Consider the following 144,179-nt stretch of genomic DNA (forward strand, 5'->3'; position numbering starts at 1 on the left):
ACATGACAGAACAAGAAAATGATAAATGCTGGAGAGGATGTGGGAGGGTTGGAACACTAATTCATTGTTGGTGGAGCTGCGAGCGCATCCAACCATTATGGAGAGCAATTTGGAACTATGCCCAAAGGGCTACAAAAATGTGCATACCCTTTGACCCAGCAATATCGCTACTAGGACTGTATCCCCAAGAGATCATAAAAATGGGAAAGGGTACCACATGTACAAAAATATTTATAGCAGCACTTTTTGTAGTTGCCAAAAACTGGAAGTCAAGGGGATGTCCATCAATTGGGGAATGGCTGAATAAATTATGGTATATGAATGTAATGGAGTACTATTGTGCCATAAGAAATGATGAACAAGAAGACTTCAGAGAGGCCTGGAAGGACTTATATGACCTGATGCTGAGTGAAAGGAGCAGAACCAGGAGAACTTTCTGCACAGCAACGACCACAGTGTGCCAGAGTTTTTTCTGGTAGACTTGGAATTTCGTAATAACACAAGAACTTCTTAAAAAAAAAAATCCCAATGGTTTTTCTCAAGGCAAAAATGCCTTCCACACTCAGAGAAATATGGAAGTCATTCACAAAATGTAGCAGATCATGTTTGTGTATGTGTAAGTTTTTGTGTATCATGTTTTGATTTGTTATATGATTTCTTTCATTTATTTTAGTCTGACTACATAGCATGACTATAGTGAAAATATACTCAATAGGAAAGTATATGTAGAACCTATACAGAATTGTATGCAGTCGTGGGGAGGGAGGGGGGTAGTGGGGGGTAGGTGTGGGGGGGATAAAATCTCAATTGTATGACAGTGATTGTTAAACATTAAAAAAATAAAATAAAATAAAATAAAATAAAATAAACTTCCAAACCTGAAATCCCTGAGCCTTGAAGTACATGATTCCTGAGCCTGTTTGATTGCCTGCTTTTGTGTCATCTCAAAGGATAAGAGCTAATTGGGAATGGCATTCTTAATCCACTGCTCTGTGCAACTTTGGGCAAGTTACTTTACCTGTCTGAAATATTTATCTGTAAAGCAATAGACCATATCCGATCCCTAAAGATCTTTTCTGGGAAGCAAAGGCACTGATGAAGCACAGGAGAGTTTAGTGAAACTCTTTTACTTCCACAGTAGCAACAAGGGTTGTTATGAGCAAAGAGGGTATTACAGAGCACACCTGGAGCAGTTTGGGTTAAGTTTCCTCCCAGGTGGATTGACTTGGGACCCACTTAGGGACTTGCTGGGGAATGGAGAATATTTAAAGTTCAAGATTTTTGTGCAGCTGTTTCTGGAGGTAGTTCTGGGGACCTGGAAAGTTTCATTTCTCTCAAGTTGGTATGATTCAGGGAGAGTTGTATTTACTACTCTCCTGTATTATACATTGGTCTGTGAGCAGCCACAACAATTTTCTACCCTACAGCTGTGACCAGGTCCCAGGTCCCCTGTGGTCTCAAGGTAGTGTGCTAGGTCTGCTCTTCACCCTGGCACTTAGACCCAGTACTGTTTGTCCTGCAGTGGGCTTGGCTCCACTCTTACCTTGGTGCAACGGACCTTTCCTCCCAACCTAATTTGGCTTTGCTGGAAAATTGTTTCACTTGATCTTGTTGTATGTTCTGCTACTGTAGAATCTGGTTAGAGTCACTATAGAAGTTCTTTTGGGAGGAGGGGGCAATCAGGGTTGGGGGAGAGCCCAGCTCTCCCAGAGCCCCAGGGACTCTCTCAGAGTCCCTGCCTTTACACTGTAATCTTGGCTCCACCCCTCCATCTTCAATAATTTTTTAAAATAATTTCCAAATTTCCTCTTTCCTCTCCAGACAACAAATTTGATGTAATTTTTACAATACAGCCTTTCTGGAGAGCAGTTTGGAGCTATGCTGAAAGGTGCCAGGCCTAGAGGCCTGAGGGCTACCCGAGTCTTACCTTACCTATCGCAGGTCTTCGGCTGGTCAAACCGGATAAACGTATGAGAGAAGAGACTTTCCGGAGTCGAACAAGGGTTAGGCTTTATTCAGGGTCTTGGTTACATGTGCAGGGGGAACTCTTCCTGGGGAGCGAGGAATCTCCCAAGGAGGCAAAGATCTTACAGTAAGAGAATGAAAGCAGAAGTGGAAGTGGGGAGAGAGGGGGGAGGGAAGAGAGAAGAGAAGAAAGAGGGAAGAGGGGCCTTCTGTCCTTCCTCTAAGGGCCCCTCAGCGCTAAGAACGCCTTTGGGCTTTCCTGACCCTACTTAAGCTCTCCTGCCGCATAGTTTGCACCTGAATACCATGCCTGTTAGATTACAATAGGTGTGCCCAGATCCGGGCCAGTCTCGAGGGCGGGGATGCTCTCTCCCATCACGTTCTCACGGGAAGAGGCGGAAATACACGAGATCTCACTCCTCAGTTCCCTGCTGTTTCCTGGGGGGCCTCATGAGAACTCTAAGGTTTAGAAGTTCTCACCTTTACCCGCCTGAGACTGTCCACATGGAACTGAGCTTACACCCCCAACAGAAAGGACTATAAAAGTGTTCATACTCTCTACCCCAGCAATAACAGAAAAAAGCAGGAGTGGTGTGGGGGAGGGTGGTGGAACACCTATTTGTACAGAAATATCTCTTTTTGTGGTGGCAGACAACTGGAAAATGAGGGAATGCATATCAGTTTGAGAATGGATGAACAAGTTTTGTATATGATCTTAGTGGATTATTTTTGTGCTATAAGAAATGACAAGCAGGATGTGATTTCAGAAACACCTGAAAGATTTATGAACTCAGGAAGAGTGAAGTGAGCAGAACCAGGAGAACAATGTATATAGCCAAGAGCAAAGATTGTATAATGAACAACTATGAATGTCCATTGTCCATTATGGATCCAAGTAATCCCAAAGGACTCCTAATGAAGAGTACTATCTGCCACCAGAGAATGAACTCATGAAATATTCTTCCTTCCTTCCTTCCTTCCTTCCTTCCTTCCTTCCTTCCTTCCTTCCTTCCTTCCTTCCTTCCTTCTTTCTTTCAAAAATGAATAATACAAAAATATGTTTTATGTGATTGTATGCATATAACCTATAGCAGAATACTGACCACTAGAAGGGAGGAGGGGAGGGAGGGATATAATTTGGAACTTACAAAATTAAAAAAAATTGAAATTATTGTCCATGTAATTGGGATGGGGTAAAGGGTATTATTTTAACATAGTAACACCAAAATAGAAAATGGAAATATGAAAGAAATGATCTGCAAAATGAAAAGTAAAAATCAAACTGATATGTTAAAACTTTGGTTTTTGAAAACAAAACAATACATTAAATCAGCTAATTTGACTGAAAAGAAAATTGAAAACCAAATTACCAGTATCAAAGTGTAAATAAGAAATGACAACCAATGAAGAATATTTTTTGAAAGTATTTTGTTGAATTTTATGACAAAAAAACCTAACAAATGAAATGGATGAATATTTGTAAGAATGCTTAGATTACCAGAACAGGATATGCTCATATTGTTTATGTTGACAAAACAGGAGTGGGAAAACATAAATTGATGCAGTACTGGGAGAATTATAAATTGCTGCAGTTATTATGGAAAACAATTTGTAACTATGCCCAAGAAAGTACTAACTTGTATGTCAAATTTGACTTATTAGTAGGACTGTATCCCAGAGAAATCAAAGACGGAAAATAGAAAAATATCACCTTTTTGTAGTGGCAAATAACTAGAAAATAAAGAGGGTATACTTCAATTGGTGAAGGACAGAAAAATCATGATATATTAATGTAAGAGAATATTACTTTTGTCTTTAAAAAATGAATAGTTCTAAAGACATCCTGGGAAAATTTATAAGGGGGTGATGCAGAGATGAATGAGAATTTATACTGTAACATCAATGTAATCCACAAGCCATTCTGAAGAACTTAAAACTCACTAAGCATGGTGATCAACCATGATTCTCCAGTATCAATAAGCAAGAAAGCTGCTTATGAGGTAATGGATCAGTGAGAAGGATGAGACATGCAATTTTGCATGGAGTCAGTGTGGAAATTTGTATTGCCTGACTCTGCTTATAAGAATTTTGTGTTTCTTTGCTTGTTATTTCCAGTGTACATTATGAGGTGTAAAATGATCCAACCTGCAATAAAAGAAACTGAGGCAGAGCTCTGAGCCATTGACACTTTATTAATGGGTCTGTGTTTCCTTTCAATGTAGTGAACCTCAGCTTTTCTTCACAATCTGAGATGCCCCCTTCCTCCAGGGTCTGAGTTTTATGGTGCTTGATACCCACAAAATATAGATGAGACAGAACCAAAAAACCATCTCACTGCTTGATAGACCTTGCCCTTGACCCTCCAGGAGGATCTAGACAAAATACAGAATCCCATTGGTTGATAAATGGACTAATGAGCAGAGCTTCACAGACCTAGCTTAACCTTTCAGGAGGTCCTGATGAGCACACCCATAAACTGATAGAAATGTGGGCAGCTGGCTGGCAACCAGGGCCATTTGTTCTAGTGCCCATGGTCATTTCTCCATGTTGGGCAATAAAGGGATGACAAGGGCAAGAGGGGCAACAAAAATAGCTGGAGAACTATCCATGTACTTGAGTGACCTCCACCATGCTGGGCTTGGTCACCATAATAAAGAAAAACAATGGTGGAGGTCCTCTAGTTAGCTTCCTGTGATTAAGCAAGTGAATTTACAATATCAGAACTTACTGTCACCACCCATATGGAATCATAGGAGTCTAATTAATCACCTCTTACAATGTGTGTTGGGGAGGTAGGAGGAAGTAAAGGGCTTTATAATTTAAAAATTAAAATATTACTTTAGAACAAAAAATATATGTATGTGTAGTCATGTAAAACATTTTCTTATTAGTCATGTTGTAGAAGAAAACAGACCACCCCTCCCAAAACATTAAAAAAAAGGTTAAGTCTGCACTGAGAGCCAATCAGTTCATTCTCAGGATGTGAATAGCAATTTTTAAAATCATAAATCCCTCAGAATTCTCTTAGATTACTGTATTGCTGAGAATAGGTAAGTCATTCACACATGATCATTGTACACCATTGCTGTTACTGTGTATGACAGTCTCCTGATTCTGCTTGCTTCACTTTGCATCAGTTCATATTAGTCTTCTCAGCTTTTTCTGAAACTATCCTGTTCATCATTTCTTAGAACACACTAGTATTCCATCACAATTAATATCTCAGCTTTTTCAGCTATTCCCCAATAAGGGCAGGTTGGTGGTACAGTGGATTGAGCACCAGTGCAGGAGTTAGGAGGACCTGAGTTCAAATCTCACCTCAGACACTTGACACTCACTAGTTGTGTGACCTTGGGCAAGTCCCTTAACCCCAATTGCCGCCTCCTGGGTCATCTCCAGTCATCCTGATGAATATCTGTCAGGTCACTGGATTCAGATGGCTCTGGAGCAGAAGTGAGGCTGGTGACCTGCACAGACCTCCCTCTCTCAAACCAAAGTCAAGTGCAAGTCACGTCATTATTTCTCTGATGGCATGGTCTTCTTCGGCAACAAAGGACCAACACGTACATATTCCCCAATCGGTGGGCATCCCCTTGATTTCAAATTCTTTGCCACCAAAGAAAGAACTGCTAAAATGTTTTTGTACATGGGGGTTCTTTTTCCTTTGATCCCTTTGGGACACACCTAGCAAAAGGATTGTTGGGTCAAAAGGTATGCCCAGTTTTATGGTCCTTTGGGAATAGTTCCCAATTACTCTCTAGAATGATTGGAACACTTCACTACTCCAGCAACAGTGCATCTTTCCCCATTCCCTTCTTATCAACCTTTATTATTTCCTTTTTCTGTCATATTAGTCAGTCTGATGGGTATGAGGCAGTAGCTCTGAGTTGTTTTAATTTGCATTTTTCTAATTAGTGATTTAGAGCATGTTTTCCTATGATCAAAGATTACTTGAATTTCTTTTGGAAACTGCCCCTTCATGTCCTTTGAACATTTGTCAATTCGGGAATGACTTTTTTTATAAAAAAAATTTTTCACTTATATCAGAAGTCAGGTCTCTATCACAGAAACAGTATAATTTTTTTTCTATTTCTCCTGCTTTCCTTCTAATCTTTGCTGCATTAGTTTTGTTGTGCAAAAACTTATTAAATAAAATGATCCATTTTATATTCCATGATGCTCTCTTTTATTTGGTCATAAATTCTTCCCTTATTCATAGATCTGACTGGTAAAATTTCCCCCAATTTGCCCATGGCATGACCCTTTATGTCCAAATCATTTGCCTATTTTGACTTTATTTTAATTGATATGGCAGATGTTGTTCTACATCTGCTTTTGACCAACCTGCCTTGCAGTTTTTCCAGCAGGTTTTGTCAAATAGTGAGTTCCATTCCCAATAGCTTGTATGTTTGCATTTACCTACCACTAGATGATTCTGGTCACTTACTGAAAACATGCTAAAAAGCATAGGATCAAGCACACAGCCTGGTTTCTCTCCGTTGGTGACTGGGAAGGCAAGAGAACATTGTCCACTATCCAGAACCCAGGCAAACATACCATCATGAAATTGATGTACCATATTGATGAACTTCTCCGGGAAACCAAAGTTTGACATAATTTTCCATAAGCCCTTACAACTAACAGTGTCAAAAGCCTTGGTCAGATCTATAAATGTTGTGTACAGACCTCTATTCTGTTCCTGGCATTTCTCCTGGAGTTGTCAGGCAGCAAACAACCATATCGACTGTACCTTGGCCCTTTCTGAAGCCACATTGGCTCTCAGGTATATGACCATCTTCCAGGTGAAGGATCAGCCTATTAATGAGAACTCTAGCAAGAATTTTGCCAGCACTGACTAAAAGAGACATCCTCCTGTGATTGTCGCAGGACAATCTATTCCCTTTACCTTTATAGAGATGGACAGAGGAGGCATCCTTGAAGTCCTGGGAGATAACCTCTTCTTGCCTTAGAATCTGGAAAATTTATGTCAGCTTTTGTGTGAGCAATGGTCCCCCTGCCTTGTAAATCTCAGCTGGAATAGAATCAACACCAGGGACTTTGCCACATGAAAGGAGCCTAATGGCCCTCAAAACCTCGTCTTCATTTGCAGGTTCAGCTAAGGAGGGATTGACTTCAACCTGAGGTAAACAGTCAGTGGCCTCAGCATTGATTGATGATGGTCTGTTGTGAACTCTATGGAAGTGTTCAGCGCATCTCTCTAGGATCATGTCTGTATCCCTAATCACTATGGCTCCATCAGCACAGAGTAGTTGTGATGCACCATAGGTTTTTGGTCCATAAACAGCTTTCAAGGAATCGTAAGTGCTTTGGATTGTTACTATCAGCATAAAACTGCATTTCATCTGCCTTCTTACTGATCCAGGAATCCTGCATCTCTCTGAGCTTTGCTTGTACTTTGGTTTTGATGGAATTAAATGCTGCCTTCTTAGAGATGAGTGAACTATCCTGCTGGTATATCCTGTGGAGTTTACTATTCTCATTTACTATCGTGAATTGTGTACCTAATCTGTTCCACTGATTTGCCACTCTGCTTCTTGATGATCACTGTTTTCTAAAAGAATTTGAAATCCAGTACTGGGGGGCCACCTTCACATTTGTTTCCCATTATTTCCAGTGAAGTTCTTCACCTTTGTTCTTGTGAATAAAAAGTAGAAATGGGGAAATTTATCTCATCAAAGAGGCACACAGGGAAGAGTTTTTAAAATCCAGGGGAAATGGGGAGGGGGTGACCAGACATCCCTTGAACCTCTTATCTGAACTGTTTCAAAGAGCAAAGACTACATATACCCAAACTCTGCAGGATACAGAAATCTGCCTTACCTCCCAGGCAGTTCAGGTGACATGCAGTGGAGAGAGTTCTGGGTGTGACATGAGGAAGACATGAGTTTTAATCCAAGTTGAGTTACGTGGTGGCTGTGTGACCCTGGGCCAGTCCCTTCACCCTTGTTTCCACACATATAAAAGGGGTGTATAAAAGCACCGGCTTCCCAGGGTTGTGGTGAGGACCCGATGAGACAGTCCCTGCAAAATACTTAACAGGGCCTGGGACGTGGGAAGCTCCAGGTAAAAGCCGGCTCTTTTATTTAGTCCATCTACCTATGGGCTGGTATTCACTTGGTAAGGGGAGGAGCAGAGGGGGCGGAGCTCCAAGGTAGTAAGAGTGTGGGGGCGGGGCAGACAGGGAGGCGGGGCCGTATTCCAGGCCGGGGGGATGGGCAGGTATGTGCAGAAAGCGCTTTCGCCTCGATACTACGATTCCCAGAAGTCCGTGCGCGCCTAGAGGGTATTTTCTAACCCCTAGGGCGTCACTTCCTCCCCGCTTCCACCCCGCCTCTTTGGTGATCGCAGTTTCGGTTCTCAGATCATGAGCTTTAGTGTCACGGGGTGAGGGGCACCCGAGAGCGGGGCCAGACCCCGGCGGACGTCGGTTGCGTGACTGTGGCGTGGGCAAGGTTCCGGGGGCTACTTGCGGAGCTCAAGGAGAAGGGGAGGGGCGTCGGTCTGAGGAGGAAGGAAGCCCCTGGGGGCGGCCCGTCAGGGGGTGGTTAGAAGAGGAGCACGTGGAGGTGGGGTTTGGGAGCGGCTTCTAATCTTCCCGCAGTCACAGCCCAGGCCTTTGACCCTGGTCAGGTCCTGTCCCTTCAGGCCTCTGTCCTTACTCTGCACACCCGGTCCGAGGCCTGGTGCTCCCGGCGTGTGTCCCTGTGGCCTCCTGTCCTACTCCCGGCATCCTCCGGAGCTCCCCCTCCTCCGAGAAGTCTCCCCTGATGCTGCCGGGGGTCAGGACCTCCCCTCCACTCCCCCGCCCAGGTCACTTGTCTGGTCTCCAGTGTTGTCTCTTGGTTCCCCCCCCCCCCAAGCAGAGAAATGACTGTTTCCTTTTAGGCCCCTCCCCCAGGGTAGAAGTGGGGATTCCTGGTCCCTGAGCAGGGCTGACCCCCAGCCTGATCCCCCCTCCCCACAGGTTCTCTTTCCCTCCCCAGCCCTGCCTGGTGCGGCCTCTGCCCCGCCCCAGTAGAGGGGAGCCTGGAAGAAGCGCGATGGCCCCTGTGCTGAGAGCCAGGCCCGGACAGGTGAGCGCTGCCTGCTGCTCTCTTGAAATACCTTCTCAGAACAGCGACTGGGATATGAAGTTTGGTTAAAAAAGGCAAACAGGATAAATGTATGTTGTTCATTCTCTTAAAGCTAGCGAAGGACATCTCTGACTGAATGTTCCCGGAATGACCAGGCTTAATTAGGACCATCCAAGGATGTCTGTGTCCCTCAGATTTATGGTATCTGTGTGTTTAACTCTACCATGAGAAAGGAATCTTCTTAATTGAATAGATTGTAAATACAGTAAGATAAGAGAGTGGACTAAGTATTCGTTGAAATTACAACCCAGGATATCTGTGTTTTCTTTCCCTTTAACATGCCATAACATAGTATATATCCACAGAGTATTAAGATATGGAGAAAGTTCCATTATTCCAAGTGTCTCAGGTTAAGGGTCTTAAGTATGTGAAGTCAGCCCCACCTGTCCTTGTTGACATAGGAAGAGGTATTGTCTGAGTTTATTTCAGAGAACAAAGACACTGCTGGGTCCAGGCTCTTCTGATTAATTCAAGCTCTGGTCCTTATTAAAGTCCAAAAATCATGTTAAATATTATCAAACCCTAGATCTTGTGAGCATCAGACAATCATGTATTTAGAGCTATATGACACAACAGACCCCAATTTATCCTCTCCACACAGGCAAAAAGACCTTACGTTTAATTTTTTTAAAAAATTTTGAGTTCCAAATACTTTCCCTCCCTACCCATTGAGAAGGCAAATAATAATATGCCCATGATGCATATGAAGTATTGTAAAACATTTCCATGTTAGCCCTGTTCTCCCCCAAAATGCAAGAAAAATGAAAGTGAAAAGGAATATGCTTCAATCTGCTCTCAAAGTTCATCAGTTCTGTCATATTTTATAGTTAATCCTTCGTAATTTTCATAGTTCATTTTAGTATTATGGAAACTGTTTCAACATAAAGAAAAAGCCAATTCCTTCTGCGAGCAAAGATGATGTTGTTCACCTAAATCAGGGAGAGGTTGCACCCTCATTTCGTCAAGGTCATACATTATGAAATTGGATTTGTATTAGGTGTTCATATTTGGTTCAAAATTAAGAAATGTAGTGAAATAACAGTATATTAATAACATGAACAATAAAAGGATATGGTTCTCTCAGTAGACAAGGCTTTGACAAGAAACAACACCTATTCCTCTTACAAATATAAGGAATAGGAATAAAGGAAAATTCAGGTTCTCTGAGGGTCCCCCTCACACTTCTCAGATTGGCAGAATTGACAAAAAAGTAAAGTGAGAAATTCTACATGGCCTGTGGGAAAACAAGTATATTAATATGGTGTTGATGATTGTTGTGTGTCCTGTTGGAGAACCATGTCATCAGGAAGATGATGCCATGACTTGGCATTGAATGAGATTTAAGTGAGGGAGGGCTGTACAAGGTCACCAGCATCACTTTTTCCTCAGTAGCCATTTGAGTCCAGTGGTAAAGTAGAGCTCTGGAAGAGTGGTGATGGTCTCTGCTGTTGATGGAGCTACAACTTGGACCAGCCCTTCTTGAAAGTGATTTGGAACAGTCCTGAGAAAATTTTTAAACTGCATATACCCTTTGGCCCAGCAATGCTACTACTAGGTGCAAAGAGATCAAAGAAAGAGTTAATGACCTATATGTTCAAAAACATTGATAACAGCTCTTTTTTTGTGGTGGCAAACGATTGGAAACAGAAGATTCCCATCATTTGTGGGAACATATTTATGGCTGAACATGGCATGCTGCATAAAGGTGGTAGAAAAACATTGTAATGTAAGAAATCACACAAGGATCTTTTCATAGAACCCAAGGAAGACCTGTATGAATCAGTGCAGAATGAAGCAAGCAGAGCAGGAGAAAAAATTATCCAATGACAATATTATAAAGACAAACAACTTTGAAAAATTTTAAAACTCTGATCAATACAATGACCAACCATTTTTAATAGGATTTATGATGAAATATTTTACTTTACTAGAGAAAATTATGTGATTGACTTTTATACTTGATGTTCCAATGAATAATCTGAATTAATTTCTTTAAGTATTGAGAGATATGGCCCCTTTACTTTCCAAGGGAATTTCAAAAGTATTCTCCAGCACCACAATCCAAAAATATCCATTCTGTGGCACTCAGCTTTCCTGATATTTTTCATGATGGCCAACGTGGGAATTTGTATTGATTGTTCATGAGTTGTCATTACAAGGATTTTGCCTATCTTTCTTTTCCTCCAACCTGGAGGGAGAATTGTGAGTGGTGGAAGATAGATTTTGTTAAGGGTGGCCCTCTTTCCTTTGACTTGAGAAGGAAGGATGAGAAGAATCCTTTTTGGTATGAGTGTTCCTCTCTCCTAGTACCTTGATATGTCATACCTTGTTGTCTAATGTATAATAAGGGCTTATGACTCACATTCTTGATTCCTATATGCTTTTTGGGTAAATGCTGTCTTAAAATGCATTTAACTAGAGAGTAAGAGGCAGCAAAGTACAAAGAAAAGAAGGCTAGGTTGTGTGCCAACAGGGTTACATTTGCATTTTCACTGTAATTTTTAATAGCCAATTGATTTGAAGTGTAACTAATTAAGAAAAAGATGTTTTTCATTACAATTAATTAAGGATGAATAAGAAAAGAAACAGCAGTATAAAAAAAATGTTGTGGAGAGGCAATAAATCCTGAAAGAAAATATTTTGGTGATAAATGTTACAAAAAGATTTTTAAAACCTAGATTGGAGACAAGATCAGAGTAGTGAAGACCATGTTTCAGCATTGATGGATGATGGTGATAACAAGGAATACCTGTGAGAAAAATATACAAGTTAAATCTTCCTTAGGTTTTGTTTTCTCATTGCAGATTGATGAACTTGGACCTGGGAATGAGAGCCCCAAAAATTATCAGCAGGAAGTTAATACTGGAAGTAAGAGGAGACAGGATCCAGCTATTCTGATAGAAGTATGTAATGTGCTTCATTGCTCAGCCACTATCATGAGTCCCTGAAAGATCTTAAGGAATGGGGCAAGGTAGCACTGGAATGGCAAAGGGGACGTTTATCAAGTTTCACAAAAGAGAAGGTGGATTCTGTGTACCTTAGGCTAGTGACTTCAAATTCTGGAACATCCTTAGAATATAGTAGTTGGTTGCTCTTCATTCTCAAAGGAAACCAAAATGACGTGGCTGTGTTAGAGTACAAAGTGTCCAAATGTGGCTGATCAGACCAGTATGATCTGAGAATGCTCTACCACAGGTCTGGCACGAATAGTCCACAGGAACATTTGGAGTAGATTCTCAAAATTTGCGCATCTCACCTTCCTTTTGAGCTACTTCCATTCTGCTTTGCTCACAGATGAGGGCATGCCATCTTGGAGGTTCTTTGCCAGTATCTCCCAGGACACACAGTTCCAAACTTCTTTATTGAGATCCTGAGAGTTATCCTTGTATTACTTCTTCTGACCACCCATGTTAGGGTTTGTCCTATTGAGTTTTTCATAAAATTGTCTTTTGGGCAAGCACACGTTTGGCAGTGGAACAGTGTGGCCAGATCGTCGTTTTGTTCTCTCTAGTAGAGATTGAATGCTTGGCAGTTTAGTTCAAGAAAGGACCTCAGTATCTGAAATCTTATCCTGCCAAGTGAACTTCAGAAACTTCCCAAGACAATTCAGATGGAAGCGATTCAGTTCCTGACAGGTTCTAGGTACACTGCCCAGGCTTCACAGTTATGCATCAGTGGAGACAGCACCACAGTTCCGTAGTTTCACTCCATTGGTGGCTGAGAAAGTGCGAGAGCATCATACATTATCCAGAGCCTGGGCAAGCATGCCATTGTGAAATTGATCTACAATAGTGATGATCTGCTGTGGGCAGCAAAATTTTGACATAATTTTCCATAAGCCCCCATGACTGACTATCAAAGGTCTTGTTCAGATCTACAAAGCTTCTATACAGACCTCTGTTCTGCTCTTGGCATTTCTCTTGTAGTCAGGGGTCTCTATGGTAGTTATATCTCAGGTAGATGACCATCTTCCAGTTGAAGGAGCTGCCTATTAAGGAGGACTCTGGCAAAAATCTTGCCAACAATGACTAAGAGAGAGCCACACTCCCACTCCCCCTGTGATTGTCACAGGACAATCTTATTTTCCTTCACTTTTATAGGAATGGACAATGGGGGCATCCTTGAACTCCTGGGAGCTAACCTCCTCTTGCCCTATTACCCAGAACATTTCAGTCAGCTTTTGCATGACTACCTACCTTATCAGTCCCAGCTGGAATAGAATTAACACCAGGCATTTTACCACATGAAAGGAGGCTAATAGTATTCAAAACTTCTTCAGTTGGAACTTCAGCTAAGGCGGGATTCACTTCAGCTTGAGGTCAGTGGCCTCAGCATTGATTGATGATGGTCTGTAGAGAACTCTATGGAAGTGTTCTGCCCATCTGTCTAAGATCAATATGGCTCCATCAGCACTGAGTAGTTGAGCTGTATCATAGATCTTTGACCCATAAATAGCCTTCAGGGCATCATAAAAGCGTTTTGGATTGTTACTATCAGCATCAACCTGAATTTCATCTGTCTCTACTGAGCCAAGAATCCTGCATTTCTCTTGCTTTGCTTCTGTTTTACTTTTGATGGAATTAAATGCTGCCTTCTTAGAAGTGATGTTATCTCAGAAATTAGATATTATTCTGTTGGTAAAGCTGGTGGAGTTCTCATTTTTCATTTAGTAGTTTCTGGATTTCCTCATCATTTTTGTCAAAGCAGTCTTGATGTTTTGAGTGTTCTGACAGAAATGAGTAAATGCAGGGTTGTGCACCAGATCGCTGAAGGCTGCCCACTTCTGCTTCACTGTTGCCAACTATGTTTTGGCTCAACTTTGCCTCCAAGTTAGCAACAAACTCAGAGAAGTGCTCTAATAAGCTGACATTGATGCTTCTGGTAGTCTTTTTGCTTTAGAGCTGTGACTTTTCTTGAATGTGAATATTTATTTGAGAGAGCTTAAGTCTATGCTCAGTCCAGCACTCTGCACCACACATGGCCTTCATCACTGACATCCTGTCTGTCTCTTCTTACAGTCATGGTCTATTCAATGTCAATATTTCCTGCGAGCATGCATCCATGAAGTTTTATTGTGTTTAGGCAAAGGGAAAACAGTGTTGGTGATGAGAACTTCATGAGATGCACCAGGCTTCAGTAGTAAGTGACAGCTGTGGCTGTTTCCATTTCTGTTCCTCCCAAGTACTCCCTTCCACGTCTGGTACTCTGAACCTACTCTAGCAGAATTAGAAGTTTGTCCTCCTTTGGCACCTTGATGATAAGGGTCTCCAGGTCTTCATAAAGGTTTTTTTGACCTCATCAGGGTTCATCATGTTGAGAACATAGACACTGAGTATGGTTGAGTGGCATTGTCCTGCAAGTGCCAAGTGCATTTTTGTGAGCCTGTCATTTACTCCTTTTGGTAGGCAGACAAACTTCGTCACCAGATTAGTTTTGATTGCAAAACCTACACCAGCTTCAGGGCATTCTTGTTCACCATGGCCACTCTAGAAAAACAAGTATCTTGCCCTGATTTTCAGTCAGCTGGCCTTTATTTGACATCCTTGTTTGACACAGGGCTGCTCCTTGGATGTGAAACCTGCTGAGTTCTCTTATAACAAGAACTGTTTGTCTTTTAGTTTTACTGGATTTTGTGTTTATGAGGGTGTGTATATTTCATGTACTGATCATGAGTGGAATTGTCTTTGTAGAAGTTTTTGTACTTTTTTTGTGTTCTATCCACCGGGTGCTATCCCCAGCTGCTTCAGTAATCAGGCCAGGTTTGGATTAGCAGACAATTTTGGGGTTCCTTTTCTAGCCGCTTCCTCACACCAGGAGGTGAGCAGTGTGATCCTTAAAAGGCTGCTCAGATACCCACAGGGCTAACAAACCCTACTGCTGCTTCCAGTAAGAAGATGACCTTGTGGCCTGGGCTGCCTGTGTGCAGGACTGTGACTACAGCTCCCAGTGTATTCACACCTGCTGCTTCATCACTTGCCTTGTGCCACAGGACTTTGGGATGGATAAAAGTAGTAGAATGGTCTGAGTCATGTCTTTAGATTTCTGCATAAATTAGATTTAAGCGAGGCAGAGGAGCATGAAGTCGTCAGCCTCTCCCTTCCAGAGTCATCACAGTCCAGTGGCAAGACAGAGTCAAAAGGACTGATGATGCCTCAAGTTGCAGTGGATGATCTTGCTGTTTTCACTGTCTGACCAGGCTCTAAGCACTCCACAGTGCCCACTTTAGCTGCCTTCATGGCTGTTGGAACAAATTGTTTCCATCCACCCATTCCATCAGGGAAGTCTCCACATCCTTAGGGGTCTGCCCACCTGTCCCCTAAATCACCAACGGGTTTCAGATCCCTTGACTATTCTCAACCTGCTTTAGCTTGTCTGCAAAAATGTTTTACCAGGCTGTAGCCACTGCAACTGGTAGATATTCTTTGAGCCACAGGGGAGAGTTAGGTGGACCAGGTAGACACCAAAGGTGGAAAGCAGCCCTGAAAAATCCCTCACGCTAGAGGTACTAGCCTTCCCTGAACTGACACTGCCCTTACATAATGGTAGCAGGGTTTAAATATAGACCCTGTTGTCATCATCTGGATCATCATCATCATCATCATTGATCAGATCTGATGCATTTCATGCATGTTTTCATGCCTCTCCAACTGGGTTCATCAGATGTTTCCTAAGTTCTCTAAGCTTCTTTTTCCCACTTCCCAACCCCAGTGATTTTCTTTTTTTTTTGCTATTTTGTTACAATCTTCCCTTGTTTGGAAAATGAACTTGTACTCTGAACTATTGTTGTGTTTCTCCACTTGGTAGGTGAAGCCTGGGAAACAAGCATGAAATACGTAAATCTGGACATACTTATGTATATCTATACAGATTTAGAAGGCTGCGTGTGTACACATAAGTTTGTTATTTTCAGTCATGTCTGACTCTTCTTGAACCCATATGACGTTTTCTTGGCAGAGATAATGGAGAGCTTTACCATTTCCTTCTCCAGCTCATTTTACAGATGAGGAAACTGAGGCAAACAGGGTGAAGTGATTTGCCTAAGGCCACACAACTTTTAAGTGTCTGAGGCCAGATTTGAACCCAGAAAGATGAGTTTTTCTGACTCTAGGCACACCAGCACTCTATACACTGAGGGGTCTAGCTGCCTCTGAACAGATTAATATATATTCACACACATGTACATATATACATATGTACATACATACAGTCAAGTGTTTATTTACACAAAGGAAATACTATTCAATGTAATTATCTCCTCTTGAAGCAGTGTGAAATAGTAGAAACTGCATGTTTTTATTCAAAGGATTTTTTTTTGAGTTTGGGTTCTGACACTTATTCCTATTGTGAAATTGTGGAACTTGTTTACCCTCCCTGATTTCAGTCCTTCATCTGAAAAATTAGGAGGCTGTAATAGGTGACTTCTAAGATCTCAAATAGTTCTAAATCTATCATCCTACGATATAAATCAATGGGCTTTAACTTCATTATAAGAGATTTCGGTGTTTCAGAATCCTTGTTTGATAGGAATAGTCAGGACAATTCTTTTTCTTTCTCTTTTTTTTCTTTTTTTTAATTATTATTAAATTTATTTATTTAACTTTTAACATTCATTTTCACAAAATTTTGGGTTACAAATTTTCTCCCCTTTTATCCCCTCCCCCCCCAAACACCAAGCATTCTAATTGCCCCTATGACCAATCTGCTCTCTCTTCTATCATCCCTCTCTGCCCTTGTCTCCGTCTTCTCTTTTGTCCTGTAGGTCCAGATAGCTTTCTATACACCTTTACCTATATTTCTTGTTTCCTAGTGGCAAGAACATTACTCGACAGTTGATCCTAACACTTTTGAGTTCCAACTTCTTTACCTCCCTCCCTCTCCACCCCTTCCCTTTGGAAGGCAAGCAATTCAATATAGGCCAAATCTCTGTAGTTTTGCAAATGACTTCCATAATAGTTGTGTTGTATAAGACTAACTATATTTCCCTCCATCCTATCCTGTCCCCCATTACTTCTATTCTATTTTGATCCTATCCCTCCCTATGAGTGTCGACCTCAAATTGCACCCTCCTTTCCATGCCCTCCCTTCTATCATCCCTCCCCACTCTGCTTATCCCCTTATCCCCCACTTTCCTGTATTGTAAGATAGGTTTTCATACCAAAATGAGTGTGCATTTTATTCTTAACCTTTAGTGGAATGTGATGAGAGTAGACTTCATGTTTTTCTCTCACCTCCCCTCTTTATCCCTCCACTAATGAGTCTTTTGCTTGCCTCTTTTATGAGAGATAATTTGCCCCATTCCATTTCTCCCTTTCTCCTCTCAATATTTCTCTTTCACTGCTTGATTTCATTTTTTTTTTAAGATATGATCCCATCCTCTTCAATTCACTCTGTGCACTCTGTCTCTATGTATGTGTGCGTGTGTGCATGTGTGTGTGTGTACTCCCACCCAGTACCCAGATACTGAAATGATTCAAGAGTTACAAATATTGTCTTTCCATGTAGGAATGTAAACAGTTCAACTTTAGTAAGTCCTTTATGACTTCTCTTTGCTGTTTAGCTTTTCATGCTTCTCTTCATTCTTGTGTTTGAAAGTCAAATTTTCTTTTCAGTTCTGGTCTTTTCATCAAGAATGCTTGAAAATCCTCTATTTCATTGAAAGACCAATTTTTCCCCTGAAGTATTATACTCAGTTTTGCTGGATAGGTGATTCTTGGTTTTAGTCCTAGTTTGTTTGACTTCTGGAATATCCTATTCCATGCCCTTCGATCCCTTAATGTAGAGGCTGCTAGATCTTGTGTTATCCTGATTGTATTTCCACAATACTTGAATTGTTTCTTTCTAGCTGCTTGCAATATTTTCTCCTTGACCTGGGAACTCTGGAATTTGGCCACAATGTTCCTAGGAGTTTCTCTTTTTGGATCTCTTTCAGGCGGTGTTCTGTGGATTCCTTGAATATTTATTTTGCCCTCTGGTTCTAGAATCTCAGGGCAGTTTTCCTTGATAATTTCATGAAAGATGATGTCTAGGCTCTTTTTTGGATCATGGCTTTCAGGTAGGCCCATAATTTTTAAATTGTCTCTCCTGGATCTATTTTCCAGGTCCGTTGTTTTTTCCAATGAGATATTTCACATTATCTTCCATTTTTCCATTCTTTTGGTTTTGTTTTGTGATTTCTTGCTTTCTCGTAAAGTCATTAGCCTCCATCTGTTCCATTCTAATTTTGAAAGAACTATTTTCGGGGGCGGAGCCAAGATGGCGGAGTAGAAAGATGCACATACACATAGCTCCGAACCCACAACCCACACAACGTCTAGAGGGGACCAACTCAGGGTGAATTCTGCACCCAGAGGCCACGGAATATTGGAGCGAGGGAGATTTCTGTTCCGGAGAGACCTGCAAACCTCTCGCGGGGGGTCCTTTGCGCTGCAAACTGGGCGCCGGGACTGGGAGCTGAGTGCAGCCCTGCAGCGGCCGCGACACCGAGAGGAAAAGATCCGAGCGGGCTACAGGGACAGGATCTCCAGCGGCCATGCGGGTCCCTCCACCCACAGAGGGACCTGCAAACCACTTGCAAAAGGTCCGCCGCGCTGCAGACGCGGAGCCCAGCCCAGACCTACGGCGGCCGCGGCTCCGAGAGGTACAGATCCGAGCAGGGTTCAGGGACGGGATCTCCAGCGGCCGCACAAGTCCCGTCACCCACAGGTGACGGGGGTTGGTGAGAGAGTCTCTTTGGCGGGTTGAGAGGGGAGTGGGGTCCCCCCATGGCTCGGGCCTCCCCGGGAGGTAGAAGCTGAGAGGCGGCTGCAGACAGGGGCTCCCCAAGCCGGCGGGAGCCTGGATCCATTGTGGAAGGTCTGTACATAAACCCCCTGAGGGAACTGTGCCTGAGAGGCGGCCCTGCCCCGACCTGACCACCTGAACTTAATTCTCACACTGAATAGCAGCCCTGCCCCCGCCAAAAGCCCTAAGGCAGGAAGCAGCATTTGAATCTCAGTCCCCAAATGCTGGCTGGGAGGACCAGGAGGCGAGGTGGGAGTGAGGAGAATATTCAGAGGACAAGTCACTGGCTGGGGAGAATGCCCAGAAAAGGGAAAAGAAATAAAACTATTGAAGGATACTTTCTTGGAGAACAGACATTTCCTCCCTTCCTTTCTGATGAGGAAGAACAATGCTTACCATCAGGCAAAGACACAGAAATCAAGGACTCTGTGTCCCAGCTCACCCAATGGGCTTAGGCCATGGAAGAGCTCAAAAAGAATTTTGAAAATCAAGTTAGAGAGGTGGAGGAAAAACTGGGAAGAGAAATGAGAGGGATAAAAGAAAAGCATGAAAAGCAGATCAGCTCCCTGCTTAAAGGAGAACCAAAAAAATGTTGAAGAAAAAAACACCTTGAAAACTAGCCTAACTCAATTGGCAAAAGACGTTCAAAAAGCCAATGAGGAGAAGAATGCTTTCAAAAGCAGAATTAGCCAAATGGAAAAGGAGATTCAAAAGCTCACTGAAGAAAATAGTTCTTTCAAAACTAGAATGGTACAGATGGATGCTAAGGACTTTGTGAGAAAGACAGGTATCACAGAACATAGCGAGAAGATTGGAAAAATGGAAGATAATGTGAAATATCTTATCGGAAAAACAACTGACCTGGAAAATAGATTCAGGAGAGACAATGTAAAAATTTTGGGACTACCTGAAAACCATGATCAAAAGAAGAGCCTAGACATCATCTTCCATGAAATTATCAAGGAAAACTGCCCTGAGATTCTAGAACCAGAGGGCAAAATAAATATTCAAGGAATCCACAGAACACCGCATGAAAGAGATCCAAAAAGAGAAACTCCTAGGAACATTGTGGCCAAATTCCAGAATTCCCAGGTGAAAGAGAAAATATTGCAGGCTGCTAGAAAGAAACAATTCAAGTATTGTGGAAATACAATCAGGATAACACAAGATCTAGCAGCCTCTACATTAAGGGATCGAAGGGCATGGAATAGGATATTCCAGAAGTCAAAGGAACTAGGACTAAAACCAAGAATCACCTACCCAGCTGAGTATAATACTTAAGGAGAAAAAATGGTCTTTCAATGAAATAGAGGATTTTCAAATTTTCTTGATGAAAAGACCAGAGCTGAAAAGAAAATTTGACTTTCAAACACAAGAATGAAGAGAAGCATGAAAAGCTAAACAGCAAAGAGAAGTCATAAAGGACTTACTAAAGTTGAACTGTTTACATTCCTACATGGAAAGACAATATTTGTAACTCTTGAATCATTTCAGTATCTGGGTACTGGGTGGGAGTACACACACACACATGCACACACGCACACATACATAGAGACAGAGTGCACAGAGTGAATTGAAGAGGATGGGATCATATCTTAAAAAAAAAATGAAATCAAGCAGTGAAAGAGAAATATTGAGAGGAGAAAGGGAGAAATGGAATGGGGCAAATTATCTCTCATAAAAGAGGCAAGCAAAAGACTTATTAGTGGAGGGATAAAGAGGGGAGGTGAGAGAAAAACATGAAGTCTACTCTCATCACATTCCACTAAAGGAAAGAATAAAATGCACATTCATTTTGATAGGAAAACCTATCTCACAGTACAGGAGAGTGGGGGACAAGGGCACAAGTAGGGTGGGGGGGAGGATAGAGGGGAGGGCATGGGGAGGAGAATGCAATCCGAGGTCGACACTCATGGGGAGGGAAAGGATCATAAAAGAATAGAAGTAATGGGGGACAGGATAGGATGGAGGGAAATATAGTTAGTCCTATACAACACAACTATTATGGAAATCATTTGCAAAACTACAGAGATTTGGCCTATATTGAATTGCTTGCCTTCCAAAGGGAAGGGGTGGGGAGGGAGGGAGGTAAGGAAGTTGGAACTCAAAGTGTTAGGATCAACTGTAATGTTCTTACCACTAGGAAATAAGAAATACAGGTTAAGGGGTAAAGAAAGCTATCTGGCCCTACAACACAAAAGAGAAGATGGAGACAAGGGCAGAGAGGGAGGATAGAAAAGAGAGCAGATTGGTCACAGGGGCAATTAGAATACTTGGGTTTGGGGGGGGAGGGGATAAAAGGGGAGAAAATTTGTAACCCAAAATTTTGTGAAAATAAATGTCAAAAGTTAAATAAAAAAAAAAAAAGAAAGAACTATTTTCTTCAGTGAGCTTTTGAATCTCCTTTTCCATCTGGCTAATTCTGCTTTTGAAAGCATTCTTCTCCTCATTGGCTTCTTGAATCTCTTTGCCAATTGAGTTAGCCTATTTTTCAAGGTGTTTTTTTCTTCAACATTTTTTTGGGTCTCCTTTAGCAGGGTGCTGACCTGCTGTTCATGCTTTGACTTCATGTCTCTCATTTCTCTTCCCAGCTTTTCCTCCACCTCTCTAACTTGATTTTCAAAATTCTTTTTGAGCTCTTCCATGGCCTGAGCCCATTGGGTGGGCTGGGAGACAAAAGCCTTGACTTCTGTGTCTTTGCCTGATGGTAAGCATTGTTCTTCCTCATCAGAAAGGAAGGGAGGAAATGTCTGTTCTCCAAGAAAGTAACCTTCTATAGTCTTATTTCTTTTCCCTTTTCTGGGCATTTTCCCAGCCAGCGACTTGACCTCTGAATATTCTCCTCACACCCACCTCGCCTCCTGATCCTCCCAGCCAGCGTTTGGGGTCTGAGATTCAAATGCTGCTTCCAGCCTCAGGGCTTTTGGCGGGGGGGGGGGGGGGGGGGGGGGGGGGGGGGGGGGTCATGTCTGCTATTCAGTGTGAGATTACCTTCAGCTGCTGAGGTGGGGCAGGGCCGCCTCTCAGGCTCAGTTCCCTCAGGGGGTTTATGCAGAGACCTTCAACAATGGATCCAGGTTCCTGCCTGCTTGGGGAACCCTGGTCTGCCGCTGCCTCTCAGCTTCTGCCTCCCGAGGGGGTCTGAGTTATGGGGGCACCCCACTCCCCTCTCGACCCGCCAAAGAAACTCTCTCACCGACCCCCGTCACCTCTGGGTGGCAGGACTTGTGCGGCCGCTGGAGATCCCGTCCCTGAAGCCTGCTCGGATCTGTTCCTCTCGGTGCCACGGCCGTGGCAGGTGTGGGCTGGGCTCCGCGTCTGCAGCGCGACGGATCTTTTGCGAGAGGTTTGCAGGTCCCTCTGGAACAGAAATCTCCTTTGCTCCTCTGTTCTGTGGCCTCACTGCTCCAGAATTCGCCGTGAGTTACTTTATACAGATGTTGTATGGGTTGTGGGTTCAGAGCTATGTGTATTTGCGTCTTTCTCAGTCAGGACAATTCTTCAGAAGCTATGTAGATTATCTAGAAAGTTTTTCCAGCATTGCATTACTTTAAAGTATCCTGAACGAGCAGATATTCTATTAGTAAGCCAAGTTCCTAGGTTATTTTACTGTCCTTTTGGATCTAATCTTCTTAGCAAGGAAAGATTTTTCTGTGCCAAGATAATTCTGTGGCCTCCTTCTCTGTCCCTCTAAATACTGTGGCCTTCTCCTTAAGAAAACTTCTGGTGTCCACTACCAGCATGAAAGCCTCATGCAGTCTCCTCTGAACTCCTGTGGGCTCTAACATCAAGATGTTGTTCCTTGAATAGTTTCAAATAATTCAGGGTCCTTCTGATCCCACATACATAGAAAACAGAGAGCCTGTTGAGAGGCACCGTTTGTAAATGTGGATTCTGTTTAAGCTTACACCAAATGAATTTTTGAACCCCAAAATATTATTTCTACCTAGTTCTTTTTGTTGCTATACATGTGCTCCCTTCCCCCAATCTCCACAGCCATTACCACTACCTCCACCCCTTTTGATAAAGCTAAATTTTACAGACCTCTCTTGCGGTTTCTTGATGTCTTGTGGAACTGTTTCTAAGATTTCAGAGTCAGACCACTTCTAATCCAGGTATAGGCATTTATTGAGATTAATTCCCCTCATAAACTGTGCCAACTTATAAGGGCAACTTCAGAGAATGCAAGATGAATTTTTATAGGGTAAAGATACATCTCCATAATAGAAATTATGAATATTAAAAAGGCAGGAGGGTTTTGTTAAGGGATTAGGTAATAGAGGAGGGGTCCCAAACACAGTGGAACTTCAAAGGCAATTACCATGCAGATACCTCCTTAGGGAAAGTCCCTTCTATTGTCGAGGGGGACTAAATCCTATTTGGGCATCCTGGTGATGCTGCTTTCTGATTGGCTGATTATTGTGGTCCTTTCTGAGACTAGATAGATGTGGTTGTGGTAGAGTAGATGGACACACCTACTCTTTTTGTAGGAAATGTGAAAAATGGGTCTGGGTATAGTGATCAGCTGGATGCAGTGGCTGAGATCCTGTCATGTGGACATGCCTACTGTTCTGTGAGATACATGAGTTCATGGACATGCCTGTTCTAGTGAGCAGTGAAGCATGTATGAAGAATGTGGAATATTGAGTGGGGCAGAGCAGCAAGTGGTAAGGTAAGGGCATATAAGGAAGTTAGAATATTGGGTCTAGGGGCAACTTTATTAGGATTCCATCATCTGTAGATAGTTTGTGCAAAACCTGATTCTTCTAGTCTCTGAAATTAAAACAAAAAGAGTGTATGACTCCCTTGACTCCCTTTTTTTTTTTTTAGAAATTATTGTTAACCACAAATTACATTGAAAAGTAACTTGGTGTGGGTTTTCTGCATATTAATCTTATGATTAATAATTATACTAGTCTTTTGAAACTAAATATAAAAAAAAAATTCTGGCTCCTTTAAATCACAAGGTAATTTCCTGCTTTGGGACCCTCCACCCTAGTAGGAGCTTTCCTAAAGGGGAGAAAACAAAAGAGGAGTTATTTTGTTTTACCTTGTTTAATACAATTGGAATGTCCATGAAAAGTTGTGTTGAATTATATTTTAAATACTACATCAGAGAAGTTTATAGGACCTTTGTTGTATATTCTTTCATAAAGTAAAACCTCCTTTTATACATTCATTTGATAGATGAATCATGTTGTTAATGCCAATAATCATTCCTTTCTTGATTAGTTGAGTCTTTTTAGGTTTAAATGAGCATTTTGTGTATTTGGTTTGGTAGATCAGGGCACCTGTGTAGTTAAAATAGTGAGACGTTTTTGTCATTTTGTTAATGTCATTTGGTAGATTGTTTTGAGACTCTCTGGACAGAATTGTAATCACAACTGTCACAAAGATTTCATTCTCATTGGATCTCCAAACGATGCCATTCATCTGCTTTTTATAGCAATGTGCTACTCACATATGAAGAGGAGAGGAACTTGTCCTCCGAAGTCCTGCCTCATTTAGGCCAGAAATGTAGCTTGCATTGATCCTTCCTAGGTCCCTTGTTAGATTCTGCCCATGCTTCTAATCTAGGGAATTGGGACAGAGACTGCATCATCAATGTATGGAATGAGTGGGTAGAGAGCAATTTTGTTTTTTCTGTAAGGTTTGGTGCTTTTTCACCTCAGTCATTTTCTGGAAAAAGACTTCTTTTTTCCTTCCCCCTCCAAATTTCATGCTCCTTTTTACCAAAGAAGTACTTGCACAAAAGTCCCAATGATAGTGACTTTACCTGAGTGGTCTCTATCTTCCCTGCTCTCAGAAGTGATAATATGTTTTTTATTTCATCTTTAATTTGTGGACTAAAACAAGCTGGATCCTTCCCACCCCTGCCACTCTTGCAGCACAGGACAGCTGTCTTCAACTGTTTCATTTTGGTTGTTTATTTCAGCAAGTGGAAAAGGAATTACCCATATTGCTGCTTCAGCTCAGAGGGTAGAAGTAGGAGCCATGGTGCCCATTGTATAAAAAAACCAAAAACCACTCACCAAAAAACCCTATACATTTAAAATTAGTGTCATTGGAAACCTTTACAACAGGAAGTTTTTATTAAGCACCTATGTGAGAAACATGCTCACCATGAACAAGGAACAATACTTGTTGTGAAAGCAGGAAAGCTGCTGTTTATCTTTTATGTGTCTTCCATTCAATGAATGGGTAGTTTCTCATGGACTGCTACATTTGCTTAGACCAGTGCAAGCTTTTTTATGCCCTGTTTCCAATTCGAATTTCCCACCTGCCTCCCATTGACCAGCACTCCAGGATTCACCCCACTCCACAGAGGCCACATTCCTCCTTTTCTTTATAGAATGATATGATATAAAATCTTTTAAAGGAATTCCTTTAATTGATGTGCAGTCTTTCTGGTTTCAACCTGAAAGTTTATTTAAAGAGACAAACAGTCTATGTGATATCTTAATGGAATAGGTGGTAAGTATAACAAGATAAGAAAGTTGACTAAGTATCATTGGAAATTACAACCCAGGATATCTGTGTTTTCTTTACCATTAACATGCCACAACATAGTATGTGTCCATAAAAATATTAAGAAAAAGTTCCATTATTCAAGATAGTGTCCCAGGTTAAGGATCACATAAAGAATGCTCTTTAGTCAGTCCCATCTGGCCTTGTTGACATGGGAACAGGTATTTTCTGAGTTTACTTGGAAAACAAAGAAACAGTTTGGTCCAGGCTCTTCATCTGGTTGGTTATTTCAGACTCTGGCCCTTGTTAAGGTCCAAAAATGATATGAAATGATTATCACTGGTGTTACAGATATTACATATTTTCTGTGGAAACATAAATTCAATTCATTTCTCACATCTACAAAGTGCCAGGTACTCTGGTAAGTGTGGAGGATGCAAAGGATGCCACTAATGACTCTTACCCTTAATGATGTTACAAGTTAATCAGAGTGGAGTACTTTTCTGAAATTTTTTATTCATTTAATTTTTAACTTATGGAATAAACAAGCATTTCCAAAACAAAGTATGATTAAAAGTAAAAAGATGATTGAACATGAAACTTCAAATCTATTATGTACAATTTGCTATTCCTTTTAAATATATAATAAAGTTACCATATAAATTGCTTTTTCCTCTGTTCTCTCCCTCCACAACCCTAAAGATTGCTACTATTAGATAGAAATGTCTGTTTCTGTTTGTATGTATGTGTATGTAAAATCATTCTATACATGGTTCTGTTTATCAGCAGTTTTTGTGTTGAGGAATTCTTAAATGCCTGGTGTGTACCAGACATTGTACTGGGACAGAACATATAAATGAAACAGTCCTTTATGACAAGAGAAAGATGAAATGACTGAGGAAATAAAGGTTCAATCTTTTGGGCATATCAGTTTTATATTAAGCAAGGCATGACAGTTACAGAAAAAACTGGGACCAGGCCTCTTCCTCAACTTAAAGCTGGATCTAGAATATCAAGGTACATGTAGTTTTATACGTTAAAAACAAACAAGACCAAATAATACAATATTAGGTAATTTGATTTCTAGTTGGAGGAAAGATTAGGGTCTTTCCATGTTGAGGGGTGGGGATCAACAGGTTCAGTTCCCTGAATTCAGAAAAACAGGTGTTCCACTTTTCCCAACTGTTTGCATATAATCAAAAAAAAAAACACCACATAAAAAATTACTAATTGTTCACTATCAAGTCAGTTTTCTGAGAATATAAACAGGTTGCTTGAGATGTAGTATTGTGAGGATTCCTTACTTGTGTCTTTTTTGGATATGACTGAGTTTCTGGTCAGTGTAAACCAGGTCCTTAGTGAAGGGTCTCTAAACAGCAGGTGGAAGTGATCTGGTTTCCCAGCCATGCAGGGCTAGGTTCAAACAGTGCAATAAGGTTTTCTCCCAGTTCCCACAACTGAATAAATTTTTCTCACAAGACACAGGTTAGACTAGAGGTGTAATTGAACAGAGAAAGAAGTGAGCTGCCTCCAGAATTGAGTCACAGAATGGAGTCAATGTGGTTGACTCAATCCCCTCCATTCCCTGTACCAATTGCTGTCCTAATGCCCTGCATTCCCTCACTGTACTGGCAAGCAGTTTACATTTCAACTTCATAACAATTGGAGCTATAGCTGGGTAAGCACAAATGTTTTTGGCATTTCAGGAATCAGTCACATTCAAGGATGTGGCTGTGGACTTCACTCGAGAGGAGTGGGAACAGTTGAACCAATCTCAGAAAAAGTTGTACAGGGATGTGATGCTGGAGAACTATAGGAACTTGGTGTCTTTGGGTAAGAACAGCTACCCCTTTGGAGTCTTGATATGCTACTTCAACTTTCAAGATATGACCTGTTGTTCTTTGGCATACAGCAGTAAAACTATTCCTAATGCTTTTGGAGCCCAAACACAGATTACTTGTGCCTCCTGTTTCCAGGAAATAACCCTTTGCTTAGCAAACCTGGAAAGTGATTTCTTGATTTATTATCCTTGAGAATGTATCTTCTCCTCTCTGTTGCTTCAAATCCAAGATTTTGTTTTTAAGCCCCATGTAGGTTTCAACATATGCAGTGTTCCCACTCTCTAAGCAGGGAGTGAGTTGTCTGAACTGTATTTCCCAAGTCCTACTTAGTAATCCATTCTACCATAATGTAGAATATCCTTTGTACTATTCTTCAGGTCTTCCTAGCATGCCTACTTTTCCCCCAACGATGATTTAAACTAGTTTTCAATTCTTGTATTAAGTTTTATGGATGCTTTTAAAAAAAATGTAATTTCTCCTCCCACTGACACCTCCAAAAAAAATAAAACCAACCCACACCTCCCTGCACCTAGCCCGTTAAGCCTTACATGTTTGAATAACAAAAATCTCAGACAGAATCAGCTACCATAGTGCCCTTGGTGTTATAAGATACATTCATCTCCCTTATTCCCCCACCTTTCTACTAAGAATTGGAAGCAATATTTCATCTATGTGTTCTATGGTAGAACTATGACAAGATTGCCTCACACTTTTTCATTTTCATTGGACAGGATTTGCAGTTTCCAAACCAGATGTGATCTACCAGTTGGAAAGAAAGGAAGGCTCTTGGATGCCAGAGGCAGATGTTCCCAGAAGCAGCTGTTCAGGTGAGTAAATGAAAACCAAGTAGATGGATCATTGCAAATTAGGGATCTGTTGGTCATTTTAGCTCAAAAGTCTTGTAAAATGTTGAACAGAGTGGCCTATCAAAGCTTCTCAGGCCTGTTGAGAGCAGCTGAGAGTTTCAACCTTCATTTTTTACTTCAGCAAGTTACATATTTTATGTATCTCTTTACTGCAATGTACCTGCCCTCTCAAGCAAAGTTGTTGCCTTAGTACAGGGCAGTTATTTCTCTTCTGTTCATTGAGGATTATCCTCTCTTAAACAGGTATCCTCTTGCCTTGCTTCCATGAATCCACTCTCCCTTTTCAAATAAGTACATTGCTTATGATATTAAGGAATGTGTTCTCTTTGCTTCTTAGTTCTCTTCTGATATTTTCCTTTGTTTTGTTTCTATGATTATGTTACTTTGCTGCTATTACTTTTCAAAATCCTGACCTCATTCCCATTTCTTCTTTCTGTTAAGTGTCATCCTGTTTTTGTTTATTCTTTGAAATTATGTTTATAAAGACACATTATTATGTTCATGTGACAAGACTTATGTGAGAATAACCCCATCACTGGACCTATAGATTTTGAGTATTTTGCTATTTGACAAAAGGCTGTTGTGAAAAACTTTACTGAGAGTGTTTTGTTTGCTTTCAGTAACATGTTGAGGGGGAGCATACCTAGTACTGAGCCCATTGGGTCAAAAGATATGAGCAGTTTTGTACCTATATCTGAAATTGCTGTTCCTTTTCAGAAAAATGGCAGCAACTGCTTAAATAAGTAGCTATTTCAACATAATTGCCAAAATTTATCATTTTAAAATATCTTTGCTAATCTGATGGCTACTTATTGCTGCCTCCAAATTGTCTTCACTTTTGCTTCCTTGTTTTGAGTTTTGAGTTCCAGAGTTTTGAGTACCGTTTCATGTAATTGTTAATAATTTCTCTTGTCAAAAACACCTGTATGTCTTGGCTCTTACTGTATTCAGTCAGTTCTTTACAAAGTAGATATGGTGCAGTTTTAGAGGAAATTCTTGGCAACAGTTGTCATATTTTCACCCTCATATTTCTTCTTTATTTCGTTCACTTCACATATCTATTTCTCTGCCTCAGTCTAAACTCTATTCTCTATTTTCTTCCTGTTCAGTTTTGTCTCTTCCTATTTTCACCTCAGATGTAAGGATATATTGGCAAGTCTCAAAGTCATCTGTTTTTTTCTGAATAGTCTTATTCCATTCAAATGTTAATCTAATTAAAAACGAGTAAGGGTTCATTCATCCCTCCAGGTAAAGTCATCCCTCATGCTCAGTCAAATCATTTATATATATGTTACCTTTGAGTCATTGTACTTTCAAATACAGTAAATTGATTCTTGGTGAAAGACTAGTGAGACTAGCCTTCTCAAATGAGAAACCAAGAGAATAGGTATAAAACTTTTGATTAACTAAATACCTTGGGAAAGGGTAAGAAAGCAGGGTTAACTAACTCTTTATTCTTCCTTTAGAGAGCAGAGAATTTGCTGGACATAAACCTCATGAATGTAATGAATGTGGGAAGACCTTCAGATATAAGACAGAACTTACAGTGCATCACAGAATTCATACTGGAGAGAAACCTTATGAATGTAGTGAATGTGTGAAGGCCTTCAGGAGCAAGAAGCAACTTGCTGTGCATCAGAAAATTCATACTGGAGAGAAACCTTATGAATGTAATGAATGTGAAAGGGCCTTCAGATATAAGGGACAACTTATAGTGCATCACAGAATTCATACTGGAGAGAAACCTTACAAATGTAGTGAATGTGGAAAAGCTTTCAGATATAAGCCACACCTTAGAGTACACCAGAGAATTCATACTGGAGAGAAACCTTATAAATGTAGTGAATGTGGAAAGGACTTCAGATATAAGACAAAACTGAAAGTACATCAGAGAATTCATACTGGAGAGAAACCTTATGAATGTAGTAAATGTGGGAAGACCTTTAAGAATAAGACAGAACTGAGAGTGCATCAGAGATTTCATATTGGAGAGAAACCTTATGAATGTGCTGAATGTGAAAGGACCTTCAAATATAAGTCACGACTTAAAGTGCACCAGAGAATTCATACTGGAGAGAAACCTTATGAATGTAGTGAATGTGGGAAGGCCTGCAGGGATAAGCCACAACTCATGGCACATTTGAGAATTCATACTGGAGAGAAACCTTATGAATGTAGTGAATGTGGAAAGGCCTTCAGGAGCAAGTCATATCTTACTCTTCATCACAGAATTCATACTCGAGATATGTGTTATGAATGTAACCAGTATGGGAAAGGTTTCTTATGCAACTCAGATATTACTCTCCATCAAGAAATTCATCCTGGAGAAAAACCTTATGAATGTTTGGAATGTGGAAAGGCCTTTAGGCGGAGGAGACAACTTACAGTGCATCAGAGAATTCATACTGGAAAGAAACCTTATGAATGTAGTAAATGTGGTAAGGCCTTCAGTAGGAAGTCACATCTTACAGTTCATCACAGAATTCATACTGGAGAGAAACCTTATCAATGTAGTGAATGTGAGAACACCTTCAGGGATAAAACAGAACTTATAGTACATTACAGAATTCATACTGGAGAGAAACCTTATAAATGCAGTAAATGTGGAAAGTCCTTCAGGAGGAAGTCACATCTTACAGTTCATCACAGAATTCATACTGGAGAGAAACCTTATCAATGTAGTGAATGTGAGAACACCTTCAGGGATAAGACAGAACTTACAGTACATTACAGAGTTCATACTGGAGAGAAACCTTATGAATGCAGTGAATGTGGAAAGGCATTCAGGAATAAATCAACTCTTACTGTGCATCAGAGAATTCATACTGGAGAGAAATCTTATGAATGTAAGAATTGTAGGAAAGCTTTTCTCTCTAACTCACAGCTTAATCGACATCAAAAAATTCATTCTGACAAGAAACCTTATTCCTGTAATGAATGTGGGAAGACCTTCAGAGTGGGGGTACAACTTACTCAACACCAAATAATTCATTCAAAAAAGAAACCTTAAGAGTACAATGCATGTAGGATGTCCTTGAGGTAGAGGACACTACTTTTATGTCCATCAGAGAATTAATCCTATTAAGTTTCCTCATGAATGTAAGCAGTTTGGGAAGGCCTTCCACTGCAATTCAGATCTTATTAGGCATCAAAAATTCATGCTGCAGAAAAATCTTTATATGTCGTGAATGTGGGAAGGTCTTTAGGAAGAAGCCACATCTTAACTGTTTATCAGAGAATTCATACTGGAGAAATTATTCATGAATGTGAGTAGTATGAGAAGTTCTTCTGTTACATCAAATCTTTCTCAACTTAAAATAATTCATAGCTTCTGGATGTAATGCATAAAGGAAGGTCTTAGGCCTAAATGTATCTTTTATTCAACATGTGAACATTCATACTGCAGAAACCTTGTGAATGCAATGAATATGGGAAGACCTTCAGCCTGAAGACACAACTTGCTGAGCATCAAAGAATTAATTCTGGAGAGAAGCCTTTGAGTTTGGGAAGACTATGGATAGTACTTTATGTCCATCAGACAATTCATAGTAAAGTGATTCTTCATGATTATAAGTAGTATGGGAAGATTCTCCCAGCTGACTAGATTGTGATTCTGAGTCACTAGAAGCAGTTCAGAGATTCCTTATTTAGGCATCATGGGAGAAGAAGCAGTCTCTGTAGAGGTCTCTGAAGGGGCAAAGATTTAGTGTTACCCTATCCTTGAGGGCAGGAGAGATTATGCTTGCTGAGGCAGAGGTTACTGAGTGGATGGTGGTATTGCGAGATCCCTAGTATTGACTTTGATCCCTGGGCACATGGCATGAAAGACACTTGGGGATGACCTGTTGGCCATGAGATGAGTCTGAGCCTAATGTGTGATGAATAATTGTTGACGATACTTGAGGAATATATGATAATGTGAGATGTGTTCCTGATGTTGCTGCTGCAGCTTTTGCTCCTCTTCATTTAGGTAGCCATTGTTGAGTGTAAAGATTTAGAGTCACCTCAGCTAAAACAAAACATCCTTTGTAGCAGAGGTTGAAGCAATGTGATTTCTGCCCATTGCTCTGAATGTCAAAGGGAAGAAGTTCATTGAAGTGTAGGTAAATAGCAGGATCATCTATGACCTTATGATAGCTAAATGCCTTGTCATCTTCTTAGTGAAACACATGATAATATGAATAAGGTTCCCATTATGGATAAGGAATATAAAGAGATTTTCTGGTGAAGAAATCGACGCAATCAGTAATGATGAAAGAGTGCTCCGAATCAGTATTGATTACAGAAATGTAAATAGCTTTGAAGTAATATGTCACACTTTCTCAGTTAGGCCAACATTATGGTAAAGAGAACTGACAGACTCTAGAGGGGATGTGGAAAAATCAGGATACTAATGCACAATTCAGAGCTGGTCCAACTCTTCTGGAGAACAATTTGGAACTGTACTCAAAGGGCTCTAAAACTCTTCATACCATTTGCCACAGCAATACCACTAGTAGGTTTGTATCCCAAAGAGATGAAAGAAAAAGGGAAAGTACAGGTATGTCCAAAAATATTTATACTGGTTCTTTTTGTGGTGGCAAAAAATTGGAAATTTCAGCGATGAACATCCGTTGCTGAGTGGTTGAAATATTGTATATATATGATTGGGATGGAATATTATTTTGCTTTAACAAATGAAGGGGATGGTTTTGGCAAAATCTGGCAAGACCTATGTGAATTTCATTAAACAGAACAAGATTAACTAAATTAGTATGGTCATTTCCTACCATTTATTGTGTACCTAATCTATTCCACTAAACTATGACTATATTTCATAATCAGCATTCACTTATTTTGATGATTATTGTTTTCTAATACAGTGTTAAATCCAGTACCAGTAGACCACCTTCACATTTTTCCCTCAGTGATTCTGTTGAAGTTCTTGATCTTTTCTTGCGAATAAAAAACTAGAAATGGGGGAATTTATCTCATAAAATTGGCACACAGGGAAGAGTTTTTAATATGTATGGGCAAACGCGGTGGGGTGAACAGACATCACTTAAACCTCTTTGTCTGAACTGCTTCACAGAGGAAAAATATATATACATATTTAGGAGGATACAGAAATTTGTCTTACCAAAGAGTCAATTCTGGGGAGAAAGGGCAATGAAAAAGAAAGGGTAAGAAGAGGGAGGTAGTGGTCAGAAGCAAATCTGACATTTAAGGACGGGACAGGGTGAATACTAAGAAGGAAAAATAGAAGATTATTGAATGGAGGGAAATATGCAGTTTGCAACCTGTGAATGTGAATGGGATGAACTCACTCATGCAACAAGTGATAGCAGAATGGATTAGAAACAGAATCTGAAATGATTTTTCAAGAGACACGCTTGAAACACAGAGACACATAGTTAAACTAAGGGACTAAAGCGAAATCTGTTATGCTTGAGTTGAAGTAAAAAAATAAATTTGAAGGTTAAAAAAAAATAAATCAGCAGTCACCGTCTCTGACAAAGTAGATGTAAAAAGTAAAAATTGATCTGATTAAAAGAAACATTCAGGGTAACTACATTTTGCCAAAAGGTACCATAATATCAATAGAAGTATATGTGCATCATGTAGCATAGTTTCTGAATTTTTACAGGAAAAGTTAAATGTATTTCATGAGGAAATAGTAAAATTATGCCAGTGGGGCACCTCAGTTTACCCTTTTTGGACCTAGATAAATGTCACCATAAGATAAACAAGGGAAAAATAAAGATAAATAAGATTATAAAAAATTTATATGGGATAGACTTCTGGGGAATATTGAATGAAAATATAAAGGATTGTAAATATTTCTCAATTGCGCATGTCATCTTCCTCAAAACTGACCTTGTTAACTGAAAAAAAATGCCTTCCACATCCAGAGAAAGAACTATGGAATTCAATCACAGAATGTAGCAGATCATTTGTGTGTGTGTGTGTGTGTATTGTGTTTTGGTTTGTTATATGATTTCTCTCACTCATTTTAATTCTACACAGCCTAATTATAGTGAAAATGTATTTAATAGGAATGTATGTGTAGATCCAATATAAAATTGTATGCCATCTTGGGGAGGGAGAGGAGAGGTAGGGGAAAAAAATCTAAGTTATGTGGTAGTATTGTAGAACACTAAAAATGAATAAAATTAATATTAAAAAAAAAACAAAAAAACCTGACCTTGTTATTAGGACCTAAAAACCTCAGCAATACATGGAACAAAAATAGAAATAGTAAATGGATCTTTTCTAAACTATAATATGATAAAAATTACTTTCAGTAGTTTGATGCATAAATTAATAATTAACTGGAGTTTAGATAAATTAATCCCTATTCAGTGATTACAGCTGGTGTAGAAATGTGAGGAGGAATTGCCCCTTTTATGTAACAAAAATAAAGTTAATCTGGGAGGGGAAAACCCTCAGGATTTCTGGTCAGAACAGAAACAATTAGTATTTAAATAGAAAATGGGTTACTGGAGTCCAAATAACAACCACCAAGTGCTGCTTAGGCTGGCACCTATTGTTGCCCAATCCATGAGAGCCAGAGTGAGTTGTGTTTAAGGTCTGGTTTTAAGAATGAAGTCTAGCCAGTAACACCCCAGGGGATAATAGCCCATGTGGACACAGGGAGAGGTAGGAGGAAAGGGAGAGGAGAAGAAGGAGGTGAACTGGGCATTTGGGTCTCCAGTGGGGCAGTTCAGACTCTTCACATGTTACTGTTTGTCCATTCTAGAAGAAGACCGTGTCATCAGGAAGATGATGCCATGACTTGCAAATGAATTGGATTTAAGTGAGGGGGAGGGCTGTACAAGGGCACCAGCCTCACTTTCTCTTAAGGAACCATTTGAGTTCAGTGCCAAGGTAGAGATCAGGAAGACTGGAGATGGCCCTTTCTGCTGGAGGTACAACTTGGACCAACCCTTCTTGAAAGCAATTTGAAATATTACTAAACTGTCCACATAACCCTTGGCCCAGCAATACTACTGTTAGGTGCAAAGGGATCAAAGAAAGAAGAATAACCCCTCCATATGCAAATATTTCCAGCAGCTCTTTCTGTGGTGGCAAAGAACTGAAACTGAGAAGATTCCCATGATTTGTAGCATGGCTGCACACATTATGGTTTACAAAGTAATATAAGTAATCACACAAGGAACATTTTCATAGAACCCGAGGAAGACTTGTATGAATCACTGTAGAATGAAGTAAGCAGAGCAGGAAAAAAAATTATCCATTGACAATATTGTAAAGGTAAATACTCTGAAAGATTTAAAACCTCTGATCACCACAGTGACAAATCTTTTTTTTCAATAGGATTCATGATGAAATATGGTACCCAACTTCTGATATTTTGTGTGATTGACTTTATTACTTGATGTTCTAATGAATGATCTGAATTAAATTCTTTAAATATTTACAGATTTCACTTATTTGTTCTCCAAGGCACTCTCAAAAAATTCTCCAGCACCACAATTTAAAAGGATCCATTCTGTGGCACTGAGTTTTCCTCATATGTTGGAAGTGGGCAATTCCTGTGAATTGTTATTACTGGGATTTTGCCTATTTTTTGCCCCTCCAATGTGGAGGGGGAAGTGGAAGTGGTAGAAAACAGTTTTGTAAAGGGTGACTCTCCTTCCTTAGACTGAATGAAGAAGGATGAGAAGAATCTCTTTTGGTATGGGCCTTCTTTCATCCTGGTACCCTGATATGTCATACCTTTTTTGTTCAATGTATGATAAGAATTTAAGACTCAGGTTTTTGATGCCTATCTACTTTTTGGGTAAACGTTGTGTTAAAGTGAATTAAACTAGAGAATGAAGAGGCAGCAGAGTACAAGGAAAAGATTAGGTTGTGTATCAGAAGACTTGCACTGGAGATTTAGCTGTAATTTTTAATAGCCTGTTGACTTGAAGCGTGACTACTCCTGAAAATAAAAATGTTTTCATAACTATCAATTGAGGATGGATAAAAAAAGAAATAGAGCAATATTTAAAAAAAGGCTTAGTGGAGAAACAACGAAGGCTGAAAGAGATTATTTTGGTGGAAAACATTACAAAAAGCTTTTAAAAACATAGCCTGGCGGCAAGATCAGAGCCTAGTGAAGATCCTGTTTCAGGTGTGATGGGTGGATAAGGGTGACGATGGGGTGATAAGAAGGAAAATCTGTGAGAAAGATATACAAGTTAAACCTTCCTTGCCTTTTGTTTTCTCATTGAAGAATGAAGAACTTGGACCTAGGAATGAGAACCCAAAAATTGTCAGCAGGAACTGGATACCAGAAGTAAACAGGGACAAAAGTGACAGAGTTTTCGTTTTTCCAGTTAGGTGATGTTTGTGAGTGATTTTGACACAGATAAGTCAATGCAGTGCAGTGCATCCAGTCTCTAAAAGCTGCCCACACCTTTTCTGCTCTCTTGTTGCCAGTTGTGTGTTGCCTCAACTTTCCCTCCAAGTTAGCAAGAAACTTCCTGCTTGGAGAAGGGCTTTGATCTGTTGACATTGATTCTTCTAGTATGCATTTTGTCTTGGGGCTGCAGCTTTTGTTGAATGTGAATATGTAATTTAGAGAGGATGTCTGTGATCAGTCCAGCAATCTGTACTACACATTGCCTTCATCAGTCTCACATCCTGTCTGTCTCTTCTCCTTCCAGTCACATGGTCTACTAAATGCCAGTGTTTGCTGTGAGGGTGCATCCATGAAGTTTCCTTGTGTTTAGGGAAAGAGAAGACAGTGTTGTTGATCAGGAGGTCATGAGACACACCATTCTTCAGTTGTAAGTGACCACTGCTGTTGCTGTTTCTAACTTTATTCCTCCCAAGGCCTCCCTGCCATGTCTGGTAGTCTGACCCTATTCTAGCATTAAAGTCACCCAGACTTGGTTTATCATGTTATATAACAAGTGTATGACAAGCTTGTCCTGTTTTGGCACATTAAAGATAAGGCTCTCTAGATCTTCATAAAATTTTTCTTTGACCTCATCAGGGTTCATCATGGTGGGAGCATTAGCAGTGATGAAGGTGACATGGTCTTGTCCTGCAAGTGGCAATGGAATTGTAATGAATCTCTTCATCACTCTTTTTCTAAACATCCCAGTGTGTTGCCTTGATTAGTTTTGATTGTGAAACCTGTACAAGCTTCAGGATGTTACTCTTCTCGGTGGCCACTCCAGGAAAATGTGTATTCTGCCCTGACTTCAGTAAGGTGGCCTTCTTTTACCAGCCTTGTTTGACTCAGAGCTGCTCTTTGGATGTGATGCCTTCTGTGTTCTCTTGGAATAAGAGCTATTTGTCTTTCAGGTCTACTGGATTATGTGTTGTCTATAAGCCTGTGAATGCTCCATGTGTCAATGGTGAGTGGAATCATCCTTGCAGAAGTTTTTGTACGTTTTTCAGGTGGTCCTGATGAGCACACCCTTAGACTGAAAGGCAGGGTACAGGCTGGCAGCCAGGGCTATTTGTTGGTCTAGTGCCCATGGTCATTTCTCCATGTTGGGCAATATAGGGATGATAAAGGTGTGAGGGGCAACAAAAATAGCTGGGGAACTTTCCACATACTTGAGTTACCTCCACCATGCTGGACGTGGTCTCCATAACAAGGAAAAACAAAGGTGAAGGCATTCTAGTTATCTTCCTATGATCCAGCAAGTGAACTTACAGGGCTCACTTCACAGCTCTGTGGTCCAGTTTGAGACCTTCTGGTGACCAACCTCATGGAATCATATAAAACAGGGGTCTAATTAATCATCTCTTACAATGTATGTTGTGGAGACAGGAGGAAGTAAAGGGCATTATAATAAGTCTTTCCAGCTTTTTCTGAAACTATCCTCCTCCTCATTTCTTAGATCACAGTAGTATCCTATCACAATCATGTATCACATCTTGTTTGTCAATTGGGGAATGACTTGTTATAAATTTTGGTTGTCTACATATTTCAGAAGTGAAGTCTTTATCACAGAAACTTGCTATAATGATTTTTTTTTTCTGTTTCCTGCTTTCCTTCTAATCTTGGTTGCATTCATTCTCTTTCTGGAAAACACTTGAGTATAATCAAAAGAATCTATTTTATGTTCCATGTTGTTCTCTCTCCTGTTTAGTCATCAATTCTTCCTTTACTCAGATCTGACAGGTAAAATTTTCCATGCTCCCCTAATTTGCCCTTGCCATGACCCTTTAAGTCCAAATCATGTACCCATTTTGACTTTATTTTGGTATTTGATATGGGAGATGTTGTTCTACACCTACTTTCAGCCAACCTGCTTTCCAGTTTTCCCAGCAGGTTTTCTCAGAGAGTGAGTTCCTGTCCCAATAGCTTATGTGTTTGCATTTATCTAGCACCAGGTGACTGGTCATTTACTGCAGTGTATTGGGTAGCTAATGCTTCCAGTGATGTGCCACTCTGTTTCTGGGTCAGTACCTAATGATTTTGGGGATCACTGTTTTCTAAAACAACTGGGGGGCCACCTTGACGTTTGTTTCCCATCGGTTCCAGTGAAGTGCTTGACCTCTGTTCTTGTGAATAAAAAGTAGAAATGGGGAAATTTATCTCATAAAAGAAGCTCCCAAGAAGCTGGCTGTGTGGCCCTGGGCCAGTCCCTTCACCCCAGTTTCCACACATATAAGAGGCGTGTATGAAAGCATCAGCAGCCCAGGGTTGTGGTGAGGTCCCGAAGAGAAAGTCCTCGCAAAGGACTTAACAGGGCCCGGGACGCGGGGAGCTCCAGGTAAATGCCGACTGTATATTTCCTCTGGCCTGGACTAGGAAAGGGGAGGGGGCGGGGCCGGGAGGGGCGGGGCCGCCTTTCAGGCAGGAGGAAGGGCCGGGCTCCAGGCATGCGCAGCACCTCAGGGCCATGTTCCGCGCCCAAGGACGGAGGAGGGGACTTCCGCCTTTGACGTCACTTCCCCCTAGTTTCCTCCCGGTTCTTCCTTCCCCTTCTCGGACTTGAGCTGAGGTGTGCGGGGCTGAGGGGCAGCGGAGAGCGGGCCCAGACCCAGGCGGAGGCCGGCTGCGGGGGTGCGGCGGGGTCGGGGCCCCGGGGACAGGGTGGGACGTCACGAGAAGGGGAGGGGCGTCCTCCTGAGAGGTAGGAAGCCCCGGAGGGCTTGGAGGGCCTCGGGGGCGGCCCTAGTGGGGGGCGGGTTCTAATCCTCCCTCGGTGACGCCCGCGTCCCATGACCGGGTGCGGTCCTGCCCCTTCCGGCCGCGGTCCTCCCGCGGTGCCCGGGTCCGAGGGCAAGTGCAACCCACGTGGACCCGTGTGTTCCTCAGTCCGGCCCTCCCTGTGACCTCATCTCCCCCCGGCATCCTCCGGTGCACCCTCGTGCGGGAAGCCTTCCCGGATGTCCCCGGGTGTCCGTGTGGCCCCCTGCTGAGAGGGTCCCAAGCCCTCCAGGTTTGGTTCTAAAGAGACATTGCCCCGCCCCCCTGCACCCCCTCCCTCTCTGATACCCCCCCACCCAAGGGTAGAAGTGGCGATTCCTGGTCCCCGAGCCGGGCAGACCCCCAGCGTGGCCCCTGCTTCTCACCGTTCTCCTTCCCTCCCCAGCCCTGCCCCGCGTGTCCTGTGCCCAGTGGGGGGGAGCCTGCAGGAAGAGGGATGGCCCCTGTGCTGACAGCCAGGCCTGGACAGGTGAGTGCCTCCCGCTGCTCTCCTGACACCCAGTGAGAGCAGAGAGACCCCGGGGTACGGTTCTGCGTCGTGTGCTGTAACCCTAGAAATTGTGGCCACGAGGGAATCAGATTGAGAGCTAAATGACCCCTGAGACCCCCGTTTGTCCTCTCCCCACGTGCAGGAGAGCCTTGTATTTTCTTTGTCCTTTTTTAAAATTACAACTAATTAAGGACGAATAAAAGAAGACATCAGTGTGAAGAAAGATTCGTGGAGAGACAATAAGCCTGAGAAATGATTGTGGAGATCAATGTTCCAAAAAGCTTTTCAAAGCCTGACTTGAGGCAAGATGAGAAGAGTGAAGACCATGTTTCAGGGTGGATGGGATGCTGGTGATAGGGAGGGACATGTGGGAGGAAGCTCTACAACTGAAATCTCCCTTAGGTTTTGTTTTCTCCTTGAAGAATGATGAACTTGGACCTAGGAAGGAGAGCCCCAGAAGTTGTCAGCAGGAGGTGGATTCAGGAAAAGGAGACAGACAGGATCCAGCTGTTGTGAGAGGAGTGTCTAATGTGCTTCATTGCTTAGCCACTGTCATGTGTCCCTGAAAGGTCTTGTTGAATGGGGTGAGGTGCTGCAGGACTGCAGAAGGGGCCATTTACCAAGTGTGCAAAAGAGGGTCCATTCTGTAAAGCCTAGGCTAGTGAATTTGATTGTGGCACATTCTTCCAATATAGTAGCAGTTGGCTGTTGTCCATCATTCTCCATGGGGACCAAAATGACATGGCTGTGTTAGAGTCCAGGTGCAGTGTGTCTGACTGGCTGATCACATGAGTGTGAGCTGGGAATGCTCGCCCACAAGTGTGGCACAAATCGTCCATGTGAACATTTGGAATGGATTCTCTCAGTTAGCACATGTCTTTCTTTTGAGCTACTTCCATTCTGGTTTTCTCATAGAGCACAGTGCTTTCCTTGATGAGGGCAGGCCATGTTGGTGGTCTTGTGCTAGGGTTGGAAGTTCAGATCCGTGTGGATGGTCTCGGGCGGGTAAAAGTGGGACTTCTAAATCTTAGAGTCTTAGGAGGCCCTCCATGAACAGCTGGGATTCGAGAAGGTCAGACTGAGCTAGTTCGGCTAGGGTATTTCTGCCTCTCCCCGGGAGATACGTGTTGGGTGGAGTCTCCCTGCCCTCGAGGTCGTCCTGGATTGGGCACACCTGTTGTCTCCTAACAGGCTCGATATTGATATGTAAACTATGGGCAAAGGGCTTAAGTAGGTTCAGGAAAGCCTGAAAAAGTCTCTTGGGCGAAGGACCACGTGTGAGCTTACTAGGCTCCTCACTTTCCTCTCTCTTTCTCCCCCCTCCCCCTCTCTCCCCACTTACACTTTTATTCCTAAGCCCTTATTGTAGATCTTTGCCTCTTTGGGAGATATCTCTCTCTTTCCCCCTATCCCCTGCACTTGTAACTGAATCCCTGAAATAAAGCTCAACCCTTGTTCGACTCTGGAACGTCCTTTCTCTCATATGAGCATCCAGTTTTGCCCAGCCGAAGACCTCGGGAGCTGAGGTAAGAAGACTCGGGTAGCCCACAGGCCGCTAGGCTTGGCCGTCTTGGGCTGGTGTCTCCCAGGAGACCCAGTGAATTCCAAAGTTCTTTAGAGAGATCCTGACAGTGTCCTTGTATCACTTCTTCTGACCACCATGTTAGGGCTTCCCTATGTGAGTACTCCATAAAATAGTGCTTTTGGAAAGCATAGTTTTGGCATTGGAACAATGTGGGCAGACCTCCATAGTTGTGCTCTAGTCTATAGTCGAATTTGAATGCTTGTCACCAGGAAGTGAGCCTTGTGATCCCTAAAAGGCTACTGAGACTCCCTTGGGGCTGGCAAACCCCACTGCTGCTTCCAGTAAGAAGATGACCCTGTGGTGTGGGCTGGCTGTTTGCAGGGTTGGGACTGTAGCTCTTGGTTTATCTGTATTTGCTGCTTCAACATTTGCCTTGTGCCACAGGACTTTGAGATCCATTGAAATGGTAAAGTGGTCTGGGTCATGTCTTTAGATTTCTGCATAAGTTGTCATCACCGTCCAGTGGCAAGATGAGAGTCAAAAGGACTGATGATAACTCAAGCTGCGGTGGATTGCCTTGCTGTCTTCACTGTCTAACCAGGCTCTAAGCACTCGACAGCACCTGCTTCAGTTGCCTTCGTGACCACTGGAACAAATTGTTCCCATCCACCCATTCCACCAGGGACATTTCTACATCCTTAGGGGCCACCCCCCAGTCCCCTAAATCACCAACAGATTTGAGACACCTTGGTTATTCCCATCCTGCTTTAGCCCATCTGCTCAAACGTTTTACCATAGTGTGGCCGCTGTACATGGGAGAGTTTGGGGCCCTAGAGGAGTGCTAGGTGGACCAGGTAGACACCAAAGGTAGAAAGCAGCCCTGAAAAGGGCTCATCAGCCCTCACAAAAGAGGTACTAGCCTTCCCTGAACTGACACTGCCCTTACATAATGGTAATATGGTTTAAATAATAGACTCTCTTGTTATCATCTGGATCATCATGATCATCATCATCATTCATCAGGTCTGATGTACTTTATGTATGTTTTTAGGCCTCTCCTACTGGGTTCATCAGACATTTCCTTAGCTACGTTTCTTTTTCACATTTCCTCACTCCAGTGATTTTTTTTTTTTTTTTGGTATTTTGGAAAAATAGTCTTTGTTTAGTAGGCTTAGAAAATGATTTCTTGATTTGTTATTATCCTGCATAATGTATCTTCCCCTCTCTGTTGCTTCAGATCCAACATTGTCTTTTTAATCCCAATGTAGGTTTTGTCATACACAGTGTTCCCACAATCTAAGCAGGGAGTGAGTGAATTGAACTAGTTTTTCTTAAGTCCTACCCAGTTATCCATTCTCCCATCTTGTAGAGTGTGCATTGGTGGTGATTTGTACTGTCCTTGAGATCTTCTTAGCATGCTTACTTTGTTTCCCAAAGAGGGCTTAAACTAGTTTTGAATGCTTTTATCAAGTTTTATGGTTACTTTTTAAAAAATGTAGTTTCATCTCCACCTGACACCTGAAAAGAAAAGCAAACCCTGCTTCTCCTCCCACTCAGCACATTGAGCCCCACATGTTTGAAAAACAAAAATCTCAGTCAAAATCAAGTAACCTAGTGCCCGTGGTGGTAGAAGATATATTTTAGTACCCTTCATCTCCCACCTTTCCACTAAGAGTTGGAAGGAATATTTCATTTATCTGTTTTATGATGGAACTCTGAGATGATTCCCTAGCACTTTTTCATTTTCATTGAACAGAATTTGCAATTTTCCAAACCAAATATAATCTACCAGTTGAGAAGAAAGGAAGCATCTTGGATGCCTGAGACACATTCTCAGAAGCAGCTGTGCAGGTGACTACATAAAAACCAAGCAGATGGGTCATTGCAAGTTAGGGATCCATTGGTCCTTTTAGGTCAAAGTTCTTGTAAAATGTTGAACACAGTGGTCTATCAAAGCTTCTCAGCCCTCTTGAGAAGAGCTGAGACTTTCAAACTTCATTTTTTGAGCTCAAGAAGTTACCTTCCTTTTACTTATCTCTTTACTGAAATCTACTTCCACTCTCAAAGAAAGTTGTTGCCTTACTACAAGACAGTTATTTGTCTTCTGTTCCTTGAAGATTATCTTCTCTTAAGCAGGCATTTTCCTGCTTCACATGGATGAATTCATTCTCCCTTTGAAAGGAAGGACATTATTTAAGATATTAAGTCATGTGCCCTTTTTGCTTCTTAGTTCTCTTCTGATAGTTTCTTTTCTTTTGTATTTTGCTATTACTTTTAAAAATAGTTACTCCCAACAACATTCCTGTTTCTTCATTCTGTCATGTTATATGTCATTCTGTTTTTTTATGCTTTGAAATCATGAAATAATATGTTCCTATGACAGGATTTATGTAGGGTCAAACCTGTCTCTTAGACCTACAGGTTTTCAGTGTTTTCCTGTTTCACAAAAAGCTGTTGTGTAAAGATTTTACTGAGAATTTCTCCTCTCAAAAACTACAGATTTCAATCAATCCCTTGTGAAGTAGATATGCTGGATTTTTAAAGGAACTTCTTGTCAACAATTGTTGCATTTTCCCCCTTGTATTCTTTCCTAATTGTATTTACTTCATGCATCTGTTTCTCTTCCTGAGTCTAAGTTCAGTTCCCTGTTTTATTCCTGTTCTGTCTTTTCTCCTCCTATTTTTACCTCAGATGATAAGGATACATTTACAAGTGTCAGAGTCATCTTGTTTTTTTTGAAGTCTTATTCCAGTCAAATGTCATCAAATTAAAGAAGAGTAAGGGGTCATTCATCCCTCCAGATAAATTCATCCTCAGTCAAATCATTTACATGTTATTTGGAGTCATCATTCTTTCAAGTAAGACAAATTGATTCTTTGTGAAAGAGTAGTGAAACTAGCCTTCTCAACTGAGAAAGCAAGAGAATAGCTCTAAGACCTTTGAGCAACTAAAGAACCTGGGGAAGGGATAATAAAGGCAGGGTTAACCAGCTTCTTTTTCTTCCTTTCAGAGGGCAGAGAATTTACAGGAGATAAACCTTTGGAATGTAATAAATATCGGAAGACTTTATGGAGTAAGGAGCATCTTGCTGTGCATCAGAGAGGTCATACTAGAGACATCTTTATTAGATGTAAGGAGTGTGAGAACACTTTCCTCTACAACTCATATCTTATTCAACATCAAAAAATTCATACTGGAGAGAAATCTTATGAAAGCAGTGAATGTGGAAAGATCTGCAGGGATAAGATAGAACTTATAGCACATTATGGAATTCATACTGGAGAGAAACCTTATAAATGTAATGAATGCGAGAAGGTCTACAGATACAAGAAACAACTTACAGTGCATCACAGAATTCATACTTGCGAGAAACCTTTTGAATGTATTGAATGTGGGAAGACCTTCAGGGATAAGACTAAACTTACAGAGTATCAGACAATTCGTACTGGAAAGGAACCTTATGAATGTAATGAATGTGGAAAGACCTTCAGGCAGAAGTCAAGTCTTACTGTGCATCAGAGAATTCATAGTGGAAGGAAACATTATGAATGTAGTGAATGTGGAAAGGCCTGCAGGGATAAAACAGAACTTAGAGTGCATTATAGAATTCATACTGGAGGGAAACCTTATAAATGTAGTGAATGTGGAAAGGCCGTCAGTAACGACACATCTTAACAGTTCATCACAGAGTTCATACTGGAGAGAAACCTTATAAATGTAGCGGATGTGAGAAGGCCTTCAGGTATAAATCAAATCTTACATTGCATCAGAGAATTCATACTGGGGAGAAACCTTATGAAGGTAGTGAATGTGGAAAGGCCTTCAGTGATGAGACACACCTTACAGAGCATTACAGAATTTAGAGAAAAACCTTATGAATGTGGTGAATGTGGGAAGGTCTTCAGGCATAAGACAGACCTTACAATGCATCACAAAATTCATACTGGAGAGAAACCTTATTAATGTAATGAATGTGGAAAGGCCTTTAAAGTGAGGATACAACTTACTCAGCACCAAAGAATTTATTCAGGACAGAAACCTTAAAGAGTGTAATTCATATAGAAAAGCCTTTACATGGAGGACACTACGTCCATTGGAGAATTGAAACTAGAGTGAGCCTTCACGACTATAAGGAGTGTGGGATGATTCCCCTAGCTGACTAGACTGATTCTGATCTCTAGATGCAATCCATTGATTGCTTCTTTAGATTTGCTTATTTAGAGCTTAATGTGTGATGAGTAAGTGTTGATGGTGCTTGAGAAATAATGTAATCTGAACTGTGTTCCTGGTGCCTCTTATGTACCTATTTATTCAGGTATCCACTGTGGAGTGTAAAGATTTGGCATCACCTTAGTTCAATGAAAGCATCAAAAGAGAGAACAGAATTAGTGGGGGACAGGATAGGATGGAGAGAAATATAGTTAGTACTTCACAACATGACTATTATGGAAGTCTTTTCCATGACTACACATGTACGGCCTATATTGAATTTCTTGCTTTCTCAGTGGGGATAGGAGGAAGGGAAAGAAGTTGGAACTCAACGTTTAAAGAACAAATGTTAGAATTGTTTTTGCATGCAACTGGGAAATAAGAAATACAGGTAATGGGGTATAGAAATCTATCTTGCCCTACAAGAGAGAAGATGGGGATAAGGATCTATTTTCCAGGTCAATTGTTTTTCCAGCAAGATATTTCATGTCTTCTATTTTTTCATTCTTTTGGTTTTATTTTGTAATTTCTTCATTTCTCATAAAGTCATTAGCTTCCAACTGCTCCATTCTAATTTTTAAAGAACTATTTTCTTCAGTGAGCTTTTCAACCTCCTTTTCCATTGACCTAATTCTGCTTTTTAAAGCATTCTTCTCCTCATTGGCTTTTTGGATCTCTTCTGCCAGTTGAGTTAGCCTATTTTTAAAGGTGTTATTTTCTTCAGCATTTTTTGTGTCTCTTTTAACAAGCTGTTGACTCACTTTTCATGAGATGTTGATGTAATATGATTTCTGCCTAGTGCTCTGAATTGTTATGCAGGTAAACAGTAGAATGAACTATTTATGACCTCATGGTAGCCAAATACCTTGTCATCTAATTAGTGACACACATCAAAATATGAATAAGATTCCCATTATGGTTAAGGACTCCAAGCAGGGAGTTTTCAATGAAGAAATTAAGATCAATAATAATGAAAAAGTCTACTATATCACTGCTGTTTATAGAGAAATTGAAAACAATTTTAAAGACATGTCACATTACCTCAGATTGGCCAGTGTGACAGAAAAGGGAGATGACAGATTCTGGAGGGGATGTGGAAAAATAGGGACACTAATGCACAATTCAAAACTAGTCCAATTATTCTGTGAACAATTTGGAATTTTGCGCAAAGGGCTATAAAACTGCATAGCCTATGACACAGCAGTACTACTACTACATCTGTATCCCAAAGAGATCAAAGAAAAAGGGAAAGGATCTATAAGTACAAAAATATAGCAGCTCCAACATGCCATAATTAGAGAAACTTATGAATGTAGGGTATGTGGGAATGCCTGCAGGGATGAGACACAGCTTACAGGGCATCACAGAATTCATACTGAAGAGAAACTTTATGTATGTAGTGAATGCTGGAAGGCCTTCAGGAGTAAGACACAATTTATAGTCCATCACAGGGTTCATACTAGAGAGGAAACTTAAGACTGTAGCGAATGTGGAAGGGCCTTTAGATATAATGCACAACTTGCATTGCATCACAGAATTCATATGGAATAGAATCCTTATGATTATTGTGAATATGGGAAGGCCATCAGGAGGAAGGACCATCTAACTGGTCATCAGAGATTTCATACTGGAGGGACTTGTGATGAATATAAGGACTGTGGGAAGTATTTCCATTTCAAGTCAGATCTTAACTCCACATCAAAAAATTCATATCGGTGAAAACCCTTATAATTGCAGTGAATGTGGAAAGGCCTTTAGGGATAAGACAGAACATACAGTGCATCACAGAACTCATACTGCAAGGAAACATTATGAATGTGGTAAATGTGGAATGACTTTTAAGGAGGAAGTCTCATGATCATCAGAATTCATACTGTAGGAAGGCGTTATGAATGTAAGGAATGTAGGGAGGATTTTTCTCTACAACTTGTACATCAAAGAATTCATACTGGAGGGAAGTCTTATAAATGTAGTGAACATATGGAAACCTTCAGGAGCAAGAAATTCCTAGCTCTGCATCAGATTATTCATACTGGAGAGAAACCTTATGAATATAAGGATTGTATGAAAGTTTTTCTCTAGAACTTTGATCTTACTCGACATCAAAGAATGCATAGTGGAGAGAAACTATATGAATGTGGAAAGGCCTATGTGAGGAGGGTGTATCTTTCTATACATAAAGAATTCATACTGGAGACACCCTTAATAAATGTAAGGAGTATGGGAAAGCTTTTTACTATAATGCAGATCTTACTTGACATCAAAAAAATTCATACTGAATAGAAATCTTATGAATTTAATGAATGTGGGAAGACCTTCAGAGTGAGGATACAGCTTACTCAACACCAAAGAATTCATTAAGGGAACAAACCGTAAGAATATAATGCATGTAGGATGGCCTTTAGATAGAGGACAGTACTTGATGCCCATCAGTGAAATCATCTTGGTGATATTCCTCATGAATGTATGGAGTGTGGGAAGGACTTTTGCATTTCATATCTTATGAGACATCAAAAATTCCTTCCAAGTCAGATCTTTCTAAACTTCAAATAATTCAGTTTCTGAATGTAAGGTAATGCAACTATTTTCCAGTACAATATGGAAGAGAAATGGGGATAATGGACATCCTTGCTGTACCCTTGATCTTGTCCCCATTTCAAATAATGCTTACTCTAAGTTTTAGAAAAATGCTACTTAAAATATCATTTTAACAAAAGCTCCATTTATTTCTATACATTCTAGTACTTTTGATAGTCATGGGTACTTTATTGTGCCAAAAGCTTTTTCTGCACATATTGATAAAATCATTACTTCTATTGCTTTTGTTACTGGCATATCAATTACATTATTGATATGATAGGTCAAATATGTTTTTGATGGCTATCATTTGATATGTCAAATATACTATATTCCCAATACTGAAGCTGCAATACATTCCTTGTAAAAATATAGCCAGGTGAGAGTGTGGTGTTTTTGAAACTTTATTTTTTGTTTTCAACATTCATTTCCACGAGATTTTGAGTTCCAAATTTTCTCCCCATTTCTCCCCTCCTCCCACTCCAAGGCACAGTGCATTCTGATTACCCCTTCCCCCAATTTTCCCTCCCTTCTATCACACCCTTCCCTTCCCTTATCCCCATCTTCTCTCTTGTAGGGCAAGATAGATTTCTGTACCCCATTACCTGTATTTCTTATTTCCCAGTTGCATGCAAAAACAATTCTAACATTTGTTCTTTAAACGTTGAGTTCCAACTTCTTTCCCTTCCTCCTATCCCCACTGAGAAAGCAAGAAATTCAATATAGGCCATACATGTGTAGTCATGGAAAAGACTTCCATAATAGTCATGTTGTGAAGTACTAACTATATTTCTCTCCATCCTATCCTGTCCCCCACTAATTCTGTTCTCTCTTTTGGCTTTGTCCCTCACTGAAAGTGTTTACTTCCCTCCTCACATTTGCCCTCCCTTCTGTCATCCCCTCCACACCTCACTTATCCCCTTCTCCCCTACTTTCCTGTAGCATAAGATAGATTTTTCACACTAAATTTAGTGTGCATGTTATTCCCTCCTTAAGCCAAATGTGATGAGAATAAGCTTCACTTTTTCCCTCTCATCTCCCCACCTTTTCTCTCCTTGAAAAAGCTCTTTCTTGTCTTAAAATTTTGAGATAATTTTCCCCATTCCATTTCTTCCTTTCTCTTCCCAATATATTCCTCTCTCACTTAATTTTATTTTATTTTTTAGATATTATTCCTTCCTATTAAACTCACCCTATGTACTCTGTCTATATATGTGTATATAATCCCTCCAACTACCCAAATAGTGAGAAAAGTTTCAGGAGTTACAAATATTATCTTTCCATGTAGGAATGTAATCAGTTCAACTTTAGTAAATCCCTTATGATTTCTCTTTCCTGTTTCCTTTTCATGCTTCTTTTGATTCTTGTGTTTGAAAGTCAAACTTTATAATCAGCTCTGGTCTTTTCATCAAAAATGCTTGAAAGTCCTCTATTTCACTGAATGACCATTTTCCCCCCTGAATACTCAGTTTTGCTGGGTAGGTGATTCTTGGTTTTAATCCCAGTTCCTTTGACTTCTGGAATATCCTATTCCAAGCCCTTTGATCCCTTAATGTAGAAGCTGCTAGATCTTGTGTTACCTTGATTGTATTTCCACAATACTTGAATTTCTTTCTGGATGCTAGCAATATTTTCTCCTTGACCTGGGAACTCTGGAATTTGGCTACAGTATTCCTAGCTTTCCTTTCTGGATCTCTTTCAGGTTTTAGAATATCAGGGCAGTTTTCCTTGATAATTTCATGAAACATGATGTCTAGGCTCTTTTTTTGATCATGGCTTTCAGGTAGTCCCATAATTTTAAAATTGTCTCTCCTGGATCTATTTTCCAGGTCAGTTGTTTTTCCAGGGGGATATTTCATGTCTTCTATTTTTTCATTCTTTTGGTTTTATTTTGTAATTTCTTCATTTCTCATAAAGTCATTAGCTTCCAACTGCTCCATTCTAATTTTTAAAGAACTGTTTTCTTCAGTGAGCTTTTCAACCTCCTTTTCCATTGACCTAATTCTGCTTTTTAAAGCATTCTTCTCCTCATTGGCTTTTTGGATCTCTTCTGCCAATTGAGTTAGCCTATTTTTAAAGGTGTTATTTTCTTCAGCATTTTTTGTGTCTCTTTTAACAAGCTGTTGACTCACTTTTCATGATTTTCTTGCTCTCTCTCTGTTGCTCTCTCATTTCTGTTCCTAATTTTTCCTCCACCTCTCTCACCTGATTTTCAAAATCCTTTTTGAGCTCTTCCATGGCCTGAGATCATTGCATATTTATTTTGGAGGTTTTGGATACAGAAACCTTGACTTTTATGTCTTCCTCTGATGGTATGCATTATTCTTCCTCATCTGACAGTATGGAAGAAAATACCTGTTCACCAAGAAAGTAACCTTCCAAGAAAAAAATTTGGATGCCATTACCATTTTGTGTGCATTTACTTCCACCTATTTCCCCCTTGTTTTTTCTTTTCACTGTCTTCTTTCACTCCATCCCTTCTCAAATGTGTTTTGATTCTGACCACTGCCTCCTTCAGTTTGTTCTAAAATGTTCATAGCAGTTCTCTTTCTGGTGGTAAAGAACTGGAAATTGCAGGATGCCTATCAATTGGGGAAACGCTAAAAAAGCTGTGGTATGTGATTGTGATGGAATTCTACCATGCTAAATGAAATTAGGACATACGAAGAAAGATGCTATTTACATCCAGAGCTGATAAATTGAGGTATGGAATAATTTTTTATGTATACTTACAGATATATTACACACACACACCCAATCACATACCTTTATTTCTGTCTAATGGTATCTGTAAAGTGGAAGGGGTATGGGAAGAAAAAAATTTACATAATTTATTTTGAAAGGAATAGCAAGTTGTGCACAGTAGATTTGGAGTTTCATGTATAATCTTTTATTAATACTGGAAATTAATAACGAAAATGCCTGTTTTATTCCTTAAATTGAAAATAATTTTTAAAAAATAACACTTATGATAGGAGGGAAGATGATGACCACTAGAGTAGAATGTTTTATGAACTGTAAGGTAAAGTCACTATAACTAGTATTTTTATTTAACTACTTCTTTGGTGTAAAAGAGGTTTAAATTTAGAGGGTGAATGAAAGAAGTCTTTTTCCAGAAACAATTGTGAAATAGTAAATGAAGTGACAGATAGCATGTGAGAATAATGAAGGCAACATGTGGTGCAGATTGCTGGGCTGATCAGATTTTTCCTCTCCAAGCTAAATATTCACCTTCAACAAAAGCCATGACCCCAAAGCAAAATGAGTACACAAAGAATCAATGGCAAAATATCAGAGCATTTCTCTGAGGAGGAATAGTTTGTTGTTAACTTGGAGGGAAAGTTGAGCCAACATATAGTTGGGGAAAGTGGAGCAGAAAAGGAATGGGCAGCTTTTAGAGATTTGGTGTACAGCAGTGCATTTACTCATCTGGCTAAATGACACCCACAAATATCAAGACTGGTTTGAGGAAAACGATGGGGGAAATTCAGAAGCTACTAAATGAAAAAAGTGAGATCTCCACCAGGTTGTACCTGCTTTTACTTCCAATATCCACTTTCTGTTGACAGTTTTTGGGTTCTCATTTCTAGACCCAAGTTCATTTTTCAATGAGAAAACAAAAACCAAGAAAGATTTATTTTGTATAGCTTCCTCACAGGTATCCCTTCTTATCAGCATTATTCCATCAACCTTAAAACATGGTCTTCACTATTCTCTGATCTTGCTTTCAAGTTAGGCTTTTAAAATCTTTTTGTAACATTTATCAACAGAATAATTCCTTTCAGGCCTTCCTGTCTCTCCACTACTTTTCCCCCCTACAGATCTACTTTTAAAAAATTCATTCTCAGTGGTAATTAAAAATGTTTTTATTCTCATGATTAGTTATACTTCAGGTCAACTGGCTATTAAAAATTACAGCTAAATTTCAAATGCAAGCCTTCTGGCACAGAGTCTAGTCTTCTTTGCACTTTGCTGCCTCTTCACTCTCCAGTTTACTTTAACTTGACTTTTACCCAAAGATCTGATATGAATCAAAAACTTGAGTCTGAAAACTTTATTATACATTAAACAAAAAGGTAGAAATTATCAGGGCACCAGGAGGTAAGAATGCCCCAAACTAAAGGGATTCTTCTCATCCTTCCTCTTTTAGTCTAAGAAAGGAGGACCATCCTTACCAAAAATCAAACTGCGGGGAGGGACAAGAAACAGCAAAAATCCTTGTAATAACAAGTCATAGGCAAGCAAAACAAATTCCAACATTGTCCACAAGCAAAACATGAGGAAAACTGAGTGCCACAGAATGGATGATTTTGAATTGTGCTGGAGAATACTTTTAATAGTCCCTGGGAAAGCAAAGAAGTCAAATCTGTCATTCTTTGAAGAAATTCGGATTATTTACTAGAAGATCTAATATGAATCAATCACATAAATGTTAGAATTTGGGGAACATATTCTATCATGAATCCTCTTGAAAAAAATGGTTGTTCAGTGTTGATCAGTTTTTAAATCTTTTACAGTTGTCTTTACAATATTGTCACTGGATAAATTTTTCTCCTGTTCTGCTTACTTCAGTCTGTAGTGATTCATACAAGTCTTCCTTGAGTTCTATGAAAAACTTACTTCTGTAATCTCTTATATTACAATATTCTTCTGTCATCTTTGTATACCGTAACATGTTCAGTAATTCTACAAATGATGGGAATCTCTTCAGTTTCCAATTCTTTGCCACCACAAACACAGCTGCTATCAAATGTTTTTGTACATAGGGGTTTTTCCTTCTTTATTTGATCCTTTGCACCTAGTATCACCAAGCCAAAGGGTATGTGCACAGTTTACTAATTTTCTCAGCACTACTGCAAATTGCTTTCAAGAAGGGTTGGCCCAAGTTGTCACTCTATTAACAGCAAGGGCCATCTCCAGTCTTCCTGATTTCTATCTTGCTATTGCATTCAAATGGCTCCTGAGCAGAAAGTGAGGCTAGTGACTGTACAGTCATCCCTCACTTAAATCCCATTCAAAGGAAGTCATGGCATCATCTTCCTGATGACATGGTCCCCTTCCAGAACAAAAGATAAACAATGAACAATTTCCCTTTTCTGTCATGTTAGGCAATCTGAGGTAGTGCAACCATGTTACTTCAAAGTTGTTTTCATTTCTCTAAAAAAGTGAGTTAGTGTTTTTTCATAATTACTGCTCACTTTGGTTTCTAATTTGAAAACTCCCGTTTATATTCCTTGCCCATAATAGGAATCTTATTCATGTTTTCATGTGTGTCTCTAATTGGATGACGAGGCATTTGGCCACCATGAGAAGGCCATAGCTAATCCTCCTGTTTACCAGGATTTCAGTTCAGGATACAGGGCAGAAATTATATTGCATCAACATCTGCCACAGATCCTTATGATGCTTTGTTTCAATTAAGATGATTCCAGATTTTGATGGTCTCCAGGGGCTTCCCAAATGAATAGGAACTGAAGCAGCAGCAGCAACATCAGGAACAAAGCTCACACTATGAACTGTTCCTCAACCACCAGCAACAATTATTCATCACACATTAGGATCAGGCTCATGTCATGGCCAAGAGGTCATCCAAAGGATCTTGCATGCCATATGCTAAGGGATCAAAGTTATTAATACTAAGGCCCTCCTAATATCACCATCCACTCAGTAACCTCTGCCTCAGCAAGCATAACCTCTCCCTCCCTCCCATGGCAAGATAACACTAAATCTTTGCCCCCTGACAGGCCTCTAGAGAGGAGAGGGATATCTCCTTCCCCATGATGCCTTTGAATTGCATGTAGGGACTCAGAATCACGGTCTAATCAACTGGGGGAATCTTCCAACATTCCTTATAATCATGAAGGATCAGTCTAGTATGAATTCTCTCATTGACATAGTATCCTTAGTCTAAAGGCCTTCCCAAACTCAGAGCTTTCTTTATGAGAAATTCTCTAAGAATTGATTCTTTGATGTTGAGCAAGTTATGTCTTCAGGCTGAAGGTCTTCCTGCATTCATTGCATTCATAAGGTCCCTCTCCAGTATGAATGTGCTGATGCTGAATAAAAGATACATTTAGGGGGAAGGCTTTACCTTGTACATTATATTCAGAAGCTATGAATTTATTTGAAGTTGGAAAAGATCTGATTTGTGATGGAAGACTTTCACACAATACTCACATTCATAAAGAATTTCTCCAGTATGAATCCTGATACATAGTAAAATGTGGCTTCTTCCTGAAGGCCACCCCACATTCACTACATAAGATTTTTGCCAACATAAATTTTTGATGTCTAATAAGATCTGAATTGCAATGGAAGACCTTCCCACACTCCTTAGATTCATGAGGAATCTCACCAGCATGAATTCTCTGATGGACATAAAGTAGTGTTCTCCATCTGCAGGCCTTCCTACATGCATTACATTGTTAAGTTTTCTTTCCTGAATGAATCCTTTGGTGTTGAGTAAGTTGTACTTTCACTCTGAAGGTCTTCCCACATTCATTACATTCATAAGGTTTCTTTTCAGTATGCATTCTCTGATGCCTAGGAAGCTGGTCCTTACTCCTGAAGGCCTTCCCACATTCACTACATTCATAAGGTTTCTCTCCAGTATGAATTCTTTGATGCACAGTAAAATGTGACTTAGCAGTGAAAGCCTTCCCACATTCATTACATTCATAAGGTTTCTCTCCAGTATGAATTCTGTGATGCACAGTAAGGTGTGTCTTACTACTGAAAGCCTTCCTGCATTCACTGCATTCATAAGGTTTCTCTCCAGTATGAATTCTGTAATGCTCTGTAAGTTGTGTCTTATCCCTGCAGGCCTTCCCACATTCACTACATTCATAAGGTTTCTTTAAAATATGAATTCTCTGATGCAGAGCAAGGTGCTGCTTGCTCCTGAAGGATTTGATACATTCACTACATTCATAAGGTTTTTCTCCAGTATGAATTCTGTAATGCTCTGTAAGTTGTGTCTTATCCCTGCAGGCCTTTCCACATTCACTACATTCATAACGTTTCTCTCCACTATGAATTCTCTTATGCACAGTAAAATATGACTTACTCCTGAAGCCCTTTCCACATTCACTACATTCATAAGGTTTCTCTCCAGTATGAATTCTCTGATGAACTGTAAGTTGTATCTTATATCTGAAGGCCTTTCCACATTCACTACATTCAAAAGGTTTCTCTCCAGTATGAATTGTGTGATGCATTCTAAGTTCTGTCTTATCCCTGAAGGTCTTCCCACATTCACTACATTCATAAGGTTTCTCTCCAGTATGAATTCTGTGATGCACTCTAAGTTGTTTCTTATATCTGAAGGCCTTTCCACATTCACCACATTCATAAGGTTTCTCTCTAGTGTGAATTTTCTCATGTATAGCAATCTGCTCCTCGCTCCAGAATGTCTTCCCACATTCATTACATTCAGGAGGTTTATCTCCAGCTAATTCTCTGCTCTCTGAAAGGGAAGAATAAGGAGCTGATTAAACCTGTCTTTTTTACCCTCTCCCAAGGTTCTTAGTCATTCAAAGGTTTTAGAGCCATTTGCTTGCCTTCTCCCTTAAGAAGGCTAGCCTCACTAGTCTTTCACCAAGAACCAATTTATTTTGTTGAAAGTATGATGACTCAAAGTTAACACATTTAAACGATTTGAGGATGAATTTACCTGAAGAGATGAATGGACCCTTCCTTACCCTTCTTTAACTGGATTACCTTTGAATGGAATAAGACTATTCAGAAAAAAAAAAAGATGACTTTGAGACTTGCAAATATATCCTTATCATCTGAGGGAAAAATAGGAAAAGACTGAAGAGGAAGAAAATAAGAGAATTGAGTTTAGAGTGAAGAGAAATACATACATGAAGTAAAGAGAATAACGAAACATGAGGGGGAAATGTGACAATTGTTGCCATTAATTTCCTCTAGAAATCCAGCACATCTACTTAGTAAGGAATAGACATCCAAAACAGTAAGATATACAGGTGTTATTGACAAGAGATTACCTGAAACACTATTCAAACTCTGATAATCAAAGACTTTTGTAAAAATAAGCACAATTTGGACGTAGCAATAAAGTATGAGATTAGCAAAGTTACCTTAAAATGATAAATTTTGGCCGTTATTTTGAAAAAACTACTTATTAAGTAGCTGCTGCCATTCTTCTGAAAAGGAACAGCAGTTTCAGCTAGTTGAGCTAGTTTCAGCTGTTCATATCCTTTAACACAATGGTCACAGTACTAGGTCCTCTTCCTCAATACATTACTGAAAGGAAACAAAGCACTCTCACTAAAATGTTTCACAACAGCTTTTTGTGAAATAGCAAAATATTGGAAACCAAGGATGGGTTTATGGCTACATGAAGTCCTGTTATACGAACATTTTAATGTGCCTTTATGCTTTAAAGAAAAACAAGAGGACACATAACATGACAGAATGAGGTCAGTATTAGATAGTATTAGATATTTTGAAAAGTAATAGCAGCAAAGCAGCATAATCATAAAAACAAAGGAAAATATCAGAAAATAACTAAGAAGCAGAAAGTGCAGAATATTTAATATCTTAAATAATGTACTTATTTTAAAAGGGAGAATGAATTCATGGAAGTGAGGCAGGAGAATGCCTGCTTAAGAGAAGTAAATCTTCAAAGAACAGAAGAGAAATAACTGCCCTATTTAAGGCAACAACTTTCTTTGAAAGTGGAGGTACATTTCAGTAAAGAAACACATAAATAAGTAACTTGCTGAGGTAAAAAAATGGAAGTTTGAAAGTCTCAGCTCCTCTCAACAGGCCTGTAGCACCAAGGCAATATTTACAGTGCCTATGGCAGCTATGAATATACTGGTATAATCTTGAATCACAAAATATAACAGACTCTCCACATGGAAGACAGAAGGAAAATATTTATTCAAATACCAGAAAGCTAAGAACCAACACCATAAAGTCAAATCCATCACAGCAACAAAAAAATTTATACAAAATAACAATGCAGAGGGCAACACCATCCCCAAGCCTCCCCACTGCTAGGGCATTCCCACAAATAAACACTCACAACTTTCTGACTGCTTCCTCTCTCTCCCTCAATTCAAACTGCTGTGTCCAATTTCCTCTTAGTTCTACTCCACCTTTTGCTACTCTACCCTTTCAGCAAGCCTTCTACCTGATTCATGGGACTCAGAATTCCAGGTGACTCAGGCGGGTTAGATGGGCCTATTAATGGATGGGAAAGATCTTCCCATTCTGAAGCAAAAATACATTAACAATACAAGGCCTGAGAAGCTTTGATAGGCCATTTTGTTCAACATTTTGTAAGAACTTTGACCTAAAATGACCAACAGATCATTAGTTTGCAATGACTCATCTGCTTGGTTTTTATGTACTCACCTGGCCAGCTTCTTCTGGGAATATCTGCCTCTGGCATCCAGGATGTTTCCTTTATTTCCAAATGGTAGATCACATCTAGTTTGGGAACTGCAAATCCTATTCAGTGAATATGTACTAGGGAGTCATCTCAGAGTTCCATCATAGAATAGAAAATGTTCTATATAATACAATTCTGTATTTTATAATAAAAATATTCCTCCCAACTCTTAGAAAGGTAGGGAAATACAGGTCCTAAATGTAACTTATACCACGAAGGGCACCAGGTAAGCTGATTTTGTTTTGAGATTTTTGCTTTTCAAATGTGGAGCTCAACTGGTTAGGTAGAGGGAAAAGTAAGGTTGGGTTTTTTTAGGTGTCAGGGAGAGGAGAAATTATATTTTTTAAAGAAAGCATCCATAAAACACTAACAGAATTCAAAATTAGTTTAACTCCTCTTTGGGCAAAAAGTAAGCATGCTAGAAAGACCTCAAGCATTAGTACAAAGGACATTCTATATCATGGTAGAATGGATTACTGAGTAGAACTTAGGAAAAAATGGTTCACTTGACTCGTTCCCTGCTTAGACAGTGGTAACACAATTTCTAATAAAACCTACACTGGGCTTAAAAAGAAAATCATGGATTTGATGCAGCAGAGAGGCAAAGATACATTTTAAAGGATAAAAAATCAAGACATCACTTTCCAGGCTTACTAAGCAAAGGGCTTTTTTCTTGGAAACAAGTAGCACAAATAATCTGTCTCTTGGCTAAAAAAGTCATTAGGAATATTTTCCTCTTGTATGCCAAAGAATAACTGTTAATATCTTGAAAGTTGTCTTATTATATATAAAGAGTCCAAAGGACAGCTGTTCTTACCTAAAAATACCAAGTTCCTATAGTTCTCCAGCATCACATCCTTGTACAACTTTTTCTGAGATGGGTTCAATTGTACCCACTCCTCTGGGGTGAATTCCACAGCCACATCCTTGAATGTGACCTGAAATACCAAAAACATGTATGCTTACCCAGCTATAGCTCTAAGTGTTATGAAGTTCAAATGGAAACTACTTGCCAGTAGGCTGAGGAAATTGAGGTAATTGAGTGAACCACACTGACTCCATTTTGTGACTGAGTTCTGGAGATAACTTAGTTCCTTTTTCTATTCAATTATAGGTCTAGTCCAACTTCTGTCTTATGAGGAAAATTTATTCAATTCTGGAAATTGGGAGAAAACCTTATTGCATTGTTTGAAACTAGCCCTGCCTAGCTAGGAAATCAGAACATCTTTACCTGCTGGTTACCTAGGTTATGCTGACCAGAAACCCAGTCAGATCTATTAAAAAAAAAAAAAAAAAGAACTGTTCACAATTCTGTCTTCTCTGAAAACTGGTCCCATTGTGAACAATTAGTAATTGTTCCCATGTTCCTTTGTTTGTATACAGACACTTGGGAAGAGTGGGACAATTCTGTTGTTGAATTCAGGGAAATGAACCTGTTATCCCCTGAGAGAAGAGGGAAAAAAAGAAATTTACATGATAACTTCTTTATATATTTAAAAGGAATAGCAAGCTGTACATAATAGATTTGCAATTTCATATGAAATAATCTTTTTTATCATACTGTTTTTAAATGCTTGTTTCATTCCATAAATTAAAAAATGAATAAAAATTTTTAGACAAGAATTCCTCTGATTAGCTTGTAAGCTCCTTAACAGAAGAAGCCATTATTGCCATGCTTTGTATACTCCACACTTAGCACAAGTGCCTGGCACTTTGTAGGTGCTTCATAAATGCTTATTGCTGTAAATGGTCCCCATGATATCAATTTTAAATGTGTATGTGTGTGGGGTGGGGAGTGGTTTGTGCTACTTTTTTTTTTTAAATGTGCACCCATGGCTCCTTCTTCTGCCCTCTGAACTGAAGCAGCAGTATGGCTAATTCCTTTTTTACTTGCTGAAATAAACAATGAAAATGAAATAGTTGAAGACAGCTGTCCTGTGGTCCTAAGTCTTCTCTTCCAATCTAAACAAAGCCAGTCCCTTTGCCCAATCAGCCTGATCTCATCACAACTAAGGCAGATACCTTCCTCTTTTCATCCAATCACTGCGCTTCTTAACATGTGCTGCTCTAAAATGAATATGAGGATGTTCAATGCTGCTAGAACCATAAGAGTAAATGCAAGCGGGGGACTACAACCTCCTGTCTCTAACAGCAGGTGAACAGTTTTTTACTGCTAAAAAGGATGTTAAAGGACCATTATTTTCCAGTTCATATATCTGGAGTGAAGAGACTTTAGAGTTCAATTTTTTCACTTTACACATTAGAAAAATGAGTCCCAGAGAGAAAGTAACTTGCTTAAGGTCAAAAGGAAGTAAATGGTAGATACGCACTTTGAGACCAGATGCTCCTGGCTGCAAATAGAGCACTATTCTCACATTACCATGTTGCCATTCCCTTTCTGTATAGCCAAACCTAGGAAACAACTGAGTTTTTTAACAAAAACATTCATAAGAGCATTCTTTGGGACAGCAGAGAGCTGGTAACAAACTGAATTCTCACCAGTAAAAGACAGCTAGAAAAAAAGGCATATGAATCACAGTCATTTATATACTTAAAAATGACAAATATGAGGAATTCTGAGAAGCATTGGAAGATATATGTTAACTGACACAGTGTAAAGTAAGTAGACCCAACAACATAACATGCAAAATTACAAAAATATAATGATGCTGAACTATGAATACCTGAAAACAAAAAGTTGAATCTATTACTTACAAGACTTATGGATAGGTGAGAGATAAGACAGCAAACTCAGGCATAAAATGGATAGTTTTGATTACATTAAATTAAAAAGATTGTGTAAAATTGTAACAAATATGTCCAAGATTAGGAAGAAAGCAGAAAACTGGGGAAAAATTTTTATAGACAGTTTATCAGATAAAGGTCTCCAACCTAAAATATATTTTATATATATAAAGAACTCTGTCAAATCTATAAGAATATGAATCATTCCCAACATTGATAAATGGTCAAAGGATGTGAACAAGCAGTTTTCTAATGAAATAATCAAAACAATTCAGTTATATAAAAATGCTCTAAATCATTATTGATTAGAGAAATGTCAATTAAAAACAACCCTGAGATATCACTTTACACTTCCCAGATTGGCTAAAACAATAGAGGGCAAAAATAAAAAGGCGACAAATGTTGGAGGGGATGTGGAAAAACGGGGACACTATTTCATTGATAGTGCAACTGTAAAATGATCCAGCCTTTGTGGTAAGCAATCTGGACTTATGTCCAAAGACTTATTAAACTACCTATACCCTTTGACCCAGCAATACCTCTACATGGTCTATCTCTAAAGATGATTAGGGATAAAGAAAAAGAACCTGTGTGTTGTAAAATGTTTATAGGATCTCTTTTTCTGATGGTAAAGAACTGGAAATTGCAGGGATGCCCATCAATGAAGGAATGGCTGAACAGGTTCTGGTACATGACTGTGCTATGAGAAATGATGAGCTATATGATTTTAGAAAAACATAAGATTTTGATGAAATAATTAAGACCAAAAAAAAGCAGAATGGAGCGCTGTATACAGTAACAATAATGTTTTAAGAAGTTCTTTGAGTAAATATGTTACTTTATCCATTACAAATACCCAAAGTAAATATAAAGGACATATGAACAAAGATGCTATCTGCATCCAGAGGAAGAACTGATAAACTGAAGTATGCATAGAATTCTTTTACATATCTATATCTCTCTATATATGCAATACATACATACACACACACAGCTATTTCTGTCTAGTGGTAGTCATCTGTAAGGTAGAAGTGGAATGGGAAGAAAAAAAGAACTTCATATGATAATTTTACTGTACTTTTGAAAGGAATAACAAGTTGTGCGTAGTAGATTTGCAGTTTCGTTTAGAATCACCTATTTTGTGTGATGGAAATGCTTATTTTTTTCGATAAATTAAAAACTATTATCACTTCTGATAGCAAATAAGATGGAAGACCACTAGAGGAGAATGTTTTGTAAACTATCAGATAAAGTCACTGTCATTGGTTTTTTGGAATTGTGGAATTTGGAACTTGTTTGGAGTAAAGGAGCATCAAATTTGGAGGGTGAAGGAAAGAAGTGTTTCCCCAGAAATGACTGAGGCGAAATAGCACAAAATCTTATAGGAAAAATAAAAGAAACTCTTCTAATTGCTCCCTAACCACTCATTCCTTACGCTGATGAGGCAGTCTCTGTTCCAATGACTTATGTGCCTTTAAATGCTTTCAGTGAAGCTTCCTCCCCAGGTACAAGAGGTCCTCCAGCAGCTCTTTGCCAGCATAGCTGTAGACTGATGTCATGTCTCCTCTGGGTCACCCACATGTAAAAGAGCCAGGTAGCTCAGGGGCTGTGGCCTTGCTTGCATAAGTAACCACAATTGCTTCCATTCAGTCCCCCTCAATAGGCTCTCTTACACAGAGGGGCTTTCACAGAGGCCCTTCTGGGTCCGGTAATCGTTTTAGGCAACAAACATTTGGAAACTTCTTCCAAAGGTAAAGCAGACACTGATTTTTTCTACTCCAGGCTGCTGACTTTAGTCCCTGGTGAGCTAGTGACTTAACCCCTTCCATCGAGGTTGGACAAAAAAATGAGAATCCAAAGAGACTTCAAGAACTTAGAAGAATGGGCTGAATCTAACAAGAGGGACCCAGGATGCATCAATATAAGCTATATTTCTGACCTAACTGAGCCACTAATGGAAGTCTAACATCAGGGCTGAGGAGGACAACTTCTCCTCTTTATATATGGGTGGCTGTAATGCCAACAGGATATCCAGAGCAGGTGCTATGAATATGTATGTGTATTTCTAGAGTAAATTTGCAAAATATAAATAACTCTCTTCCTCAAAGGCAAAACCAAAATATTTATTCAGATACCAAAAAGTCAGTTCCACCATGGTAACAAAGAAGTTTGTCATCCAGGGAGCACTGACATCCCCAAGCCTTCCCTCCTTCCCTCTATTAGATCTCCCCCCAAACACCTCCCCAGGCAAAATTCCTTATTACCCCTTGCTGCTCTCTCCAGCTCTACTTCATTCTCACTTCCTGCAGCACCCACCTGCTCCACCACTTCCTCCCACCTCCTTGGGACTCGGGCTCCATCATAGCAGTCAGCTGGGCAAAAGCTGAAAGCAGGTCACATAGGCCTATTAATGGACAGGAACAATCTTCCTATCCCATTATACAGTGGCATATTGCTATTAAAAGCAGATGAATGGGCTTGTTTGGGGATCCTTGTGATTTGAAGTAGCCAGAATTTTTTTTTTTACATTTAGCTTCAAAAGGTTAAGATAATCATTAATAATAAGAAAGGAGCAGAAAACTCAGTCGCATATTCAATAAAATTTGTGGTTTGTTTTTTTTAAAAAAAACAAGGCTATCTCATGGGAGTCAAATACTCTTTTTTTAATTTCAGCAGCTAGAAGAATCATGTTTTGCACAAAAGCCTGTGAAATTTAGCTTTATCAGAACGGGAATGGTGGTGGCAGAAGTGGAGAATGGGGGAAGGGAGTTCATGTACAGCAACAAAAAGGCCACAATTTCCCCAATTTCACATTAGGAATAAGTGTCAGAACCTGGATTCAAACGGAGATCCTTTGAACACAAAACCACACTGCTTCAAGAGGGGATAATTACATTGAATAATATTTCCTTTATGTAAATAAATACTTGACTGTATGCATGTACATATATATGTATGTGTGTGTGAATATATATTAATCTGTTCGAAGGCAGCTAGGCAGCTCGGTGCCTAGAGTGCTGTGCCAGGAGTCTGGAAGACTCATCTTCCTGGGTTCAGATTTGGCCTCACACAATTACGAGATGTGTGACCCTAGTCAAGTCACTCCACCCTCCTCTTTGCCTCAGAAGGAAATGGCCAACTACTCAAGTAATTGCCAAGAAAACCTCAAATGGGGTCAACAAAAGTCCGACAAAACTGAAAACGACTGAACAACAAACTTGTAGGCAGATATGCAGCTTTCTAACATACGTATAGTTTATATTATTTCACGTTTGAAGCGGGAGGACAAACTGGTCAATAAGCTATCATTCAGCTCTAAATACACGATTCCCTGAGGACCACACGTTCTAGGCTGACAGCACAGAGAAAGAAGCGCCTCCCTCCGTCTCCGGCCGGAGACCGCATTTCAGGAAAGCAGCACGTGGCACTCACCTGTCCCGGCCTGGCCGTCAGCACAGGGGCCATGCCCTTACCGGGGCGGGGCAGGGCTGGGGAGGGAAGGAGAGCCGAGAGCGGGGGGCGGGCCACGCCGGGGGCCTGCCCCATCGGAGAGAGGCAGGGCGGTGCAGGGGACTTCAGAGACAAAACGGCGTTGCGGTGGGGGGCACGGCCGCAGGCAGGATCAGGGGAGGCTTTCCGAAGGATGCCCGGAGGACCACACGACCATAGCACCGGGAGCACCTGCCCTCGGACCCTGGGGAACGACCGCGAGCTGGATGGGCAGGACCTGACCAGGGTCCAGGGACACGGCCACGAATGAAGGAGTAGAACTTACACCCCTCCCCTTCTCCGTCAGCTCCCGAACCAGCCCTTGGGACACCGACCCCGCCGCACGCCCGAAGCCGGTCTCCGTCGGGCACTGGCCCCACTCTCGGGTACTCCTCACCCCGTCACACTTAAGCTTAGGACCGAGGAGACAAACATGCCACAAGCAAGCACGGAAGAGGCCGAAAGAAAGTGTGACGGAAGTAACGAAGCTAGACGGAAATCCCGTCTTCCTGGCCCTGGGCTTGGAAAATACTCCCCGATGCGCGCATGGCTTTCTGGGAATTGTAGTCTGGAAACTGAAGCTTCTGCGCATGTCTGGTGTTCTGCCCCGCCCCTCCCCTGGAATGCAGTCCCGCCTCCCTGCTTGCCCCGCCCCTTCTGCTCTGGCCCTTCCCTCAGGAATGTCTGCCACATGGTAGGTGGACCACATAACAGTAAGAGCCGGCAAGTACCTGAAGCGTCCGGCGTCCGGCTCTGTTAGGCACTTTACGGTGACTGTCTCATGGGGTCCTCACCACAACCCTGGGGCCCCCATTTTATAAAGGCAGAAGCTAGGGCGAAGGGACCGTGCCTGGGTCTCTCCGCTGCCTGGACCAGCTCCCAGCCCGATCCCTTCTCCTCCCTCCGTTCTTCCCCAGCCTCCAATGGCCGCAGGGGCGCTGCCTCGGTCTCCCATCCCCCGCTGTCCCGACCCGGGAGGACTCTGCCCGGCTCTGCCTCCCTCCGGGCCGATGCCCTGCCCCGGCAGCTGCCCTGCTCTCTCCCTCGGTATTGGAGGAAGTGACCGGGACGTCTACGAGATCATGAAGGACGGGAGAGAAACGAGAGGAGAAACAAATGTTTATGGGACTATTAACTGACTGTTCTTCTAACTCCAGGTATGGGTAGCAAAAAGGTGGTCTGAGCCTCCAATCCATGATGCCAGTAAGCCTGTGAGATGCTGGTATGAACTGCAGAAGGTGATCTCATGGGAAGGGTGGGAAAATGACTGTTCAGCCTGGGCTGAGGTAGGATTCTCCTGTCTCAGTTTCCCCACTGACACCTGGCAGATTTTAAGCCTGGCTGGATACTACATTACAATCTACTTCTGCCTGGAATTGACATGAAGTTAGGGAGATACTGTTTCCCTGCAGTGTCCCTGCTCTTGGCAGCAATCTCCTGTAATCAAAGGTTTTGTAAGCTTAATACTAGATCTATTAAATTACAGATTGTTGGTAGGGGAACATCTGAGGTTAAGTCTAAAATTAAGTTATTAGGTTTAGGACATTAGACCAACAACAATGTTAGGGTCCTTTAATTCTTAGTAATTGTGTGGAGACAATTAGGTCAAGGGCTTGTGAAGTTAGCATACACAGTTATTATTTTTGTCTCAGTTGGTTAATGTTGCAAGAAGAATGGTTTCTGGTTTATATTGTAAATGCTTTAAAAGAAGTATTACCTGACTCTCATCCTCCTAATGGGGGAAATGAATAGTGAATCAGTGTTAAGATATAAATACTGGGTTCCAATGTGGATTTCTTAAGTCCCAGTTTTGATTTTGTAAGAGTGGTAAGTGTATAAAGCTTAAGAATGACCATCTAAAATGCTATTAAGGTCAGTTTTGTAGGAGAGTGGACATCTGGATTTCTACAAGGTGATAAAGGGAAGAAGATGCAGAGATGCTGTGCTGAAGAAGGCCTGAAGGAGCATCTAAATCAGAAAACTGCATCAGATGATGCCTCTCCCCAGATGAGATGGAATCTCTGAATGGATAATTCATTGTTCTACCTTAGTATTTTAAATCTCTGTCTCTGTGCTTATAACAAGGAGACAGTCCCCTTGTAATTTGTCAATGTGTTGGTCAACTTTGTTCCCTTCCAATATTCATATAGAGGGGGATAGATGATGGGAATTCATAGGGAAAAGAATGTGAGGATTGGATTGATGTGTGGAAACAGGAATTTTAAAGATTGCCCATGTTCTCATTCAGACTTGGTCTTCATCTTTCAATATAGACAAAAGCATGAAGGAGAAGAAGGAGTGGTTTGAGAGTATAAAAAGTGAAGGAGATCAATTAACAGATAATCTGTATCAGCAGGGGTGTGAAAAGTCTTCAGATGATAGAGAAGAGGAGGGATTTACTGAAATGAGGACACTGTGAAGACTTTTCCTTATAAAAAATATGGGGAATATTGTATTTTCTAAATAAAATTTCTTTTCCATAAGGCCTCTCTTTCTGGACCTGATTTCCAGGAGTCTGGGGCTTTGGGCAGTTAGGGCTCTTCCCTTCTCTTTGTGGTAGTGCTGTGGTCTGTAGGCGAAATTTGGAAGTTACTCAAATCTCTCCTTTGTTTGTTATACTGTTGCCACATCAACACTACCAGCTCCCCCTTCTCCCTCTCCCCTCCTTTTTATTTTAGTTATAGAATAGCCACATGAGCAGTTAGTTAGGTAACAGATAAGGAAGTGTGTTGGGATAAGTGAATAATTCCCAGGGTTTGTCTAGTTTTTCACACTTAGATTGTAAGCCTGCCTCCCAGCCAACGGAGAGGTGGGATAGTGGGGAGGTGGGACTCTCTGTGCTAGGGTATATAATGGTGTTTTCTTCTTTGTAAGTTGCCTCCTTCCATCAGCCTCATCCTGGTGGAGGGACTCCCCTTTCTCTCTAGAATTGAATAAATCACTTTCTATTCTTACCTTGGGAAGCCTCTGAATTTATTTAAAATTTTGGGTAATGGTCTTGTCTTTTTGACCCACACATCTGTCTTCTACTGTGCTGGCTCCCAGGTAAGGAAGGAGAACACACAGTGGTCATGGGGTCACAAACATGATTGTATTCTCCTTTTTACATCATTCAAAGCTCCTTTGGGAACTTTCTTCTCATTCATTTGTTAAAGTTATTAAATTTGTTTAAGGTCCTCCTTTGAGTATACAATACTTGAGTCAAGTAATTATCAGTCCCACTGGTTTTTCTTGAAAGCCAGTGAGTTTTGGTATACTTTGTTTTGCTTCTCATTTTACATGCCAGAAGAGAGATTGTGGTGATTCAATCTCCAATCTCCCTGCCTGTTTCTCCAGGGGAGTGAATCACCATGTCCTGCAGGGCCAGTCAGAGTGTAAGCCCCAGATACCTACCTGGGTACCAAGAGAATCCAGGGAAGGCCCCCCAGGCTTCTCATCTATAGCACACCCAGCCTGGTCTCATCGTTCAGTGCCACAGATTTCTCACTCACAATGAGCAAAGTGGAGGGTGAAAATGTTGTAGTCTTCTACTGTCAGGAGTGGGGTCAATACCCTCCCCCATTGGGCCATCATTTTACATAAGCCTTCCTAGGCAGTTTCAGCTTAGGGGAGCAACTGCTCCTTCCAGTGTCCCCCAGGGAAAAGTAGCCACTGCATTATGTTCTATACTGAGCTCAGCTGGGAGTCCTACATGTCATTAATGCACTTTTGGTGGAGTTGTGAACTAGTCCAACCATTTTACAGAACAATTAGGAACTATGTCCAAAGGGCTCAGTAAGTGTGCATACCCTTTGACCAGGTACTACCATGGCTGAGTTTGTATTCCAAAGAGATTAAAGAAAGAGGAAGAGGACCTATCTGTACAAAAATAATTGTAGCAGCTACTTCCTCCAGGTTCTCCCAGGGAAGAAAAACCACTGTTCTGTGTTCTGCACTGAGCTCAGATAGAAGCCCTCATCCCACCATGCCTTAGTAAATTCATTCACTGGCATGATCTCACCATCCTCCTGAAAGATCTCTTCACTTTGAGGATTCCACTGAATAACTCACTTGAGTTGTTTGGAGGGTGTGGCCCTGAACTTCTCTCCTTAAGAGGAGGGCCTGACTTAGACATTGCTTCATTTCCCACCTGGCTGTATTACTTTGGAAATTCCCTGCTTGAGTTCTCTACCATGTCCCTGCACAGGGTACCTTTCCCACAAACTCCTGCTTTTCAATTTCTTTTTCTCTTTTGCTTTCTATTACACTGGAGGGCAGCCAGGTGGGGCAGTGGATAGAGCATCAAGCCTGGAGTCAGGAATTCCTGAGTTCCAATGCAGCCTCAAACACTAGCTGTGTGACCCTGAGCAAGTCACTAAACCCTGTTTACATCAGTTTCCTCATCTGTGAAATAAGCTGGAGAAGGAAATGGCAAACCACTCCAATGTCTCTGCCAAGAAAACCCTAAATGGGGCAGGAAAACTCAAACACAACTGAAAAATGACTAAACAATATTAGACTGCAGATTCCTTGAAGTCAAGGCTGTCTTCTTCATTCATTGCTTACTGCAGTGCCTTAGCATTACTAAGTGCTTCATAAAACTCAACTGACTGATTTCAGTCTCTACCTTCCTACCTTGGAATTCACACTCCACATTCTACAGGTAAGGTCAAGTAGAGACTAAAATGGTAATGTGAGAAATTCAGGAAAAGATAGGATTTCTTACGATTGAGAATTTGCTTGAAATGGAGATAATAATAGAACTACCTCATGGGGTTCTTTGGAGGCTCAAATGAGATAATATTTGTCAAGTGCTTGGCAGAATTGTAATGTTAAAGACTAGTTATTGCCCCTATTATTCCCATCGATTTTCATTTGTAGTCTTCTTGTAAGAAGAAAGTATAAAGTAGTGGTGTGATCAAAGTCTACCATACTAACACAGGGGATGCCCTTCCAAGAGTACTTAATTGAAATAATGAATTCCCCACCAGCTAAGTCTTTACTTTTATTTTTGGTTATATTTGAATATGTCTCACCTACAACAAAAGGCAGGTGCGTACACACACACACACACACACACACACACACGAACACACTTTCCCTCTTCCTTATGCACAGCTTGGCTGGGAACTGAGACTATTCCAAATGTACATGCTCATTCCCCACACCAGCTCTCTCTGCTCTATCTCTTCTCTGAGGCAGACTGCTTTACTTTACAGACTACAGCTGATGCATTCCTCTTCTCTGCCTTTTCCTCCTTCATTTTAAAAATTATGAACTTAGCGTTCCACAGGCACAAACCTTCTGATTCACAAAGTACACAACAAACAGGGTAGTGGATAAAGCTATACACTCTTGCTCTGTACATTTCATTTTTTACAGTATATTTTATATTTAGGAAGGTAGTAATAAATAAAAGAAATAATTAAAATAATGTCACCTCATGTTTTTTTGTTTTCCTCTATTTCATTTTCAAATGTGTTTTGGATACTCTGTTCTTTTTCTCCTTTAATACTTTCACTTTCTCCAAAAGCAACATCACATCGTGGCTAGAAAGGGGTTCTGAGTGACATGAAGGCCTGAGTTCAAGTTTGACTTCTGATATATTCCTGTTCTTTAACCTAAGACACAACATTGAACCATTGGTATGGTAGGCAACTCCAAGATGAGAAGTTGCACAGAAGGTATTGACCTGTATTGATAGAGGGAGTGTATTCCTTGGAGAATTTCTGATAGCAATGATACCAAAGGTACAGTGTCTGTATCAATTTTCACTAACTACCTCCTAATCTGAAGCCCACTTCCCACAGAAAAAGATAAGCAAGACCAATCAAGATATTGGCCATGTCTGAAAATGCCTCTCCTTCTAAACCTCTGGGCCATCACCTCTCTGCCATCAGGTGGGAGGAAGGTTCATTATCAAGCTTCTGAAGTTAGGATTTTCCTAATTCCTAGTCTCTTTCCAGGCATGGTCCTGTGCTTAAAGCAACTGCCCCATACACTTCATGAGCAATTTAAAGTAGTGTCCATTTAAAGAATAATTCTGACTCTGATTTTTGACCTGCTGATCTGAGAAAGTAACTCCTTTTAGGACAGGACCTGGCACCTAGTAAGCACTTAATAAATGCTTGTTTCCTTCATTAGCCAGATTTTCTCTCTTGGATTTATTGTTTTTCCTGCTTTTTCTCAAATTCCCAGAAACTTGTTCTCTCTCTGTCTTCTGTTCCTTTTACCTGAGGAATCAAGAGCCCAGGTTTGCTGTAGGTGATAAAGTTTCCAGAGAGTGTGATTTTACTGAAAAAACCAGTGGGGAGACTAAATATTGCTGTCCAGAAGAGACCATGGATGAACAGATTCCCATGGGGAGGAATGCTTACTCTGGCAAGGACAATGGACCCTCCTGCTCCACTTGCAGTACTTGTTCCTAGAATCTCCCAGTTTTAACTCAGTCTCTCTGCCTCACTAAGTGCAGCTTCATCACGTTCTTAACTTTGGGCCTTCCCTATCCAACTGTAGAACCCCATTTGTCTTTCACTTTCATACCATCTCCAGTTGGAACTTTTGCATCTTCACTAAACTGTAAGATGATAAATTGGTTAGCAGTACTCCAGGTGATGTAAGAATATAGCTTCTGGTCCTGCTTCTGCGTCCATGGTCTTGTGGCCATGAGGAATAAAAATTGCCTTAATGTTAGAAAAACACCAAGTACAGAGTTAGTTCAACACCCTGATGCCTCCTTCCTTCCTCCTAGTCAGTTCTTAGAGGAGAGCACTTCCCCTTACTGGTTTCCTAGTCCATGAACCTTGGAAACCTCCAGGGCTTTTCATCTAGACAGTTCTTTGGCAGCATCTTCAGTCCTCCACATCAAATGCATTTCCTTTCCTTTATGTAGCTGTGCAGATTTAGGATTTCATCACTTGTGGGCTACACCATGATCAAACTGAGTCACTTCCAGGGAAAAACCATTCAGAGCCCTGGGCAGAAACCACAGTACACGAATATCTGCCACAGATCCTTGTGAAGCTTTGTTTTAATTAAAGTGATTCCAAATATGTAAGGTCCACAGTGGCTACCTGAATGAATAGGAGCAACAGCTCAGATTAGGATATATTCCTAAAACCACCATCAACAATTATTCACCACACATTATGTTCAGGCTCATCTCATGGCCAAGAGAAAACAATTTGATGAGAAAACGAAATCCAAGGAAGATTTAAGTTGTATAACTTCCTCACAGGGATCCCTTCTTATCACTATCATCCAATCTACCCTGAAACATGGTCTTCACTAATTTCTGATCTTGCCTCTAAGCTAGATTTTTAAACTTTTTGTAACACTCACCACCAGACTAATTTCTTTCAGGCTTTGTTGTCTCTCCACTACTCTTTTTTAAAATACTGCTCTTTTTCTTTTTTTATTCATCCTCAATTAATGGTAATTAAAAATATTTTTATTCTCATGATTAGTTATGCTTCAAGTCAATTGGCTATTAGATACTGTAGCTAAATCTCAAATAAAACCTGCTGATACACAACCTAGTGTTCTTCTCTTTGTACTTTGCTGCCTTTTAACTCTCTAGTTTAATTCACTTAAACATAGCATTTACCCAAAAAGCAGAAAGGAATCAAGAACTTTAGTCTTAAAACCTTATTGTATATTATCAAAAATGTATGACTTATCAGGGCACCAGGAGGGAGGAATGCCCATACCAAAACGGATTCTTATCCTTCCTCCTCCATTCTAAGGGAGGAGGGTCACCTGTAACAAAATCTATTTTCTAGCACCCATATTTCCCCCTCCACATGAGAGTGAATCAAATAGACGAAATCCTTGTAATAACAATTCATAGACAAGCAAAATAAACTCCCACATTGACCACATCCAAAATATCAGGAAAGCTGAGTGCAACACAATGGATGCTTTTCAATTGTGCTGTGGGAGAATATTTTTAAGAGTCCCTTGAAAAGCACAGAGGTCAAATCTGTCAATATTTAAAGAAATTAATTCAGATTATTCAATGGAAGATCAAAGATAAAGGTCAATCACATAAATATCAGAAGTTGGGAAGCATATTTCATTATGAATCCTCTTGAAATAAATGGTCACTGCTGACAAAATGAAAAACAAAAAAGATGCTGAAGTACGAGTAATTGACAAAAAGTTAAAATGTTACTTATTATACTTATGGATAAGTGAACAATTCATAAATAAACAAGTGATAGCAAAGGCAGGTGTAAAATGGATAATTTTGACTACATTAAATTTAAAAAGGTTTCATATAAATAAAACATATGTAGCCAAGATTAGAAGGAAAGCAGGAAAGTGGCAGAAATTTTTATAGACAGTTTATTAGAAAAACATCTCATCTAAAATATATAAATAACTTTGCCAAATGTATAAGAATAGAAATCATTCCCCAAGTGATAAAGTCAAAGGATATGAACAGGCAGTTTTCCAATAAAGAAGTCAAAAGAATTCATAGTGATATAAAAAATGTTCCAAATCATTACTGATTAGAGAAATGTCAATTAAAACAACCTTGAGATACCATTTTACACCTTCCAGATTGGCTGAAACCAAAGAAGTGGAAAGTGACAAAAAGGTAGGAGGGGTGTGGAAAAACTGGGACACTAATTCAGTGTTAGTGCAACTGTAAAATGATCCAACCATTTTGGTTAGCCATCTAAAATTATGCCGAAAGAGTTATTAAACTATTCTATAGCCTTTGACCCAGCCATAACACTACATGGTCTATCTCACTATAAAAATGACCCATTACAAAAAATTGAAGAAACAAGAGATGAACTTTGAGTGCTGTTTGAAGCATCATCTATTTCATTTTCATTATTCTTATTTTTATTAACCATGGCTAATATGGAAATGTTTTCCTTTGCTTCACAGGCAACATGGGTATCCTCAATGGGTGAGGGAAGCACTGGGGAAGGGAAAGAATTTGGAACTCAAGTTAAAAAAAAAGTAAATGTAAGGTCTTTTGTGTGTGTGGAGAGGATCAATTGGTCTCGGTGGTGTCATTTGGCTCTAAACATATGCCTCCCTGATACCCACAATTTCTATGGTTATAGCACAGGAGAAAGAAACATATCCTTGGGTTTCTGGCCTGAGACCAGATTACAAGAAAGCAGCATGTGGCACTCACCTGTCTAGGCCTGGCTGTCAGCACAGGAGCCATCCCTCTTCTTCCAGGCTACCACTTACTTGGGTGGGGCAGAGGCCACAGAAGGAGGTGCTGGGTAGAGAAGGAGAACCATGAGAATGAAGGACCAACCTGGGGGTCTGCCCTGCTCAGAGACTAGGAATCCTCACTTCTGCCCTTGGGGGGTGAGGGTGGGGCTAGAAGGAAACAGTCATTTCTCTGTGTGGGAGGGGAATCTCTCTTTAGATACAAAATTGGAGAACACACTTGTGAGAGAGCAAAAAGTTAAGTTTACACAGAAGTTAGAAGTTGATGAAGTCATTGAGAATAAGTTAGATAACAGGAAAGCCAGAAGACTGCAGATGGACTCAACCAATCAGGAGACATGCAATGGCCTTCAGAAATTCACAAAACTTTTTTTTTAAAATTTATTTAAGTTTTCAACATTCATTTCCACAAAATTTTGGGTTCCAAATTTTCTCTCCATTTCTCCGCTCCCCCTTCCCCAAAATGCCAAGCATTCTAATTACCCTTATCACCAATCTGCCCTCCCTTCTAACATCCCTCCCTTCCCTTATCCCCATCTTCTCTTTTGTCCTGTAGGGCAAGATAACTTTCTATACCCCCATTACCTGTATTTCTTATTTCCTAGTTGCAAGAGCAATACTCAACAGTTGTTCCTAAAACTTTGAGTTTCAACTTCTCTTCCTCCCTCCCTCCCCACTTTGGGAAGGCAAGCAATTCAATATAGGCCATATATGTGTAGTTTTGCAAATGACTTCCATAATAGTCGTGTTGTGTAAGAATAACTATATTTCCCTCCATCCTATCCTGCCCATTTCTTCTGCTCTCTCTTTTGACCCTGTCCCTCCTCAAGAGCATTGACTTCTAATTGCTCCCTCCTCCCACTGCCTTCTTTCCATCATCCCCCCCTACCCTGCTTATCCCCTTCTCCCCCACTCTCCTGTATTGTAAGATAGGTTTTCATACCAAAGTGAGTGTGCATTTTATTCCTTCCTTTAGTGGAATGTGATGAGAGTAAGCTTCATGTTTTTTCTCTCACCTCCCCACTTTTCCGTCCACTGAAAAGTCATTTACTTGCCTCTTTTATGAGAGATAATTTGCCCCATTCCATTTCTCCTCCCAATATATTTCTCTCACCCCTTAATTTCATTTTATTTTTTAAGATATGATCCCATCCTATTCCATTCACCCTGTGCTCTCTGTCTCTGTGTGTGTGTGTGTGTGTGTGTGTGTGTGTGTGTAATCCCACCAACTACCCAGATACTGAAAGAAGTTTTCAAGAGTTACAAATATTGTCTTTCCATATAGTAAACAGTTCAACTTTAGGAAGTCCCTTATGATTTCTTTTTGCTGTTTACCTTTTCATGCTTCTCTTGATTCTTGTGTTTGAAAGTCAAATTTTCTTTTCAGCTATGGTCTTTTCATCAAGAATGCTTGAAAGTCCTCTATTTCATTGAAATACCATTTTTTCCCCTGAAGTATTATACTTAGTTTTGCTGGGAAGGTGATTCTTGGTTTTAGTCCTAGTTCCTTTGACTTCTGGAATATAATATTCCATGCCCTTTGATCCCTTAATGTAGAAGCTGCTAGATCTTGTGCTACCCTGATTATATTTCCACAATACTTGAATTATTTCTTTCTAGCTGCTTGCAATATTTTCTCCTTGATCAGGGAACACTGGAATTTGGCCACAATATTCCTAGGAGTTTCTTTTTTTTGGATCTCTTTCAGGAAGTGATCAGTGGATTCTTTCAATATTTATTTTGCCCCCTGGTTCTAGAATCTCAGGGCAGTTTTCCTTGATAATTTCATGGAAGATGATGTCTAGGCTCTTTTTTTGATCATGGCTTTCAGGTAGTCTCATAATTTTTAAATTGTCTCTCCTGGATCTATTTTCCAGGTCAGTTGTTTTTCCAATCAGATATTTCACATTATCTTCCATTTTTTCATTCTTTTGGTTTTGTTTTGTGATTTCTTGGTTTCTCATAAAGTCATTAGCTTCCATCTGCTCCATTCTAATTTTTAAAGTACTATTTTCTTCAGTGAGCTTTTCAACCTTCTTTTCCATTTGACTAATTCTGCTTTTGAAAGCATTCTTCTCCTATTGGCTTTTTGTACCTCTTTTGCCAATTGAGTTAGCCTATTTTTAAAGATGTTATTTTCTTCAGCATATTTTTGGGTCTCCTTTAGCAAGGTGTTGACACACATTTCATGCTTTTCTTGCATCTCTCTCATTTCTCTTCCCAGTTTTTCCTCCACCTCTCTTACTTGATTTTCAAAATCCTTTTTGAGCTCTTCCATGGCCTGAGACCATTGAATATTTATTTTGGATGTTTGGGATACAGAAGCCTTGACTTTTATGTCTTTCCCTGATGGTAAGCATTGTTCTTCCTCATCTGAAAGGATGGGAGAATATATCTGTTCACCAAGAAAGTAACCTCCTATAGTCTTATTTTTTTCCCCTTCTTTTGGCATTTTCCCAACCAGTAACTTGACTTTTGGGTCCTTTGTCAAGAGTAGGGTATACTCTGGAAATCTGTAAGATCTCAGTTCCTCCAGGGTGGCACAATCAAGCATGTACACTGGTCTGGGAGCAGGAAGGGATTTTTGTGTCCAGAATCTTAGCAGTTACCTCTCCACAGCCACCTGGCCTCCAGTTCTGCCAAGTCAGCACTGGAGGCTGATTTTCAGATAAGCTGGATGAGCAGGACTGCCATTCAGTATCAGTCTGCTGATAGGTCTACCTGCCTCACCTCTCTCCCTGTTACCATCCATCCTCCATCAGCCACCAAAGTTATTTCCTAAAGCATACATCTAAATAAACTTCAGTGGTTCCCTAGTGTCTTCAAGAACAAATACAAAATCCTCTATTTGGCATTCAAAGCCCTTCATAATGCAGCCCCCTCCTACTTGTCTAGTCTTTCTACACCTTACTCTATGACATGTACTTTTTGATCCAGTGTTACTAGCCTCCTCAATGTTTCACAAGCAAGACTCTGAGTATTTTCTCTGGCTGTGTGTCTCCCATGCCTGGAATGCTCTCCTTCCTCATCTCTGCCTTCTGGATTCCTTTAAATCAAGGTCTCATCAAGACCACTCAAGGTCTCATCATCTACAGGAAGCCTTTCTCAATCCCTCTAATTCTAGTGCTTTCCCTGTCTTATTTCCAATTTATCCCTATATAGCTTATCTGTACGTAGTTGTTTGTTGTCTTTCCCATTAAACTGTGAACCCTTTCAAAGCAGGGACCCTTCTGCCTTTTTTTAGGGGGGAGGGGAATATCTTCAGTGCCTGGCCCATAGTAGGCACTTAAGAAATGTTTATTGGCAATTTTTTTTTGCCAGCACCGATCAAGAATATGTCATATTGATACTAGATGGGTATTACTTCTGATATTATTTTAAAATGTTTTAAAATAGATTTTTTTAACAGCTTGAGCTTAAAGCAAAATTAAGCTCAGTTATGGTTAATGTTGAGCCTGATTATTGTATAATAAATTATCTTCTCCCATAATGTTATATTGTTTCTTTTGCTTTCTTTATTATGTTGGGATTTTTCCCACTGTTTTTTAGAGCTGACATGTTTTGAAAATTTTCATGAGCTGAAGTGAATACACTTCTTGAGCATTTATGAACACTTATATTGGTTATTTGAAGTTATCAGTAAGAATATCATGTTTTATGATTGCCTTTATTATTATAGTTGTTTATTTGTGTGTTGCTTACAATTGTGTGTGAGCTATTATTTTTATTGCTAAGTTGTGTTGGATTTAACTGATGTGGCAAGCAATGCCCTACTCTTTGGTGAATGGTCCAACTTTGGAATGATGGAGTGACATTATGAGGCTCTATGTGACCAGTGGTACATTAAGCAGCTAGCTAGCTCAGTGATTAGAGCCCTGGGGCTGGAGTCAGGAGTACCTGAGTTCAAACCCAGTCTCAGACACTTACTAGCTGTGTAACCAAGGGCAAGTCTTAATTCTGTTTGCCTCAGTTCCTCACGTACGTACGATAAGTTGAAGAAGGAAATGGCCTTTTCATCAGGATGGACTGGAAATATCTTATTTCATGGAATGTCCATCTCCTTGCCTGAAATATCATGCCCAAATTTGCTGGATAACAGATCCTTGGTTGTAGTCCCAGCTCCTTTGCTTTACGGAATATCATGTTCCAATTCCTTCAGTCTTTTAATGTAGAAGCTGCAAGGTCCTGTGTGATCCTGACTGTACTTCCTTGATATTTGAATGGTCTCTTTCTGGCTGCCTGTAGTATTTTCTCCTTTACTGGACAGTTCTGGAATTTGGGAACGATATTCCTTGGTGCTTTTAGTTTGGGATCCCTTTAGGGAGGGGAACAGTGGATTCTTTCAATGACTATTTCGCCCTCTGGATCTAGGACTTCTGGGCAGTTTCCCTGATGATTTCTTGAAAGATATTGTCCAAGCTCTTTTTTTTATCATGGCTTTCTGGTAGGTCAATAATTCTTAGATTTTCTCTCCTGGATCTATTTTCCAGGTCAGTTGTTTTTCCAATTAGACATTTTACATTTTCTTCTATCTTTTCATTCTTTAGATTTTGTTTGACTGATTCTTTTTTTCTGGGTATTTTAATCATTTTATTAATAATATCAGCATTCTAATAAAAGAATGGTCATTTGGCAATGTCTCTCTTAGACAAAAACTATCCTGGCAGCAATTTCATGGCTTACAACATAAAGAAGAGGGGTATTCCTGAGGGTAGGAACAACTCTGATTGGTTAACAATGAGAGAATGAATATTACAATAAAGCCCTGGACCTGGATTTTAGTTATGTCATATACTTCAGTTACCCCCAGTTTATGCAATCTATTTAAAGAATTTATTCCTCACCCAAGTTTGAGCAGAGGGGAGTCTCTCCTTAGACTAGAAGTCTGGATCTAGTTGGGTGGAGTAGCAATACCCAGAGTGAGGAGAATGTTAATCCCATCTTCCATCAGCCTTGTCCTAGAAAGACTGGACAAGAAAATAGCATGGGGGAAAGGAAACTACGGTCTCCCCAATTTTAATAATTGGCTATTAATATGAGAGAGAAATAATAACTTCTTTCAGTACTGTTCCATTTCTCTTTTCCTACTGCTTTCCTCCTCCCTCCCCAGTCATCATTATACTCTTTGAGTTGGAAAAGACCTTAGAGATCACTGATCTAACAACATCATTTTGTAGATGAGGAAACTGAGGCCCAGATTAACTGAAGAGGAAGTTGAATACTTAAACAACCCCATCTCAGAAAAAGAAATCGAACACGCCATCAATGAACACCCTAGGAAAAAATCTCCAGGGTCAGATGGATTTACAAGTGAATTGTATCAAACATTCAAAGAACAGTTAACTCTAATACTTTATAGACTATTTGGGAAAATTGGGGAAGGAGTGAGTCCTCCCAAATTCTTTTTATGATACAAATATGGTTTTGATACCTAAGCCAGGAAGAGCCAAAACAGAGAAAGAAAATTATAGACCAATTTCTCTAATGAATATAGATGCAAAAATTTTAAATAGGACTTTAGCAAAATGAATACAGCAACTTATCATGAGAATAATACATTATGATCAGGTAGGATTTATACCAGGAATGCAGGGCTGTCTCAGTATTAGGAAAACTATTAGCATTATTGATCATATCAACAACAAAACTAACAGAAACTACATGATTATTTCAATAGATGCAGAAAAAGTTTTTGACAAAATACAACACCCATTCCTATCAAAAACACTTGAGAACATAGAAATAAAGGAACTTTCCATAAAATAATAAGGAGTATATACCTAAAACCTTCAGCAAGCATTATACGCAATTGAGATAAGCTAGATGCATTTCCAATAAGATCAGGGGTGAAACAAGAATGTCCATTATCACCATTACAATTCAATATGGTACTAGAAATGTTAGCTGTAGCAGTAAGAGAAGAAAAAGCAATTAAAAGAATTAGAATAGGCAAAGAAGAAACTAAGTTACCACTCTTTGCAGATGATATGATGATATACTTAGAGAATCCCAGACAATCAAGTAAAAACTACTTGAGATAATAAACCAAATTTGAAGTCACTAGCCTAGGCTTTGCAAAATCTACCCTCTCTTTTTCAAAGTTTGGTAAATGTTCCCTTTTCCAGAGTTGTGGCACTTCACCCTTTTCTCCAAGATTTTTTACAGACACATGACAGCGGCTAAGCAACGAAGCACATTATACATTCCTATCAGAATAGCTGGATATTATCTGTCTCCTTTTATTTTTGGTATATACTTCCTGCTGGTAATTTTTTTCCTGCCTCATTTCTGGGTCTAAGTTCAATAAGTAAACCAAAGTTAAGCAAGATTGAAGTTGTATAGCTTTCTCACAGGAATCCCTTGCAATCACCATCATCCAATCTACCCTGAAATATGGTCTTCACTATTCTGATCTTGCCTCCACACAAGATTTTTAAAATCTTTTTGTAATATTTGTCACCAGAATAATTTATCAGGCATTGTTGTCTCTCCACTACTCTTTTTTAAATATAATGTTCTATTTCTGACCTTAGACTCTTCCTAGCTGTGTGACTCTGGGCAAGTCACTTAACCCCTTTTGCCTCAGCTCCCTCATCTGTAAAATGAGCTAGAGAAGAAAATGGCAAACCATGCTAGGATCTTTGCCAAGAAAACCCCAAATGGGGTGACAGAGAGGTTGTTGTGACTGAAATGACTCAGCAACAAGAAGACCAAAAAGTCAGATTAAATTGCATTGAGAGGTAGTGGATTTTTTTATCTTTACAATATTCTCATTTTCTACTCCTTCCTCCTGCTCTGTCTACTTCATTCTACATTGATTCATATGAGTCCTCCTTGAGTTCTAGGGAAAAGTTCCTTGCGTGATTTCTTATATTACAATATTTTTTAATCACCTTTGTATACCATAACATAAACAGCCATTCCACAAATGATGGGAATCTTCTTAGTTTCCAACTCTTTGCCATTGCAAAAAGACCTGCTGGGAATGTTTTTGTACACATGGGTTATTCCTCATTCTTTGACCCCTTGGCACCTAGTAGTAGTATTGTTGGGACAAAGGGCACGTGCACAGTTTAGAAATTTTCTCAGCATTATTCCAAATTGGTTTCAGGAAGGGCTGGTCCAAGTTGTAGCTCTATCAACAGTAGGAGACATCTCCAGTCTTACTGATCACTGGACTCAAATAGCTCCTGAGTAGAAAGTGAGACTGGTGACCTAGTACAGCCCTCCCTCATTTAAATCAAATTCATCTGCAAGTTAGGGCATCACCTTCCTGATGACATGCTCATCTTCCAGAATGAAGGACAGACAATAAACTGTAGTTCCAGAAGGACAAGTCAGCTCCTTCCTCTCCCCTCCTGCCAGAATTTCCCTCTGTCCACATGAGCTATCATCCCCTTGGGGTTTACTGGCTAGTTTCACTCTTAAAGACCAGGTCTTAAATGCAATTCACTCTGACTCTCATAGATTGGCCAATAGGTCACAGCCCAAGCATCTGGTATTGGTCAGTGTTTGGGCTCCAGCAGCCTATGGACTCCTAAAATAGTATTTGTTTCTGTTTTGGCCAGAAATCCTGAAGGTCTTCCCCTCTCAGAATGATTTTATTTATTTTTTGTTAGATAAAAGGGACCATTCCTCCCACATTTCTAAACCAGCCTTAATCACTGAATGGGGCTTTGCCTCAGTTAAAGTGAGAATTCCTGTAGACCTTAGCTTCAAAAGCCCAAGGTCTCCCACTGCAAGCTGGGCAATCTCCAATTTTCCTGATCTATAATTTACCACTGGACCCAGGTGGCTCAGCAGAACAAAATGAGGCTGGAGATCTTCCACAGCCCTCCCTCACTTAAACTCAATTCATTTCTAAGTCATGGCATCATTTTCCTGATGTCATGGTTCAACACATGGCCCACAATCGCAACAACCATCAACAGCATATTGATATATTTGTTTTCCCATAGACCATCTAGAACTTCTCATTTTACTTTCTTGTCAACTCTCCCAATCTAATAAGTATGAGGAGGAACCTGAGAGAATCTTAATTTTCCTTTTTTCCTCTCCTCTCTATTTTTAAGAGGAATAGTGTTATAGTTTATCAAAGGCCTTGTCTGAGTCTACTGATGAAACCATATTCTTATTGTTCATGTTATTAATGAAGTCTATCATGTCAGTAGTTTTCTGAATTTTGAATCAAATACGAATGCCTAACACCAGTCCAATCTCATAACGTAAAACCTAGAGAAAATGGTGCTGTAATCTCTTTGATTTAATTAACATCATCTTTTTTTGAAGGAGGCATTTGGTAGGGGTCTTTCTCTTTCTATATTTTCAAACAGCTTCTATAATATTAAAATGATCCATGAAAATTCCAAAGGAATGATTATAAAATATGAAGAGAGAAATGATGAACTTGGAGTGCAGATTGAGGCATGTTCCTTTTCACTTTGATTTTTATCGCACTTTTTCTTGGACTAAGGCCAATATGGAAATGCTTTGCATTACTTCACATGCAACATGGACATGGTATTATTTGCCTTCTCAATGGGTGGGGGAAAGACTGGAAGGAGGGGAAAGAATCTGGAACTCAAACTTTAAAAAAACTAAATGTAAGGTCTTTTTTGGTGGGAGGAGGATGAACCGGTCTCTGAGGTATCATTTAGCTCTACATATGTGATTATTTGATGCCCACAATTTCCAGAGTACCATCCTAAGAGAATAAAACGTATTCCCATTCTCTGGCCTGAGATATTTCAGGAAGGCAGCACGTGGCACTCACCTTTCTGTGCCTGGGTCAGGGGCTATTCCTCTTCCTCCAGGCTCCCCGCTACTGGGGTGGGGCAGAGGTCACACGAGGCAGGGCTGAGGAAGAAAGTTCGAGAAGTGTGAGGAGGAACCATGCTGGAGGTGTACCCTGCTCAGGTAATAGAAATCCCCAGTTCTGCCATGGGGAGGGGGGAATCAGGGAACACAGAGCAGAACTGGGGGTGGGGAGGGGAGTAAGAGAAGAAATCAGGCATTTCTGACCTGGGGGAGCCAGGCTCTCTTTGGAGCCAAAGCTGGAAAACAGCCACGTGACCCCCCTGAGCACCCCGGGGGGCGTGCACGTCCTTCTGGGAGTCGTAGTCTGGAGGATGAAGCGCTTGTGCGCATGCCCGTACCTCGGCCCCTCCCCCGGCATGAACAGTCGTCAGGCTTGCATGCCTGCCACGCCCCTTCCGGCACTTCCTGCCAGGAGCCCCGCCCCTTCCGGCGCTTCCTGCCAGGAGCCCCGCCCCCCTAAGTTCCTCCCCTTACCTCCAGCGAGGTCTACCCAGGCCCAGAACCCACGGGAAGTCAGCAGGCGTGGGTTTCCAGAGCTGGAAGTGCCCGGGGGCTCCTCCCAGTCTAGTGCACCCTGCTGTCTCCTACTCCGGCAGGCAGTGCCAACAGGGCGCAGTTCTAAGGAATTGTTTCCCTGGCATCGCAATCATCCCGCCGGAAGTGACGCTGCCACGAAGGGAAGCGGTAGCTCGGAGGAAGGAAACCTCGAGCTGCAGCCTCGAAGACACGAGGGGCAGCAGGAGCGGGCGAGAGGGCGCCAGAGGCCAGCGGGACCCCGGGAAGGCAGAAGGCTCCGCTGTGTCCTCTGCCAGACCCCGTGTGGGCTCCGTGGGACAAGGACCACGGACGAGGGGAGAAGGCGGAGCCTGGCAGTGCCCACTGTGCTGGAGTTGTTCGCCATTTCCTCCTCTGGCTTATTTTTGAGGCGAGGAAACTGAACATTAAACAAGGATAAATGACTTGCCCTGCGTCACAAAGCTGTTAAGAGTTTAAGGCCAAAGTTAAATTCAGTCCTGCTGACTCCACTCCATTGACTGGGCCAAGGATTTTCTCACAGGCTCAGCGAGTGCTTTCATTATCTCACCAAGTACAACTTGTGTGTTCAAATCTTATTGATATGTTTGTTTTTACATTTTCCACCCTGCCCAAATATATTTTCCCCTTCCCTATGCAAAGAAACTTTCTTAATAACAAGGAATAAAAAGAGAGAGAAAGCAGTTCAAGAAATCTAATTAACATCTTAATTTTTTCAAACAATGTAAGTCACATTCCACAAATGTAACCCACCACATCTGCTAAGAAGGGAAGAGGAAGAATTTAGAAAATGAGGGAGTATCTGTCTCCCCTTGCTCTTCTGAGATTGTTTGAAAATCAGAGATGCAAGATTTTTGCATTTGACGGTACCTATTGCTTGAAGAGATAATAGCTTCAGCCAAATTAAAAAGTAGTCATTTACAAAATGGATTAAATGTGTTTTATGTCACAACCTCATAATTTCACTGTGGATTTTTATTTTAAAAAATATTGGGGGAGAATAATTGAAAATGTCTTCTCTTTCCTGATACATGACTAACACAATTAGAAATTATAAAATACATCAGTTTACTTAACTTGGGTTATAAATATATATATTTTTGTTTATTGTTTTCCTAAGTCAGGGAATATGTTTTTCCTCAAAATTGCAGGGTTTTTAAAAAATCTATTAAAAGATATATGCAAAAGAAGCCAAAATCTATATTTCTTTTGTTGCATTAAGTGATTCTTAGAAATAATTCACTTGCCTTCATTTCTTTGAAATAATGATTTATGTATCTTTTACTCCTATAAACTTTTCCTAATGTAATACAGATATGTTTGATTTCTGGAGGCATGTTTGACTATATTATATACCATCAAGATTTAGGCAGTATGATTTTTCATTCAGGTTTAAAAGTTTATTTCAAAATGGTTTGTTGTTTTTTTTTGTCAGGATGTAAAAGTTGCACATAGGTTGCAAAATAATTTTCAAATGCTATGAAAGAAAAGTGCTTAAGCTAAAATTTTGATATCAAAATGTATATTCATGTTAAATTGACCAGAATCTTTGGTAGTATATTAAAATATATTATTATTATCCCATAACTGGATAGGAGAATGTATACTTTGATGGTATAAAATATTTTACTTTAAAATCACACTAGAAAAAAATTTTTTGACTGTACTCTAGATTTTGAGAAAGTAAATTTGAAGTATTTCAAAAGAAAGGTTCTGAGCTATGGTCCCATGGAATTAAGTGACTTTGGGGACAATCAGCCAAAAAGAGATGGGAAAACTTCAACAATGAAATGCTGGAGAAAGAAAATTCCAAATGAGTAGAAAAATGAATTGTATCTGGACAGACTGAAGTGTATCCATGGTAAACTCACCAACCACGTTAGACTGAAAAGCAAATGTAGAGACAATAGAAGCAAGATGAAAATAAGAAAGAATATATGAGTATTGTATGGTCCTAGAAAAATTGTGTCAGGAATGTTAAAATTCAGAATAAATTGAGGCTGGTAGTGAAGACTGAGGATGACAGAAAAGATGGTTATGTTGTTGACAAGTCATGTTGGGAGGGAAAAAAAGCTCCAAGAAGAGACAGGATAATAACTGACAATACAGTAAAGATCTCATTATTTTTATTTTGTTTTTATTTTTTTTTTTTTTTTTGCTTCAAGAATAAAATGGTCCCTCATGTGGAAAAGGGATTAGACATTTCCTGTTTGGTCTGAGAAATGGCAAAAGGAGGAGCAGTGGGCAACAGGGCAAAGTGGTCAACTTAGGCTCAAAGTCAAGAAACCTGCCTAAAAATTAGAACTGTCCAAAAGGTAGGTGATGGCAGCTTTGTGGTTCTGAGCCTAGTCAGGAAGACAAATTCAGATCTGACCTCAGACACTTATTAACTGCGTGACCCTGGGCAACTCACTTCACCTTTTTGCCTCAGTTTCCTCATCTGTAAAATGAGCTAGAGAATATGCCTAATATGGCAAACCATATTAGGATCTTTGCCAAGAAACCTCCAATTGGGATGACAGAGAGGTAGTTATGGCTAAAATGACTTGATAACAACAAGAAAAACAAAAAGATTAAGTTGCATTCAGAGGAGGTGGATTTCCTCTCTAAGGAGGTCTTTCAAGCAGAAACTGAACTACCACTTGTAAGGATCCCAGGCCAAGAACACTCCTCTCTTTCTAGTTTTAGGAGACATTTTGCTGTCCAGGGCTAAGGCTCAGCAAGCAATCTGTGCCCTGAACTTGGCATAACAACAGTCCTTTGTGCTCACCCTCTGGATGAACTCTTTGGCAGCTAAATCACAGAACTGGAGATCCCTGAGCTGGGGCAAACATCAGTGGGAACCACATCCCAGTCGTGAAGCCCTGCTATGTATGAACTTGGGTAACTGGGTAACATTGCCTCATTGTTGCTGTCATACCCCACTGCTGCCGTTATGACTCACTACTTCTTTATGTAGCCATACATCAAGGCTTAGCCTCTCTGCCTTGGGTCTCCTCAGTCCTAGGCCAGACCCCAGTGTCTAGTTTCTTTCCTCCAATGGAATAAAGAAGGCCTTTTGCCTAGAACCTCTTCTTTAAACTTGCATGAACACAACCTTTATATTTCAGATATATTTTAGTTGTAAGGATAGTGTTCAAATGGTGGGAGTGAGCAAAGAGGTGTGGTAGGAATCCTTACGACACATTCAGGAGACAATGAATGAACCCTTTGGACTAGAGGAACAATGGGGTCCCATGATAAATTAGGAAATACACAAAAAGCCACAGGCCACACTTTCTCCCCTCCTACTGAAGCATAGATAGCCAGTTATCTTTGGAGCCTGAGGAGATGAAAGAGCTGGAAAGTGAAGTGATTCTGTTTCATTAAGGGCAACACACCCCTGAGTCTGAATATTGTTCCACGCAGGGACAGGGAATACCTGAGGATGACCATCCTATGTCATGAGCCCTAGAAATAAACTCAGCAGCTGAAGTCCACCTTTTCCTCCAAGGCCCATCCTGCTTTTCATGCTCCCATCCCCCACATCTGTCCTGACTGCCCAGAGCCCTTATTAACCAACTTGCCTCTCTCCCAACCCCAAGAATCAGCATTGGGCAGAGCCTAGCATGGAGGGGGCGGGGGGTCAGCAGCTCAGTTCCTCGGCCTCCTACTGCTCTGGCTCCCAGATAAGGAAGGAGAACACACAGTGGTCGTGGGATCACAAACATCATTGTATTCTCCTTTTGACATCATTCAAAGTTCATTTGGGAGCTTTCTTCTCATTCATTTGTTAAAGTTATTGAAATTGTTTAATGTCCTCTTTTGAGTATACAATACTTAAGTCAAGTAATTATCAGTCCCCCTGAGTTTTTTTTCTTTTTGAAGGGTTAACAATCATTTTAATCAAACACATGTATGATTTCTTTAACCAAGCACATATATCATTCACCTAGTTCAGGGGAGTTAGCACCCTGAACTTAACAGAAAATACAGAGAAATCAAAGATCAACAGACATGGCTTCCTCCACCTGAACTCAACAGACAATTCAGATGTCTGACCATAGGTAGCAGAGAGGGAAGCATCAACATCTGGGTTCTGAAAGCCAGGGGGCTCTTTAGTGGCTTCCCAGAGTCCTCATCTGACCAAGCAAATACTTACAGTCAGTAAGCCCCAAAGTAATCAAAGATCAACAGACATGGCTTCCTCTGCCTGAATTCAACAGACAGTACAACTGTCTGACCATAGTTACCAGAGAGGGAAGCATCGACATCTGGGTTCTCAAAGCCAGAGGGGCTCCTTAAAGCAGCTTCCCAGAGTCCTTGTCTGGCACTCCAACCTTCTTACAAAAACCAAGCCCCTGCGACTGGTTTTTCTTGAAAGTCAATGAATTTTGGTGACCTTTGTTTAGTTTCTCATTTTACATGCCAGATGACAGATTATTGTGACTCAGTCTCCAGCCTCCTTGTCTGAATCTGCAGTGGAGTAAATCACCATGTCCTGCAGGAGCAGTGAGAATATAAGCGCTAGCTGCATACCTGGGTACCAAGAGAATCCAGGAAAGGTCCCCAGGCTTCTCATCTACAGCACACTCTGCCTGCCCTCTGGGGTCCCTGCATGGTTTAGTGGTACAGATTTCTCAATCACAATAAGCAAAATGGAGGGTGAAAATGTTGCAGTCTTCTCTTGTCAGCAGTGGGGCCAATACCCATTGCACATACATCTTCCCAGGCAATTTCAGCTCAGGGAGTAGCTGCTTCCTCCAATGTTCTCCAGGGAAAAGTATTCACTGCATTCTATACTGCGCTCAACTGGAAGTCTTACATCTCACTAATGCATTGTTTGTGTTCATCCTTCATTGCTGAAGAAGACCATGCCATCAGAGAAATAATTACTTGACTTGCACTTGACTTTGTTTTGAGTGAGGGAGGGCTGTTCAGGTCACCAGCCTCACTTCTACTCCAGAGCCATCTGAATCCAGTGACCAGATATTCATCAGGATGACTGGAGATGACCCAGTATGCACTGGGAGACCTTGGGCCCTTTAGGCCAAGATCTTTGCAGGTACTCACTTAGGGAGAGGTAATGCCCATTCATTGAATAGGCCTGTTTAAGAAGTAAGCAGGGCATGGCCCCTTTAATGAGGCCAAGAAAAAGAAAGACATCAGGCTGGGAGGGAAACAGCAACAGTTACTACTGATAATCACTCCAAAGCCAGGAGTGTCCAGAGGAGCCCTTGGGCTCTGTATCCCAAAGAGATCAAAGAAAGGGGAAAAGAACCTATCTGTACAAAAATAATGGTAGCATCCCCTTGATTTTCAGTTTTTGGCCACCAAAAAGAGAGCTGCTATAAATATTGTTGTACATGTGGAACCCTTTCCCATTTCTATGATCTCTTTGGGATAGAGTCCCAGAAGTGATATTGCTGGGTCAAAGGGTATGCACATTTTTGTGCCCTTTGGGTATCATTCCAAATTGCCCTACAGAATAGTTGGATCAGCTCACAGCTCCACCAACAATGACTTAGTGTTCCAACTCTCCTACATCTTCTCCAACATTTATCATCTTCCTGTTTTGTCATGTTAGCCAATCTGATACATGTGACATGGTACCTCAGAGTTGTTTTGATTTGCTTCTTTCTAATCAATAGTGATTTAGAGCATTTTTTCATATGATTATAGATAGCTTTAATTTATTCCTCTGAAAACTGCCTGTTCATAATGTTATTTGACCATTTATCAATTGGGGAATGGCTGAACAAGTTGTGGTATATGAATGTAATGGAATACTATTGTGCTATGAGAAACGATGATCAGGAAGACTTCAAAGAAACCTGGAAAGACTCATATGAACTGATGCTAAATGAAAGAAGCAGAACCAGGAGAACTTTGTACATAGCAACAACCACAGTGTGCGAGGAATTTTTCTGGTAGACTTATTATTTCATTGCAATGCATGGACTTAAAATATTTCCATTGGACTCTTGGGGCAAAACGCCTTACACATCCAGAGAAAGAACTGTGGAATTGGATCGCAGATAGAAACAATTCTTTTGTATTATGTTTTGTTTTGTTTTATGGTTTCTCCCATTCATTTTCAATCTTCTATGCAACATGTATTTAATAGGAATGTACGTGTAGAACCTATATAACATTGTATGCCATCTCAGAGGGAGTGAGGAGGGAGGGGAGAGTGAAGCAGAGGGAAGGGAAAAACATCTAAGATATATGGAAGTGATTGTCAAACACTGAAAACAAATAAAATAATTTAATTTTAAAACAAAATAATTCTAACAACTACTTCCTCCAGGGTCTCTCAGGGAAGAGAAACCACTATTCTGTATTCTGTACTGAGCTCAGATAAAAGCCCTCATCCCACCATGCCTTAGGAAATTCATTCACTGGCATGATCTCATCATCCTATAAGATCTCATCACTTTGAGGACTCCACTGAATAACTCACTGAGCTGTTTGGAGGGTGTGGCCCTGAACTTCTCTCTTTAAGAGGAGGACCTGGCTTAGACATTGCTTCATTTCTCACCTGGCTTTACTACTTTGGAAATTCCCTGACTGAGTTCTCTACCATGTCCCTGCACAGGGTACCTTTCCCACAAACTCCTGCTTTTCAACTTCTTTTTCTCTTTTGCTTTCTATTATATTGGGGGGCAGCTAGGTGGGGCAGTGGATAGAGCACCAGGCTTGGAGTCAGGAATACCTGAGTTCAAATGCAGCCTCAAACACTAGCTGTGTGACCCTGGGCAAGTCACTTAACCCTGTTTACATCAGTTTCCTCATCTGTGAAATAAGCTAGAGAAGGAAATGGCAAACCACTCTATATCTCTATCAAGAAAACCCCAAATGGGCAGGAAAACTGAGACACAACTGAAAAATGACTGGACAATATTAGATTACAAATTCCTTGAAGTCAGGGCTGTCTTCTTCATATTTATACTCCCTGCTTATTGTGGTGCCTGACAAGTACTAAGGACTTTATAAAGGTTGATTGATTTCAGTCTCCACCTTCCTACCTTGGAATTCACATCCACATTCTACAACTAAGGTCATGCAGAGAGTAAAATGTTAATGTGGGAAATTTAGGAAAAGACAGGATTTGCTGATATCGAGAGTTTGCTTGAAATGCTTTAATTTGGATCTCCATATTCACATTAGAGGAGGTAAAGCATTAGCTGATTTTGCCAAGGATGACAAAAGCTTAGCTTTTCACCCAAAGATGTTGTACCTTACAAAGAAGGGTCTATATAGCATCATACTAACAGTCATTGGTAAATTCTATGTGATCCAAAAGATGGGAAAATGTCACTTTTGGCAAATGTCCTCAATCCCAAGCCTTGACATTGAGGTAATTTTGTGCTAATGACAAGGAAATTAAAGATGATTAGAAAAACTAAATAGAGCTGTCATCCAATTAAGGATGGAGAACTTTTAATACTTAGGGTTCTAACCAAACACATCTTAAGGGCACACACAAGCCATGGAGAGCACAGAGAAAATCTGAGATTTGTGCCTGAGTACCACTCAGAGGTACACACTAGTGTCAAAGACTAAACAGGAATTTATTTAGTACCTATTACGTGCCAGGCACTGTGCCAAATGTTGGAAATTACTCACTGGGTTTGACCTGTAGAGGAATGAGAAACCAGACTGGAAAGATTACTTAGAGTAGGGAAAGGGGTCTGTCATCTCCCTATCCCCTAAGACAAGGAAGCTGAGGCAATATTTTAGGCAAGCCTCAGGATTCTGTGCACTAGTGGGAGGAAAGAAGATAAACTATACAATGAGATCCTAAAAAGAGAAGGAAGGATGAATAAAACCCAAAAGTAAAACAAAAAATATGATCAAACAATTGAAAGAAAGTGTATTAATAGGGTCAGATGAAAAGGCAGATTTTTGAACTCCCTAGAGATCATGGAGCATTGCTAAGAAGATCCAGGGCCAAAAGAGAAAGAAAATTCCAACAAGAGAAATTAGACAAATGAATCTGGGTTAGCAAATAGAGTCTCTATGTAGCAATTAGGACTTTCCATAAAGAGCTCTGATATTTTAAAAATCTTTTCTTTGCTCTTTTGAAAAAAGCTTCCTGGGACAGCTAGGTGGCACAGTGTATACAGCACCAGACCTGGAGCTCAAAAGTAGCCTCAGACACTTGCCACTTACTAGCTGTGTGACCTTGGGTAAGTCACTTAAACCCAATTGTCTTGCCTTCCCTAATTCTAAAGTGAAAAAAGGAAAAGAAAAAAGCTTCCTTTGGCAATTCTGTATATTAGGTGTCAGAGCTGTAAACAGAAGATTGTAAGTTCACTTGCTTAATTTTTAACTAACCTAGTTAGTTAGTTAGGAAGCTAACTAGAGATCCTCCACCCTTATTTTTCCTTGTTATGGTGACCAAGCCCAGCATGGCAGAGGTGACTTAATTACATCAAAAGCTCCCCAACATATTTTTGTACCTCTGGACCATTCTGTCCTAAATTGCATATCATATAATGCTTCATGTGTCAAATCATGTAGCCATCTTGAACAAATCTTTGGATATGTTGTGAGATGTTCTATGCCTACTTTGTGTCAGAGTACTTTCCAAATTTTCCCAGCAGTTTTTGGCAAATAGTGAGTTCTTGTTCCAATAGCTGGGATCTTTAGATTTACGTAACACAAATCTACAGAGCTTATATACCTGTGTACCTAATCTATTCCATTGCTCTATCACTCTATTTCATATTCAATACCAAATTGTTTTGATGATGGCCATTTTATAATATGGTTTGAAATCTGGTCCTAGTAGGATCTCTTATTTCAGATTTCCCCCCATTCTTTCCCTTGAAATTTTTGACCTTTTGTTCCTCCAGATGACTTTTGTTGTTTTTTCTTCCTGTTCTATAAAGCTGTTCTTTAGCAAAATAGCCTTTTAATTTTCTCCTCATTGGAGGTTAGTTCACCCTTTTCAGTTTTGATATTTGTAATTTGGTTTTCTTGTTTCTTTTTTTTAAATCAAATTGACCAAAGGTTTATCAATTTTATTGGTTTTTTTCATAAAACCAACTTAGTTTTATTTATTAGTTCAATAGTTTTCTTAATTTCAATTTTAATAATCTCTCCTTTGGTTTTCAGTATTTCTAATGTGGTACTTACTTAGGGATTTTCAATTTGTTCTTTTTCTAGCTTTTTCAGCTGTATGCTCAATTCATTGATCTCCTCTTTTTCTATTTTATTTATGTAGGCATTCAAAGATATAAAACTTCCCCTAAGAACTGCTTTTGCAATATCCCATAAGATTTGGTAGGTTGTCTCCTTACTGTCATGCTCTTGAATGAAGTTGTTGATTGTTTCTATAATTTGTTGTTCAACCCACTCATTCTTTAGGATTACATTGTTTAGTTTCCAGTTAGTTTTTGGTTAATATTTCCATGGTCTTTGATTACATAGAAGTTTTATTGCATTATGATCTGAGAAGGATGTGTTGACCATCTCTGCCTTTCTACACTGGATTGTGAAGTTTTTATGGCCTAGTACATGGTCAGTTGCCATGTACTGCTGAGAAAAAGGTATATTCCTTTCTATCCCCATTCAATTTTCTCCAGAGATCTATCATATCTACCTTATCCAAAGTTTTATTCACCTCCTTAACTTCTTTCTTGTTTACTTTGAGGTTACATTTATCAAGTTCAGAGAGGGGGAGATTGAGGTCCACCAATAGTATAGTTTTGCTATCTATTTCTTCCTGTAACTCCCTTAACTTCTCCTCTAAGAATTTCGATGCTATATCACTTGGAGCGTATATGTCTAATAATGAAATTGTTTCATTGTCTATGGTGCCTTTTGGCAGGATATAGTTTCCTTCCTTATCTCTTTTGATTGGATCTAATTCTGCTTTTGCTTTGTCTGAGATTAGGATTGCTACCCCTGCTTTTTTTACATTACCTGAAACACAAAATATTCTGCTCCAACCTTTTACCTTTACCCTGTGTGTATGCCCCCGTTTCAAATGTGTTTATTTTAAACAATATATTGTTGGATTATGGTTTTTAATCCATTCTGCTATCCCTCTCTGTTTTATGGGAGAGTTCATTCCATTCACATTAAGAGTTATGATTACTACCTGTCTTTCCTTCCATCCCCTTTTCCCTTGTTTATGCTTTTAGTTCTCCCTTCTTCCTTCCCCTCCACAACAGTTTTAATTTTTGACTACCACCTCCCTCAGTTCCCTCTCTTCTTTCAGCCCCCTCCCTTTTAACCCCCTTTTACCTTACTATTTCTTCCTTCCCTTTTAGCTTCCCCTCCTACTGTCTATAGACCTAGCTGTATTTCTATACTTAACTGAGTTTGTTGTACCCTCCTTGAATCCAATCAGATGAGAGTATCTCTCAAACAATGCTCATCTCCCTCCCCTTTTCCCTCTACTGTAACATATTATTGTGCCTCTTCCTGTGATAGAATTTATTTTTTTCTACCTCCTCCTTTTCACATCTTCCATTGCAATCCCTTTGCTCCCTTAAATCACATTTATTTTCATCACATCATTTAATTTATACCCACTCCATCTATCTATGTATATCCCTTTTATATTTCATAATAAATACACAATTCTCAAGATTAACAAGTATCATCTTCCCTTATAGGGATATAAACACTTTGTCCACATTGAGTAACAAGTTTTGTTTTCCCCATTTACCTTTTTATGCCTCTCTTGAGACCTGTGCTTGGAGTTCAGATTTTCCATTGAGTTCTGGCCTTTTCATCAGGAAGATCTGGAAATTGCTTATTTCATTGAATTTCCATCTCCTTGCCTGAAATATTATGCTCAAATTTGCTGGGTAATTAATCCTTGGTTATAGTCCCAGATCCTTTGCCTTATGGAATATCATATTCCAATTCCTTTGATCTTTTAATGTAGAAGCTGCAAGGTCCTGTGTGATCCTGACTATAGCTCTTTGATATTTGAATTGTTTCTTTTTGGCTGCCTGTAGTATTTTCTCCTTCACTTGATAGTTCTGGAATTTGGCAACGATATTCCTAGGTGTTTTTAGTTTGGGGTCCCTTTCAGGAAGTGAACGATGGATTCTTTCCATGACTATTTTGCCCTCTGGATTTAGGACTTCTGAGCAATTTTCCTTGATGATTTCTTGGATGATATTGTCCAGGCTCTTTTTTTCATTATGGTTTTCTGGTAAACCAATAATCCTTAGATTTTCTCTCCCGAATCTATTTTCCAGGTCAGTTGTTTTTCCAGTTAGATATTTTACATTTTCTTCTATCTTTTCATTTTTTAGATTCTGTTTGACTGATACTTGATGTCTCATAGATTCATTAGCTTTTACTTGCCCAATTCTAATTTTTATCAAATTGTTTTCTTCAGTTAACTTTTGCATCTCCTTTTCTATCTGTCCAATTGTTCCTTTTAAGGAGTTATTTTCTCCAGTTAGGCTTTGTACTTCCTTTTCCATTTGTCCAATTGTCCTTTGAAATTCTTCTGTGATTTCTTTTTTCATATTTTTAAAGTCATTGGTCAGTTTTTCTTCTATTTCTCTAATTTGGCTTTTAAAATCCTTCCTGAGCTCTTTCCGGAAGGCTCTTTGTGCTTCAGATTAGTTCATATTCCCTTCTGAAGTTTCAGATGGGAGTACAGTCTCAATGCTTACCTCTTTGGCATTTGTATTTTAATCCTTGTCCCCATAGAAAGATTCTATGGTCTTTTCTGCTTTGCTTCTTACTCATGATAAACACCCTTTTCCTGGCTTTTAAAGGAGATCTATGCATCTGGGGTATAGAGGGCTCTGTCCCACAGGTCTTGTGCCTAAAATATGAGGCTTTGTATGTTATGGTCTCTGATTCTTTCAGCTAGAAGCTAAAATGCTGCAGCTTACCTGGTGCTGAGCTGGCTGGTGTTTGAAAGCAGAGACCAGGTGAGGTTTCTCCACAGTTACCTTGGAGCTAGCTTGTTAAGTGTAGGGGAGGGGTGGTCTGGCCACAAGAAGTCTCCTCTCCTGAACTAGAGCATAGGCAAGCTCAGCAGTTGGTGATCCCATCTGCCCTAGTGTCTTCCCGATTCCCTTGGGATGCTGAGGCACCCCTGGGGTCTTGGTATTGGCAGTTGCTGGCTTCAGCCCCATGAGTATCAGGATCTTCTCATGGTTTGCAGAGGTGAGGTTGTCTTGGACAGCTCTGATCATGCACTGGTCCCCTTTAGCCACAGCAAGAGGGACCTTCCTTAGCAATCTTCCTAGCCTCATGGGCTAAGAGTCGGTTTATCCATTCAGCTGCTCCCACTGTTCCTGGGGTTTTCCCGGGGATATTCTCTGGGCTTGTTAAGGTCAACAAGGGAGGGAGATAGCAATTACTTTTCACTCTGCCATCTTGGTTCCTGGAACCAGAAATGCAAAAGTTGTTTCTTTTTATAATATTTTTAATTTATAACTATTCCCCTGGTTCTGCTCACTTGCCTCTGCATCAGTTCATACAAATCTTTCCATCTCTTTTAAATCACCTTATTCCTCATTTCTTATAGAACAAAAATATTCTATTATATACATATGCTGTAATTTTTTCATTCATTCCCCAATTGATGTGCAATCCTGAAGTTGCTGGGGTTGAATTTTTTTTTTTGGTTTTGTTTTGGTTTTATTTGCCCTCACAAAAAGCAATGCTATAAATGTTTTTGCGTCAGTCCAAGTGAGTCAATGAACTCATTGAGGAATGGTGGAGAGTGTCCTTGATGTGGAGACGCAAAAATTAATAGATTTTTGACTGACTGATAGATATTGTTTTGGTGGACTTCAAAGAAGAGGTTCCTGGCTAATAAAGGGAGAGAGAGAATTTAGAAATAGCAATGGGGAGCAAGAGATATTAAGAATTCCCCACCTGAATCAGTGGTTGTGTCCTGGTAGAATAGGGTGACCCAATAAGCTTCAAAGGTCTGTGTCTCCCCTTTCCAAACATGTTCTGTCCTCATTTTCAAAAGACATCAGAGAGATGTGTTCCAACAGAAAGGACAGCCACTCTGGACTTTTTCTTCTAGACTTTTCTTGTCTTTGATCTCATCTGGTCCTCAAGTTTCCTTGCCCAACTTGTTCTTGGAACCTGTCACAGGAAACTAGAATCCATGAAATTGATAAAGATGCTAAAAGATATAAAAATATCAATGTTGAATGAGCTGTGGGAAGACAGATAGACTAATCCAGTGTTGCAAGAGTGTTGGATTAATCCAATATTTCTGGGAAACAACACAGGGGGTGGGAGGAAATAAGCATTTACATGGCTTTATTGTGTGTCCAAAACTTCCAAGACCCTTAAATATATGAACACATTTGACCCTCACAAAGACCTTGAGTGGAAGGTACTTTTGTTTTGCCCATGTTGTATACCAAAACCCAAACCAAACTGTCAGATGGTAAAATCACTCAAAAATTATCGTGCCATTGGAAAGGCCACTTTTCCTTTTATTTTTATTATCAATGTGTCCCCCTCACCAGGTAAAAGAAGTATGCACAGGAACATTCTGCTTGGTGTGAATAGACTACAAGCTAATAAACAATTAAAAAATAGCTAACACAGATATGGCACCTAGTATGTACCAGGCACTGTCCTAAGGGCTCTACAATTAATATCTCATTTTATCTTCACACCCACCATGGGAAATATGTGCTATTATTATTTCCATTTCATACATGGAGAAGCTGGGGCAGAGATTAATTGACTTGCCCCCAGTCATACAGCTAGTGCAAATATCTAAGGCTGGAACTGAACCCAGGTCTTCCTGACTTTATTCACTGTGCCACCATTCCAACAGATATGGCCACTTCTCCTCAACGACCTCAAGCCCCCATGCCTCCCTGTCTGAGTTATAGGTAATTTGGTGGATGGTGTAGAATTAACTCCAGCTGGGCTGGGGCTGGGTCATGGGATACTGGCTTACAACCTCTTCCCCATTTTCAGGGAGCATACATGGGAAAAGGATCTTCTTTTGAATATTAGCAGAAACCTATAAACCATAAGAAAGAGGGATTGTGTATGTGATCTTGGCCATGTCATTATACATTTCTGGCATCAGTTTCTTCATTTGTAAAAATGAATGACTTGGAGGGCATCATCATTGTGGGCCATTCTAAATCTTCTGATCTTGAGTTAAGGGAATACTTGGAAAAATGAAGTATGCCATCTTACATGTTCTAGAGGACAAGGAATACTGTGACAAGATGGAAGAGAGGTTAAGGTGACAGATGCTAATCCACTGTCCTCTGCACTCCTTGATTCAAAGCGCTTCCCTGTGAATGTCTTTCATCTATGTTCTCATCATTCTGAATATGTCCTTAACATGTAGCTATGCCTCTTTGAAAGTGTCTGACCTCACATGATTTCCGAAGCTAAGCAAGGTCAGGCTTAGATAACATGGGGAGAGGAGACTGCCTGGGAATATTTGATACTGCATCTGAGAGTCAGCACAGTAGAATTCATCCAGTATTGGACTTGGAATAAAAAGGCCTATTTTCAAATATCACATCAGAAACTTAGCAGCCATGGGATTCTGGGCAAGTCACTCACTCAGTGTCTGTATGCTTCAGTTTTCTCTTCTACAAAATGAGGGCTTTGGTCTCAAGGGGATTTTAAAAAAACCAAACAAAATCTGTTTTTTTCTCCCAAATCCATTTTGTGTCTCATCATCAGTCCTCTGTAATTATGGATGGTCATTCCATTGAATAGCATTATTACAGTTTTAAAAGTTGTTCCTTTTTACAGTATTATTATTCATTCATGATTGTTCCCCTGGATCTGCTCACTTTACTCTGCATCATTTCAAACCAATCTTTCCATATCTCTTTTAAATCACCTATACTTCTTATAGCACAAGAGTACTCCACTGTATACACACGATGCAATTTGTTTAGTCCTTTATAATTGATGTACAACCCTGAAGTTGCTTGGGTTATTGGTTGTTTTTTTGTTGTTGTTGTTACAAAAAGCAATGCTATTAGCATTTTTACATATCTAATACTTTTTCCTTCTTTTCTGATCTTGTTAGGATACAGGTCTAGTAGCAGGACATCTGAAAGAGAAGGCATGTACTGTTTAGTAAATTTGGGGAGGTATTTTCCAACTTATTAGAACAGCAGGACCCCTCCATAACTCTTCCAATAGTTCATGCATGTGCCTTTTTCCTATTATTCCTCCAATTTTTAAAATATTTTTTCTTCTTTGTCATCACAGTTAATGACGAGGAGCAAGGGATATTCAGAATTCCCTCTTGAATCAGATAGGTTGTGTCCTGGTAGAATAGGGTGACCCCATCAGCGTCTTATATTTTTGGAAGACTATTCTGCTAATGTATGTAGCACACTTTCTTTTTCTCCTTCCTTCCCCATTCTACCCCGGAGAAGGCTACTGTTAGACAAAAATATACATATATTTGGTGTTTTTTAAATTTCACATTCTTTTTACTGTCAATGTGTGCAGGAGTGGGTGGAAAGAAGACATGCATGGTGGACAATGGCACCACCCTGCTCACTTTCTCCCCCACCACTCAGTATTCATGACCTACTGATATGAATGTCTGAGAGGGAGGAAAAGGGGCTGTATGTGTAACAGAAAACCTAACTTCACATAGATATATAAGCAACAGAGACATCTATTAAAGCTCTGGAAGCAAGACGTGAGTAGATGGTGACCACAAAGGGCAAAATGAACATTTGGGCATGTTTTTTCTGTCTCTGAACACCTTAGGATATAGGGGTAGAAATCAGAGCACTGAGTCAAAGGGCTAGGCTATCGTAGCTAGACACAATGAAGACAATGTCACAAAATACTAAATTGATTACTTCAATTTTATGAGAAAAAAATACTTGTGCTCAAACAAAATACACATGGGTAGAATAAAAAAAGGGAGAGCACTATAGTAGAAAACTCATTCTGAAACTACAGACCTGGGTTCAAATCCCACCTTTGATCCTATATGGTCTTGGACAAGGCATCTGACCTCTGTGAACCTCAGTTTTAACTGTAAACTGAGAAGCTTGGAATTCATGGCCTCTGCAGTCTCTTAGTTTAAGATCTATGACCCCAAGAAAAGACAGGTTCGTGGAAATCTCTGTGCACATTCCAACAGATAAACATATGACATTCAAAGTCCACAAAAAAATGTATGTTAATCTCCTGTTCCCAGTTCACAAGTAGGAACGGATATTAGCAAAAAATTCTCAACAAGATTTAATGCAAATGTTGAAAGACCACCCCAAAAGTACCAGTTCAACATAGTTAATAGTTGGACAGATGGAAACTCTACCATTTCAGTTCAGTTCAGATCTAACAAATTGCCAAATATGGAAAAATTTAACATTTGTGGTGATAATAATTTAAGATCATTTGGACCCCAATAAGGGCTAAAGCCTGAACTAACCAACCAGACATTCTTTGCTTTACTCTAAAAATGCCCTTTCCTGTGTCAGCAACTTTAAGACCAGATGAGGCTGACCAGGAGCTTTCTTCCTGTTTGTAACCACTAAAGGACAGGATGCCAAGGACCAGACACTGTCTTGAAAAGTGGAACTTTTGTTAAATTGGTATCTTATGCACATATGCTATACAGGGGAAACACAGACATCCTGGGATTGTAATTTCAATTGATATTTTGTCAATTGTCTTGTCTTATTGTATGTACAACTTATTCAACTAAAAAACTTCCTTTCTCATGGTATGGTTAAACACATATGGAGACCATAAATCTGAGGGACACAGACATTCTGAGTTGGGATTGTCCTAAAACATAAAAAAGCTTGTCATTCTTTGATCAGGTAGTCAGATTTTATCCGGCTCCATGAATACACTGAATTCCTAGATTTAAGGGAATAAAACAATATGAATTTATATATCACCTAGCCTGTTTGCCTCTTTTTAACCAAACTTTCAGGCTGGCGGTAGGGAAGTAAAATCACAAGCAAACATTCCCAGGTCCTGAAGCTGCATGTTGATCCAATTATGTTATAAAATAATTTTAGAATTTCACAAGAATCTGTCTATATTCTCTGATCAAACTAGTTAGTCCTACAATCCAGTTTAAAATCTTGAGCTGTTTTTTGACAACAGGAAAAAAAATGAATAAAAAAATACAGCAGTAGTAGTTAAAACACAAACAACAATTCCACCCCCGCCTCCTCCATTTCTCCTTTGCAAATATCTCCCTGAAGATTGAGGAATGGCTGGTTATTGAGTGATAAGGAGACAAATATGAAGATTCCAAAAAACAAAGAGAGATTTTGAAGGGGTGACGAAGAATAATCAGGGCAGAAGAAAATAATAACATTTATAATTATGACAGCTATAATTTGGTAAAAATTTAAATGGCTAGAAAAAGCAGGTAAAAAATATCATGGCTGGTAAAACATCATGGATTTATAGCATGGCTAGATTCAAAGTCTAGTTCTACCTAGTACTGCCCCTGTGACCTTTGGCAAGTCACAATCTCTGGATGATTGCTCATCCAAAAGATGAGACACAGAGTAGAATGAGACCTGCAATGTTCCTTCTAGCTCTAAATCAATGAACATTGGACAATATTGCTACTAAATTACATGTGCCCCAGCCTTACTTTTAACCAATACCAAGGCATTATAGTATACAACTACAAGGTATTACCACTGAGAAACACTCATTTACCATGTTCCATCAATTTTTTTGACATTTCTTTTTAAAATTTTAATATTCAGTTCTTGATTCAATCTCTTTCTCCACTCATTCTCCCACAACTATTGAGAAGGCAAGAAATACAATACCTATTATGTAAGAGAAGTCGGATAAAATATGTTTCTGGATTAGCCATGTTCCAGCAAAAACAGCATGAAACATAAAGTAAAAAATATGCTTCAATATCAGCCTTCTGAGTCTATCAGTTCCATGTTTGGAGGAGAGGATTTTTCATGAAGAAGCCTTTGGAGTTATGGCAGATCATTGCATTGATCAGAGTAGCAAAGACTTTCAGTTATCTGTACAATACTGTTGTTATTGCATAGACCATTATTGGTTCTGCCCATTTCACTTTACATCACTGGATAATTTTGCCTAGGTCTTTCTGAAGCCCTTCACCATTTCTTATAGTATAGCATTACTCCATCACATTTCATATTCCATGACTTGTTCATCCATTTACCAGTCAATGGGTGCTGCTCTAGTTTCCAATTCTTTGCCACTCAAAAAGAGCTGATATAAAGATTTTGTTCATATGGGTCCTTTGATCTCTTTGAGATATAGCACTAATCATTGTATTGCTAGGTCCAAGGGCAGGCATAATTTTATAGCCCTTTGGGCATAGTTCCAAATTGTTCTCCAGAATGGTCAGACTAATTCACAACTTCAACAACAGTGAATTAGTGCCCCAATTTTCCACAACCTCTCAAGCATTTGTTATTTTTCTTTTCGGTCATCTTAGTCAATATGATGAGTGAGGTAGTGAGGTAGTACCTTAAAGGTGTTTTAAATATCTTTTCTCCAATTACTACAGGTTTAGAGCATTTTCCATATGATTATTAATGGCTTTGATTTTTTTTTTGCACTGAAAAATGCCTGTTTCTATCCTTTGTTCATGTATCAATTGGGGAATGGCCTTCGTTTTGATAAATTTGGCCTTTCATATTTGATATATGAGACCTTTAACAGAGAAACTTGCTATCTAATCTCCCCACTCCTCACCCACCCCCATGCCTTCCTGCGTATTTTGACTATGTTGGTTTTCTTTGTGCAAAAGTGTTTTGATTTTATGTAAGAAAAACTATCTATTTTACTTCTTGTGAATCTATTTCTTGTTTGGTCATGAACTCTTCCTGTACACATATCCATGGAATTGACAGGTTAATTTTATCCGTGCTCTTCTAAGAAATAATTTATTTGGACCCCTACTCTTCTCCAATCAGTATTAATCAGTTTGTTATGATTCCATGGGGTTAATGTTAGTTCTGCATATTAGGCCTCAGCACTTGCTTAATCATAGGAAGCTAACTAGAGGTCCTCCATCCTTGTTTTCCTTGTTATGGTGACCAAGCCCAGCATGGCAGAGGTGATTCAATTACATCAAAATCTCCCAACGTATTTTTGTACCTCTGGACCACTCGCTCTTGTCCAACATAAGCAGGTGACCATCTTATGATCACTTAGTTAGTGGAGATGCCCCATGCTTTGCCCAGTCTGAGGACTCCCTCCATTGACATACACTTCTAGCTGATGCATTATTTTTGGGCCACAAAGCAAGGTCTATCAACAGTGGGGTTCTGTAGTTTGTGTAGCCCCTTGATAATGTCCAAATATTAAATCTGATATCAAGTCTTATAAAAATAAGTCGCTGGAGGAAGAGGGTATCACAGAATGTAAGGAAGATCTGAGGTCCACTTCAATGGAGGGGACCACGGACTCTTTAATAAAGTGTCATTGGTTCTGAGATCTGCTTCAGTGGTTTTTCTTTCAGATTTGGCAATTATAATGCCTACTGTCTCCTAATTTGAAGATAATATCATCCTTCATGTGTAAACAATGTACCCATTTAGAACGTATCTTAGGATGTTGTGCAAGATCTTGTTCTTTGCTTCGTTTCTGCCAGACTATTTTCCAATTTTCCCAGCAATTTTTGGTAAATAGTGAACTTTCATCCCAGTGGCTGGGATCTTCAGATTTATGTAACACTAGGTTACCGAACTCATTTACTGTTATATATCTGTGTACTTAATCCATTCCATTGCTCCATCACTCTATCTTACATTCAGTACCAAATTGTTTTTATTATGACTATTTTACAATATGGTTTGAGATCTGGTTCTGTTAGGATTCCTTACTTCACATTTTTCCCATTGGTTTTACTAGAAAGTCACCCTAGGTGACTTTTGGGGGTTTTTTTTCCAGTTCTTTAGGGGAGCTGTTTAGCATGATATGGAACTGAATAAGTAAATTAACTTAGGTAGCATTATAATTTTGTTGTACTAGCTCAGCCTACCCACAAGCAATTATTTCTCTAATGATTTAGATCTCTCTTATATGAAGAGTTTTGTATTTGTGTTCATATAGTTCCTGGGAGTCTCTTGCCAAGCAGACTGCCAATTATTTTATACTAAGTAGAGTTATTTTTAATGGAATTTCTTTTTCTATCTCTTCCTTCTTGGTTTTGTTATGTATAATACATGTATTCTATATCACATTATATATACGCATGTATAATTATTTATGTGGTTTTAGAATACATTCTGAAATATTGTGGAAGTTATTAATGGTTTTAGTTTTTTAGAGCAGACTCTCAAGAGTTCTCAAAGTATACCATAATATCATCTGTTTATTCCTTCAATTTTTTTTTTCATATCTCACCACTAAAGCAATATTTTCTGGTACGATGTGGAATAGGAATGAGGATAATGGACATCTTTGCTTTACCCTCGATCTTATTGGTAAGGGTAATAGTTTATCCCCATTACAAATAATGCTTACTCTTAGTTTCAGAAAAATGCAACTTATTATTTTAAGAAAAGCTCCATTTATTTCTATAGATTCTAGTGTTTTTGACAGTCATGGCTACTGTACTGTGTCAAAAGCTTTTTCTACACCTACTGATGGATATTGATATGGTCAATTATGCTTTCTACGTTACTAATACTGAAGTTGCAATACATTTCTAGTAAAAACACAGCCTGGTGATAGTGTGCTTTTGTGAAATATTCCTGTAATTTTCTTAGACTTTTAAATTTTTGCATCAATATTTCTTAGGAAAATTTGTCTCTGGTTTTTTTTTTCTGTTTTTGCTATTCCTGGTTTATGAATCAAACCATATTTGTATTATGGAAGAAATGTGACAGGATGCTTATATCTTTTTCATACAGGTTATATGATATTGGAATTATATCATATTAAAGTACCACAAAAATATTGAGTATAATTTGCTTGTAAATCCACCTGATCTTGTGTTTGTTTTCTTAGGGAGCTCATTTGTGGCTTGTTCAATTTCTTTTTCTAAGATAGGATTATTTAGGCATTCTATGTGCCTATAAGTTTTGTCTGCAAATATCCATTTCACTTATATTTTCAATTTTATTGGCATATATAGTACAATAAAATAGCTTTAAACAAATATTTTAATTTCATTTTTACTGGTTCACTCTTTTCATTCTTGATACTGGCAAATTATTTTTAAAAATCAGATTATTCTTGATAAATGGTCAAAGGATATGAACAGGGAGTTTTCAGAGGAAGAAATTAAAGCTATCTATAATCATATGAAAAAATGCTCTAAATCACTATTGATTAGAGAGATGCAAATCAAAACAACTCTCACCTCTCAACAACTCTCACCACATCACACCTATCAGATTGGTTAACATGACAAAACAGGAAGATGATAAATGTTGGAGAAGATATGGGAGAGTTGGAACACTAATTCATTGTTGGTGGAGCTGTGACCTGATCCAACCATTCTGGAGAGCAATTTGGAACTATGCCCAAAGGGTTACAAAAATGTGCATACCCTTTGACCCAGCAATATCACTTCTGGGACTCTATCGCAGAGAGATCATAGAAATGGGAAAGGGTCCCACACGTACAAAAATATTTATAGCAGCTTCTTTGTGGTGGCTAAAATCTGGAAATTGAGGGGATGCACCCATCCATTGGGGAATGACTGAACAAGTTTTGGTACATGAAGGTAATGGAATACTATTGTGCTATGAGAAACGATGAACAGGAAGACTTCAGAGAGGGCTGGAAAGACTTATATGAACTGATGCTGAGTGAAAAGAGCAGAATCAGGAAAACTTTGTACACAATAACAACCACAGTGTACAAGAAATTTTTCTGGTAGACTTAGTACTTCACTGCAATGCAAGGAGTTAAAAAATTTCCAATGGACTCTTCAGGCAAAATGCCTTCCACATCCAGAGAAAGAACTATGGAACTGGATTGCAGATAGAAGCAGATCATTTTCTTTTGAATTATGTTTTGTTTTATGGGGTCTCCCATTCATTTATCTTGCCACAGGATCCAGATGGGTCAGGAGGAGAAAGTGAGGCTGGTGACCTTGCACAGCCCTCCCTCACTTAAACTCAAATCATTTGCAAATCATGGCATCACCTTCTTGATGTCTTGGTTCTCCAAGAGGACCCAGAAGAACAACAACCATTAACAGCATATTAATGTACTCTTTTCCCATAGGTCCTTTAGAATTTCTCATTTTGCTTTTTTGTCAACTCTGCCAATCTGATGAGTGTGAGAGAGAACCTCAGAGAACCTTAATTTTCCTTTATTCTTATCCTTTATGTTTTTAAGAGGAATAGGTATTGTGTTTTCTCAAAAGCATGGTGTGCATCTACCAACAGAACCATTTTCTTTTTATTATGCATGTTATTGATAGAGTCTATTATGTCAACAGTTTTCTAAATTTTGAACCAAATATAAATTTCTAATGTAAGTCCAATCTCATAATGTATAACCTTGATGAAATGGTTCTGTATTCTCTCCCTGCTTTAGGTAACATCATCTTTGTGGAAGGAATTTGGTAGGAGTCTTTCTTTTTCTATATGTTGAAACAGCTTATATAATATTAAAATGAACCAAGAAAATTCCAAAGGATTAATTGTAAAATAAGAGGAGACAAGTGATGAACTTGGAGTGCAGACTGAAACATACTGCTTTCCACATTCATTTTCTTGCACTTATTTCTGGACCAGGGCCAGCATGGAAATGTTTTCCATTACTTCACATGCAACATGGGTATGGTATTGTTTGCCTTCTCAATAGTTGGGGGAAGAATTTGAAACTCAAAATTTTTTCAAAAGTAAATGTAAGGCCTTTTATTGTGGAGGGAGGATAAGATGGTCTCCAAGGTATCATTTTGCTCTGAACATATGATTTGCTAATACCCACAATTTCTAGGGTTATGGCAGAAAAGAAACTTATCCCATGGTGTCTGGCCTGAGGGTATTCCAGGAAAGCAGCACGTAGCACTCACCTGTCCAGGCCTGGCTCTAAGTACAGGAGTCACTGCCTCTTCCTCCAGGCTCCCACCTACTGGAACAGGGCAGAGTTAAGAGAACCATGAGAATGAGGGGTCACTCTGTGGGTCTCCCCTGCTTAGATACTAGGAATCTCCACTTCACCACTAAAGGGTGTGGGTGGGAGAATCAGGAAGGGTGGTACTGGGCTGGGGGACACAAGGAAACTCAATTCTCTCCAGGTGAGGAGAAGGAAACAGTCATTTCACTCCTGGGGGGGCCCCAATCTCTTTAGAGACCTAACAGGCCAGTCATGTGACCTTGGGGTAACGCGGCCATGAATCTCCCACCTTTTCTGCAGCATCAGGGAAGCTTTTCGGATGAGGGGGTGCCCTGGGGGATACTGGTACGAGATGAAGACACAGAGTAGGCCAGAGTAGGGACCAGCCGGGCACACACCGGGAGCACCTGCCCTAGGACCCTGGGCACAAGGGGAAGGACTGAGGCCTGGAGGGGCAGGACCTGGCCGGGGTCACAGGATGCAGCCGGAGTGAAGGAGGATCAGAATCCACCCCCAGACCCCACCACCGCCTGCTCCTCCTCCAAGCCCCCTCCCACGGGTCGCTCCCAGACCCCTGGAAGCCCTCGGGGGCTTCCTTCCTTCCCTTCTCGCTGAGCTCCCCAACCAGCCCCTGGGAGCCGACCCCGCCACACTCCCGCAGCCGGCCTCCGCCTGGGCCTGCCTCCGTCACACTCGACTTCTCAACCAAGCAGCGTGAGTCGCCACCAGGAAGCTTAGAACGGCGGGAGGAAACGAGGCGGAAATGACGCGGTAAGACGGCCGTCCCATCCTCCCGCCCTTAGGCTAGGATAAAGCTTCCGAAGCGACCACGGCCTTCTGGGAATCCTAATCTGGAGACTGGGGCGCCTTCCACGCATGCTTGGGCCCCGCCCGTCCCTGGATGCGGTCCCCCACCCTGCCTGCCCCGCCCCTTCCGCTCCTTTTTTCCACGAGTCCCGCCCTCTAACTCGTCCTCTTAGTGTGTGCGTGGTCTTGAAGGCTCCAGAGCCCATGGGGCGTCCGCAGGCGGGGGTTCCCAGGCCTCTAAGGGCCCGGGGGCTCCTCCCAGTCTAGGCCACCCTGCGGTCTCTCCTACCCCGGCAGCCAGTCCCAACAGGGCGCAGTTCTAAGGAATTGTTTCCCTGGCGCTGCAATCATCCCGGCGGAAGTGACGCGTCGCGAAGGGAAGCGGCGGCTCGGAGGAAGGAAACCCCAGGCGGAGACGTCCAGACGCGCAGACCGCCAGCTGGGACCCTGGGGAAGACAGAAGGGGCCTCTGTGGCCTAGGCTCTGTTTTGGGGAAATGATGTGGAGGAATAGCGAAGGATCCGAGAAGGGGCAGGCCCTTAGTGGAGTCCGTGGGACGTGGATCACGGAGGCGGGGAGAGGGAGCCCGGTCGGGCCCACTTTGTGTCTGTTTCCTGTGTCGAGGAGAGGGACTCAAGGGAAGCCAGGAGAGAGTGAGGGCTTTGAGCTGAGGTTGGAGAATTCCAACTGTTTGGTAGATGGGATAAATAAAAGTAAGAGCCGACAACCAGGAGCTTCCCGTGTTAAGTGCTTTACAGGGACTCTCTCATGGGGTCCTCACATCAACCCTGGGAAACTGGTGAAAGATTTAACAACTCTGATCAGTACAATGACCAACCTTTTATTTTAAAGAGGATTGATGATGAAATATTCTACCCAACTTATGACATTTATGTGATTGACTTTTATGCGTGATGTTCGAGTGAATAATGTGAATTAATTTCTTTACCTGTTGACAGATTTGAACCGCTTTATTTTCCAAGGGACTCTCAAAATTATTTGCCAGCACCACAATTCAAAAGCATCCATTCTGTGGCACTCAGCTTTCCTTATATTTTGGATATGGTCAATGTGAGAATTTGTTTTGATTGTCTTTGAACTGTTATTATAAGGATTCTGACTTTTTGTTTCCTTCAACCTGGAGGAGAATGTGGGAGTGGTAGAATATAGATTTTTGTTAAGAATGGCCCTTTTTCCTTTGAATTGAGGAGGATGAATGGGCGGTCCTCTAGTATATAATAAAGGTTTAAGACCCATGTTCTTGCTTGCCGTATTCTTCTTGGGAAAATGCTGTCTTACAGTGAATTTAACTAGAGAATAAGAAGCAGCAAAATACAAAGAAAGGACGTCTAGGTTGTGTGTCAGAAGGCTTGTATTGGAGATTTACCTGTAATTTTTAACAACTAGTCGACTTGAAGCATAACTAATAAAGAAAATAAAAATGGTTTTTAATTCCCATTATTTGAGGATCAATAAGAAAAGAAACAGCAGTATGAAAACGGAGTAGTGGAGAGACAGCAAAACCTGAAAAAAATCATTTTGATGATAAATGTTGCAAAAAGATTTTAAACACCTGGCTTGGAGGCAAGATTAGAAGAATGAAGACCATGTTTCAGGGTTGATGGGATGATAATGATAGCAAGGAATATGTGCGAGAACTTAAATCCTCCTTAGATTTTGTTTTCTCCTTGAAGAATGATGGACTTGGACCTAGGAATGAGAGCCCAAAAAATTATCAGCAGGAAGTGGATACTGGAAGTGAAAGGAGACAGACAGGATCCAGCTGTTGTGATAAGAGTGTCTAATGTGTTTCATTGCTGGGCCACTATCTTGTGTCCCTAAAAGACCTTGGAGAATGGGGCAAGGTGCCACAGGACTGGAAAAGGGGACATTTACCAAGTTTTGAAAAGAGAGGGTTCATTTTGTAAAGCTTAGGCTAGTGAATTTGATTCTGGCACATTCTTCGAATATAGTAATCATTGGTTGCTCTTCATTCTCAAAGAGGATCAAAATGACATGGCTGTGTTAGAGTTCAGTTACAGTGTGTTCGGCTATTGTTGATCAGACCAGTATGAGCTGAGAACGTTTTACCATAGATCTGGCACAAATTGTCCATGTGAACATTTGGAATGGATTCTCTCAATCTGCACATCTCGCGTTTCTTTTGAGCTGCTTCCATTCTGTTTTGCTCCTATAGCACAATGCTTTTCTTGATGAGGGCACGCCACGTTGGTGGTCTCATGCCGGTGTCTCCCAGCACACACAGTGATTTCCAAAGTTCTTTAGAGAGATCCTGAGAGTGTCCTTGTATCACTTCTTCTGACCACCATGTTAGGGCTTCCCTATGTGAGTTCTCCATAAAATAGTGCTTTTGGAAAGCATAGGTTTGGCAGTGGAACAATGGGGCCAGACCACCATAGTTGTGCTCTAGTCTGTAGTAGAGTTTGAATGCTTGTCACCAGGAAATGAGCAGTGTGATCCTTAAAAGGCTACTGAGACACCCTTGAGCCTGACAAACCTCACTGCTGTTTCCAGTAAGAAGATGACCCTGTGACCTGGGCTGCCTGTTTGCAGGAATGTGACTGTAGCTCCAAGTGTATCCATATTTGCTGCTTCAACATTTGCCTTGTGCCACAGGACTTTGAGATCTATTAAAATGGTAAAGTGGTCTGGGTCATATCTTTAGATTTCTGCATAAATTGGATTTAAGTGAGGCAGAGTTGCATGAAGTCATCACCCTCTCCCTTCCAGAATCATCACAGTCCAGTGGCAAAACAGAGTTAAAATGCCTCAAGTTGCAGTGAATTGCCTTGCTGTCTTCAGCGTCTAACCAGGCTCTAAGCACTCCACAGCGCCTGCTTCAGCTGCCTTTGTGGCCTTTGGAACAAATTGTTCCCATCCACCCATTCCACCAGGAAAGTCTCCACATCCTTAGGGGTCCCCCCACTCCCCCAAATCACCAACAGGCTTGAGGCCCCTTGGCTGTTCTCAACCTGCTTTAGCTCATCTGCTCAAATGTTTTACTAGAATGTAGACCTTCTTGTGGCCACAGGGGAGTGTTAGGTGGACCAGGTAGACACCGAAGGTGGACAGCAGTCCTGAAAGGGCTCATCATCCCTCACACCAGATGATGTTATCTGGATCATCATCATTGATCAGATCTGATGCACTTCATGTAGGTTTAATGCCTCTCCACCTGGCTTCATCAGACATTTCCTAAGCTCTCTAAGTTTCTTTTTCCCACTTCCCAACCCCAGTGATTTTTTTGGTATTTTGTTACAATCTTTCCTTGTTTTGAAAATGAACTTGTACTTGAAGCTATATTGTTAGCTTTCTCCACTTGTTAGAAGAAGCCCTGAAATCAAACATGAAATACATAAACCCAGACATAGTTATATATGTTTTTACAGATTTAGATAGCTACAAGTGTGCACATAAGTTTGTTATTCAGTTGTTTTCTGTCATGTCTGACTCTTCTTGACCCCATTTCGGGTTGTCTTGATGAAGATACTAGAGTGGTTTGCCATTTCCACTAGCTAATTTTACAGATGAAGAAATTGAGGCAAACAAGATAAAGTGACTTGCCTAAGGTCATGTAGCTTATAAGTGTCTGAGGCCAGATTTGAACTCAGGAAGTTGAGTCTGCCTGACTCCAGGCACAGCATTCTATGCACTGAGCTATCTAGCTACCTTTGTATGGATTAATACATATTCATACATACATATATACATACATACAGTCAAATATTTACACAAAGGAAATCCTATTCAATCTAATTATTTCCTCTTGAAGCGGTGTGGAATGGTAGAAACTGTCTGTTTTGTGTTCAGAGGTTCTGAGTTCGAGTCTGGACTCTGACACTTATTCCTATTGTGAAACTGGGGAAATTGTTCACCCTCTCTGACATCAGTTCTTCATCTGAAAAATTAGGAGGTTGTAATTAGTGACTTCTAAGATCTCAGATAGTTCAAAATCTATGATCCTACAACATAAATCAATGGTCTTTAACTACATTATGAAAGATTTCAGTGTTGTAGAATTCTCTTTTGACAGGAATAGTTAAGACAATTCTCCAGAAGCTATACAGAACATCAAGAAAGTTCTCCCAGTGTTGCTCTGTTTTAAGGTGTGTATTTTAAGGAGCAGGTATTCTCTTACTAAGTCAAGTTCCTAGGCTATTTTACTGCCCTTTGGAACTAATCTTCTCAAGCAAGTAAAGATTTTCTATGCTAGGATAATTCTGTGACTTCCTTCTTCCCTGTCCCTCTAAATACTGTGGCCTTTTCCTTTAAGACAGCTGCTGGTGTCCACTGCCAGTAATATTGCCCCATGCCATGACCTCTGGCCTCCTGTGGGCTATAACATCAAGATGTCATTCCTTGAATAGTTTTAAATAATTCAGGGTCCTCCTGACCCCCAACATACACAAAACAAAGAGCTTAGTCTGTTGAAAGACACCTTTAATAAACATGGATTCTATTTAAGCTTGCATTGATCCTTTCTAGGTCCCTTCTTGTTAGATTCATCCCATTCTTCTAACTTCTTGAAGGTTAGAAGATCCTTGTTCTGTTGTCCAGCCTGGATGGAATGGGTTAAATCACTAGCTCACCAGGGACTAAAGTCACCAGCCTGGAGCATGAAGAATCAGTGTCTTCTTTACCTTTGGAAGAAGTTTCCAAATGTTTGTTGCCTAAAGCGATTACTGGCCCCAGAAGAGTCTGTTTGAAAGCCCCTCTGTGTAAGAGAGCCTATCGAGGGGGACTGAATGGAAGCAGTTGTGGTTACTTCTGCAATCAAGGCCACAGCCCCTGAGCTACCTGGCTCTTTTACATGTGGGTGACCCAGAGGAGACATGACGTCAGTCTACTGCTATGCTGGCAAACAGCTGTTGGAGGACCTCTTGTGGCTGGGGAGGAGGCTTCAGTGAAAGCATTTAAAAGGCACATAAGTCACTGGAACAGAGAGACTGCGTCATCAGTGTAAGGAATGAGTGGTTTGGGAGCAACTGAAAAAGTTTGTTTTTTCTGTAAGGTTTTGTGCTATTTCATCTCAGACATTTCTGGGGAAAGATTTCTTTCCTTTACCCTCCAAATTTAATCTTTCTTTATGCCAAAGAAGTACAATGATAGTGACTTTATCTCATAGTAAAACATTCTCCTCTCGTGGTCTCTCATCTTCTCTGCTATCAGATGTGGTAATATTTTTTATTTTATTTTTAATTTATGGAATAAAACAAGTATTTCCATCACACCTTATGTACATGAAACTGCAACTTGTTGTTTTTAAATATAAAGTAAAATTATCATGTAAAATTTTTTTCCCATTCTGCTTCTACCTTACAGATGACTGCCATTAGACACAAATAGGTGTTTGTGTATGTGTGTTTATTATATATGCATATTTGTAAAATTATTCTATGCATACTTTGATTTTTCAGTTCTTCCTCTGGACACAGATAACATCTTTCTTCATATGTCCTTTATATTTAATTTGAGTATTTGTAATAGATAAAATAACATTCACTTAATGTAATTCTTAAAACTGTTACTACATGTTCTCTTCGTTCTGCTTATTTTTTGATCTTTATTATTTCATGGATGTCTTTCTATGTTTTTCTAAAATGATATATAGCTCATCATTTCTTATAGCACAGTAGTATTCCATCACAATCATATACCACAATTTGTTCAGCCTTTCCCTCATTGATGGGCATCCTTGCAATTTCCAGGTCTTTACCACCAGAAACAGAGCTACTATGAACATTTTACAATATATAGGTTCTTTTCCTTTATCCCTAATCATCTTTGGATATAGATCATGTAGTGGTACTGCTGAGTCAAAGGATATAGGTAGTTTAATAAGTCTTTGGGCATAAGTCCACATTACTCACCACAATGACTGATCATTTTACGATTGCACCAACAATGAAATAGGGTCCCAGTATTTCCACATCCCCTCCAACATTTGTCACTTTCCTCTTCTGCTGTTTTAACTAATCTGGAGGTGTAAAATTATATCTAAAGGTTGGTTTAATGGACATTTCTCTAATCAATAATGATTCAGAGCATTTTTATGATTATGGAGTGTTTTGATCGCTTCATTGGAAAACTGCTTGTTCATATCCTTTGACCATTTATCAGTTGGGAATGATTCATATTCTTATAGATTTGACAAAGTTCTTTATATATTTTACATAGGAAACCATTATCTAATAAACTGTCTATAAAAATTTCCCCCCAGTTTTCTGCTTTCCCTTTAATCTTGGCTAGATTTCTTTATCTTTACAAAACATTTTTAATTTATTGTAATTAAAATTATCCATTTTATACCTGACTTTGCTGTCTTATCTCTTGTTTATTCATAAATTATTCACCTGTTTATAAGTCTGGTTCAAATTTTAGTTTTCAGTTACTTATAGTTCAACCTCTTTTTTATGTTATAAGAAATTATATTTTTGTAATTTTACATATTATGTTCTATTGGGTCTGCTTATTTATACTGTGTCAGTTAAAGCATATCTTTCAATGCTTCTCAGAATTCCTCATATTTTTTAAGTATATAAATTACTGTAATTCATATGCTATTTTTTTCTGGCTATCCTTTCCAGCTGAGAATTCAGTTTGTTTCCAGTTCTCTGCTGCCCCAAAGAGTGCTCTTATGAATATTTTTGTGCAAAAAATCAGTTGTTGCCTAGGTCTGGTTATTCAGAAAGGGAATGGCAACATGGTACAGTGAGTGTAGCCCTGGATTTGAAGCTGGGAGGACCTAGTCTCAAAGTGTGTATCTAGCATTTACTTCCCCTTTGACCCAAGCAAATTACTTTCTCTCTCTGGGCTTCACTTTTCTAATGTGTAAAATGAGAAAATTGGTACTTGAAGTTTCTTCCAGCTCTAAATATATGAATTGGAAATTAATAGTCCTTTAACACCCTTTTTAGTAGTAAAAAAAACTGTTCACATGCTGTTACGGACAGGAGATTAAAGTCCCCCATACTCGCCTTTGCTCTTAGGGTGCCAGGAGCATTGAACACAATCATTTTCATTTCAGAGCAGCACATTTAAAGGAGCGCAGCCATTGAATAAAAAGAGGAAGGTAGCTGCCTTAGTTGTGAAGAGATAAGGTTCATTGGTCAAAGGGACTGGGCTTGTTTAGATTGGAAGAGAAGACTTAGGACCATAGGATAGGTATCTTCAACTATTTCATTGCCATTGTTTATTTCAGTAAGTAGAAAAGGAATTGGCCATATTGCTGCTTCAGCTCAGAGGGCAGAAGTAGGAGCCATGGTGCCCACTGTAAAAAAAAAACCCCAAACCAAAAAACCCCACACATTTAAAATTGCTGTCATTGGAACTGTTTATAACCATAAGCATTTATTAAGCACCTACATAGTGCCAGGCACTGTGCTAAGTGTGGAGGATACAAGGGATGATAATAATGGCTCCTACCCTTGGGGAGCTAAAGAACTAATATGAGAGGAATTCTTTTCTAAAAATTTTTATTCATTTACTTTTTAACTTATGGAATGAAACAAGCATTTCAAAAAAGTATGATAAAAAAGATGATTGCATGTGAAACTGCAAACCGAGTATGTACAACTTGCTGTTCCTTTCAAATATATAATGAAGTTATCGTGTAAATTCCACCCCACCCCCCTCAGGGTACAACAGGTTCAGTTCCCTGAATTCAAAAAAAGAGATGTCCCACTCCTCCCAATTGTCTGTATATAATCTAAGGAACATGGAAACAATGACTAATTATTCATTATGGGACCAGTTTTCAGAGAAGACATACAGGTTGCTAGAGATATAGAATTGTGAGAACTCTTTACATCAGTCTTTTTAGATCTGACTGGGTTTCTTGTCAGCATAATCTCTGTCCTTAGTTAAGGGTCTGTAACCAGCAGGTAGATATGTTCTGGTTTCCCAGCCACACAGGGCTAGTTTCAAACAATGGAACAAGGTGTTCTCCCAATTTCCACAACTGAAGAAATTTTTCTCACAAGACAGAAGTTGGAGTAGACCTACAATTGAACAGAAAAACAACTGAGCTACCTCCAAAACTGAGTCACAAAATGGAGTCATTGTGATTGACTCAGTCACCTCAATTCCCTGTACCACTTGCTGTCCTAAAACACTCAATTCCCTTAGCCTACTGGCAAGCAGTTTACATTTGAACTTCATAACAGAGTCATAGTTGGATAAGCACAAAAGTTCTTGGTATTTCAGGAATCAGTTACTCTGAAAAATGTGGCAGTGGAATTCATCCTAAAGAAGTGGCTAGAATTAAACCCATCTCAGGAAAACTTGTACAGGCATGTGTTGCTGGAGAACTATAGGAACTTCACGTCTTTGGATAAGAACTACCCCTTTGGGGTCTTGATATATGCTATGTCAACTTTCAAGATCTCAATAGTTATTTTTTGGCGTACAAGAGTAAAACTATGCCTAATGCTTTTGTAGTCAAGAGACAGATTACTCATGCTACCATGAAAAAAGGTCTTTGCTTAGTAAGCCTGGAAGCTGATTTCTTTTATCTTTCAGAATATATGTTCCCCTCTCTGTTGTTTCAAATCTAAGATTTTCTTTTTAAGTCCAATGTAGGTTTCATTGTACAGTTTTCCCTATTTAAGCAGGGAGTGAGTCAATTAAACTATACTTCATAAGTCCTACTCAGTAATCCATTCTACCATGATATAGAATATCCTTTGGTGGTCCTTTGTACTATGCTTGAGGTCTTCCTAGCAGGTCTACTTTTTTCACAGAGGACTTAAACTAGTTTTGAATTCTTTTATTGTTTTGTGGTTGCTTTCTTAAAGATGTAATTTCTCCTCTCCCTGATTCCTGAAAAATATAAGAAAAAATCCTACTACTCCCTCCGCCCAGCCCATTGAGCCTCCATGTTTGAAAAAAAATCTCAGCTAACATGGCACCCTTGGTTGTGTAAGATACATTCAGTGCCCTTCTTTTCCCACCTCTTTACTAAGAGTTGGAAAGTGTATTTCATCTATCTGTTCTGTGGTGGAACTCTGCGATGACTCCCTAGTACTATTTCATTTTCAGTGAACAGGATTTGCAGTTCACAAACAAGATGTGCTCCACCAGTTGGAAAGAAAGGAAGCATCTTGGATGTCTGAGGGAAACATTTTCACAAGCTGCTGTCCAGGTGACTATAAAAACCAAGCAGATGGGTCATTGCAAAGTAGGGATCTATTGGTCATTTTGGGTCAAAGCTCTTGGAAAATGTTGAACAAAGTGGCCTATCAAAGCTTCTCAGGACTGTTGAGAGGAGCTGAGATTTTCAAACTTCATTTTTTAGAGCAAGAAATTATGTTTTTTTTAAATGTATCTCTTTATTGAAATGTACTTCCACTCTCAAAGGAAGTTGTTGCTTTAGTAGAGGGCAGTTATTTCTCTTCTGTCCCTTGAAGATTATGTTCTTGTAAGCAGGGATTTTCGTGCTTCACTTGCATGAATTCATTCTCCCTTTAAAAAATAAGTACATTATTTAACATGTTAAGTAATGTACTCTTTTAAGTTCTTGGTTCTCTTCTGATATTTTCTTTTGTTATATTATGTTTATATTGCTTTACTGCTGTTACTTTTAAAAATATTTTATCTTATTTCCCTTTCTCCATCCTATCATGTCATCTTGTTTTTCTTTATGCTTTGAAACTATGTTTACAAAGGTACATTAATGTGTTCATATGAAAGGACTTATGTAGCCATAACCCCATCTTTGGATCTATAGGTTTTCAGGATTTTTCTGTTTGACAAAAAGCTGTTGTGAAAATTTTACTGAGAGTGCTTTGTTTGCTCAGAAACATATTGAGGAAGCGACCTAGTACTCAGGCAAATAATAAGAACAGCTTTGTAGCTCTAGTTGAAATTGCTGTTCCTTTTCAGAAAAATGGCAGCAGCAACTTAATTAATAGCTATTTAAATATAATTGCCAAAATTTATCATTTTAAGGTAACTTTGCTAATGTGATGGCTCCAATGCTACCTCCAAATGGTTTTCATTTTTACTCCTTTGATTACTGGAGTTGGAGTAGTGTTTCAAGTAATTATTAATAATTTCTATTGTCAAAAACACCTGTATGTCTTACTCTTACAGATTTCAATCAATTCCTTACAAAGTAGAAATGCTGGATTTTTAAAGGAAATTCATGCCAATAATTGTCACTTTTCCCCCGTCGTGTTTCTTTATTCTGTTTACTCCTTGTATCCATTTTTCTTTGTCTAAACTCAACTCTCTATTTTCTTCCTGTTCAATCTTTTCTCTTATTTTCACCTTGATGTTAAGGATACATTTGCAAGTCTCAAAGTCACCTTTTTTTCTGAACAGTCTTATTCCATTCAAATATCCAATTGAAGAAGAGTATGGATTATGAATGCAGTGAATGTGGAAAGGCCTTCAAGGATGACAGAACTTAACAGTGAATCACTGACTCTTCCAGGGAGTAACTTTGTGAATGTAGTAAAGGTGGAAAGGCCTTCAGGAGGAAGTCATATCTTACTGATCATCAGAGAGTTTATACTGGAGAGAAGCATTACGAATGTAAGGAATGTGGGAAGGGTTTTCTCTCCAACTCAGAAGTTGTTGCACATCAAAGAATTCATCCTGGAGAGCAACTTTATGAATGTAGTGAATGTTGAAAGGTCTTCTTCAAAAAGCTAGAGCTTATGTATATCAGAGAATTCATCTTCAGTCAAATCATTTGCACATGTTACCTTTGAGTCATCATATTTTCAAATAAGGTAAACTGTTTCTTGGTGAAAAACTAGTGAAACTAGCCTTCTCAAGGGAATAGCTCTAAAACCTTTGAGCAACTAAGAACTTTGAGAAAAGGTAAAAAAAAAGACAAGGTTAAGCAACTCTTTATTCTTCCTTTCACAGAAGATAGGATTTATTGGGATAAACCTCCTGAATGTAATGAATGTGGGAAACAAGGAACATCTTGCTGTGCATGACAAAATTCATACTGAAGAGAAACCTCATGAATGTAATGAATGAGGAATTGCCTTCAGATACAAGATACAACTTACAGTGCATCATAAAATTCATACTGGAGGGATTCCTTATGAATGTAATGAATACAGAAAGGCCTTTATGAGAAGGAAATGTCTTAGTGTGCACTAGAGAATTCATACTGGAGAGAAATCTTATGACTATAGTGAATGTGAAAAGGCTTTCAAGAGGAAGACACTACTTAAAATGCATCACAGAGCATATAGGAGAGAAACATGAATGTAGGGAATGTATGGAAGCATCCAAGATCAAGAAGCTCCTTGCTCTGCAAGGGAGAATTTGTACTGGAAAGAAACCTTATGAATGTAGTGAATGTGCGAAGGCCTTCAGGAATAAGAAATGACTTACTGGTCAACAGAGAATTCATACTTGAGGGAGGAGTAATGAGTATAAAGAGTGTAGGAAGGATTTCCACTACAACTCAGATCTTACTCGACATCAAAATTTTCATACTGGAGAAAACCTTTATGAATACAGTGAATGTGAAAAGACCTTCAGGAATAAGACAGAACTTACAGTGCATCACAGAACTCATACTGGACAGAAACCTTATGTATGTATTATGTATTATGAATGTAGTAAATGTGGAAAGACCTTCAGGAGGAAGTCACATCTTACTGATCATCAGAGGATTCATACTGGAGAGAAGTGTTATGAATGTAAGGAATGTGTGAAGGGTTTTCTGCACAACTCAGAACTTGTTATGTACATCAAAGAATTCATATTGGAGAGAAACATTATGAATGTAGTGAATGTGGGAAAGCCTTAAGGAGCAAGAAACACCTAGGTCTGCAGCAAAGGATTCATACTGGTGAAAATCCTCATGAACATAGTGAATGTGCAAAGGTCTTCTTCAGAAAGCTAGAGCTTACTGTGCATCAGAGAATTTGTACTGGAGAGAAATCTTATGTATGTAGTGAAGGTGGAAAGGCCTTCAGATATAAGATAAAACTTAGAGTGCATTAGATAATTCATACTGGAGACATTCTTTATGAATGTGATGAACATGGAAATGCCTTCAATAGTAAGACACACCTTATTGTACATCAGAGAATCCATACGGGAAAGAAACCTTATGAATGTAAGGATTCTATGAAAGCTTTTCTCTGGAACTCGGATCTTACTAGACATTAAAGAATGTATACTGCAGAGAAACCATATAAATGCAATGGACATGGAAAACCATTCAGGAGTAAGACACACGTTATTGTACATCAGAGAATTCATACTGGAGACATCCTTAATAAATGTAAGGAGTGTGGGAATGCTTTCCCCCACAACTCAGATCTTATTGGATATCAAAAAATTCCTACTGAAGAGAACCTTATGAATGTAATGGATGTGGGAAGACCTTCAGAGTAAGGATACAACTTCCTCAACACTAAAGAATTAGTTCAGGAAAGAAACCTCAAGAATGTAATGCATGTAGGATGGCTTTTAGATGGAGGACACTATTATATGTCCATGACAGCAATCATATTGGAGAAATACTTTATGAATGTGAATAGTGTGGGAAGACCTTCCATCCCAAATCAGATCTTTCTCAACTTCAAATAATTCATAGCTTGTGAATATAATGTTCGAGGGAAGAACTTCCACCTGAATGTATCTTTTAGCAAACATCAAAGCATTCATATTGGAGAGAGAGTTTACGAGTGAAATGAATGTGGGAAGACCTTCAGCCTGAAGACATAACTTGCTCAACATCAAAGAACTAATTCTGGAAAAAAATCTTTTGAGTCTGGGATGAACTTTAAACTAATTCATCAGAGAATTCCTACTAGAATGATTCTTCCTGATTGTAAGGAGTGTAAGAAGATTCCTCCAGCTGACTAGACTGTGATTTTGAGTCTGTAGATGCAGTTCAGGGATTCCTTATCTAGGTACCCTGGGAAGAGATGTCCCTCCTCTCCGTAGAGACTGTAAAGGGCCAAGATTTAGTGTTATCCTCCCATGTGCCTCCAGGGAGGGAGAAGTTATGCTAGCTGAGCCAGAGGTTACTGAGTGGACAGTGGTATTGGGAAAGCCTTAGTATTAACTTTGATCCCTGGGCACATGGCATGCAAAACTCTTGAGGATAACCTCTTGTCCATGAGATGAGCCTGAGCCTAATGTGTGATGAATAATTGTTGATGGTGCTTGAGGAACAATACAATCTGAGCTGCGTTCCAATGTTGCTGATGCCGGTGCTGCTTCTATTCATTTTGATAGCCACTGTGGACCATAAAGATTTGGAATCACCTTAATTAAACGAAGTATCATAAGGGCCTGTAGCAGATGTTGATACAATGTGATTTCTGTCCAGCGCTCTGAACTGAAGTGCAGATAAACAGCAGGATTAACTATTTCCTTATGATAGCCAAATGCCTTCTCATCTAATTAGTGATAACCTTAAAAAGATGACTGAGATTTCCATTATGGTTAAGGAATATTAAAAGACATTTCAGTGAAGAAATCAAAGTGATCAATAATAATGAAAAAGTCCACAAAATCACTCTTAACTAGAGAAATGAAATCAACTTTGAAGTGACATGTCACATTGCCTCAGATTGGCCAATGTGACAGAAAAGGAAAATGACATTCTGGAGGGGATGTGGAAAACTAGGGATTCTAATGCACAATTAAGAACTGGTCCAACCATTCTGGAGAACAATTTGGAACTGTTCATAAAGGGGTATAAAACTGCATACCATTTGCCATTGCAATACCAGTACTTGGTCTGTATCCCAAAGAGATCAAAGGAAAAGGAAAAGCACCTATATGTACAATAATATTTATAGTGGCTCTTTTTGTGATGTCAGAGAATTGGAAATTGACTGGATGCTCATCCACTGGGGAATGGCTGAACAAGCTGTGGTCTATGAATGTAATGGAATACTATTGTGCTGTAAGAAATGGTGAGCAGGTGGATTTCAGAAAAACCCAGAAATACTTACATGATGATGCTAAATGAAGTGAGAAGAACCAAGAGAACGTTGTACACAGTAATGGTAGCACTCTGCAATGATCCACTTTGATAGACTTAGCTCTTCTCAGCAAAACAGTGATCTAATACAATTCCAAAAGATTCATAATGGAAACTACTATCCTTATACAAAGAAAGAACTATGGAATCTTAATGGTGATCAAAGTCTACTATTCACACTTTTTTGATACTTTCTTGTGGTTTTCCTCCTCTGCTCTGATTCTTCTTCCACAACATAACTAATGTGGAAATATGTTTAGTATAATATTACATGAATAGACTATTTCAGATTGCTTACCATCTTGAGTGTGAGGGGAGAAAAAAATTTGGAACACAAAGTCTTAAAAAAAGTGAATATTGAAAAATGTTTATATTTAATTGGAAAAAACCAAATATTACTAAGTGAAGGGGGGAAAAGGGTTGTTCTAATATCTTGTTCTGGAGAACCTGAAAACCAAGTCAGACTCAAGGCTCTTCAGGTTAGCCAGATGGTGCCTTAGATCTTAGGGAGGATGAGGTGGGTGGGATGACAGATTTCATGGTAGAACCTTGAGAGTGAGTCATGGGTTGGAGGAATTAGCAGATCTAGTGACCCTCCGTACAGTTATCCTACCTCCTTAATCTTCAGCTTTACAGAGATTTCTGTCCTGAGAAATCTGGAGGACAATGCCCTTTGGTCCAGAGCTTTCTCCTTTCCAATTCCACTTTCACACCTGAGAGTGTGTGGGGAAAAAAAAGTGTTTCAAACCTTTATTAAGTAATCCCTAAAGATATTTTATTGGAAGCAAAGACACTGAACAAGCCCAGGACAGTAGAGTTAAACTCCCCCACTCCCACAATAGCAACAAGTGGCTGTTGTGAGCAAAGAAGACCTGGAGCTGTTTGAGCTAAGTTTCCTCCCAGATGGATTGATTTAAGACCCACTTAGGGACTCTTTGGGGCCTGGAGAATTAAAAAAAAACCAACCCACATTGGCAGTGGAATTCCTGACATCCCAGGAAATCTCCTTTTTGATTGTTTTAAATTCCCTTATCTGCTGATTGTGCTTGGTTTTCCTTTGTTGGACCGCATTTTGCCAAACATGAAATGTCACTTAATTCTGTCATAGTTTCTTTAAAAATCTGTAAAATGGAGATAATCACAGCACCTACTTTCCAAGGTTGTTGTGAGGATAAAATGAGAGAACCACTTCACTCTATCAATATTAGCTATATTTTTGTAAATAATCAGTTTTTAAATAAAAATATCAAAGGGCTTCCAGGCAACGGGCCCTGTGGCTGGTGGCAGCATTCCCTTTGCTTTCTGTGTTTTGGGTTCTCATACAGTTTCTTGCTAATATAGGTATCTGAACAGCTATCTTGCCTTGTTTGATGTAAATGGTAGAACTATGGGCAATGAGGACTATGTTTTTATGGCTTCCTTTCTATCCCTAAAGTGCCTGGGACATAGTAGGTGCTTAATAAATGCTAGTAGACTGACTGACAGGTTAATGAATTTGATGTGCAACTAAAACACAAATCAGATTAAAAACGCTAATTAAATACCACAACAAATGCTGAAATTAAGTTAGACATTAACAAAATTAAAAGTGAAAAAAATGAATAAACAGATAAAATTACAAACATTTCAGGGAGAAAAACAATCAAGTAAATAAGCTATTGGCTAATTTGATTTAAGAGAATAAAGGGTAAATTAAAGTACCATTAAAAATGAAAAATAGTTTATATTAAATAAATAAAGGATGTTCTTAGAAATTTTCAGGTCATCTTGGGGGGGGTTGGAAGAAAGGGGGAGACATTTTAGAACTCAAAGTCTTATAGAATTAATTTTAAAAAAGAAAAAATGTTATTTTTTCCCAACTCTATGTCAAATACATCAATCTGCAGGAAAGAAATATTTAGAAAAATATAAAATACTCAAATTAATGGAATAAGAAACAGAAAATTTGAACATTCCTATCTCAGAGGAAGACATAAAGAAATCCTAATGGGTTTGGAATGGGGAGGTAAGGATGGGGACTGCAGGACCAGATGCAATCAAAAGTGAATTCTATCAAACATTCAAAATGAATTAGTTCCAAAATTAGCAGAAATAGCAAAAGAAAGTATTTTACAAAATTCCTGTGACATAAATATGGACTTGAGATAAAGGAGGAGTCAACACAAAAACAAAACTTCAAATTAATACTCCTAATGAACATTAATGCAAAAATTTTTTAATAAAATCTTAGCAAGAATACCCCTCAAAACAGAATAAGGATTATTTTTATGAGTAGGATGGATTCATTCCAAAATTGCTGTATCAGTTAAATATTAATAAAAACAATAAACCATATTTATAAAAAGTAAAAATATTACCAATAGATTAAAAAAAATTTTTAATGAACACAAACTTTCTATTAAAAACTCTAGAAAAAATATGAATAAATGTACCTTTCCTTAATATGCTTAATAGTATACTTTATGGATACATATATATCCCAAAGATATACTATTCATCATACATACACACATACATATCCAAAGACAGGAGTGAGCATTTGATGTAGTGGGAATAAATTAAATTTCTCTCCAACAAAATCAGGGGTGAATATTCATTGTTGCCACATCTATTTTACATATTGCTAGAAATAATGGCTACAGAAATATGACAAGAAAAATAGAATGAATCAACAAAGGTAATGAAGAAACAGTGATCACTTTGGCAGCTGATAGGATGGTGCATTTAAGGACACTGGAGAGACAACTAAAATTGAAATAATTATTAATTTTAGCAGCATCACACATATCCACACAAAGCATAAGCATTTCTACATTAAATCAATAAAACCCAGCCAGAAGAGATTAAAAAAACTGCTTTTGCAAAAACTACAGAATATATAAAATACTTGAGACAACTCCCAAGATACACATAAGAACTTTATAAATAAAACTCTAAACCATTACTTAAAGAAATAAAGGCAAACCTAAATAATTCGAAAACTCTTATTTCCTCATGGATAGGATAAGCCTTTTTATCAAAGTGATAGCACTATTAAGTGCCAAGCAAGCTAGGTGATATATAAATTTGTATTGTTTATTCCCTTAAAGTGATCTGAACCTAGCGAGACTGTATGCACAATGAGCGAAAAGGTAAGTTCTGATTGTCTGATAAAAGAATGACCAGGCTTACATATGTTTTTGGACAATCCCAGGATGTCTATGTCCCTCAGATTTATGGTCCCCATATGTCTTTAACTATACCATGAGGAAGAAATTTTCTTAGTTGAACAAGTTGCAAACAGAAATTGACAAGACAATTAATAAAGCAGTGTCAGTTGAAATTTACCAACGCAGGATATATTTTTCTCTGTCTCTGCACATGCCTCTGGGATGCTAAGAAAGATAATTCCCATCACTCTGGTTGCAGGCATCCTGTTATAAACAGGTCTTTGAAGTTGTTGAGGCAGGAAATGACATTTTTAAAGCATAGCAACACAGTAAGATGGATTAGTTTAAGCTCTGGCTCATACTGGGGTTCAGAAATGATTATGCTTTCCTCCTTTTGGTCAAAGGCAAACCCAAGTGTTCATCTTTAGACAAAGGAAAGTATGGAAAAACCCCTCTCTTCATCAGGGGGGAAGTTATAAAAATCCTTATCAGATTTTTCCCAATCACTAAGCGGGAACTAAGGATAATGTTGAATTCTTTGTCCCAAGGAGTCTGCTTTATGGGGTGAGTGGGGAGATGGAGGAGCTGCTGTTTCCCTGTAGTGGGACATCCTCAGAGATGGAGAGCTATTGCGAGGCGACGGCAAACAAGCGATGGGGATCAAGGTGGGGAGCATAATGGGAATACAGACAACTAAGTAAACATAAGCTAAAGCTACCCAAGACATAAGGAACCAGTCCTGGGTACGTAAGGAACTCAGGGAGGGAGGGGATGTTCTTCATGCAGGTCTGCTCAGGACTCCAGGGGAAGCTGTCTGTCTACTTCTGATGTCCGTCCTTCTCAGGCGCCTTTCAAACTGCTGGGTGAGGTCTCCCATGGGCTCAGATGTCCACTTGAGAGCAGGAGCAATCTTTGGATGTTACCTACATGGCAAAGCCAAGAGGAAGGACCAGGACCCGGGGCCGTTGTCGGCCCTGTCCGAACATCCCGACGTCTGCTTCTCCTCTTGCTTCTCCCCCGTCACTTCCTCCAATACCGAGGGAGAGAGCAGGGCAGCTGCCGGGGCAGGGCATCGGCCCGGAGGGAGGCAGAGCCGGGCAGAGTCCTCCCCGGTCCGGACAGCGGGGGATGGGAGACCGAGGCAGCGCCCCTGCGGCCATTGGAGGCTGGGGAAGACCGGAGGGAGGAGAAGGGATCGGGCTGGGAGCTGGTCCAGGCAGCGGAGAGACCCAGGCACGGTCCCTTCGCCCTAGCTTCTGCCTTTATAAAATGGGGGCCCCAGGGTTGTGGTAGGACCCCATGAGACAGTCACCGTAAAGTGCCTAACAGAGCCGGACGGGGACGCTCCAGGTACATGCTGACCTTTACTTTTATTTCGTCCATGTACCAAGGTACTGGCATTCACAAGGTCAGGGGAAGAGCGGAAGGGGCGGGGCTACAAAGGCCGGAAGGGGCAGGCAGGCAAAGAGGCGGGACTGCATTCCAGGCCGGGGGAAGCGGTGGATGTCCAGGCATGCGCATCACGATCCTCAGCAAACACACTACGATTCCCAGAAGGCGGTGCACGTCGGGGGCATTTTTTTTCCAAGCATAAGGTCTGGAGGGTGGAACTTCCGTCTTTTTACGTCACTTCCGCCTTGTTTCTTCTCTGCCTCTTCCGTGAGAGCTGGGTGGTAGCTTCTACCGCTCTGACCTGGGCCGCACTGCGACAGGGTGCGTGGCCACCGAGAGCGCGGCCAGACCCAGGCAGAGGCTGGCTTCGTGGGTGCGGCGAGGTCGGGGCCCGGGGGGCTGGAAGGGGAGGGCGTCTGAGAGAGGAGGAAGCAAGCGCCCGGCGCGGGCTTCCAGGAATTTGGGGGCGGCCAGGGTAGGGGCTGAAGGAGGAGCAGGCGGAGGTGGTTTGGGCGTGGGTTCTAATCCTCGTTCGGTGACGCCGGCGACCCTTGACCAGGTCAAGTCCTGCCGCTCCAGGCCTCGATCCTCCCCCGGTGCTCCCCACGTGGGCCCGGCTACTCCCCAGTCCAGCCCTCCTTGTGGCCTCATCTCCTCTTCCCGGCATCCTCTGGGGCACCCCTCCTGCGGGAAGCCTTCCCTGCTGCTGCCCACCGTCCGTGCCCCCTGCTGAGATCTTGTTCCCTAAAGCGTGATTGGCGCCCCCCAGGAGAGAAATGACTACTTGTTAGCCCACCCCCCAGCGTGGGACCCTCTTCCCAGGGCGGAAGTGAGGATTCCTAGTCCCCAGCTGGCCAGCTCCTCTCCGTTCTCCTTCCCTCCCCAGCCCTGCCTCGTGTGGCCTCTGCGCCCCCCCCCCCCCCCCCCCAACAGTAGCGGGGAGCCTGGAGGAAGAGGGATGGCCCCTGTGCTGAGACCCAGGCCCAGAAAGGTGAGTGCCACGTGCTGCCTTCCTGACAGCCTCAGGCCAGAGACCCCGCGATATGGTTCTTTCTCCGGTGTTATAACCCTAGAAATTGTGGGCACGAGGGAATGAATCATCAGTGTCGAGCCAAATGGTAACAGACCAGTTTATCTTCCCCACACAGACAAGAAATATATAAACCTAGACATACTTAGGTCTGTATGTACATTTTTAGAAAGCTACATGTGCATGTAAGTTTGTTCAATCGTTCTCCATAATTTCTGACTTCCTGACCCCGTTTGAGGTGTTCTTGGCAAACACTGGAGTGGTTTATCATTTCCCTCTCCAGCCCATTATACCGATGAGGAAACTGAGGCAAGCAGGGTGAAGTGGCTTGCCCAGGGTCACACAGCTTATAAGTGACTGAGGCTAGATTTGAACTCAGGAAAATGAGTCTTTCTGACTCCAGGCCCAGAACTCTGCACTGAGCTGTGGAGCTGCCTTGGTGCAGATTAATACATATTCACTCATACATATATACATACGTAGTCAAGTATTTACACAAAGGAAATTCCATTCAATCTGATTATCTCCTCTTATAGGAAGCAGTGTGGAATGGTAGAAACTGCCCATTTTGTATTCAAAAGATCTGAATGTGAGTCCAGGCTCTGTTACTCCTAATGTGAAACTGAGGAAATTGTTCACCTTCTCTGACCTCAATACTTCATCTGAAAAATTAGGAGGTTGTAAGAGAGGACTTCTAAGGTTCCAGATCTAAATCTCTGACCTACCATATAAATCAGTGGGCTTTAACTTCATTATGAGAGTTTTCAGTATTTTACAGTTCTCTTTTGCCAGAAATAGTCAGGACAGTTCTCCAGAAGCTATGCAGATCATCTAGAACGTTTTCTCAGTGTTGCTGCATATTAAAGCATCCCAAAGGAACAGATATTCTCTTACTAAGCCAAGTTCCTAGGTGATTTTGCTGCCCATTTGGGACTAATCTCTGAAGGAAGGAAAAATTTTCTATGCTAGGATAATTCTGTGGCTTCTTTCTTCCGTGTCCCCTACTGTGGCCTTTTCCTTAACACAACTGATGCTGGCCACTGCTGGTATGAATGCCCTGTGCAGTGGGCTCTGGACTCATGTGGGCTATAACACCAAGATTTTGTTTCTTGAAACTGCCTGTTCCTATCTTTTGACTATCAACTGGGGAATGATGTGTATTCTTGCATATTTGATTCAGTCCTCTATGTTTTAGAAATGAGGCCTTTATCACAGACACTAGTTGTAAAAATTCTTTTCCAGTTTTCCACTTCCCTCCTAATCTTGGTTGTGTTGGATTTGTTTGTGCAAAAACTTTTCAGTTTAATGTAATCAAAATTTTCCATTTTGCATTTCATAACATTCTCTCTCGTTTGGTCATAAATTCCTCCACAAATCTGACAAACTATTCTTTGTTCCCCTAATTTGTTTATAGTGTCAGTCTTTATACTTAGGTTGTGTACCCATTCGGACTTTTTTTCTGGTATATGGTGTCAGGCATTGGTCTATGCCCAGTTTCCACCACACCATTTTTTCCAGTTTTCCCAGCAGTTGTTGTCAGACAGTGAGTTCTTATTCCACAAGCTGGGGTTCTTAGGTTTGTCAAACAGAATACTGCTATAATCACTGACTACTCTATCTTGTGTACTTAACTGCACTGATCTACCCCTCTACGTTTTTGGCAATACCAAGTGATTTTGACGACTGCTGCTTTATAATACAATTTAAGATCTGGTATGGTTAGGCCACCTTTCCTAGCATTTCTTTCATTAATTCCCTTGATACTCTGGATCTTTTGTTCTTCCAAATAAATTTTGATATTATTTTTTCTAGCACTATAATTTTTTGGTAATTTGATTGGTATGGCACTAAATAAGTAAATTAATTTAGGTGGAATTTTCATTTTTATTACATTAGGTCAGCCTACCCACCAGCCACCAATGTTTTTCCAGTTATTTAGATCTGACTCTATTTGTACAAAAAATGTTTTCTAAATGTGTTCATATAGTCCCTGGGTTTGTTTTGGCAGGTAGACTCTCAAATATTTTATAGTATCTACAGTAACTTTAGGATTTCTCTTTTTATTTCATGCTGTTGGGCTTTGTTAGTAATATATAAAAAAGACAGATGATTAGGATAATTATTAATAATTAGAAATAAGCAGAAAACCCACACCAAGTCACTTATTCAATGTCATTTGTGGTTAACAAGATTTTTTTTTTAAAACAAAACAAGGTTATCTCATGGGAGTCAAACACTCTTTTAGTTTTAATTTTGGCGGCTAGAAGAATCAGTTTTTACACAAACTATATTCAGAGGCCTGTGGAATTTAGCTTTCTCAAAAGGGAGGTGGTGGTGGTGACCACAGAGATTGGGGAGCACATGTATAGCAACTTGATATTTTTGGATTCAAAAATTCATTTGATGTAAGCTTAAATAGAATCCATGCTTATAAAAGGTCCCTCTCAGTAGGCTAAGCTATTTGTTTTGTCGATGTTGGGAGTCAAGAGGTCCCTGAATTATTAAAAACTGTTCAAGAAACAAAATCTTGGTGTTATAGCCCACATGAGTCCAGAGCCCACTGCACAGGGCATTCATACTAGCAGTGGCCAGCATCAGTTGTGTTAAGGAAAAGGCCACAGTAGGGGACACGGAAGAAAGAGGCCACAGAATTATCCTAGCATAGAAAATCTTTCCTTCCTTCAGAGATTAGTTCCAAATGGGCAGCAAAATCACCTAGGAACTTGGCTTAGAGAATATCTGCTCCTTTGGGATGCTTTAAAATAAACCAACACTGAGAAAACGTTCTAGATAGATCTGCATAGCTTCTGGAGAACTGTCCTGACTGTTTCTGTCAAAAGAGGATTGTAAAATACTGGAAACTCTCATAATGAAGTTAAAGCCCACTGATTTATATGGTAGGTCAGAGATTTAGATCTGGAACCTTAGAAGTCCTCTCTTACAACCTCCTAATTTTTCAGATGAAGTATTGAGGTCAGAGAAGGTGAACAATTTCCTCAATTTCACATTAGGAGTAACAGAGCCTGGACTCACATTCAGATCTTTTGAATACAAAATGAGCAGTTTCTACCATTCCACACTGCTTCCTATAAGAGGAGACAATCAGATTGAATGGAATTTCCTTTGTGTAAATACTTGACTATGTATGTATACATGTATGAGTGAATTTGTATTAATCTGTACCAAGGCAGCTCTGCAGCTCTGTGCCTGGAGTCAAAAAGACTCATTTTCCTGAGTTCAAATCTAGCCTTAGTCACTTATAAGCTACTCATAGTATGAAAAATTGCTCTAAATCACTATTGATTAGACAGATGCAAATCAAAACAACTCTGAGGTACTACACCACACTTCTCAGATTGGCTACCATGACAAAACAGGAAAATGATAAATGTTGGAGAAGATGTGGGAGAGTTGGAACAGTAATTGATTGTAGGTGGAGTTGTGAGCTGATCCAACCATTCTGGAAAGCAATTTGGAAATATGCCCGAAGGACTACAAAAATGTGTATACCCTTTGACCCAGCAATATAGCTACTAGGTCTGTATACCAAAGAGTTCATAAAAATGGTAAAAGGACTCACATGTACAAAAATATTTATAGCAGCTCTTTCTGTAGTGGCCAAGCACTGGAAATTGAGGAGATGCCTATCCATTGGGGAATGGCTGAGCAAGTTGTGGTATATGAATGTAATGGAATACTATTATGCTGTAAGAAATGATGAACAGGCAGACTTCAGAAAAATCTGGAAAGACTTAATGTTAACTGATGCTGAGTGAAATGAACAGAACCAAGAGAACATTATACACAGTATGCAAGGCCGGTTTTTGATAGACTTAGCCCTTCACTACAGTGCAAAGACCTAAAAGATTTCCAAAAGGCTCATGATGCCACAAGCCATCTATATCCAGAGAAAGAACCATGGAGTCAGAATGAAGAATGAAGCAGACTATTTTCTCTTTTGTTATGTTTTGTTTTTCTCATTGTTTCTCCCATTCATTTTAATTGCATGCAACATGACCAATGTGAAAATGTGTTTAATAAGAATGTATGTATAGAGCCCATATAAGATTGCATGCCATGTAGGGGAGGAAGGGGGAGAAAATTTGAAACTCATGGAAGTGATTGTTGAAAACTGAAAACAAATAAATTAATTTGGGAAAAAATTAAGAAAAAATTCTAAACTTTTGAAGCTGAGTATAAAAAAAATTTTTTTTGACTCCTTCAAGTCATAAGATCATTTCCTGCTCCAGGACCCTTCCCCTTGGTAGGAGCTTTCCTAAAGGGGAGAAAACTTAAGAGTAGTCATTTTGGTTTACCTTGTTTAGTGCATTTGGCATGTCCATTAGAAGTTGTGTTAATCAAATCATATTTGAAATACATAAGAGAAATTTATAGGACCTTTGTAGTATATTCTTTCATAAAGCAAAACCTCCTTTTATGCATTCATTTAATAGATAAATTCTCTTGTTAATGCAAATAATTGTGTCCTTATTGTTCAGTTGGGTCTTTTTTGTTTTACATAAACATTTTGTATATTTCGTTTAGCTAATCAGGACACCTCTGTAGTTCAAATAATGAGATCTTTTTGTCATTTTGTTATCGTTGGTAGATTTTTTTGAGACTTCCTATACAATCTCATAATCAAAATTGTCACAGAGATTTGATCTCAAAATATGGCACTCACAATTGAAGAGGAGAGGAACTTGTCCTCCAAAGTCCTGAAATTAGACTTCCATTAATGCCTCAGTTAGGCCAGAAATGTGGCTTGCAGTGATCCTTCCTAGGTCCCTTCTTGTTAGATTCAGCCCATTCTTCTAAGCTCTTGAAGGCATTTTGGATCCTTGTTCTTTCGTCCAACCTGAATGGAAGGGGTTAAATAACTAGCTCACCAGGGACTAAAGTCACCAACGTGGAGTGTGAAGAATCAGTGTCTTTTTACCTTTGGAAGAACTTTCCAAATGTTTGTTGCCTAAAGCGATTACTGACCCCAGAAGGGCCTCTTTGAAAGCCCATCTGGGTAAGAGAGCCTATCGAGGGGAACTGAATGAAAGCAGTTGTGGTTACTTCTGCAATCAAGGCCACAGCCCCTGAGCTACCTGGCTTTTTTAGCATGTGAGTGACCCAGAGGAGACATGATGTCAGTCTATGTTGGGAAACAGCTGTTTCAGAACTTCTTGTCCTCTGGTGGACTTCTTGTCCTCTGGTGAGGAGGCTTCACTGAAAGCATTTAAAGGGCACAGAACAGGGAGCAATTGGAAAAGTTTCTTTTATTTTTTTCTATAAAGTTTTCTGCTATTTCATTTCAGTCATTTCTGGAAAAAGACTTTTTTCCTTCACCCTCCAAATTTAATCCTCCTTTATACCAAAGAAGTACTTGCACAACAGTATCCATGATAGTGTCTTTATGTGACAGTTCATAAAACATTCTCCTCTAGTGGTCTCCATCTTTTCTGCTATCAGAAGTGGTAATTGTTTAAATTTTATTTTAAATTTACTGAATAAAACAAATATTTCCATCCTACAGTAAGATAGAAAAGATGATTGTACATTGTACATGAAACTACAAATGTGCTATGTACAACTTGTTATTCCTTTCAAATATACAATAAAATTATCATGTAAAATTCCTTTTTTTCTTCCCATTCTGTTTCTACATTAGAGATGGCTTGCATTGGACACATATAGGTTTGTGTGTGTGTGTGTGTGTGTGTGTGTGTGTGTGTGTATTTATTCTATGCATACTTCAATTTATCAGTTCTTCCTCTGGATGCAGAGAGCATCTTTCTTGTCTACATGTCCTTTATCATTAATTTGGGTATTTGTAATAGATAAAGTAACATATTCACTCAAAGTAGTTCTTAAAACAATATTATTGTTACTGTATACAGTGTTCTCTTGGTTCTGCTTATTTTTTGGTCATTATTTCATGGAAGTCTATCTCTGTTTTTCTGAAATCATAGCTCATCATTTCTTATATCACAATAGTATTCCATCCCAATCATACCACAACTTATTCAGCCATTCCCTCATTGATGTACATTCCTGCAGTTTCCAGTTCTTTACCACCAGGAGCTGCTATAAACATTTCACAAAATATAGATTCTTTTTCTTTATCCCTAATTATCTTTGGAGATGTAGTGACATTGCTAGGTCAGAAGGTGTAGGTAGTTTAAGACTCTTTGGGCATAATTTTTCAGCATTTTTTTGTCACCAGATTGCTCACCAAAATGGCTGGATCATTTTTTGATTGCACCAATAACAAAATGGAGTTTTTTCCATCTCCCCTCCAAAGTTTGTCACTTTGCCCTTCTATTGTTATGGCCAATCTGGGAGGTGTAAAATGATGCCTCAAGGTTGTTTTAATTGACATTTTTCTAATCAGTAATGATTTAGAGTATTTTTTATGTGATTGAATTGTTTTGATTTCTTCATCGGAAAATAGTAACTGTTCACTAAAGGGCAAGTCTTCACAAAGACATATAGGTTGCTTGAGATGTAGAATTGTGAGAACTTAAATCAGTCCTTTTGCATCTGCCTGGGTTTCTGGTTAGAATAACCTTAGTTCTTAGTTAAGGGTCTCTAAACAGGAGGAAGAGATGTTCTGGTTTCCCAGCCATGCAGGGCTATTTTCAAAGAGTGGGGGAGTTACTTTCAAACACTTCAATAAGGTTTTCTCCTTATCCCACAAGTGAATAAATTTTCTCACAAAGCAGAATCTATAGAATTGAACCTATAATTGCACAGAAAAAGAATTAAGCTATCTCTAGACTTCAATGAAAAAATGGAGTTAATGTGATTGACTCAACTGCCTCCATTCCGTCAATCTACTGGCAAGCAGTTTACATTTGAACTGAATAACACTTAGTGGTACAACTGGGTAAGCACAAATGTTTTGGGTATTTCAGGAATCACTGACATTCAAGGATGTGGCTGTGGAATTCACCCAAGAGGAGTGGGTACAATTGAACCCATCTCAGAAAAAGTTGTACAGGCATGTAATGCTGGAGAACTATAGGAACTTGGTGTCTTTGGGTAAGAACAGCTACTCCTTTGAAGTCTTGATGTATACTGTGAAAATTTTCAGGATCTTAAGTTATTCTTTCGCATACAATAGTAAACTATTCCTGATGTTTTTGTAGCCAAGAGACAGGTTACTTGTGCTGCCTGTTTCCAGGAAAAATGGTCTTAGCTTAGTAAGTCTGGAAATGGACTTCTTGATTTCTTGTTATCCAGGAGAATGTACTTCCCCGTCTCTGTTGCTTCAAATCCAAGATTTTCTTTTTAATCGTAGTGTAGGTTTCATCACACACTGTGTTCCTACTACCTCATCAAGGAGTAAGTCAATTGAACTATTTTTCCCTAGGTCCTATTCGGTAATCCATTTTGCCATAATGTAGAATGTCTTTTGGAGGTCCTTTCTATTTTGCTTAAGGTCTTCCTAGCACGCCTGCTGTTTTTTCCCAAAGAGGGCTTAAACTAGTTCTGAATTCTTTTATTAAGTTTTGGGGTTGCTTTTTTAAAAATGTAATTTCTCCGCTCTCTGACACCTGAAAAGGAAAAAAGAACTCAACTTCTCCCTCCACGCAGCACATTGAGACTCACATGTTTGAAAAACAAAAGTCTCAGACAAAATCAGCTAACGTAATGCTCTTGGTGGTATAAGATATATATTCAGGGCCCTTCTTCCCCGACATTTCTACTCAGAGTTGGAAGGAATATTGCATTTCTCTGTTCTATGATGGAACTCTGAGATGACTCCCTAGCATTTTTTCATTTTCAATGAACAGGATTTGCAGTTTCCAAACCAGATGTGATCTCCCAATTGGAAAGAAAGGGAACATCTTGGCTGCCAGAGTCAGACATTCCCAGAAGCAGCTGTCCAGGTGACTATAAAAACCAAGCAGATGGGTCATTGCGAAGTAGGGATCTCTTGGTCATTTTGGGTCAAAGCTCTTGGAAAATGTTGAACAAAATGGCCTATCAAAGCTTCTCAGGCCTGTGGGGAGGAGCTGAGACTTTCAAACTTCTTTTTGTACATCAAGAAGTTACTTTTTTTACTTGTCTCTTTTCTGAAATGTACCTCCACTCTCAAAGAATGTTCTTTCCTTAGTAGAGGGCAGTTATTTCTCTTCTGTCCCTTGAAGATTATGTTCTTGTAAGTAGGGATTTTCGTGCTTCACTTGCATGAATTCATTCTCCCTTTTAAAATAAGCATATTACTGAAGACATTAAGTAATGTGCTCTTTTTGCTTCTTAGTTCTCTTATTATATTTTCCTTTGTTTTGCTTTTATGATTGTGTTGCTTTACTGCTATTACTTTTGAAAATATTTACTCCAAAACTCATTCCCTTCATTCTGTCATGTTATGTGTCATCCTGTTTTTTTCGTTATGCTTTGAAATTATGTGTACAAGGGCACATTACTCTGTTCATATAACAGGACTTGTGTAGCCAGGACCCCATTATTAGACCTATAGGTTTTCAATATTTTCCTATTTTACAAAAAGCTGTTGTGAAAATTTTCCTGAGGCTGCTTTGTTTGCTTTCAGTAAGATATCGATGAAGCAGACCTCGTCCTGGAGTGACTGGGTGAAAGGATATGGACGGTTTTGTCGTTCTAGCTGATGTTGCTGTTTCTTTTCAGAAAAAGAGCAGCAGCTTAATAAGTATTTATTTCAACAGAATTGCCAGAGTTTATCATGTAAAAGTATCTTTGCTAATTTGATGGCTATTTATTGCTCCCTCCACATGTTTTCATTTTTACTTCTTTGATTACTAGAGTTTTGAGTAATATTTCAGGTGCTTCTTAATAATTGTTCTTGGCCAAAACACCTGTATGTCTTACTCTTAAAAATTTCAGTCAGTTCCTTACAAAGTAAATATGTTGGATTTTTAGAGGAAACTTATGGCAGCAATTGTCAAATTTTTCACCTCCTATTTCTTTATTTGGTTTATTTCATGTATCTCTTTCTCTTCTTCACTCTAAACTCTATTCTCTGTTTTCATACTGTTTGGTCTTTTCTGATTTTCACCTCAGACGGTAAGGATGCATTTACAATTTCTTAAAGTCATCTTTCTTTTTCTGAACAGTATTATTTTATTCAAATTTCAGCCAGTTAAAGTACAGTAAGAGTACACATTCAGGTAATTTCATCCTCAAATTATTTACACATGTTATTTTTGAGTCATCAAGTAAGATAAATTGATTCTTGGTGAAAGACTAGTGAGACTAACCTTTTCAAGGGAGAAGGCGAGAGAACAGCTCTAAAACCTTGAGCAACTAAGACTCTTGGGAAAGGGTAAAAAAGGCAGGCTTAATGGACCTTTTATTCTTCCTTTCAGAGAGGAGAGAATTTATTGGAGATAAACCTTCTCAATATAGTGATTGTGAGAAGGCCTTCAGATGTAGTACACAACTTGAACTGGATCACAGAATTCATAGTGAAGGGAATCCTTATGAGTGTAGAGAATGTGGAAAGGCCTTCTTCAGAAAGCAAGATCTTACTGTGCATCATAAAATTCATACTGGAGAGAAACCTTCTGAATGTAATGAATGTGGAAAGGCCTTCAGGAGCAAGAGCCTCCTTGCTATGCATCAGAGGATGCATACTGGAAAGAAACCTTATGAATGTAGTGAATGTGGTAAGACCTTCAGGGATAAGACACAGCTTACAGTGCATCACAGAATTCATACTGGAGAGAAACCTTATGAATGCAGTGAATGCAAGAAGGCCTTCAGGAGTAAGACATACCTTACAGTGCATCACAGAGTTCATACTGAAGAGAAACCTTATGAATGTACTGAATGTGGAAAAGCCTTCAGATATAAGACGCAGCTTACAACACATCACAGAATTCATAGTGAAGAGAAACCTTATGAATGTACTGAATGTGGGAAGGCCTTCAGGAGTAAATCACAACTTAGAATGCATCAGAGAATTCATACTGGAAACATTCTTTATGAATGTAAGGAGTGTGGGAAGGCTTTTCTCTTCAACTCAGAACTTACTCGACATCAGAGAATTCATACTGGAGAGAAGCCTTATGGTTGTATTGAATGTGGAAAGGCCTTCTTCAGAAAGCTAGAGCTTACTGTCCATCATAGAATTCATACTGGAGAGAAACCTTATGAATGTAGTAAGTGTGGAAAGGCCTTCAGGAGGAAGGACCATCTTATTGGTCATCAGAGAATTCATACTGGGGGCACTTATAATGAATATAAGGAGTGCAAGAAAAGTTTCCTCTACAACTCAGATCTTACTGTACATCAAAAAATTCATACTGAAGAAAACCCTTATCAATGCAGTGAATGTGGAAGGGCCTTCAGGGATAAGACAGAACTTACACTGCATCACAGAACTCATACTGGAGAGAAACCTTATGAATGTTGTAAATGTGGAAAGGCCTTCAGGAGGAAGTCACATCTTACTGCTCATCAGAGAATTCATACTGGAGAGAAGTGTTATAAATGTAAGGAATGTGGGAAGGGTTTTATCTACAACTCAGAACTTGTTGTACATCAAAGAATTCATACTGGAGAGAAACCTTATGAATGTAGTGAATGTAGGAAGGCCTTCAGGAGCAAGAAGTTCCTAGCTCTGCATCAGAGAATTCATACTGGAGAAAAATCTTATGAATGTAGTGAATGTGGGAAGGCCTTCAGGACTTGGTCACAACTTAAAGTGCATCAGAGAATTCATACTCAATAGAAACTTGTGAGTGTATGGATTGTATGAAAGCTTTTCTGTGGAACTCAGATCTAATTCAACAGTGAAGAATGCATACTGGAGAAAAATCATATGAATGTAATAAATGTTGAAAGACCTTCAGGTGTAAGACACTTTACTGTACAAAAAGAATGAATACTGGAGAGAAATCATATGAACATAATGAATGTGGAAAGGCCTACAAGAGGAAAGACCATCTAACTGCGCATCAGAGAATTCATAATAAATAATAAATGTAAGGAGTATGGGAAAACTTTCTTCTACAACTCAGATCTTAGCATCAAAAAATCCATATTGAAGAGAAACCTTATGAATTTAATGAATGTGGGAAGACCTTCAGAGTGAGGATACAACTTAACACCAAAGAATTTATTCATGAGAGAAACCTTAAGAGTATAGTGCATGCAGGATGGCCTTTAGATAGAGGACATTACTTCAGTTAATTCATCCTTGTGATATTCCTCATGAATGTGAGAAGTATGGGAAGGCCTTCTGCAATTTATATCTTATTACAATGTTCTATGTGTAATTTACGTTGGAGAAAATTCATGTTGGAGAAAAACCTTACGTATGTAGTGAATGTGAGAAGGCCTTCAGGAAGAAGACACATCTTACTGTGTATCAGAGAATTCATTCTAGAGAAATTCTTTATGAATGTGAGTAGTGTGGGAAGGCCTTCCCTTCCAAGTCAGATCTTTATCCACTTCAAATAATTCATATCTTCTGAATGTAAGGTACAAGGGAAGATCTTCCACCTGAATGCATCTTTTACTCAATGTTAGAGAACACTCATACTGGAAAGAGACTTTTTGAATGCAGTGACTATGGGAAGACTTTCAGCCTCAAGACTTAACTTGTTCAACATCAAAGAATTCTGATGAGAAACCTTTGAGTTTAGACTAAGGACACTATGTGTATCAGAGTATTCCTGCAGGAGTGATTCTTCATGATTGTAAGGAATGTGCGAAGATTTCCCTAGCTGACTAGATTGTTGTTCCGAGTCCCTAGATGCAGTTCAGAGATTCCTTATTTAGGCACCATGGGAGGAGATGTCCTTCCCCTCTGTAGAGGCCTGTAAAGGAGTAAAGATTTAATATTATCCTCCTCTAGACCTTTAGGGAAGGAGAGCTTGTGCTGGCTGAGGCAAAGGTTACTGAATGAATGGTGGTGTTGGGAGAACCTTAGTTTATTAACTTTCATCCCTAGGCATATTGCATGCAAGATACTTTGGGGTGACCCCTTGGCCATGAGATGAGCCTGAGCCTAATGTGTGATGAATAATTGTTGGTGTTTGAGAAGTAATATTTCATAATCTGAATTGTGCTCCTGATGTTGCTGGTGCTGCTTCTCCTTTTCGTTTGGGTAGCCATTGTGTAGTGTAAAGATTTGGAATCACCTTAATTAAAGCATCATAAGTTCCTGTGGCAGATGTTGATGAATTGTGCTCTGAATTGAAGTTCAGGTAAACAGCAGGATTAACTATGACCTCATGGTAGCCAAATGCCTTGTCATCTAGTTGCTGACACACATGAAAAGATGAATAAGATTCTCATTATGGTTAAGGAATATAAACAGGAGTTTTCAGTGAAGAAATCAAAGTGATCAGTAATAACGATCACTATTGATTAGAGAAATGAAAACATCTTTGAAGTAACATGTCACACTACCTCAGTTCAGTCAGTGTGACAGAAAAGAGAAATGACAGATTCTGGAGGGAATGTGGAAAAATGGGAACCACAATGCACAATTCAGAACTAGTCCAACCCTTCTGGAGAACAATTTGGAACTGGGCCCAAAAGGCTATAAAACTCTGTATATCCTTTGACGCAAAGCAATACCACTACTAGGTCTCTATCCCAAAGAGGTGTCTTGGATTTGGACTGGGCAGCTAGGTGGTGCAGTGGATAGAGCACCAGTGCAGGAGTCAGGAGGACCTGAGTGCAAATCTCACCTCAGACACTTGACACTCACTAGCTGTGTGACCTTGGGCAAGTCACTTAACCCCAATTGCCTTGTCCTGGATCATCTCCAGTCATCCTGATGAATGTGTGGTCATGGCTCTGGAGGAGAAGTGAGGCTGGTGACCTGCATAGCCCTCCCTCACTCAAAAAAAAAAAAGTCAAGTGCAAGTCATGTCATCATTTCTCTGATGGCATGGTCTTCTTTGGCAACAAAGGACAAACACACACATCCCAAAGAGATAAAAGGAAAAGGACTCATTTACAAAAAATATTTACAGCAACTCTTGTTGTGGTGCCAGAGAATTGGAAATTGAGAGGATGTCCATCCACTGCGTAATGACTAAACAAGCTGTGATATATGAATATAATGGAATACTATTCTATAAGAAATGGTGAACAGGTGGATTTCGGAAAAACCTAGAAAATACCTAGAAATAAACTGATGCTGAATGAAGTGATAAGCAGAATCCATAAAACATTGTACACAGTAACAGCAACATTGTGCAATGATCAGCTTTAATAGACTTAGCTCTTCTCAGCAATAGTTATCTAATACAATTCTAAAAGATTCATGATAGAAAATGCTGTCCTCATCCAGAGAAAGAACTGTGGAGTCTGAATGGAGATCAAAGTCTACTATTTTCACTTTTGTATTTTCTTTCTCATGGTTTCCCCCATTGTTGTGCTTGTATAGCCTATATCAGATTTCTTACCACCTTGGGGTATGGGGGTAGAAGAAAAATTGGAACAGAAAACCTTGAAAAATATGTATTCCATTGAAAATTCCATTAAAAAAATAAAATACTATTAAGTGAAAACAGAGGCTGTTATAGCACCATGTTTAGGAGACTCTTAAACCAGATCAGTCTCAAATCATTAATAACAAAGTGAAATTAATGTTACCAATAGATGCAGAATTTTTTTTTGATAAGCACCACCTATTTCTATTAAAAATGAGAAAACATGAATAAATATACTTTTCCTTAATATGATCAATAGTATAGTTTAGGGATACACACACACACACACACACACACACACTCACACTATTAATCATACATACACACATATCCAAAGACAGCAATGAGCATTTTATGTAGCGGGCATAAATTGAATTCCTCTCCAACAAAATCAGGGGTGAATATTCATTATTGGCACATCTGTTTTATATACTAATAGAAATAATGTCTCTAGAAATAAGAAAAAAAATGGAATAAAGAAAGAAAGGTAAAGAAGGAACAAAATGATCACTTTTTGCATATGATAGGATGGTGTATTTAAAGACTGGAGAGACAACAAATTAATTTGAAATAATTATTAATTTTAGCAATATGACACTTCCACAAAAAAGGATGAACATTTCTGTATCACACCAACAAAACCCAGCAGAAAGAGATAGAAAAAGAAATTACTTTTGTAAAAATTACAGAATATATAAAATACTTGAGACCTTACCTACTAAGAAACACCTTAGAACTTTATAAATAAAACTGTAAAAACCCTTATTTAAAGAAATAAGGGCAAACCTAAATAATTGTGAAAACTATTATTTGATACTATTACATGGATAGGATAAGCCTTTGTTATCAAAATGATAATACTATTTAAATTAATTTTCTTTTTCAGTGCCCTACCATTCAAATTACCAAAGGGTTATTTTATAAAATGAGAGACAATAACAAAATTCTGATAAGGAAAAGTCAGGAATCTCAGGGGAAATAAAGGGGTAAAAAAGGGCACAAAGGAGGCTAAGAAAGTGCCAAATCTCAAACTACCCTACAAAACACTATTTTTAAAAATACTTTGTTCCTGATTTTAAAAAAACATCATTCAGGGAAACATTAGGAATCCAACCCACAGGGAAGAAAGTAGTAGCCTAGTAATTTGCACAAAGACCCAAGTTAGTGTGATAAAGACTCAATATCTGATAAACATCGCTAGCAAAATATGTGAATATGACAGAAATGAGATTTAGACCAAAGCTCCCCTACCTTATGTGGAGATAAGCTGCAAATGGACATGTGATCTAGATATAAAAGATTACACTGTAAACACATGAGAGCAACATGGAAGCAATCGATAAAATACACAGATAAGAGTTAAAACTCATGACCAGTCAAGGGACAGAAAGGATCACAGAAGACAAAGTGCATGATTTTGATTAAAAGTTTTGTATAAACATTTAATAAAGCTTAGGTTAAATGGCAAATATTGTGGGGCAGGGCAGATTGGATGTCTTTGCAACCAGTTTCTCTTAGTAAACTTCAACTTCCAGGGCGGAGCCAAGATGGCAGAGTAGAAAGATGCACATACACATAGCTCCAAACCCACAACCCACAGAACGGCTAGAGGGGACCAGCTCATGGTGAATTCTGCACCCAGAGGCCACAGAATATTGGTGCGAGGGAGATTTCTGTTCTGGAGAGACCTGCAAACCTCTCGTGGGGGGTCCTTCACGCTGTGGACTGGGCGCCGGGACTGGGAGCTGAGTGCAGCCGTGCAGCAGCCGCGACACCGTGAGGAAAAGATCCGAGCGGGCTACAGAGACGGGATCTCCAGCGGCCATGCGGGTCCCTCCACCCACAGAGGGACCTGCAAACCTCTCGCAAAAGGTCCATCGCGCTGCAGACGCGGACCCCAGTCCAGACCTGCAGCAGCCGGGGCTCCGAGAGATACAGATCCGAGCAGGCTTCAGGGACGGGATATCCAGTGGCGGCACAAGCCCCCCCACCCACAGGTGACGAGGGTCGGCGAGAGAGTCTCTTTGGCAGGTCGAGAGGGGAGTGGGGTGTTCCCATAGCTCGGCCCCCCCCCCCCCCCCGGGAGATAGAAGCTGAGAGGCAGCTGCAGACAGGGGCTCCCCAAGCGGGCGGGAGCCTGGATCCATTGTGGAAGGTCTGTGCATAAACCCCCTGAGGGAACTGTGCCTGAGAGGCAGCCCTGCCCCGACCTGACTATCTGAACTTAATTCTCACACTAAATAGCAGCCCTGCCCCCGCCAAAAGCCCTAAGGCGGGAAGCAGCATTTGAATCTCAGTCCCCAAACGCTGGCTGGGAGGATCAGGAGGTGAGGTGGGTGTGAGGAGAATATTCAGAGGTCAAGCCACTGGCTGGGGAGAATGCACAGAAAAGGGAAAAGAAATAAAACTATTGAAGGGTACTTTCTCGGAGAAAAGACACTTCCTCCCTTCCTTTCTGATGAGGAAGAACAATGCTTACCATCAGGCAAAGACACAGAAATCAAGGATTCTGTGCCCCAGCCCACCCAATGGGCTCAGGCCATGGAAGAGCTCAAAAAGAATTTTGAAAATCAAGTTAGAGAGGTGGAGGGAAAACTGGGAAGAGAAATGAGAGGGATGAAAGAGAAGCATGAAAAGCAGATCAGCTCCCTGCTAAAGGAGAACCAAAAAAATGTTGAAGAAATTAACACCTTGAAAACTAGCCTAACTCAATTGGCAAAAGAGGTTCAAAAAGCCAATGAGGAGAAGAATGCTTTCAAAAGCAGAATTAGCCAAATGGAAAAGGAGATTCAAAAGCTCACTGAAGAAAATAGATCTTTCAAAACTGGAATGGTACAGATGGACGCTAAGGACTTTATGAGAAAGACAGATATTACAGAACATAGCGAGAAGATTCGAAAAATGGAAGATAATGTGAAATATCTTATTGGAAAAACAACTGACCTGGAAAATAGAATCAGGAGAGACAATGTAAAAATTCTGGGACTACCTGAAAACCATGATCAAAAGAAGAGCCTAGACATCATCTTCCATGAAATTATCAAGGAAAACTGCTCTGAGATTCTAGAACCAGAGGGCAAAACAAATATTCAAGGAATCCACAGAACACCGCATGAAAGAGATACAAAAAGAGAAATTCCTAGGAACATTGTGGCCAAATTCCAGAATTCCCAGGTGAAAGAGAAAATATTGCAAGCAGCTAGAAAGAAACAATTCAAGTATTGTGGAAATACAATCAGGATAACACAAGATCTAGCACCCTCTACATTAAGGGATCGAAGGGAACGGAATAGGATATTCCAGAAGTCCAAGGAACTAGGACTAAAACCAAGAATCACCTACCCAGCAAAACTGAGTATAATACTTCAGGGGAAAAAATGGTGTTTCAATGAAATAGAGGACTTTCAAGCATTCTTGATGAAAAGACCAGAGCTGAAAAGAAAATTTGACTTTCAAACACAAGAATGAAGAGAAGCATGAAAAGGTAAACAGCAAAGAGAAGTCATAAGGGACTTACTAAAGTTGAACTGTTTACATTCCTACATGGAAAGACAATATTTTTAACTCTTGAATCATTTCAGTATCTGGGTACTGGGTGGGAGTACATACACACACATGCACACACGCACACATACATAGAGACAGAGTGCACAGAGTGATTTGAAGAGGATGGGATCATATCTTAAAAAAAAAAATGAAATCAAGCAGTGAGAGAGAAATATTGGGAGGAGAATGGGAGAAGTTGAATGGGGCAAATTATGTCTCATAAAAGAGGCAAGCAAAAGACTTATTAGTGGAGGGATAAAGAGGGGAGGCAAGAGAAAAACATGAGGTCTACTCTCATCACATTCCACGAAAGGAAAGAATAAAATGCACACTCATTTTGATAGGAAAACCTATCTCATAATACAGGAGAGTGGGGGACAAGGGCACAAGCAGGGTTGGGGGGAGGATAGAGGGGAGGACATGGGGAGGAGAATGCAATCCGAGGTCGACACTCACGGGGAGGGAAAGGATCTTAAGAGAATAGAAGTAATGGGGGACAGGATAGGATGGAGGGAAATATAGTTAGTCCTATACAACACAACTAGTGTGGAAATCATTTGAAAAACTACACAGATTTGGCCTATATTGAATTGCTTGTCTTCCAAGGGGAAGGGGTGGAGAGGGAGGGAGCTAAAGAAGTTGGAACTCAAAGTGTTAGGATCAAATGTAATGTTCTTACCACTGGGAAATAAGAAATACAGGTTAAGGGGTTAAGAAAGCTATCTGGCCCTACAGGACAAAAGAGAAGACGGAGACAAGGGCAGGGAGGGAGGATAGAGGAGAGAGCAGATTGGTCACAGGGGCAACTAGAATGCTTGGGTTTGGGGGGGGGAGGGGATAAAAGGGGAGAAAATTTGTAACCCAAAATTTTGTGAAAATAAGTGTTAAAAGTTAAATAAAAAAAAAAGTAAACTTCAACTTCCAACATACATAAGAAACGGACTCAAATTTATATAGAGATAAGAACCATTCCCCAGCATATTAGTGGCTTAAGAATATGAGCATTGCTTTCCCAAGGAAAAAACCCGCAGTGAAATAGATATGTGAAACAGTGCTCCAAATTCTTACTATTTGAAGGATGCAAATTAAGAGAATTTCAAGGCTCCATCTCACAACCATCAGGTTAACAACGGTGACCAAAAAGAAAGAACATGAACAAAATTGGAGGCATATGAAAAAGGCACATGTATGAACTATTGGAGGAGCTGTGAATGGGTCCAACAGTTCTAGGAAGAAAGTTCAAAAATTTTGAATGGAGTGACTTGCCCAGAATCCCACAGCTACTAAGTTTCTGAGGCTAGATTTGAAAATTGGCCTTCCTTATTCCAGGTCCAGTACTGTATGAATTATACTGGGTTGACTCTCAGATGCAATATCAAATATTCCCAGGCAATCTTCTGTCAACGTTATCTATGCCTGATCTTACTTAGCTTCTGAGATGATGTGAGGTCAGACATTTTCAAAGAGGTATATCCACATATTTAGGACACATTCGAGAGGATAGAAACATAGTTGAAAGACATCTACAGGAAAGTGACTCGAATGCAGGAGTGCAGAGCACAGTGGATTTGCATCAATCACCTTAACCTGTCTTCCATCTTGTCCCTGTCTTCCA

The 144,179-nt window shown here is 39.9% G+C and overlaps 4 protein-coding genes and 1 long non-coding RNA gene across 18 annotated transcripts in view; 3 read left to right on the forward strand and 2 right to left on the reverse strand.

Annotated features, from left to right (window-relative positions):
- The window catches only part of LOC140522193 (uncharacterized), an 18,976-nt gene extending 14,819 nt beyond the window's left edge, over positions 1-4,157 (forward strand). For all 3 annotated transcript variants that reach the window (XM_072637342.1, XM_072637352.1, XM_072637363.1), the window contains one exon: positions 1-4,157. This exon is cut by the window's left edge and continues 6,020 nt beyond it. The gene's annotated coding sequence lies outside the window, so the exon portion shown is untranslated.
- Positions 4,158-8,318: 4,161 nt separating this feature from the next.
- Positions 8,319-41,191, forward strand: LOC140522215 (uncharacterized). 7 transcript variants are annotated; one of them, XM_072637418.1, is made up of 7 exons: positions 8,319-8,552; positions 8,951-9,059; positions 11,924-12,022; positions 27,074-27,200; positions 27,940-28,035; positions 29,541-38,798; positions 39,624-41,191. In XM_072637418.1, exons 2-6 carry the CDS (start codon positions 9,027-9,029, stop codon positions 31,082-31,084), a joined length of 1,899 nt encoding a protein of 632 aa, XP_072493519.1. In that variant the 5' UTR covers positions 8,319-8,552; positions 8,951-9,026; the 3' UTR covers positions 31,085-38,798; positions 39,624-41,191. The 7 variants fall into 7 exon arrangements, with proteins under 7 accessions (XP_072493519.1, XP_072493534.1, XP_072493530.1 ...); XM_072637433.1 differs by having other exon boundaries at positions 8,970-9,059; XM_072637429.1 differs by having other exon boundaries at positions 8,319-8,438.
- A 7,973-nt stretch (positions 41,192-49,164) lies between these two features.
- LOC140522283 (uncharacterized) lies at positions 49,165-67,115 on the reverse strand. Of its 2 annotated transcripts, XM_072637550.1 has the most exons (4): positions 63,641-64,247; positions 58,281-58,401; positions 57,427-57,522; positions 49,165-55,504 (listed from the first exon to the last, which is right to left on the reverse strand). In XM_072637550.1, the coding sequence occupies exons 1-4, from the start codon at positions 63,752-63,754 to the stop codon at positions 54,465-54,467; spliced, it is 1,371 nt and encodes a 456-aa protein (XP_072493651.1). In that variant the 5' UTR covers positions 63,755-64,247; the 3' UTR covers positions 49,165-54,464. The 2 variants fall into 2 exon arrangements, 1 of the variants encoding a protein (XP_072493651.1); XR_011973267.1 differs by having other exon boundaries at positions 55,424-55,504; positions 56,142-67,115.
- A 1,823-nt stretch (positions 67,116-68,938) lies between these two features.
- On the reverse strand, positions 68,939-106,094 carry LOC140522313 (uncharacterized). Of its 5 annotated transcripts, none has more exons than XR_011973281.1 (8): positions 105,510-106,094; positions 105,177-105,232; positions 95,078-95,296; positions 92,892-94,580; positions 81,651-81,733; positions 77,722-77,844; positions 72,834-72,923; positions 68,939-70,749 (listed from the first exon to the last, which is right to left on the reverse strand). It is a non-coding gene; the product is annotated as an uncharacterized lncRNA (long non-coding RNA). The 5 variants fall into 5 exon arrangements; XR_011973280.1 differs by having other exon boundaries at positions 105,177-105,235; XR_011973278.1 differs by having other exon boundaries at positions 105,177-106,094.
- An 18,571-nt stretch (positions 106,095-124,665) lies between these two features.
- On the forward strand, positions 124,666-136,745 carry LOC140522263 (uncharacterized). The gene is made up of 4 exons (XM_072637504.1): positions 124,666-125,552; positions 132,497-132,623; positions 133,379-133,474; positions 134,933-136,745. The coding sequence occupies exons 1-4, from the start codon at positions 125,520-125,522 to the stop codon at positions 136,297-136,299; spliced, it is 1,623 nt and encodes a 540-aa protein (XP_072493605.1). The 5' UTR covers positions 124,666-125,519; the 3' UTR covers positions 136,300-136,745.
- The last annotated feature ends 7,434 nt before the right edge of the window (positions 136,746-144,179 follow it).

Source organism: Notamacropus eugenii, chromosome 1, assembly GCF_028372415.1.
Source record: "Notamacropus eugenii isolate mMacEug1 chromosome 1, mMacEug1.pri_v2, whole genome shotgun sequence".
Lineage (NCBI taxonomy): Eukaryota > Metazoa > Chordata > Mammalia > Diprotodontia > Macropodidae > Notamacropus > Notamacropus eugenii.

Excerpts from the sequence above, each read along its gene's own strand:
- LOC140522215 (XM_072637402.1), top strand. The coding sequence starts at position 11,846 with ATGATGGTGATAACAAGGAATACCTGTGAGAAAAATATACAAGTTAAA. Across the intron at positions 27,201-27,939 it reads TAGGAACTTGGTGTCTTTGG|GATTTGCAGTTTCCAAACCA; the intron begins GTAAGAACAGCT and ends TTCATTGGACAG. Across the intron at positions 28,036-29,540 it reads TCCCAGAAGCAGCTGTTCAG|AGAGCAGAGAATTTGCTGGA; the intron begins GTGAGTAAATGA and ends TTCTTCCTTTAG.
- LOC140522283 (XM_072637550.1), bottom strand. The coding sequence starts at position 63,754 with ATGGGGCAGGCCCCCGGCGTGGCCCGCCCCCCGCTCTCGGCTCTCCTT. Across the intron at positions 58,402-63,640 it reads TGACGGCCAGGCCGGGACAG|GTCACATTCAAGGATGTGGC; the intron begins GTGAGTGCCACG and ends TTGGTATTTCAG. Across the intron at positions 57,523-58,280 it reads TAGGAACTTGGTATTTTTAG|GATTTGCAGTTCCCAAACTA; the intron begins GTAAGAACAGCT and ends TTCACTGAATAG.
- LOC140522263 (XM_072637504.1), top strand. The coding sequence starts at position 125,520 with ATGGCCCCTGTGCTGAGACCCAGGCCCAGAAAG. Across the intron at positions 132,624-133,378 it reads TAGGAACTTGGTGTCTTTGG|GATTTGCAGTTTCCAAACCA; the intron begins GTAAGAACAGCT and ends TTCAATGAACAG. Across the intron at positions 133,475-134,932 it reads TCCCAGAAGCAGCTGTCCAG|AGAGGAGAGAATTTATTGGA; the intron begins GTGACTATAAAA and ends TCTTCCTTTCAG.